The 144,179-nt window shown below is 38.2% G+C and overlaps 2 protein-coding genes and 1 non-coding gene across 9 annotated transcripts; 2 read left to right on the top strand and 1 right to left on the bottom strand.

Moving 5' to 3' along the window:
• Positions 1–13,247: 13,247 nt before the first annotated feature.
• TRNAC-ACA (transfer RNA cysteine (anticodon ACA)) lies at positions 13,248–13,319 on the top strand. The gene has a single exon. It is a non-coding gene; the product is annotated as a tRNA-Cys (tRNA).
• A 13,604-nt stretch (positions 13,320–26,923) lies between these two features.
• FXR1 (FMR1 autosomal homolog 1) lies at positions 26,924–100,106 on the top strand. Of its 6 annotated transcripts, XM_086395630.1 has the most exons (18): positions 26,924–26,992; positions 49,231–49,283; positions 50,803–50,896; positions 71,274–71,345; positions 71,761–71,909; positions 72,141–72,234; positions 72,908–73,024; positions 74,324–74,494; positions 75,955–76,033; positions 79,741–79,850; positions 86,161–86,247; positions 87,511–87,568; positions 87,656–87,718; positions 92,484–92,687; positions 94,399–94,599; positions 95,283–95,363; positions 98,855–98,946; positions 99,687–100,106. In XM_086395630.1, the coding sequence occupies exons 1-18, from the start codon at positions 26,942–26,944 to the stop codon at positions 99,855–99,857; spliced, it is 1,947 nt and encodes a 648-aa protein (XP_086251756.1). In that variant the 5' UTR covers positions 26,924–26,941; the 3' UTR covers positions 99,858–100,106. The 6 variants fall into 6 exon arrangements, with proteins under 6 accessions (XP_086251756.1, XP_086251738.1, XP_086251767.1 ...); XM_086395612.1 differs by having other exon boundaries at positions 87,511–87,718; XM_086395641.1 differs by lacking the exon at positions 95,283–95,363.
• Positions 100,107–107,107: 7,001 nt separating this feature from the next.
• On the bottom strand, positions 107,108–112,434 carry DNAJC19 (DnaJ heat shock protein family (Hsp40) member C19). Of its 2 annotated transcripts, XM_086395672.1 has the most exons (6): positions 112,296–112,434; positions 111,480–111,531; positions 111,327–111,400; positions 109,307–109,386; positions 108,579–108,649; positions 107,108–107,256 (listed from the first exon to the last, which is right to left on the bottom strand). In XM_086395672.1, the coding sequence occupies exons 1-6, from the start codon at positions 112,296–112,298 to the stop codon at positions 107,186–107,188; spliced, it is 351 nt and encodes a 116-aa protein (XP_086251798.1). In that variant the 5' UTR covers positions 112,299–112,434; the 3' UTR covers positions 107,108–107,185. The 2 variants fall into 2 exon arrangements, with proteins under 2 accessions (XP_086251798.1, XP_086251806.1); XM_086395680.1 differs by lacking the exon at positions 111,480–111,531.
• Positions 112,435–144,179: the final 31,745 nt, after the last annotated feature.

Genomic DNA, 144,179 nt, shown 5'->3' on the forward strand with positions numbered 1-144,179 from the left:
CTAATACATTACATTTATTTGTTGTTTTCAAAATTCTCTTAGTCCTTTTTGTAAAGGCATTTGTACATTTTCAATTAGATTGTAATTTCTTGAAGGGAGGTACTCATTTACCTTTTGTGTAACAGCTTCACAATTCAATTGAACCAACATAATTGAAAGCCTCAAAACATACTGTACACTAATATCCAATATATACTGACCGTCTTGACATCTATGTAACTAAAGAAAAATGAAAGTAATGATAACTAAAAAGAAGCATTTAAATGAAATATCCAGTTATAATAGGTCTCCAACTTGTTATTTATGAGACCGTTACCATTGTTAGTACCATTCAATCAAATGAAAAAAATTGGCTATATACTATACGCCAGGCCAGGCATTTTGCTAGGTGTTTAAATTAGACATTTGATTAATATAAAATTCTTCTCCCAAAGAGTTCATGATATACAAAGAATATGTATCTTCATGAGATAGGATTGAATTATAATTATTAAGTATTAAGGTGTTTTTGTCTCACAACATTCTCATGAAGTAGTTAAGAGTCTGCACTTACATTGCACGGGGCATAGATTCCATCCCTTGTGGGGGAACTTAAGAACCTGTAAGCTGTGTGATATGTAAAAAAAAAATTTTGCATGGAAGATGCAATAATAATAATAATAACAAAACAGTATCATTAAAATGCCTTCACAGTATGTTTACCTGGAAAACCAGTGTCTTTGAATGAGGGATTATCGAGAAGATGAAAGTCAGAGTTAGTACACTTGTTGAGTTGCTATCAATTAATTATGTATTATTCCCCCAAAATGTCACCTTACCAAGGACAACCTTTTCCCCAAGAAGATAATTCTTAGTAGAGAAGAAAAAAGTGTTTCTATTTTCCTGTCATGGTAGAAGAAGAATTTGCAAAGCAAGATCAGAAGAAGAAATAAAATACATCTGTAAGTGACTTTCAGGAAACAAAATTATAATAAAATATCAAGACTGCTTGGGTATATTAATAATAAGTTCTCAAGCCATTTCCTAAGTGAAGTTATATATTATTTGTTCTTTCTCATTATGAATGCTGAGCCACTCAGCAACAATATCATCTATGAATAACAGTATCATGGTTACTATTTTCATATTAAAGCTATGTACAATGTAGTTAGTAAATACATAAAGAATTCAATGGAAATTGAAGATTCAAGAATTATATCCTTTTTTCACTTTTCTCCCCAGAGGATGGAGAATCCACAGAATTTTAAAGTTTTACTCAACGTATGCCCATATGTGTAATTATGGCTGATTTGCATTGTTGTATGGCAGAAACAACACAACATTGTAAACATTTAAAAATGTTTATTGAAATAAAAATGGGGAAAAAAAAGAATATGACATTGAAAGAAACTGACCATGTATTTTCTTGTTCTTTACATAGCTAGCACTTAGCAAATAGTTAACATGTTGTATATATTCTAGAAACATTTAATTGATGAGTGAATAAAAATTATAAGTATCAGTTACTCTTAAAGTCACACTAGAATTTTCAAAAATCCTATCTTTTACTCTATACAAATTTATATTTGGTTAGATTATATTAATCAGTATATCTAATAATGCCTGGCAGAGGGAGGGAAAAAAACCTACTTATGAATAAAAATCAGCTTTATTCAGTGGACAGAATCCATTACACCCTGTACATCCCCTGATTTTAAGACTTCTTAATATCAAGGTACCATTAGTATTACTGCAACTCCTTTTTAAAAGTTGTTAACTTATTCACAGGGAGCAGAATGAATAAGTGAGTTCATAAGAAAAGCAAAAAACGAGAACAGTTAAACCAGATAAAAAATTCATTGAACCTAAGAAAACGAAAAATCGTCTTATCTACCCTCAGTTAAAGTGGATATCTTATTTCCCATTTTGATTCAACTGCATCTACATGTTTATTTAGGAGTATATTCCTCTTTACATCACCAAGGATAGATTTGAAGCAAAACAATTTTAATCAAATTCACATGCAGATTATATGGGTTCTAACCAATTCCTCTTATCATAATTGACCAGAACTCTGATACTGTCATGCTTTATAGAGTTTTAGAATAATTTTCTTTGATGCACATTTCATATCATTAGAAATGATATGGCCTGTTTTAAAAATATTTTATAAAATCAATTCTCTCTCCTGTCTTACTAACTCTTGAGAGTTTTGGATAGTAAAATGTTTAAAAGATATGTATTTCCATCTTTTGGGCTTCAAAATTTCCTTTATATTGGAAATTGGAAAAAAAATATTATTAAATTTCACATGTGTTACAAAGTAGTTATATCCCAAACCTTTTCAAAACTAATTCAAAGTATACATCATCTGCAGTTATCTTTCAAAATGCCTTATTATAAATAGTATAGTCAAAATTAACAAAAGCGGTTAAATTCAAAATACAGGGAATTTTACAGTAGAACTGCAAATGCCTATCATGTTTTAAGTTTGCACATCATCTTTAAAAATTTCAGATGTATCATACATTCATAAAGCATGTAAAAATAAGTCAATCTAGAGAATAAAAGTAACAATAGAATGAACACTGAGAAGGCCATTAACCTAAAACATAAACATCATTAGTGTTTTAGAAGCTCTTTTCTGATCCCTCGCAGGTTGAAAATCTTTCTCTCACCCATCCCAAGAACTGCTATCCTGACATCTCTGCTAAATATTCCCTTGCTTTTCCTTACAGTTTATATCACCCATCCCTAAGCAATTTCCTGTTTCTTGTTTAGTTTTGAAAACCCTGAATCTAGATGTATACAGAAAAGGCTGTATTGCCTCTGTTACATATACCTTCCAAGGAAAATAGAAACTGTACAGGGATTGTATGATATGATCTTGCTTCAGCTTCACTGAGAGTGTAAATGAGCCCTTTTTAAAGAAGTCAGTGACCAAGGCCATAAGCAAATAGGTAAAACATCTGTTGGAACAGTAAGGTAGGTTAACTTGAAAGATACAGAGACGATGCAACGTGGACAAACTTACAAAAGATCATTACTTAATAATATATTAATATGGCCAAACATAACAGAAATGTTTATGTTTGCATATATATGTATATTTATCTGAAGAATGTAAAAACATATATATATATATACTATATTACATATATTGCATACATGCATTGGGGAAAGACTAGATCCTGAAACTAAGCCCTCATGAATGGGAGTAATGCCCTTATAAAAGAGGTCCCAGAGGGATTCCATGCCCTTGTCTCCACAAGAGGTTACAGTGAAAAAACAGTTGTCTATGAGAAAGTGGGCCCTCACCAGACACCAAATTCGTCAGCACCATGGTCTTGGACATCCTAGCTTCCAGAATAGTGAGAAATAAATTTGTTTCTTATAAGCCACTCGGTCTGTAATATTTTATTATACCACAAATGGGCTAAGGCAATTATATAATTTATTTATTTTAGAAAATTAGAAAGAGCCTCTGAAATTGAAAAGTATGATAGTAAAAATGAAAAACACAATAGAGAAGTTGGAGAAATCTTCCAGAAAATAGAGCAAAAATATTAAGAAATGTGCACTAGGAGACAAAATATAAGAAAATTAGAATACAAGTTTAGGAGATACCACATCCAAATAGTAAGCATTGTATTAATTCTAAGAGCAAGAACAGAGAAAAAGGAGAGAGTGTCATGAATTAATTCAGGAACATGACCTAAAAAGAAAGACACACAATACCTTCTGTGCATCCATAGATATAAATAGAGTCACATCAAAGTACATCATCATAAAATTCCAGAATATTTGAGACAAAAATAGTTAAAACAATCAGTTAAGTTCAGTCGCTCAGTCGTGTCTGACTCTTTGCGACCCCATGAACCACAGCAGACCAGGCCTCCCTGTCCATCACCAACTCCCGGAGTTTAACCAAACTCATGTCCGTTGAGTCGGTGATGCATCTAACCATCTCATCCTCTGTTGTCCCCTTCTCCTCCTGCCCTCAATATTTCCCAATATCAGTGTCTTTTCAAATGAGTCAGCTCTTCGCATCAGGTGGCCAAGGTATTGGAGTTTCAGCTTCAACATCAGTCCTTCCAATGAACACCCAGGACTGATCTCCTTTAGGATGGACTGGTTGGATCTCCTTGCAGTCCAAGGGACTCTCAAGAGTCTTCTCCAACATCACAGTTCAAAAGCATCCATTCTTCAGTGCTCAGCTTTCTTTATAGTCCAACTCTCACATCCATACATGACCACTGGAAAAACCATAGCCTTGACTAGATGGACCTTTGTTGACAAAGTAATGTCTCTGTTTTTTAATATGCTGTCTAGGTTGGTCATAAGTTTCCTTCCAAGGAGTAAGCGTCTTTTAATTCCATGGCTGCAATCACCATCTGCAGTGATTTTGGAGCCCAGAAAAATAAAGTCTGACACTGTTTCCACTGTGTCTATCTGTATCTGTATCTATCTGTATCTATCTATCTGTATCTATCTGCCATGAAGTAATGGGACCAGATGCCATGTTCCTCGTTTTCTGAATGTTGAGCCTTAAGCCAACTTTTTCACTCTCCTCTTTCACTTTCATCAAGAGGCTCTTTAGTTCTTCTTCACTTTCTGCCATTAGGGTGGTGTCATCTGCATATCTGAGGTTATTGATATTTCTCCTGGCAATCTTGATTCCAGCTTGTGCTTCATCCAGCCCAGCGTTTCTCATGATGTACTCTGCATAGAAGTTAAATAAGCAGGGTGACAATATACAGCATTGACGTACTCCTTTTCCCATTTGGAACAAGTCTGTTGTTCCATGTCCAGTTCTAACTGTTGCTTCCTGACCTGCATATAGGTTTCTCAAGAGGCAGGTCAGGGGGTCTGGTATTCCCATCTATTTCAGAATTTTCCACAGTTTACTGTGATCCATACAGTCAAAGGCTCTGGTATAGTCAATAAAGCAGAAATAGATGTTTTTCTGGAACTCTCTTCTTTTTTCCATGATCCAGCGGATGTTGGCAATTTGATCTCTGGTTCCTCTGCCTTGTCTAAAACCAGCTTGAACATCTAGAAGTTCATGGTTCATGTGTTGCTGAAGCCTGGTTTGGAGAGTTTAGAGCATTACTTTGCTAGCATGTGAGATGAGTACAATTGTGTGGTAGTTTGAACATTCTTTGGCATTGCCTTTCTTTGGGATTGGACTTTTCTAGTCCTGTGGCCACTGCTGAATTTTCCAAATTTGCTGGCGATTGAGTTCAGCACTTTCACAGCATTATCTTTTAGGATTTCAAATAGCTCAACTGGAATTCCATTACCTCCACTTAGCTTTGTTTGTAGTGATACTTCCTAAAGCCTACTTGACTTCACATTCCAGGATGTCTGGCTCTAGGTCAGTGATCACACCATCATGATTACATGGGTCATGAAGATCTTTTTTGTATAGTTCTGTGTATTCTTGCCATCTCTTCTTAATATCTTCTGCTTCTATTAGGTCTATACCATTTTTTTTCTTTATTGAGCCCATCTTTGCATGAAATGTTCCCTTGGTATGTCTAATTTTCTTGAAGAGATCTCTAGTCTTTCCCATTGAATTCTTTTCCTCTATTTCTTTGCATTGATCACTGAGGAAGGCTTTCTTATCTCTCCTTGCTATTCTTTGGAACTCTGCATTCAAACGGGTATATCTTTCCTTTTTTCCTTTGCGTTTAGCTTCTCTTCTTTTCACAGCTATTTGTAAGGCCTCCTCAGACAGGTATTTTGCTTTTTTGCATTTCTGTTTCTTGGGGATGGTCTTTATCCTTGTCTCCTGTACTGTATCACAAACCTCGGTCCATAGTTCATCAGGCAATCTGTCTATCACATCTAGTCCCTTAAATCTATTTCTCACTTCCACTGTATAATCATAAGGAATTTGATTTAGGTCATACCTGAAGGGTCTAGTGATTTTCCCACTTTCTTCAATTTAAGTCTGAATTGGGCAATAAGGAGTTCATGATCTGAGTCACAGTCAGCTCCCGGTCTTATTTTTGCTGACTGTATAGAGCTTCTCCATTTTTGGCTGCAAAGAATATAATCAATCTGATTTCGGTGTTGACCATCTCGTGATGTCCATGTATAGAGTCTTCTCTTGTGTTGTTGGAAGAGGGTGTTTGCTATGACCAGGGCGTTCTCTTGGCAAACTCTATTAGCCTTTGCCCTACTTCATTCTGTATCCAAGGTCAAATTTGCCTGTTACTCCAGGTATTTCTTGACTTCCTACTTTTGCATTCCAGTCCCCTATAACGAAAAGGACATCTTTTTTGGGTGTTAGTTCTAAAAGGTCTTGTAGGTCTTCATAGAACCATTCAACTTCAGCTTCTTTGGTGTTACTGGTCGGGGCATAGACTTGGATTACTATGATATTGAATGGTTTGCCTTGGAAACGAACAGAAATCATTCTGTCGTTTTTGAGATTGCATCCAAGTACTGCATTTTGGACTGTTGTTGACCATGATGGCTACTCCATTTCGTCTAAGGGACTCCTGCCCACAGTAGTAGATATAATGGTCACCTGAGTTGAATTCACCCATTGCAGTCTATCTTAGTTCACTGATTCCTAGAATGTCAACATTCACTCTTGCCATCTCCTGTTTGGTCACATCCAATTTGCCCTGATTCATGGACCTAACATTTCGGGTTCCTATGCAATATTGCTCTTACAGCATCAGACCTTGCTTCTGTCACCAGTCGTATCCACAGCTGGGTATTGTTCTTGCTTTGGCTCCATCCCTTCATTCTTTCTGGAGTTATTCCTCCACCGATCTCCAGTAGCATATTGGGACCGAGCGACCTGGGGAGTTCCTCTTTCAGTGTCCTTCTTTTTGCCTTTTCATGCTCTTCATGGGGTTCTCAAGGCAAGAATACTGAAGTGGTTTGCCATTCCCTTCTCCAGTTAAAAAAAAGACCCCACACAAAAGATAGGGGCTTAAGGTTTCTTTAGATTTTTCAGTAGCAGCATTGGAAACAAATAGATACTTGAGCAATGCACTTCAAATGTCTGAAAGCAAATGATTTCCAGTTTAGAAATTTATAGCCAGCCAAACTGTCATCAGCTATGATGTAGAATAAAAATACTTTAAAACATAGAAATATTTACTTCCTTGCATCCTTTCTGAGGAAGCAATTGAGGTAAACAAGGAACACTAATACAGAAGAGAGGTGAAATGAATCTCCAGGATGTTGATGAAGGGAGATCTCAGGATGATAGCTGTGTATCTGGTCAAGAGTATAACCAGTCCAGTTTAGAGAAGGTAAAAGCATCTCTGGGAGAGACTTTGGAATTGAATTGCTGATAAGTAGTCAGAATATTAAATTAAAAAAATTAAACTCTAGGAAAAGTATAAAGTCATCCTTAAATCCTCGTTATCTTGTGTCTCAGCTCTGAATATATGAGTAGATAAATAGATAATTGATATAAGCTAAATTTCAACAAGATTAAATGGAAGGAAAAACAACAGAAAGGATGCATGTTGTAGGTGAGGCAGGAAAAAGAAGAGACCCAAGGCCTCCTCTTCAACAGAGAGAAGTCAAAAGATAATGCCCACATATGATTTAGAAATATAAAAGATGGCAAAATAATAAGCTAAAAAATTAAAAGCAGTTGTCCACAGGAAAGGGGAAATGATTATAGGTGGAAGTGGAGCACAGCAGTTTTCTAAAATTCCTTGAGAACTAATTGATTCTTCAAATTAGATAAAATCTTGGAAAAAGAAAAGTTTAAGAGGAGATATCTGGGCTTCCTTGGAGGTCCAGTGGTTAAGAATCTGCCTACCAACGCAAGGCACATGGTTTTTATCCCTGATCCGGGAAGATTTCACATGCTGCAGGGCAACTAAGCCCATGTGCCACAACTGCTGAAGCCCATGCACCCTAGAGCCCACGCTCCTCAACAAAAGAAGCCACAGCAATGAGAAGCCTGTGCACCACAATGAAGGGTAGCCCCCACTCACCACAACTAGAGAAAGCCTGAGAGCAGCAACAAAGACCAGCACAGCCAAAAATAAAATTAATCAATTCTTTAAAAAGAGAGGCTATATAATTTTTAAAAAGAAAGAGAGGGTATCCTGTGTGTTCTGAGGAGAGTCCAGGACTGAAAGTCTGAGGTCTGGTAGCACCAGTGGTGATTAAGGAAAGTGGAAGAATGTTCAGAAGGTCAATAGACAAGATATGGTTCTCAAGTTTAGATTCCTATTTTAACCTCAAGTTATCACGTCATTTTTCTACTCATAAGCTGACTTCCATCACCATCTTCTTTAGGCAACTCTTATCATCTAACTCTTATGCACATTCCACCTTAATTAGCTTGCTAATACTACTAAGATGTTGTAATACAGCAGTTAAGGGCATAAACTTTAGAATCAGAAAGACTGATTTTAAAGTCTAACTTGATCCTTCATTTTGTTAGACGGTTTTAATTAACATCTCTGAGCTGTAGTTTTCTGTTTTTTTAAAATGAAAAATAATAATTGCCACCTCTAAGGGCTAATGAGAGGATTGAATGAAGCAATATACATAAAGGTGCTGAGTATAGTGTCTGGCATGTAATGAGTATGCAGCCATTATTAATAAACTCGAGAAGAGTATTACTGTTAGAATCAATATTTTAAATATGAAACTCAATTATTTGAAATCATCATGGGCACTTTGTACTTCTAAAAAATTGCTCAGTATCTGATTCATTGTCAGATCATAGAATCAATTCACCAGATCATTATTAACATTTTTAAAACTGTAAAACAAAGTAATAAGGAATAGACTAAAGTACTTTGTACTAAGAAGGATTTATTTAAATGTTAAGAAGCTTTAGCCTGTGTTGATGGGAGGAAAGCACACTGTTAGAAGGTAGTTGTGTTTTTCTTCTGTAATAGTTATGGGAAAATAGGTTAAAGTTGATACAAATAATTGCATGTGTTTCTCAAAGTCTTTGCTACAATACTAAGCTACAATGAAAGTCTAAGGTCAAGTCCATGTTTACAACAAGCTAACTTCTAGTTTTCAGAACTTCCAAAGCCGAAAAAGAAACTTTTTGGAGTCCATAGCATCCTAGCTCATCTTTTATGCCTAAGAATAAAATTCTGCAGTATTAAAAACAAGTTTAGTCTCTAAAACTATCTTTGATGAAATTTCGTATTTTAAAAGAATTTGGAAATTCTGTGGCAGCCTAGTGTTAAAGACTCTGTGCTTTCACTGCAAGAGGTACGAGTTCAACCACTGGTTGTGGAAATAAGATCCCACAGCCCATGCAATGCCTCCAAATATACTTTTTTTTTTTAAATAAGAAAGAAAGAAAGCTATGTGCCAAAGAATTGATGTTTTTGAACTCTGGTGTTGGAGAAGACTCTTGAGAGTCCCTTGGACTGCAAGGAGATCAAACCTGTCAATCCTAAAGGAAATAATCCTAAATATTCTCTGGAAGGACTGATGTTGAAGCTGAAACTCCAATACTTTGGCCACCTGATGCAAAGAACTGACTCGTTGAAAAAGACCCTGACTCTGGGAAAGACTGAAGGCAGGAGGATAAGTGGACGACAGAGGATGAGATGGTTGGATGGCATCACCTACACAATGGACATGAGTTTGAGCAAGCTCTGGGAGTTGGCAATGGACAGGGAAGCCTGGCGTGCTGCAGCCCATGGGATCAGAAAGAGTTGGATACGACTGAGCAGCTGAACTGAACTGAAATAAATAAAATGATAAGATATATTTTTACCACCCAGACCTCAATTTTTAAGTGCAATTCCCTAATAAAAGGAGCCAGGGTTCCTTGGAGAAATAGCTGATTCTACCACCAATGGAAAGCATAAAGTGAAGCTAGAACAACTTGTGCAAGAAAGTACATTTTGCTCAAACATTGATGAGCCATACTAAAAGAACTCACAAGCCCACTTGAAGAGGTTGTCATTGGCTAAATCTGGGGACAAACAATGAATCAAAAAACATTTTTAAAAAATATTGTTATTCTTAGACAGGGCTATAGAAAAATATAAAATGAATGTGGAACATCATATAGTAATACATTTTGATGAAACTGTGTGCTAGTTTCTGAGCTTCTAGTCTTGTGCGAGCCACATCTTTGTTTATTCTACCTTTAATAGGTTCCCATTGTCCTTCATATAAAATTTAAAGCCCTTGGTTGTTTGCTTGGGATCTCTAGCAAAGTTCATGTCTTGCCACATCTTCCCTGTACTCTGTGCTCCAGTCATTCTGCCCTTGGGGCCTTCACACAATCTTTTTTTCTCTGACTAGTATATTGTCCCCTTTACTACTGTCTTCTTTCTACCTGATTAAATCTGGAATCAACTTTTTTGGGTTTCAGCACAGCAGTACTCCCTCAGAGAGGTGAATTGACATCACAATAAAATTGGGCCTGCATGGAGAGTTCTCTTGCCTTCTGGTCCGATATGCTTTCACAGTTTACTTATAGAATGTAAAGTGAAAGTTAAAGTCACTCGTTGTGTCCGACTCCTTGCAACCCCATGAACTGTAGCCTGCCAGGCTCCTCTGTCCATGGAATCCTCCAGGCCAGAATACTGGAGTGGGTAGCCAGTTCCCTTCTCCAGAGGATCTTCCCAACCCAGGAATCGAACCCAGGTCTCCCACACTGCAGGTGAATTCTTTACCATGTGAGCCACCAGGGAATGAATCTAACTGCAATTAAATGCAGAGAAAAAAGCAACATTCCAATCACCCTAACAAACTTTTTTCATTTGTTTAAGCTCATTTTATTCGTATCTATTTGTGCATGTTTTACATAGTTGTAATCACTGTGCAGATTGACTTTTACATCCTACTTTAGTTTTTATTCATATCTTGTTAAGCATTTTCCATGTTGTTACATAGATTAGGTATTTATTGTTATTATTTCTGTTGCATGGCCTATGTGTGCGCTTGCTCAGTCTTGTCCCACTCTGCAACCTTATGGACTGTAGCCCACCAGGCTCTGGTGTCCACGGGATTTCCCGATTAAGAATACCGGAGTGGGTTGCCATTTCCTTCTCCAAGGGATCTTCCCAGATTCAGGGATCAAACCTGTGTATCCTGCATTGCAGGTGGATTCTTTACTGCTTCAGCCACTGGGGAAGCCCTGTCCTATCGAATGCATTCATTCATATTTAGAGCCCACCCATAATATTTTGAATACTAAGCCTGCTAATGTGCAGAAGCAGAAATAAATCATTGCTGTAGGGGAATATATGTCTAGTTTATATTAGTCAGACACTTCATTTCCTATTGTATTGAAATTATTATTAAATACTTGCTGCTGCTTAGTCGCTCAGTTGTGTCTGATTCTTTGTGACCCCATGGACTGTAACCCACCAGAGTCCTCTGTCCATGGGATATTTTTGGCAAGAATACCAGAAAGGGTTGCCATTTTCCTTCTCCAGGGGATCTTCCTGACCCAGGGGTCGAACCCTCGTCTCCTGTGTCTCCTGCATTGCATTGTTTAGTCTATATTAATAGGATAATATATTCTCCTGTGGTCTATAGCCTCTTTTCCCAAATAGTCCCATTGATAAATTACATTTATTCTTATTAAAATTTGTCTTAAAAACCTTACCTAGGAAATCTCATCAGCTTTCCTTAAATGCTAAATATTCACTGGAGTCTCCTGAAACTTAATCTCTACTGTAGACTTCTACTAAAATCTTCACTGAATATTTGAAGACCCCTCCAAAGCAATTATTTCTCCAACAGAACTTCTTATCTCCCTCAGGGATCTTCCCTTATGTTTTAAATTAATGGCATAATTATGTATCCAATTATCTAAGTAAGTTTATCCTGAGTTTCTGCTCATTGCTCATCAGGTCTAGCCACTAGTTTCCATTTCTTCAACATTTTAAATATCTCAGTTCTATCTCTTTTTCTCCACTTTCATTGACTTAGTTCAGGCTCTACTTATCTCTCCTCTATGCTTGCAATAGACTTAACTGGTTTCTGCCTTCTGTACTATGATTTTTAAATCTTCCTCTTTACTGATAAAAATTCTCTTTCTAAAACCCAAAGGTGATCAGGTGATGTCCCTACTTCTAAACTTGCAATGGTTTGTTGATTATCTGACACCATCACAACCATTTGTTGAGTACGTGGTATATATTAGACCTAGCACTGGGCATATACTATCAATAATTGTTTAAACCATTAAAAATAAAAATGACAGCAGTCAATACTGTTTACTATGTGCTTGGTTTTCTTGCACATGAATGAATGGATAAACGAATGAATGAATAAATGAGAGAAATAGTCTGGAGAGAGGTTGGCTTGTAAAAACTGCTTCACAGATTCTGAGAGTCACCACTAGGTTCTGCTCTCTTTACTTTGTAGTAGGCAGAATTCGGAGAAGGCAATAGCACCCCACTCCAGCACTCTTGCCTGGAAAATCCATGGACAGAGCAGCCTGGTAGGCTGCAGTCCATGGGGTCACTAAGAGTCAGGAACGACTGAGCAACTTCACTTTCACTTTTCACTTTCATGCATTGGAGAAGGAAATGGCAACCCACTCCAGTGTTCTTGCCTGGAGAATCCCAGAGACGGGGAAGCCTGGTGGGCTGCTGTCTCTGGGGTCACACAGAGTCGGACATGACTGAAGAGACTTAGCAGCAGCAGCAGCAGGCAAAATTAGGAGCTCCCAGGTGGTGCTAGTAGTAAAGAATCTGCCTGCCAATGCAGGAGATGCAACAGACATGGGTTCAGTCTCTGGATTGGGAAGATCCCCTGGAGAAGGAAATGACAACCCACTTCAGTATTCTTGCCTGGGAAATCCCAAGGATAGAGGAGCCTGGCAGGCCACAGTCCATAGGGTCAAAAAAGAGTCAGACACGACTGAGCATACACACACACACACACACAGGCACACAGGCAGAATTCTAAGATGGCCTTCATAATTCTTGTTCCCTGGTTGTCCATGTTTTTGTGTGGGTTGAACCAATAACTTACTGCTAACCAATAGAATATGGCAAAGGTAAAGTTTTGAAGATGCAGTTAAGGTTTTGAAGAAATTGACGTCAAAATTAATAAAAAAAAGATTATCCTGGGTGGGCCTAACCTAATCAGGTGAGCCCTTTAAAAGGGAGTCTAAAGGTCAGAGACTATAATGGTTAATTTTATCTGTCAAATTGGCTAAGCTATTGTGCCCAGTTGTTTAATCAAACACAAGTATAGATGTGACTGTGAAAGTATTTTAAAGATGCATTGCTATTGTTCAGTCTCTAAATTTCGTCCAAGTCTTTGCAACCCCAGGGACTTCCCTGGTAGCTCAGATGGTAAAGCGTCTGCCTACAATGCAGGAGACCCAGGTTCAATCCCTGGGTTGGGAATATCTCCTGGAGAAGGAAACGGCAACCCACTCCAGTATTCCTGCCTGGAAAATCCCAAGGATGGAGGAGCCTGGTAGGCTATAGTCCATGGGGTAGAAAAGAGCTGGACATGAGTGAGCAACTTCACTTTCACTTTTGCAACCCAATGGACCTGATTTATTCATTTAAAGATATGATTGACATTTAAATGCTGATAGATTTTTTTAGTAAAACAGGTTACTCTCTCAGATGTTTTTTCCAACACCAACAATTCTCCAATTCTGAGTGAGTAGAGACTGCATGTCCTGCAAATTTAACTCAATTCTGACACTACCTGGAGATAGCATCAGATCCCATAGGTTAAAGACTCAGTTCCACAAGTCTGCCCTCACTTCAGATGCCAGTCTCCAAGTCTAGGTTGTCAGCTGTGCTTCAGATCAGCCTGTAAATTGGAGATTCCAACAGCCTCTTCCTCAAGTTTTATTAATTCACTAGAGCAGCTCACAGAAACATTTACCTATGTTTACCAATTTGCGAAACCTGTATTCAAGTCAAGAAGCAACAGTTAGAACCAGACATGGAACAACGAACTGGTTCAAAATTGGGAAAGGTGTACATCAAGGCTGTATATTGTCACCCTGCTTATTTAACTTATGTGCAGAGTAAATCATGTGAGATGCCAGACTGTATGAAGCACAAGCTGAAATCAAGATTGTCTGGAGAAATATTAATAACCTCAGATATGCAGATGACACCACCCTAATGGCAGAAAGTGAAGAGGAACTAAAGAGCCTCTTGATGAAGGTCAAAGAAAAGAGTGAAAAGGCTGGCTTAAAACTCAACCTTCAAAAACAAAGATCATGGCATCTGGTCCCATCACTTCATGGCAAATAGATGGGGAAACAATGGAAACAGTGAGAGACTTTATTTTCTTGGGTTCCAAAATCACTGCAGATGGTGACTGCAGCCATGAAATTAAAAGACACTTGCTCCTTGGAAGAAAAGCTATGACCAATCTAGACAGTATATTAGAAAGCAGAGACATTACTTTGTCAACAAAGGTCCGTCTAGTCAAGGCTATGGTTTTTCCAGTGGTCATGTATGGATGTGAGAGTTGGACCATAAAGAAGGCTGAGCACTGAAGAATGGATGCTTTTGAACTGTGGTGTTGGAGAAGACTCTTGAGAGTCCCTTGGACTGCAAGGAGATCAAACCAGTCAATCCTAAAGGAACTCAATCCTTAATATTCATTGGAAGGACTGATGCTAAAGCCAAAGCCCCGATACTTTGGCCACCTGATGCAAAAAGCTGACTCATTAGAAAAGACCCTGATTCTGGGTAAGACTGAAGGCAGGAGGAAAAGGGGATGACAAAGGACAAGATGGTTGGATGGCATCACAAACTCACCGGGAGATGGTGAAGGACAGGGAGGGAAGCCTGGCGTGCTGCATTCCATGATGTTACAAAGAGTCAGACATGACTGAGTGACTGAACTACAACCAGTTTCTTATGAAGTATATTACAGATGAATAGCCACATGAAGAGGTAAAAAGTTCTTAGGGAACTAAGATGCTCCACTCTTCCAGCCGGTGGGATGTGTTCACCAACCAGGATAATCATCAAATGCCCTTGTTCAAGAGTTTTTAAACAGCTTTAATTTCCAGCCTCCCTCTCTGTCCTTTCTCCTTCCCAGAGTTTGAGCTGGGGCTGAAAACCCTAACCTTCTGTTATTGTTCCTTGGTCTTTCTGGAAACCGGCCCTATCCTGAGGCTATCTAGGAGCGCCAGGTAAAAATCACCTCATTAGCATATTAGTTCAGTTCACTTCAGTCCCTCAGTCCCGTCTGACTCTTTTCGACCCCATGAATCGCAGCACGCCAGGCCTCCCTGTCCATCACCAACTCCCGGAGTTCACTCAAACTCACATCCATCGAGTCGGTGATGCCATCCAGCCATCTCATCCTCTGTCGTCCCCTCTTCCTCCTGCCCCCAATCCCTCCCAGTATCAAAATCTTTTCCAATGAGTCAACTCATCGCATGAGGTGGCCAAAGTACTGGAGTTTCAGCTTTAGCATCATTTCTTCCAAAGAAATCCCAGGGCTGATCTCCTTCAGAATGGACTGGTTGGATCTCCTTGCAGTCCAAGGGACTCTCAAGAGTCTTCTCCAACACCACAGTTCAAAAGCATCAATTCTTCAGCGCTCAGCTTTCTTCACAGTCCAACTCTCACATCCATACACGACCACTGGAAAAACCATAGCCTTGACTAGACGGACCTTTGTTGGCAAAGTAATGTCTCTGCTTTTCAATATGCTATCTAGGTTGGTGTTGGTGATGGACAGAGAGGCATGGCGTGCTGCGATTCATGGGGTCGCAGGAGTCAGGCACAACTGAGCAACTGAACTGAACTAATATTGGTCATAACTTTCCTTGCGAGGAGTAAGCGTCTTTTAATTTCATGGCTGCAGTCACCATCTGCAGTGATTTTGGAGCCCGGAAAAATAAAGCCTGACACTGTTTCCACTGTTTCCCCATCTATTTGCCATGAAGTGATGGGACCAGATGCCATGATCTAAGTTTTCTGAATGTTGAGCTTTAAGCCAACTTTGTCACTCTCCACTTTCACTTTCATCAAGAGGCTTTTTAGTTCCCCTTCACTTCCTGCCATAAGGGTGGTGTCATCTGCATATCTGAGGTTATTGATATTTCTCCCGGCAATCTTGATTCCAGCTTGTGCTTCTTCCAGCCCAGCGTTTCTCATGATGTACTCTGCATAGAAGTTAAATAAGCAGGGTGACAATATACAGGCTTGACGTACTCCTTTTCCTATTTGGAACCAGTCTGTTGTTCCATGTCCAGTTCTAACTGTTGCTTCCCGACCTGCATATAGGTTTCTCAAGAGGCACGTCAGGTGGTCTGGTATTTCCATCTCTTTCAGAATTTTCCACAGTTTATTGTGATCCACAGAGTCAAAGGCTTTGGCATAGTCAATAAAGCAGAAGTAGATGTTTTTCTGGAACTCTCTTGCTTTTTCCATGATCCAGTGGATGTTGGCAATTTGATCTCTGGTTCCTCTGCCTTTTCTAAAACCAGCTTGACCATCTGGAAGTTCACAGTTCACATATTGCTGAAGCCTGGCTTGTAGAATTTTGAGCATTTCTTTACTAGCATGTGAGATGAGTGCAATTGTGGGGTAGTTTGAGCATTCTTTGCCATTGTTTTTCTTTGGGATTTAAATGAAAACTGACCACAGTCCTGTGGCCACTGCTGTGTTTTCCAAATTTGCTGGCATATTGAATGCAGCCCTTTCACAGCATCATCTTTCGGGATTTGAAATAGCTCACCTGGAATTCCATCATCCACTAGCTTTGTTCGTAGTGATGCTTTCTAAGGCCCACTTGACTTCACATTCCAGGATGTCTGGCTCTAGGTGAGAGATCACACCATTGTGACTATCTTTGTCATGAAGATCTTTTTTGGACAGTTCTTCTGTGTATTCTTGCCACTTCTTCTTAATATCTTCTGCTTCTGTTAGGTCCACACCATTTCTGCCCTTTTTTGAGCCCATCTTTGCATGAAATGTTCCCTTGGTATCTCTAATTTTCTTGAAGAGATCTCTAGTTTTCCCATTCTGTTGTTTTCCTCTATTTCTTTGCATTGATCGCTGAGGAAGGCTTTCTTATCTCTTCTTGCTATTCTTTGGAACTCTGCATTCAGATGCTTATATCTTTCCTTTTCTCCTTTGCTTTTCGCTTCTCTTCTTTTCATTTGTAAGGCCTCCCCAGACAGCCATTTTGCTTTTTTGCATTTTTTTTCCATGGGGATGGTCTTGACCCCTGTCTCCTGTACAATGTCACGAACCTCATTCCATAGTTCATCAGGCACTCTATCTATCAGATCTAGGCCCTTCAATCTATTTCTCACTTCCACTGTATAATCATAAGGGATTTGATTTAGGTCATACTTGAAAGGTCTAGTGGTTTTCCCTACTTTTTTTCAAATTTAAGTCTGAATTAAATTGAAATTAAGTCTCCTCACCACCGCCCCCCTGAACTAAATCTCACCACCACCTCTCCTGACCTTGAATTCCACGTTCAAGGTCAGGAGGGGCAGCAGTGAGGAGATACCCCTCATCCAAGGTGAGCAGTGGCTGCACTTTGCTGGAGCAGCCGTGAAGAGATACCCCACGTCCAAGTTAAGAGAAACCCAAGTAAGACAGTAGGTGTTGCAAGAGGGCATCAGAGGGCAGACACACTGAAACCATAATCACAGAAAACTAGTCAATCTAACCACACTAGGACCACAGCCTCGTCTAACTCAATGAAACTAAGCCATGCCCGGGGGCCACCCAAGACGGGCGGGTCATGGTGGAGAATCTGACAGAATGTGGTCCACTGGAGAAGGGAATGGCAAACCACTTAAGTATTCTTGCCTTGAGAACCCCATGAACAGTATGAAAAGGCAAAATGATAGGATACTGAAAGAGGAACTCCCCAGGTCAGTAGGTGCCCAATATGCTACTGGAGATCAGTGGAGAAATAACTCCAGAAAGAATGAAGGGATGGAGCCAAAGCAAAAACAATACCCAGTTGTGGATGTGACTGGAGACAGAAGCAAGATCCGATGCTGTAAGAAGCAATATTGCATAGGAACCTGGAAAGTCAGGTCCATGAATTAGGGCAAATTGTAAGTGGTCAAACAGGAGATGGCAAGAGTGAAAGTCGACATTCTAGGAATCAGCGAACTAAATGGACTGGAATGGGTGAATTTAACTCCGATGACCATTATATCTACTACTGCGGGCAGGAATCCCTTAGAAGAAATGAGGTAGCCATCATGGTCAACAAAAGAGTCCAAAATGCAGTACTTGGGTGCAATCTCAAAAAGGACAGAATGATCTCTGTTCGTTTCCAAGGCAAACCATTCAATATCACGGTAATCCAAGTCTATGCGCCAACCCGTAATGCTGAAGAAACTGAAGTTGAACGGTTCTATGAAGACCTACAAGACCTTTTAGAACTAACACCCAAAAAAGATGTCCTTTTCATTATAGGGGACTGGAATGCAAAAGTAGGAAATCAAGAAACACCTGGAGTAACAGGCAAATTTGGCCTTGGAATATGGAATGAAGCAGGGCAAAGGCTAATAGGGTTTTGCCAAGAGAACACAGTGGTCATAGCAAACACCCTCTTCCAACAACACAAGAGAAGACTCTGCACATGGACATCACCAGATGGTCAACACCGAAACCAGATTGATTATATTCTTTGCAGCCAAAGATGGAGAAGCTCTATACAGTCAGCAAAAACAAGACCAGGAGCTGACTGTGGTTCAGATAATGAGCTCCTTATTGCCAAATTCATTAGCATATACTCTGGTGTTAAGTCTTCTTTTGAATAACCAAAGACATTTTCCCACCCCTCAAGCTGGAAGTCTTGACAGTAGTTGATGTGGTAGTCTTGAGTCAGAGGGCAGTCTGGATACAAATTCCTTCCTTTTGGGGAACCCTCAGTCTTTTAAGGCTTCAGTGATGGAGAAGATCTACGCACAGGAGGGAAGGTGTGGTAGAATACATAATCTGACGGGAGAAAAAATGCTGCTTTAAAACTCTAAATCTGTGGTAATTTGTTTTTTATGAAGCAAGAGAAAAATAATACAAATTTGAAATACCTTACCATACCCAAGTAAGGATCTTGGTGATTGATATTTTGATCATTTTTTTGTGGGGGAGGATGTTACTTTATTTTAAAAATAACAATTTAAAAAAATTACAAAAGGTAGTATATGCACATAAAAGTAAAACATAAGAAACCAATTCTCCCCTCTCCCACAAACACACTATTCTGCAGCTTATTTCTCTTAACAATATATGTAAAAGAGCTTTCCATCTTTGCAAATATAGACGTACTCTTTTCCTCAAAACTTTCCAAGCATTCTTGGTTCATAGCATTCTCAGTAACTCAGTGCTCACTACACTGCCTAAATAAATACCTAATGATTCTGTTATTAAGTAGTAAGATGTCAAAACTTAGGAAGCATTTACGTCATAACAATTCAATACATAGGTGGAAAATAAAGTGTAAACTAATAGAAAAAATACTTTAACCTCACTCTTGAATAATCCAATTTCTTGCTAATGGGATATGCATCCACAGTGGTCACTACACACCTCTCCTGGAATCACAGTGGACATCACCACCCTCATTTCCTGTTCTATATTTATTTTTGCTTTATTGTTACAGGAATTGCTAAAAACTCATGTTTGAAAGATACAGAATCACCAAATGGAATGTAGCATAACTTAATATTGAAATTGAACTACCTTGGGATAGCAGTGTGCACAAAGTCCAACAGGTGTTAAACATTACTATGCTTATCCAAAAATGTAACGTATCTTCAGGCACTTCTGTGAATTCACTGTCATGTCCTGGTGTCTGTTGTTGGCACAATTTGGGAACTGTAACTCTATCTCATTCCTTTTAACGGGCACATATTAATCAATTTTATGGATAAAGTTGTTTTAATTACTACTCTTTAATTCCAAAGAAAGGCAATGCCAAAGAATGCTCAAACTACCCCACAATTGCACTCATCTCAGAGGCTAGTAAAGTAATGCTCAAAATTCTACAAGCCAGGCTTCAGCAATACATGAACCGTGAACTTCCTGATGTTCAAGCTGGTTTTAGAAAAGGCAGAGGAACCAGAGATCAGATTGCCAACATCCACTGGATCATGGAAAAAGCAAGAGAGTTCCAGAAAAACATCTATTTCTGCTTTATTGACTATGCCAAAGCCTTTGACTGTGTGGATCACAATAAACTGTGGAAAATTCTGAAAGAGATAGGAATTCCAGACCACCTGACGTGCCTCTTGAGAAACCTATATGCAGGTCAGGAAGCAACAGTTAGAACTGGACATGGAACAACAGACTGGTTCCAAATAGGAAAAGGAGTACGTCAAGCCTGTATATTGTCACCCTGCTTATTTAACTTCTATGCAGAGTACATCATGAGAAACGCTGGGCTGGAAGAAGCACAAGCTGGAATCAAGAATGCCAGGAGAAATATCAATAACCTCAGATATGCAGATGACACCACCCTTATGGCAGAAAGTGAAGGGGAACTAAAAAGCCTCTTGATGAAAGTGAAAGTGGAGAGTGACAAAGTTGGCTTAAAGCTCAACATTCAGAAAACTTAGATCATGGCATCTGGTCCCATCACTTCATGGCAAATAGATGGGGAAACAGTGGAAACAGTGTCAGACTTTATTTTTCTGGGCTCCAAAATCACTGTAGATGGTGACTGCAGCCATGAAATTAAAAGACGCTTACTCCTTGGAAGGAAAGTTATGACCAACCTAGACAGCATATTGAAAAGCAGAGACATTACTTTGTCAACAAAGGTCCATCTAGTCAAGGCTATGGTTTTTCCTGTGGTCATGTATGGATGAGAGAGTTGGACTATAAAGAAAGCTGAGCGCCCAAGAATTGATGCTTTTGAACTGTGGTGTTGGAGAAGACTCTTGAGAGTCCCTTGGACTGCAAGGAGATCCAACCAGTCCATCCTAAAGGAAATCAGTCCTGAATATTCATTGGAAGGACTGATGCTGAAGCTGAAACTCCAATCCTTTGGCCACCTGATGTGAAGAGCTGACTCATTTGAAAAGACCCTGATCCTGGGACAGAATGAGGGCAGGAGGAGAAGGGGATGACAGAGCGTGAGATGGTTGGATGGCATCACGGGCTCAATGGACATGGGTTTGGGTGGACTCCAGTAGTTGGTGATGGGCAGAGAGGCCTGGTGTGCTGTGATTGATGGAGTTGCAAAAAGTTGGACACAACTGAGCGACTGAACTGAACTGATACATGTTTGTATATGTTCTGTGCTATGCTTTGCCACTCAGTTGTGTCTGACTCTGTAACACCATGGACCTGAGCCTGCCAGGCTCCTCTGTCCATGGGGAGTCTCCAGGCAAGAATACTGGAGTGGGTTGCCATGTTCTCCTCCAGGGGATCTTCCCAACCCAGGGATCGAACCCAAGTCTCCTATATAAATATACACACATATATATACATATATATATACATATATATATATATATATATATAGTGGTAAAGAACCCATCTGCCAATGCAGGAGACATGATTTTGGACAGAGGAGCCTCCTGGGGTACAGTACATGGGGTCGCAAAAGAGTTGAACACGACTTATGGACTAAACAGAGCCACTGGGGAAGACCAAAGGATGCCATGCAGGGCCAAAAGTGGTAATTAACCAAGTTTTATGAGTAACCTGAGGTCCATTAAAAATGATGGAGAACTTTTATTCATCTTCAGTGTTTTTAACATTATATTTTATTTTTACCATGGTTAATTTAAACCTTTCATTAGTGATAAAGAGCTAGGTCATAACTCCTTGAAAGGGGAGTAAATAGGATGAGAGAATATAGTATCAATGTCCTCATTGTGAGATATGACACTTGGTGGTTGATCATTGTATTGTATCAGTTTTTTTATTGTGTAACAAATTACCCTACAACTGAGCAACTGAAAACAGCAGTAAATAGTTGTTATGCATCACATTTTCTATGGGGCAGGAATCTAGAGAGAATTAATGGGCAGTTTTGGTTTAGGATCTTTTGTGAGGTTGCAGTCAAGATGTCAGGTAGGATTGCAGATATGTGAAAGCTTGGGCTAGAGGATCTGCCTCCATGAGTTACTCAGAGGACTAGAAAGTTCATGCTGGTCGTTGGCAGGGAGACCACGGTTTCTTTATACATGGACCTCTCCTCAGGACTGTGAGTCCCTACTGTCATGCTGTGAGTGTCCTTACAGCATGACAGCTGAGTTCCCCAAGAGCAATCAATACAAGAGAAAGGGAGGCAGAAAGCTCAATGTACGTATAATTAAGATTCAGAGGTCATACACTGTCAGCCTGTCAAGTATTTTATTGGGTATAGAGGCCAGGCATGATTTAATATGGGAGGAGTACTATGAGTACTAGGCTATGAGTACTAGGAGCCAGGAATCCTTGGGTGCCATCTTGGAGGCTGGCTACCATATGTACCATCTTTAAAACATGGAAAAATTAAGTGAAGGAAGGACAGGCATAGTAGATAAAGTATAAATATGGGATTGACATGAAGCAAGTAAGCTGATAATCTTTGTGTATAATGTTGTGATCTGCTGCAAAAAAGACGTAACATCTTAGTTTTATGAAAAATAAGCCTATAGATAGACCTTAGTAATATTCTAGGATATTGTTTTCAGGGTTTTTTTTAAATTTTACACATTGACTTTATTATTATTAGTGACTTAATTAGGGGATCAGTAAACAAAGGTACGCATGAATGGAAAGATGCAAAGTTTGAACCAATGCATATCTGAGATGTGTGTGAATAAATGATTTGGTTAAATCCTGTACCTCTGAGGTCAGAGACCTAGTTAATGCCTATACAACAGAAGTTAATGCTCAGGATTTTGTTCTCAGGCTATTAATATTCATATGTCTGGATGGTATTACTATAAGTGAATTAATGAATGAGTAAGTATATCTATATGGAAGACAAGGAAAGGCATACATGGTCCAATTATGAGTGTTTAATATATTTTTGCTATTAATACATTTCTAAAGTGCTCAGTTCCAATGTAAATCTATTTGGATAAATAGCATACAGAGATAAGTACCTGGAAATCAATGTTCTGCCTTATTTGAAAGTGCTGACTGCTTATTGAAAAGAAGAAGATATGATCTAATTGGTTATGTCTGGGAGTAATGACAGAGAAGGCAATGGCACCCCACTCCAGTACTCTTGCCTTGAAAATCCCATGGACGGAGGAGCCTGGTAGGCTGCAGTCCAGGGGATCTCGAAGAGTCGGACACGACTGAGTGACTTCACTTCACTATGGACTAAACAACACAACAGTGCATTTGTTGTTGTTCAGTCGCTAAGTTGTGTCTGACTTTTTGCCACCTCATGGACTGCAGCACGCCAGGCTTCCCTGTCCTGCACTAGCTCTTGGAGTTTGCTCAAATTCACGTCTACTGAGCCAATGATGCCATCCAACTATATCATCCTGTATCTCTCCCTTTTCCTCCTGCCCTCAATCTTTTCCAGCATTGGGGTCCTTTCCCAATGAGTTAGCTCTTTGCATCAGGTGGCCATATAGTGGAACTTCACCTTCAGTCCTTCCAAAGAATATTAAGAGTTGATTTCCTTTAGGATTGCCTGGTTTGATCTCCTTGCAGTCCAAGGGATTTTCAAGGGTCTTCTCCAGCACCATCACCATATATATACACATACACACATGAGCACATTCATTAGGAGAAGGCAATGGCACCCCACTCCAGTACTCTTGCCTGGGAAGTCCCATGGACAGAGGAGCCCGGTAGGCTGTAGTCCATGGGGTTGCTAGGAGTCAGACACGACTGAGTGACTTCACTTTCACTTTTCACTTTCATGCATTGGAGAAGGAAATGGCAACCCACTCCAGTGTTCTTGCCTGGAGAATCCCAGGGACGGGGGAGCTTGGTGGGCTGCCCTCTATGGGGTCATACAGAGTCAGACATGACTGAAGCGACTTAGCAGCAGCAGCATGCTTGCTGTTTTCAGAGAAGGCAATGGCAACCCACTCCAGTACTCTTGCCTGGAAAGTTCCGTTGATGGAGGAGCCCGGTGGGCTTCAGTCCATGGGGTCGCTGAGTCGGGCATGACTGAGTGACTTCACTTTCACTTTTCACTTTCATGCATTGGAGAGGGAAATGGCAACCTACTCCGGTGTTCTTGCCTGGAGAATCCCAGGGACGGCGGACCCTGGTGGGCTGCCGTCTATGGGGTCACACAGAGTCGGACACGACTGATGTGACTCAGCAGCAGCAGCATGCTTGCTGTTTTATGACTTTTCCTTTGTAAAAAATTTTTAAAAATTTTACTTATTTCCCGGTTTTATTTAGATGTAATTCTTTTCCTTTTAATAATGATTGTCTTTTCAAAATGATGAATATAGATCTATATCAAAATTTTAAAGCTTGTGTACTATTCCACTATGAACATAACATGCCAACAAACAAGAGTTATGATATGAGTTTTGGAAATGGAAAGAGGTGTGACTTAAATTCCAGTTCTGCTAATTTAGATCTTATGTGATCTTAGATATATGACTGGTTGCTATAAATCTCTGTTGTTTAATGAAAGTCATAGTTCTATCTATTAATAGCAGGAGTTAGTGGAGATGGGTTGGGGGTGTCCAAACTCAAAATGTTTTTAGCATCCAAGGCCTGAAGAGGAACAATCTTTATTCTTCAAAATTAAAATAACTTGACTTTAGTCCAGATGGAACTTTCATAGCCCTACCCAAAGTGACTGACATTCAGGAACAAATGTGAAGGCCAAGGAAAGAAGAAGGAAGAAAAAAGGAAGAAAGTAGATTAGTGATTGCTTAGGGTTTGGGGGATTGGGGTTGAAGGAGGAAACAGAACAGGCTCTGTCTGAAAGCAGGACTCCATCTTGGGCCAGACTGTGGACTTTGAGCTATATGCCCAGTACCTATGGAAATGACATACCAACTGGAAAACCAGGCCCCCACAGGGAAGAGCCCCAGGGCTCTCCATGCCTAAAAGAATACCCTAATTATATGTGTAACCAAATAGAATCATGCATTCTATTATGCTCACTGGGGTATGACCACAAGCCTATTGATAATTGTCCACTCTTAACTACCTACCTAGGCTTAAGGCATATGAATCATGGGTTAACTTTGATTGTATCTTTCTTTTTCCTTTGTTCAGACTAGTTTCAGGGAACCTCATACATTTAGGGTATATAAGGCTTTCACAAAGACTGGTCGGGGTCCTTGGCTTAGAGGAGACTCTGGCTTGGGCCTGCAGGTGTAATAAACCGCACTCCACTATCTGCATTGTCCAAGTGAGTTTGTTTATCGGAACACGTGGCTACAACAGGGTGCAATGGGGAATGTCAACAGATACGAGGGTTTTGGGGGGGGATGGTGAAAATGTTCTAAAATTGATTGTGGTTGATGATTACACAATTATGTAAATGTACTAAAAACTGAATTGTACATTTAATTGTACACCTTAAATGGATGAATTTTATGGTATGTGATTTATACTTCAATAAAGCTGTGGGGCGAAAAGGAAACTAGGATATTTTAATTCTGAAGGATCATAGCAAAATGATTATAAAAAGTGTCATACACACATGAAGCCCTTAATAAATGGTGGCTGTTACTTATTGATGTATTAGTGTGCTTGTGTTTTCCTCACAATGATGAACATTTAAAAAAGAACATTCCATCCATAGCAATATGGAGCACTTAGAAATGTCCATAAATTTGGAATTTTATGTGCATTTTAAAGGACTCCCTTGCTCACAAAGGCCAGGGCTAGGCCCGTGGGCGTTTCCTTAACATCGTAGTGTGCCAGCAAAGCATCCTTTTCTAGGGTTTTCCTGTCAAAACGGTAATACAACACACAGAAAAGAATACTTCCAGTACTATTTCCAAAGGCCTTGCTTTCGGAAAAAGTTTCAGTATTGTTAAATATTCAAAGTATCTCCATTATAACACTTAATGGTATTGCTGTAGGTTCTGGTAGAAAGTACAGTGAAGTCGCTCAGTCGTGTCCGAGACTCTTTGCGACCCCATGGACTGTAGCCTACCAGGCTTCTCTGTCCATGGGATTTTCTGGTAGAAAAGCCATACGAATTGGTTCTGCTTTGATCCTGTGTGTGGAAGTTCCCACGCACTGCAGTAGGGGAAAAACGTGCTCTACAGCTCTATTGTTTTCATGATTACTTCTAACAATGGTATTACCTCCCGGGTTATGAATACATCTAGGTTGAACTGGAAATATTTAGTTTAACCTTTTAAACAGCAGAATTCGTGATGGACAAGAGAAGCCTGGCGTGCTGCGGTCCACGGGGTCGTAAAGAGTCGGATTGAATGAACTGAAAGTGGTTAACAGGTGGGGAGAGGGCTGGACTGAACTGTGTGAGGAGGTGTGTAACTGAGGAATTGGGAGTCAGGAGGAAGCCACCAATATAAAAAAAAATTTTTTTTTTTTTTAAAGAAAGCGAGGCTACAGAATTTACAGCACATAGTATGTACACTTTTAGGTTCCCTCTTTCCCCTGAAGTTTGTGCTAGTGTGCAACTGAAGCCGCCAGAGTCGCTTTTCACCAGATAAGGAAGCTACTCCAGGGCTTCCAGCACCTCAAGGAAGTTTCAGGGCAAGGCGCCCAGCCTGGCGGAACGCAGATGCGTGGGGCAAGCTGTGCGGGGCAGTTCACTCCCGGGCAGCAGGAGGCCCCGACTGGCTGGGGCGGGCAAGCACCCGGCACTTAGGGGCGGAGACGTAGGGCGGGTCACCAAAGGTCGGGCGATTGTGTCGGGAGGCGAACGGGGCGTTGGCGACGGCGGGCGGAGCTGGGGGCTAGTGATGTAAGGAACGGAGGGATCCCACTGGGAGAGCCGGGGCGGCACGGTGAGACCCTAGGGGTGTGGGGCGGGGATCCCAGTCCCGCCCTGTTTTCCCCGCCCCTCCCCCCGCCTCCTTCACGCCCCTCCCCCCTCCTCCCCTCTGGTTGGAAAGTTTCTAGAATCTCTTCCCAGCGGCCTTTGCGGTTCCAACATGGCGGAGCTGACGGTGGAGGTTCGCGGCTCCAACGGGGCTTTCTACAAGGTACCGAGCCTTTTGCTGCTTTGTTGGCTCTTCTGGGGGCTCGGGTCGGTTTGGGGGAGGGTTGGTGGTTCAACACAGTGGGGTTTGGGGTCGAAAAAGGCGGCCAGGACAAAGCGTGAGGCCACTGGGTTCATCGCTTCTCCCCCCTCCACCCGCGGTTTAACGGTCTCGGGGGCCCGGGCTCCGTTATGTTTTGAAACAACACGTCGGACATCTCTTGCGTATTCCTACTTATGAACCTTTTTCTTGGATGCTAGTGTGGCCGTTCGCGGGCCGGTGAGGAGAAGCCGAGTGGCCGCAGGGAGCTTCCTGGGAGCAGGCCCGAGCGCCGAGAGGTGGGGGGAGTCGTGAAAAGGAGGTGGTGGGATTGTGTGGTCACAGCCACTCCCCCGCCCCTCGGACTGGGCCGAGCGAGAGCGCCTCGGCCCGCGGCGACGACCCCTCCCCACCCCCTTGGGGGGTGCCTTGCGGAATCTTAGGAATTCACCTTTGTACTAGGGTTTTGGGCTAATAAACTTAAGTGTCTGAATAGAGAGCGAGTGCAGGGTTGAAGACGAGGATCGAAGAGAAAACTAGAAAACCTTGAAATGTGGCGGGTAGAAATATTTTATTTTTTTTGCCTGGAAATTTGGGCGGCGCCTTAGCCCCTCTATTACGGAAGAAAAGGCGAGAGTTCTAGGCTTTAAGATTTAAAATGTGAGAGGGATTACGAAGACACAGGTGGGGAGGTAACTAGTTTGTCTTTCAGTTATCCAGTGTTTTTGGAGGGTGTTGATTCACTCCCTCCCTCACCCCCACCCCAACACACACACACACGTTTTTTGTTTTTCTTCGGGAAGAAGGAGGTGCATTATTGTGGGATTGAGTCTGGAAAACGGAAGAGGAATTCGAGAGTAGAGGAATTTATTAGGGGCTTCCAGTGTAGGGGTCACATAGTTGAAAATGAAATCCTTACAAGTTTAGTCTTGCCATTATAACAGTCCCTTCTCCCGATTCTCCCTTTCTCCCAAAGTAATGCCGCGATGTTACAAGATCAATACAAAATTCTTCCCAGCTGTTGTCTGTCAGTCAATCTCACTAAGCCAGCATCTCAAATGTTTGAGAGTCCTGGCTATTTTTATGAAGGGCCTTCTCCTAATACAGGAGTAGTATTGTGAGTACGCAGAATGTATTCTGAGTTTAGTTTCAGCGTACCTCGTATCTTGCACGGAATTTTCTCTTACTTGGTGGTCGTAATTCCTATTTTTAGTGTTTTCCTTTTCTAGTTTTCTAATTAGCTGTGTGAAATTGGTTTAGCTGTCACGTGGTTATAGCATAGTGGAGAATCACTCACTGTTGGCGTCTAAAGGATCTCTTTAAGCTTTTTACAAGTTTAAATCTCCTTAGGTGGTTAACATAAAGTAAAAACAGTGACTAGTGGAAAGGAGTCCTAATTGGTGAGTAGTTCCATTATCAGTCTAGGTTTACAACTTTTTGTCATACAAAAGCCCTGAGTAAAATTTGAGTAGGTACTTCATTAGCCTGTTCTAATGGTTGCCTTCTTTGAAAGACTGCAGATAACAGTTGTGGCACACTGCAGAAAGGGTGGGCTTATCATACTTTACTGTCAAGGGTAGATGAGGTTCATCAGTTTTGCATTATTCTCACCATTTGGGTGTTGAATTTTTGTGTAGTGGAGATACGCATTTTTTCCTGGCATATCGAAACACAGGAAAGATTGTTTTGCTTTAACAAATTATTTTCAGCATGTCGATAATAGATGATACAACACCATTTCTTTTTATGCAAGTATATTTTATGTTCATCTGCTAAACGTTTACATTTTAAAAAAATTTAAAAGGTTCAATAATGTCGACAGTTTGCAAGTTTTAGTAAAGATTGTTTACCATCTTACGTTGGTTTTGCATAGTTTTAGTTTTTTATTTTTATTTTTTTGCTTTGGTCTTTGTTTTGGAACTCTAGTTTATCGATGATACCTATCCATACTCTACAAAATCTGCTTGATTCTTAGACTTTTTGAGTCCATTACACCTATTTTGCTAACAAAGTGTAGTAAGGTGGTTTCTTTGGCAGAGGTTGGGAAGGACCCTAGCCACATTTGAATCTACTGAGGTAGCAGTTGAATGTTTTCAATTTTCTGTCCTGCAATAATCCACTTGTAGTTTGTGGAAGCTATGGTCCTCAGAACTCTGGAAGAGTAAGGATGATTAAGTGGAAGGAGCCCTACATTTGAAGTTAAACAAATAGGAATTTTAGGTCTCTACATACTTCAGCTTATTTAAGGTTATCTAGCAATGCACTGTTGACCAAATATCCCTGGTCCTATATTGTTTTGTGTAAAGTAAGACGTTTGAAGTAGTTCAGTAGTTTGTAATGTTTTTATCCCATTAAACTGTCCACTTGGAAAAAACTGTCTCACCGCATAAGCACTTTATTAATTGTAGCTTCATAAATTTTTTTAGATTAATTTGCTTATAGTAAAATGCATGTTTTTAAAAACATCTTCTTTGACGATATGTAAGCTTTGATAAATGCTAACAGTTGTGTGAAGTGAAGTGAAGTCACCCAGTCGTGTCCGACTCTTTGCGACCCTGTGGACTGTAGCCTGCCAGGCTCCTTTGTCCATGGGATTCCCCAGGCAAGAATACTGGAGTGGGTTACCATTTCCTTCTCCAGGGGATCTTCCCGACCCAGGGATTGAACCCGGGTCTCCCGCATTGGAGGCAGATGCTTTAACCTTTGAGCCACAAGGGAAGCCCAGCTGTGTAATCACTGCTGCTAAGTCACTTCAGTCGTGTCCGACTCTGTGCGACCCCATAGACAGGAGCCCACCAGGCTTCCCCGTCCCTGGGATTCTCCAGGCAAGAACACTGTGTAGTGTGTAATCACTACCAGTAGGTTAAAGGGATAGAATAATTCCATCATCCCCTAAATTTCTATCTTGTCCCTTTGTAGTCATCCTCTCTCCTCACCCCTGGAACCTAGGGTGGTTTCTGTCCCCATAGCTTTCCCTTTTCCATAATGTCCTAAACATAGAATCATACAGAATGCTGTTTTGAGTTTGGGTTCTTTAGTTTAACGTGGAAGTAATTTTTTCAAATTTAAAAAGTAATACATGGTCAGTGAGGGATTTTAGAAACTATCAGAAAAAGCTAGAATAATAGTTAACATTTTGGTGTATTTTTTTTCTTTCAGCGGTGGTTTTCAATATACTGGTGGTTCTGATTTTCCTGTCATTTTCCCCCTTTGCCCTGCCCTCCCACCACACACTTGACTGTGAATGTGAATTACCATTGAAGAGTTTCAAAGTCATGGGGTTAGTGGCCAGTATCATCATGGTTGAGGCAGTGCTCTGTAGACATTGATTAAAGGTTTTTACTGGAACTGAAACTTCATTTCAGAAATTAGTTGGAACCAGTGAAAAGCTGAAGATGGAATCTAAAATAGGATAGTGTTTTTTCCTCCCCTAAATATTTACACAAATACTTTCTTTTGCATCCATCTCTTTTTACTTAAAAACAGTAGATCTATGGTTGTCAAAGAGATAACTTAACTCTTGTTTGAAGCTAGGTAACTATAGGGATTGAAAAAATAGGAAATATGGTAATTAATCACTTGATAGGGGTTGTAATTTTATATACAAAACTTTTTTTTATAGCCTTTTTTTATCTGGAGCGCAGCATCATAGGGTTTATACTACTGTGCCATTTAAGATGCTTTTATTATTATTTATTTTTTTTAAAGCTTTCAGATAGAATTTACATTCTCTGATAGTATTGATAGTATATTTACGGAATTGTGTAACCATTACCACAGTTTTATTTTAGAACATTTTCGTTATCCCCTCAAAAAGCCTTGTACCCATTTGGAGTCATTAAAATGCTTTTTAACTGATGTATATGATTTTAAGCTTTGTAATAGCACTGCAGCTTGCATAGCCGTGGGCAGAATATAATTTTAAATAGAAGTTGAAAGTAAGTCACTCAATTTCTTGCACTTGGAGAGGAAAGTTTCCATGGTATTCCATGGAAAGGTGTGGTCTCTAAGATGGCTGAAGGAATTTTCAGTTCATCTCTTTAGAAGATAGAATTACTTTTAAAGCTCTGTAATTTCTGCTTTTGACTATGTAATTGATCAACTACAAAACATTTTAAAGTACCATGATATTTCCAAAATTTGCTTTTTGCTTTAGCTTAATATTGAAATTTGAGAGTAATTAAATGATACACCGGATTTATTATTGCTAACGATGATGGCCAATAGACTTATAGTAAAAGAGTTGTATTTTGAAAATGTGCTTACTTTTCAAAGTTGGTATAGAAGATTGTTGATTTCTTTGTGGAGATTAGTAATTGAGAAGAAGATGGTTGCTGTACTATAATATGGACACTATTAGGTTAAAAACATAGTTTAAGATATTTTGAAGCTATTTTTAGTTGTAAATGTTTTAAAATGAAGTTTTTTAAAAAGAACTAGGATTTAATTAAGTGAAAAGACCACTTAATTTTTTAAAATTAATTTTCCCATGAAGTTTTGTTTTTGTATTACAAGAACAATGTGTAATTAATGAAAAATCTGAAAACACAAAAGCAAAAAAGTAAGCCTTGATCTTCCCTATCTAGAGACAATGTCAAGACCTTGGCTTTACTTACAGAAAACATATTTTTCCATATTTTTTTCTATACATCATCAGATATTTGTGGGTATTGTGCAAGTAAAATAATAATTTACTATTGTTTATTACTATTGTCCATTAACCTTGGACTGCAAGGAGATCCAACCAGTCCATTCTAAAGGAGATCAGTCCTGGGTGTTCTTTGGAAGGACTGATGCTAAAGCTGAAACTCCAATACTTTGGCCACCTCATGCGAAGAGTTGACTCATTGGAAAAGACTCTGATGCTGGGAGGGATTGGGGGCAGGAGGAGAAGGGGACGACAGAGGATGAGATGCCTAGATGGCATCACCTACTCGATGGACATGAGTTTGGGTGAACTCTGGGAGTTGGTGAAGGACAGGGAGGCCTGGTGTGCTCGGATTCATGGGGTCGCAAAGAGTTGGACACGACTGAGCGACTGAACTGAACTAAGTGGTAGTAGTAGTGTTAGTTGCTCAGTCGTGTCCAACTCTGTGACCCCATGAACTAGTCCACCAGGCTTCTCTGTCTCCAGGGGTTTCCCAGGCAGGAATACTGTAATGGGTAGCCATTCCCTTCTCCCAAGGATCTTCCCTACCCAGGGATTGAACGCTGGTCTCCTGCATTGCAGAGTCTTTTACAGTCTGAGCCATTAGGGAAGCACCGTTGTTTTTTGTTGTTGTTGTTCAGTCTGCTTAATCGTGTCCAATCTTTGTGACCCCGTGGACTGCAGCCTTCCCTGTCCTTCATTATTTCAAGGAGTTTGCTCAAACTCGCATCCATTGAGTCTGCACTGCCATCCAACCATCTCGTCCTCTGTCATCCTTTTTTCCTGCCTTCCATCTTTTCCCATCAGGGTCTTTTTACAGTGAGTTGGCTCTTCGAATCAGGTGGCCAGAGTATTGGAGCTTTAGCTTCAGCATCAGTCCTTCCCATGAATATTCAGTGTTGATTTCTTTTAGGATTAACTGGTTTGATCTCTTTGCTGTCCAAGGGACTCTCAAGAGTCTTCTGCACTCGGCCTTTTTTATTTCCCAGCTCTCACATCTGTACACGACTACAGGAAAAACCATAGCTTTGACTATACGAACAAAGTAATGTTTGTTACTTACTGTGTATTCTTTGAGGCTTATACGTTTTGACTGGATAATAATTCAGGAACTGAGTTCTCTACCACAATGTTAAGGATGTAGCAAACTTGCTTTTTTGTAGTTGAACTGCAGTATACTTTCTATGATTGACCCCTAAATCTTGTACTGGCTAGTTGTGAAGCCTTAGATTTTTCATCTGCAGTATGAGGCACTTGGATTTTTTTTTGACAGTTCATCAAGTGGTGGAATCTACTAGGTCTTTAGTTCACTGAGGTTCTATCTAGCTCTAACAATAGCAGCAATTTATTGAGCACTTGTGGCTCAGACAGTAAAGAATTTGCCTGCAATGCTGGAGACCCACGTTCAATCCCTGGGTTGGGAAAAGCCCCTGGAGGAGGGCATGGCGACACACTCCAGTATTCTTGCCTAGAGAATGTCATGGATAGAAGAGCCTGGCAGGCTACAGTTCATGGGGTTGTAAAAAGTCTGACAAGACTGAGTTTTTTTCAGACTGTTACACTGTGCAGGTACTTTACCTGAAATTATCTTATTTACTCCTCTCAATCACAGTGAAAGAGATGGTGTTACCGCAGTTAAGGAAACTGAGGCTAAGTGAATATATCCATAAAATGAATAGGCTGATTCAAGATTCAGATTGATGTTTCTGACTCCCAGAGAGCCTGATCTCTTTAGCCCTTATACGATTTTTAAGTATGAATATATGGCTTACCAAATTATTGTTAAATTATAAATTATTCTGGTGAATACAGTGGGAGTCAAGAGGACTGCATTGGGAGGATTCTTGGAGAAATGATTTGAACTATGTCTTACTATTACAAAAATCTGCCCTTTCCAATTTGGTAAGCACTATCCATGGGGCTGAAATGTAGTCTGAATTGACATGTGCTTTAATTGGAAAAGTCATACTAATATGAAAAAAAGGAATGCAAGACTGCCATATGTGTGCGTGCTGAGTTGTTTCAGTCTTGTCTGACACTGCGATCCCATGGACTGCAGCCTGCCAGGCTCTTCTGTCCATGGGATTCTCCAGGCAAGAGTGCTGGAGTGGGTTGTCATGTCCTTCTCCAGGGGGTTATCCTGACCCAAGGATCGAACCTGCATCTCTTTTCTCTCCTGCATTGGCAGGCAGATTCTTTACCGCTTGCACCACCTGGAACTCCATTGTTTTAAAATACTGATTACATTTGAAATAAACATTTTACTTAAATATACTTACAGGTTTAAAAACTAGATGATGGCTCAGATTATAATTTGTGCTGGATAGTTATGATTTATACATCCTCAGTTTTTAGCTTTATATTATTGGTTATGTTAGGTATTTGGGGAAATGTTTGAAATGCATGTATATATATATAATGAAACTTCCTGTTCAAATTTTGTTAAGATGTGGCACCTCTTGGTAATATTTGCATGGTAGTTATCAAAGGCTTGAAAAAAATTCTTTGGCAAATGTTTAGCTAATAGTAGTAAGTTCTGTTGTGATGTTTGTACGAAGTTTTCTTGAACCAAATCTTCATAAAGAAGAACTTGAACAAAACAAAATTAAGCAATGCAAAGCATTACTTTTGTTAATCTGAACATATATTTATATGTACAATAGTCTCTTCAGTTTATTTTTCCTGACATTAAAGAGGCTGAGAAGCCATGAAAAATGGAACCAAAATTAAATCTAAGTTAAATATCAGTTGTTATAACTTGTCTTCCATATTCTGGCCTCAGCATTTTTTGCTTAGGCTTTTTGGGAGCGTGAATAGAGGTCTCCCCCACTGATAACTGATATTTATAGTTATTGTTGACAAAGCTACATGGCATTTCCCTGTCAGTATTTCTTCAGAATCAGGAATTTCATCTTTCAGGTTCTTGTCTTTGTGCCTTTCTTATTCTGTTAATTAATAGTAGTAAAACTTCTTGACTTCTTGGCAGTCCAGTGGTTAAGACAACGCTCTCCCAGTGCAAGGGGCAGGGGTTTGATCCCTGGACCAGAAACTAAGATTCCCATAGGCTGCACAGTGCTGCCCTCCACCTCCCCCAGAATAAAACTTCTTTCTTGATTCATTGCTTTTTGCTTTAATAGTTTTTCAGGTTATTTTCAAGCCATGTTTTCTAGTGACTTGATACATATATATAAATAGTATGTTAGTAGACTGTCAGTAAATATTTGTTGAATGAACAAATGAATCAATTGTTCTTGGTTTTTGGACACTCTGACTTTTTAATCTTTATATAAACACAATGAAAAGAAAGTGAAGTCGCTCAGTCGTGTCCAACTCTTTGCGACCCCATGGACTGTAGCCTACCAGGCTTCTCTGTCCATGGGATTTTTCAGGCAAGAATACTGGAGTGGGTTGCCATTTTCTTCTCCAGGAGATCTTCCCAACCCAGGGATTGAACCTGGGTCTCCCGCATTGTAGGCAAACGCTTTACTGTCTGAGCCACCAGGAAAGTCCATAAACAACATATATACAAAACTAACTTCATTATTTCTGAGTTTTGTTTCAAACTGAACTTAAAAAAATTTTTTTAATGCATTGATTCAAGTTAAGATACTGTCTCAGAACTTATGAAGTGAAGTTTTAGTTGCTCAGTTGTGTCAAAGTCTTTGCAACCCCATGGACTGGGGCTCACCAGACTCTTCTGTCTGTGGGACTCTCCAGGCAAGAATGCTGGAGTGGGTTGCCATTTCCTTCTCCAGGAGATCTTCCCAACCAAGGGATCGAACCCTGGTCTCTTGCATTGCAGGCAGACTTTACTGTGTGAGCCAACAGGGAAAATATAGGACTAAAGTGAACTTCAACTCTTGGCAAAAACTAAGTCATTATAGTTTAGTGTGGCCATTTGAAACCTGCAAGTCTTTCCATTTCAGAAACTGTTGGATATTATAAACCTGTGTAATTAATAAGCCTAGAACATTACTAGTATGTATTAGTAGATACTTAAGTATTTTTATGAAATCCTCACATTTTCATTGCCATTTTTCATTCAGAACAGTTAATAGTTAAGCAGTTCTAATGGATGCTGAAGGCTTGCTTTGAGTAACTTTTTTCCTTAATAGAACCTGATGCATAATGATGCAATAATTTCTGTAATGCATCATGTAATTAGTAAATCTGTGGACTTTATTTATATAACATGTGTCCATTGATTTGTAATAATTTTCAGATGTAGATGTTGTTCATGTTCAGTAGCAAAGTTGTGTCTTAACTCTTTGCAAACCCATGTACTATAGTATGCCAGGCTTTGTCCTCTGCTGTCTCCTGGAGTTTGCTCAGATTTATGTTCATTTAGTTGGCAATGCTGTCTACCATCTCATCATCTGCTGCCCCCTTCTCATGTTACCTTCAGTCTTTCCCAGCATCATTGTCTTTTCCAGTGAGCTGACTGTTGCGGCAGGTGGCCAAAGTACTGGAGGTTCAGCTTCAACATCAGTCCTTGCAGTGAATATTCAGGGTTGATTTCTTCTAGGATTGACTGGTTTGATCTCCTTGAAGTCCAGAGGACTCTCAAGAGTCTTCTCCAGCACCAATTTGAAAGCATCAGTTGAAAGCATCAATTCTTCTGTGCTCAGCCTTCTTTGTGGTCCAAGTCACACATCCGTACATGACTACTGGAAAAACCATAGTTTTAACAGTACTGACCATTATTGGCAAAGTGATGTCTCTGCTTTTTAATACACTATTTCTCAAAACTTGTAGATCCTTTAAATAAAAATATATTGTTTGAAGTTAAGAAAATTTTTGATTGCAATTGCACACTTGAATGTGCTTGTTACTGGGATCAAATTACAACTCAGATCTTTTAGGTGTTGTATGTAAAAATTAAACAAACAAGTTTATTACCTAGAATGTGGATTTTAGGTCTCTTGAGATGGAAAAATTAAAAAGATGTAGAGAGTGGTTATGTATATATATGTGCTGTCTGGAAAAAGTGCTGACTGACAGTATTAAAGCTATATTTCAACTCTTTAAAAAGATTTATACATGCATATGCAAATGTATAGTTTTATTGAGCATATACAGACTTGTTTTATTATAATTAAATCCCTGCCACTCCCCCCTGCCCCCACCGCTCCGCTCCCACCCCTGCCCTGCATATTTGGATTCCCTTCACTCTGTCCATCCACAATCCATCATTTAGGTAGCCTGTTCATAGCCAAGTAGACATCATGCCAGATTTGCCTGGAGAATCCCAGGGACAGGGGAGCCTGGTGGGCTTCCGTCTATGGGGTCCCACAGAGTCAGACAGGACTGAAGCGACTTAGCAGCAGCAGCAGAATGTAATAGATACAAATTCAGATACAATTGTAGCTGTTTCTCAGTACTGCTGGATAAAAATAAGATAATCTAACATCTTGGCCATTTTCTCTGGGAATGTCATTTATTTTTTAATGGTTACATGTTTCACATAATTACCATGAAATCCAGCCATCCCTAGTTAATAAACACTTTGTTTCAAACATACATGCCATTCCATGTATGTTTTCTTGGATAGGTTTCAAAGAGTAATAAGATAGCTTGATGGAAGGGAAATTTATCAGTTAACTCTTGTTAACAGATTACATTCCAAAAGGCTTTTTTTTTTTTTTTTAAGTATTTTCTCAGTCAGTGAATCCCAGCCTCGCTACATTCTTGCCAGAAATAGACTTTATTATAGTCCTTCATTTTTGCCAGTTTACTGGGTGTAAAGGATTATTTGATTGCAACTTGGATTTGCAAATCCGTACTTGTGAATTTTAATGTTTGCTGGCCATTTGGATTTGCTTTTCCATATATTGCTTGTTTTTCTCCCTTTTACTTCTGGGATATCCTTTTTCACTTATTGAGATTTCCTAGGACTCATTGTCCCCAAGAAAAAGAAATGCAAAAAAGTAAAATGACTGTCTGAGAAGGCCTTACAAATAGCTGTGAAAGAAAAGAGAAGCGAAAAGCAAGGGAGAAAAGGAAAGAAATACCCATTTGAATGCAGAGTTCCAAAGAATAGCAAGGAGAGACAAAGCCTTCCTCAGTGATGAGTGCAAAGAAATAGAGGGAAAAAATACAATGGGAAAGACTAGAGAGCTCTTCAAGAAAATTAGAGATACGAAGGAAACATTTCATGCAAAGATGGGTTTAGTAAAGGACCGAAATGGTATGGACCTAACAGAGGCAGAAGATATTAAGAAGAGGTGGCAAGAATACGTAGACGAACTGTACAAAAAAGATCTTCATGACCAAGATAATCTAGATGGTGTGATCACTCACCTATAGCCAGACATCCTGGAATGTGAAGTCAAGTGGGCCTTAGAAAGCATCACTACGAACAAAGCTAGTGGAGATGATGGAATTCCAGTTGAGCTATTTCAAATCCTAAAAGATGATGCTGTGAAAGTGCTGCACTCAATATGCCAGCAAATTTGGAAAACTCAGCAGTGGCCACAGGACTGGAAAAGGTCAGTTTTCATTCCAATCCCAAAGAAAGGCAGTGCCAAAGAATGCTCAAAATACCGCACAATTGCACTCATCTCACACGCTAGCAAAGTAATGCTCAAAATTCTCCAAGCCAGGCTTCAGCAGTATGTGAACCATGAACTTCCAGATGGTCAGGCTGGTTTTAGAAAAGGCAGAGGAACCAGAGATCAAATTGCCAACATCCACTGAATCATGGAAAAAGCAAGAGAGTTCCAGAAAAACATCAATTTCTGCTTTATTGACTATGCCAAAGCCTTTGACTGTGTGGATCACAATAAACTGTGGAAAATTCTGAAAGAGATCGGAATACCAGACCACCTGACCTGCCTCTTGAGAAATCTGTATGCAGGTCAGGAAGCAACAGTTAGAACTGGACATGGAACAACAGACTGGTCCCAAATAGGAAAAGGAGTACGTCAATGCTATATATTGTCACCCTGCTTATTTAACTTCTATGCAGAGTACATCATGAGAAACGCTGGGCTGGAAGAAGCACAAGCTGGAATCAAGATTGACAGGAGAAATATCAATAACCTCAGATATGCAGATGACACTACCCTTATGGCAGAAAGTGAAGGGGAACTAAAGAGCCTCTTGATGAAAGTGAAAGAGGAGAGTGACAAAGTTGGCTTAAAGCTCAACATTCAGAAAACAAAGATCATGGCATCTGGTCCCATCACTTCATGGGAAATAGATGGGGAAACAGTGGCAGACTGTATTTTTTGGGGCTCCAAAATCACTGCAGATGGTGACTGCAGCCGTGAAATTACAAGATGCTTACTCCTTGGAAGGAAAGTTATGACCAACCTAGACAGCATATTCAAAAGCAGAGACATTACTTTGCCAACAAAGGTCTGTCTAGTCAAGGCTATGGTTTTTCCAGTAGTCATGTGTGGATGTGAGAGTTGGACTATAAAGAAAGCTGAGAGCCAGAGACTTGATGCTTTTGAACTGTGGTGTTGGAGAAGACTCTTGCCAGTCCCTTGGACTGCAAGGAGATCCCACTAGTCCATCCTAAAGGAAATCAGTCCTGAATATTCATTGGAAGGACTGATGTTGAAGCTGAAACTCCAATACTTTGGACACCTGATGCGAAGAGCTGACTCATTCCAGACCCTGATGCTGGGAAAGGTTGAAGGAAGAAGGAGAAGGGGACAACAGAGGATGAGATGGTTGGATGGCATCACCGACTCAATGGACATGAGTTTGAGTAACTGGTGATGCACAGGGAGGCCTGGTGTGCTGCAGTTCATGGGGTCGCAAACAGTCAGATACGACTGAGCGACTGAACTGAACTAAGGACTCATTGTAAGAGTAACCCTTCTTCATCTGTAATCTGTTAACTTTATGGTATCCCTGTCCATAGAAAAGTTCTATTTTTTATGTACCGAACTATTTCCCTGTTAAGACTTCCATGTGTCCAGCCTGGTTAAGACAGCCAGTGTCCAGGTTATACATATAATTCCTTAGATTTGCTTGTAGTGTTTTATTCATTTATTTCATGTTTACTACATTAAAACTTATTTTGACTATTCATAGGCAGTTGTGCTAGCACCATGTGTTACATAATCTCTGTTTTAAAAAGATTTTTTTCTATTTTTGCACATACAGAAATTAGGTACTGTCTGGGATTGGGAGGAGAGGAAGATGTCCAGCATTTCGGAGAGATGGGTCCCGTTCAGTGTTGATAGAACCTTCTGAAAATTGTTCCCAAAAGTCTCTAGGGTGCTCTGGGAATACCATAAGAAGTCCGTAAAGGAGGATATTGTGACTTGCTTCTGGGCAGATAAAGCCAGTTAGGAGTCTTATTTTCCTTACCTTACTGCTTTGGTCCCTCTCTGGTTTTACCTACCACATAATAAGTAATGGATCTGAGACCAATCTTAACAGTAAAACCGGTAATACTACACACTTAAGTTTTTTTTTCTTTTGTCTAATAAGGAGTTCTCTCTGTATCTGTTACCAATATACACAGTCCAGAAACATAAAGGTGTTCATTGTAAATTCTTTATAAATTACTTGAATTAAGAATTCTAGAAAGAATATCTGGTATTTTGTTGGGGAGGAGTAGTTTTAAGTACTTCTGGCATGTCTTTGAGTGCCTGGAAATGACCTTAATTGAAGTTTCAGCTCCTTCAGTTTGCAGATTGAATGAGACCCTTATGTGTAAAATTGTTTAGGTAAATATCACCACCTAGGTTTGGGAGTCCCTAAGTCAATTTCCTCAACCTAATAGAGTTTCTCATCTGAATTATAAAACAGAGAAACGCTGTTTTTTTCAGTTTTTCCAAGGATTGTGCATAGCTAGTATTTTTCTATATGCCTGGGTGAGGAGTTAGTTCATTACACACAATGAATACCTTAGTGATTGAACCATATTATATTCTCTTAGAACCCTGATTAAGAAATAGTTTGCTGTATTCACTTTTTTTTTTTTAATTCTGTAAAATGGATCATACAAGTGTAAAGTGCAAAAACAGGACAGCAGATGATTCTAACTATTGATATGTTTTTAGGTACAAAAGTAAGCCATGGGTGAAGATGTGTGTATAGTTGAAATTTGGGTCTTAGAGTCCAGAGAATGGGTTATTTTTCTGTAAGTAGATTTGGGAAATCAGTGGAAGAGTTATACGATTTCTTTAGAATGGCGTCAGTTGTAAGAGGCACTAAGAACAAATGTTGCCAATTGATCTATGAGTAGTCATAGTTTTATCTTTTAGAACTCTTGTATAGTTACTGAAAGATTATCTTTGAACACTTGGATTCATAAAAAGGAAAGTACAAGCAAAATAAATTGGCTGTGACATCTTTATGTTCAGATGATCGTGTTTCTTCTTACAATATTTTCCTCAGAGCCATGGAGAGCATTGATGTTGCAAGCATACGTTAAAAGAGCTCTCCTCTATTATCTCCAGGATTTTCTTCCAAGAATTTTCACTCACTCTGCAAGTTTTGATGCTGGTGCTTTCTTGATTTTTATCAGAAGGTGTCAACATAACAACCTTCTGGTAAGAAACCTAAATCCTTCCTAAAATGGTACTTCATTGGTTTGCAGATTGAATTATCAAGGGGTTGCAGTCAAGTGCCACAGAAAATTGCAAGCAAACCAAGTTTGAGCATGCTTAACAGTGACATTTATATCCTGGCAGCCATTCAGCTGTTTGCTATTTTAAGATGCCATCAATTCTAGGAAGCATCCTGATTTTAGGGACTCAGAATGTTAGAATTGATGAGCTGGGAAGGTAGACTGGGGCCAGAGAATCACTAAACTGATAATTGATCAAAGACTAACAAGTGATCATCCATTTTGTCAGTTTTTTAAAAACAAAAACCTGAGGTCAAATTTTGCATAAATTATGCTATTAACCTTTTCCTTTCTCAGGGGTTATATTTTTATAATTACATTTATCTGCAGCAGTGAACTGTGGAGGTTTGGAAAATGGAGAGTTTACCCAATCAGAGGAAAGGCCCTATATGATCTAACAAACTGAAGCCTGTCCACCTTAATATATTGATAATTTATTTTAGTTTATTTTTAAAATATTTTATTGAAGTATAGATGATTTACAATGTGTTGTGTTTCTCTTGTATAGCTAAGTGTAAGTGATTTGGTTTGCATATATATTTTTTTCATATTCTTTCCCTTTATGATTTATTACAGGATATAGAATATAGTTCCCTGTGTTATACTATAAGACCTTGTTGTTTTTCTGTCCTGTATATAATAGTGTGCATAGCTAATGTCAAATTCCTGATCCATTCCTCCTCCACTCTACTCCCCCTTGGAAACCACAGGTCTGTTCTTTGTCAATTTATGTTCAGAAATACAACATTTATTTATTTAGAAATGGAATATTTTATCACAAATTTGCTTCAGTAATTGAGCCATCAGTTGTAATGTCCTAGTTCAGTTCAGTCCCTCAGTCGTGTCCGACTTTTTGTGACCCCATGAACCGCAGCACGCCAGGCCTCCCTGTCCATCACCGACTCCCGGAGTCCGCAGAAACCCATATCCATTGAGTTGATGATGCCATCCAACCATCTTATCCTCTGTCGTCCCCTTCTCCTCCTGCCCCCAATCCCTCCCAGCATCAGAGTCTTTTCCAATGAGTCAACTCTTCGCATGAGGTGGCCAAACTACTGGAGTTTCAGCTTTAGCATCAGTCCTTCCAAAGAATACCCAGGCCAGATCTCCTTTAGAATGGACTGGTTGGATCTCCTTGCTGTCCAAGGGACTCTCAAGAGTCTTCTCCAATAACACAGTTCAAGAGCATCAATTCTTTGGCACTCAGCCTTCTTCACAGTCCAACTCTCACATCCATACATGACAACTGGAAAAACCATAGCCTTGACTAGATGGACCTTTGTTGGGAAAGTAATGTCTCTGCTTTTGAATATGCTATCTAGGTTGCTCATAACTTCCCTTCCAAGGAGTAAGCATCTTGTAATTTCATGGCTGCAGTCACCATCTGTAGTGATTTTGGAGCCCCAAAAAATACAGTCTGCCACTGTTTCCCCATCTATTTCCCATGAAGTGATGGGACCAGATGCCATGATCTTTGTTTTCTGAATGTTGAGCTTTAAGCCAACTTTGTCACTCTCCTCTTTCACTTTCATCAAGAGGCTCTTTAGTTCCCCTTCACTTTCTGCCATAAGGGTAGTGTCATCTGCATATCTGAGGTTATTGATATTTCTCCTGGCATTCTTGATTCCAGCTTGTGCTTCTTCCAGCCCAGCGTTTCTCATGATGTACTCTGCATAGAAGTTAAATAAGCAGGGTGACAATATACAGCCTTGATGTACTCCTTTTCCTATTTGGAACCAGTCTGTTGTTCCATGTCCAGTTCTAACTGTTGCTTCTTGACCTGCATACAGATTTCTCAAGAGGCAGGTCAGGTGGTCTGGTATTCCGATCTCTTTCAGAATTTTCCACAGTTTATTGTGATCCACACAGTCAAAGGCTTTGGCATAGTCAATAAAGCAGAAATTGATGTTTTTCTGGAACTCTCTTGCTTTTTCCATGATTCAGTGGATGTTGGCAATTTGATCTCTGGTTCCTCTGCCTTTTCTAAAACCAGGTTGAACATCAGGAAGTTCACGGTTCATGTAGTGCTGAAGCCTGGTTTGGAGAATTTTGAGCATTACTTTGCTAGTGTGTGAGATGAGTGTAATTGTGCGGTATTTCGAGCATTCTTTGGCATTGCCTTTCTTTGGGATTGGAATGAAAACTGACCTTTTCCAGTCCTGTGGCCACTGCTGAGTTTTCCAAATTTGCTGGCATATTGAGTGCAATACTTTTACAGCATCATCTTTCAGGATTTGGAATAGCTCAACTGGAATTCCATCACCTCCACTAGCTTTGTCATAGTGATGCTTTCTAAGGCCCACTTGACTTCACATTCCAGGATGTCTGGCTCTAGGTGAGTGATCACACCATCGTGATTATCTGGGTCGTGAAGATCTTTTTTGTACAGTTCTTCTGTGTATTCTTGCCATCTCTTCTTAATATCTTCTGCTTCTGTTAGGTCCATACCATTTCTGTCCTTTATCGAGCCCATCTTTGCATGAAATGTTCCCTTGGTATCTCTGATTTTCTTGAAGAGATATCTTGTCTTTCCCATTCTGTTGTTTTCCTCTATTTCTTTGCATTGATCGCTGAGGAAGGCTTTCTTATCTGTTCTTGCTATTCTTTGGAATTCTGCATTCAGATGCCTATATCTTTCCTTTTTTCCTTTGCTTTTCGCTTCTCTTCTTTTCACAGCTATTTGTAAGGCCTCCTCAGACACTTGGGATTAGAGTCATTAAAAACATAGATTTCTATGGTGGTCTTCTCTGATGGTCCAGTGGCTTAAGACTCTGTACTTGGGGTTCTGTCCCTGGTCAGGGAACCAGATTCCACATGCCACAGCTAAAGATTCCAAATGCTATAGTGAAGTTCTTGTGTGCTGCCTCAAAGAACTGACCCTGCCAAATAAATATTAAGGAAAAAATATAGTTTGCATTTATGAAGATTATTCTGTTTCTTGATGGCCTTTTTTGCTCAGTGTTTGATCATCAGTAAATGCTTCTAACAAGAATTTTGAAGTTTAAGTGTTAACAGCTTTAGGGTGTAAGTCTCGGATTTTGGGGTATGGGCTTCCACTTATATCTTGTTTTAAGGATTCAAGCTGTAAGACTTCTGTTAGTAGTTTGCTGAGTATTAAGATTTTTTAAATTTATTGATCGATTGACTTATTTTAGGGGGAGGCTGTGCTGAGTCTTCATTGCAGCATCAGGGCTTCTGATTGTGGTGGTGACTTCTCTTGTGGACTCTGGGACACTTGGGCTTCACTAGTTTCGGCTCCCTGGCTTTAGAGCACAAGCTCAGTAGTTGTGGCACACGGGCTTAATTGCTCCATGGCATCTGGGATCTTCCTGGACCAGGGATCGAACCAGTGTCTCCTGTATTGGCAGGTGGATTCTTTACCACAGAGCCACCAGGGAAGACCCTAAATGCTTTTTTAAGTTTCTGTTTCCCTCCTTATAAGTCATTTTTGTGTTGTAAAGAATTGCAGTAATAGGAGGTCATTACAGCATTTTTGAGAAACCTAAGTAGCATGTGAATTTGAAATGACACCTTGCAGGCCAAGAAATTTTTTTAGACTAGTATGATGTGTTGCTAATGAATTTAGTGGGAATGTTTTCAAAGGGATTTATGGATCTCTGTAGATTTCTAAGCCATCACTCAAGCAGAGCCTCTGATAAATTAATCAGTATTTTAGACAAGGTAGCTAAATTAGATTTTGATGTTTTGTTCTGGGACTTTAAATAGGTTTTTTAGGAAAGGTGCCTTATTTCTTCAAAATGGTATTGTTATCAGACTTGACTTTTTGGAGTTTAAAAATATGAATTAGTAAAAGTGTTCTGTCATTTAATTTATAAGGATTTAATGGAAAGTGTTCCAGACAGAAGATGAGATTTTTTTAACACTTATTTAAAAAATAAATATTTTGTGGAGTCTTTAGTTTCAGCATATGGGATCTAGTTTCCTGACCAGGGATTAAATTCGGGCCCCCTCCATTGGGAGAGCAGAGTCTCAGCCCCTGGACCACCAGGAAGTCTGAAGATGAAATTTGAGGTTCAGCATTTATAATCTTCTAGGGAGTAAAACTTGGGGGCTGTATATATGTGTGTAGTTTCAGCTTCCCTTTCTCTACAGTGAGAATGAGGCATCTGGAAGGTCTTTAAAAGAAATTGTGGGATGTGGAAGGTCTGCTTATTTTCATAGTGGCTTTCCCATAGCCAGGGTCCGTAATGCATCTGTTCTGATTTTTGACTATGTAACCTCAACCTTTCAATTCCTGAAATTCATTCATACCATGTTCATTGTTGCTTAAACTATAGGATTTTCCCCCCTATGATTCAGTTCAGTCGCTCAGTCGTGTCTGTTTGCGACCCCATGGTCCATAGCACACCAGGCTTCCCTGTCCATCACCAACTCCCGGAGCTTGCTCAAACTCATGTCTATTGAGTCAGTGATGCCATCCAACCATCTCATCCTCTGTTGTCCCCTTCTCCTCCCGCCTGCAATCTTTCCCAGCATCAGGGTCTTTTCCAGTGAGTCAGTTCTTCGCATCAGGTGGCCAAAGTATTGGAGTTTCAGCTTCAGCATCAGTCTTTCCAGTGAATATTCAGGACTGATTTCCTTTAGGATGGACTGGTTGGAGCTCCTTGCAGTCCAAGGGACTGGCAAGAGTCTTCTCCAACACCACAGTTCAAAAGCATCTATTCCTCGGCGCTCAGCTTTCTTTCTTTATGGTTCAGCTCTCTCATCCATACGTGACTACTGGAAAAACCATAGCTTTGACTAGATGGACCTTTGTTGGCAAGCTCTGCCTTTTAAGATACTGTCTAGGTTGGTCATAGCTTTTCTTCCAAGGAGCAAGTGTCTTTTAATTTCATGGCTGTAGCCACCATATGTAGTTATTTTGGAGCCCAAGAAAATAAAAGTCTCTCATGGTTTCCATTGTTTCCCCATCTATTTGCCATGAAGTGATGAGACTGGATGCCATGATCTTTGTTTTCTAAATGTTGCATTTTAAGCCAGGTTTTCACTCTCCTCTTCAACTTTCATCAAGAGGCTCTTTATTTCCTCTTCGCTTTCTGCTGTAAGGGTGGTGTCACCCTTATGATTACCCTCATCAAATTGGAAAACCTGTTTTTCAGCTGTAGTGTTCTGTAACTTGAAAAATGTGTGTTTCAGTTAGGCAGATATTTGGAGCCTGCACCTTGTTCTTTCTACTGGCTATTTAAGCTCCCACCTAAAAATTACCAAATACCTTGTCTTTCTTTGGTCTTTATTACTGTAGCTTTAAAATAAATTTTAGTATCTGGTACGGATAGTGTTTCCTTGTTTTTCCCTACTGTCATTTAAAAGTTGTCCTTTTGAATGCTTTCTTGTTTGTTATTAAAGTTCAACAACTTTTTCCCTCAACAGAATTACTGTCCTTAGTGTTTCAGTGGAATTCCATTTAAGTGTACATTGACAAGTTTAAAATATCAAGATGTAAAAATGAGATGTGGTTAACATTTTCCTAAATATTCTAATTCATTAATTAAGTTTTACACATGTCAGCACATAGGTTGTGTGCAGTTTTTGTGTTGTTGAGGGTATTTCTAGGACTTTGCTGTTGTTAGCAGAGTATTTTTTTTGTCTCTTTTATTTTTCAGCTGTTTATTTTTAGCTAGAAAGGAAAATTAATTTTGGTTAACTTGGGACCTTACTGAATCTTTGAGTTGTCTTTTAAATTTTTATTTTAGGTTATTTTATTTTGAATTGCCTTTGAAAAAACCAGTTCTTCAATTAGTTCAAGTGCTCAGATAGTCCTCCTATTCCCTTCATCTCTCCCTTAGTCCTGGTTTACATATAATTTTTGGCATTCCTGAGTTTTTACTGTATAATGCTTTTTTCATCAAGTATCAAGTTGATACTTGATCAGGTATCAAGTTTTTAATTTATTTTACTGTATAATGCTTTTTTAGGGATGGCTTTCTAAAACGTTTTGATTATACTTTAAATATGTTAAAGTGCCTTGTCACTTATCCATGATTATTTTAAATTGTAATTAAGAGATTCAACTGTAAATATATACCCGGCTGTATGAATGAACAAGTTAAGGGATCATTTTATGATGGCTTGGAATCTTCTGCGTTTGTATATACGTGAAGAGAAGAAAAGGAAACGTCAGAGTATTCTGAGAAATAGGGTTCTGGGCCAGATGCGTATGAATAGGAAGAGAGACCAAGTCCCCAAAGGTTGGACTAACAAGAAAGAGAGAAGTTATGGATACTTAGTCATAAAGTCGTGTGCAGGAAAATGTTGCCATTGTTATTTGGCATCTCCTGACTCTCATTTTGGCAGAAACCTAACCTGCCATCTCTTTGAGTATCTAGGGAACACCGTTGTTCTCGTGAATTGAGAAGTGTTTACTGTGTTCTGTATCAGTGTGTCAATTTTATAGAGATCTGGCCATTAGAAGTTCTTTATCCCAAGAATCTAGGGTATAGGGATTAGAACATGTCCTTTAATTGTTCATTACAGTCCACATACACTTTACCTGGGTATCAAGTTTTTAATTTATTTAATCTCATACCTGAAAGATAACTAGCAATAAGAGTAGGTTCCAGAGTTACCCTTTTTCCTGTAAGTGTTAAAAATGTGTGCACTCAAAACTGATGCTGATGTTTGTGGTGTATGTAAAGTAGGAGTGGGGAGAGGTATAAGCACTGATTTTTAGATAGGAAAAGATTTTTATTATAATAGTAGAATTTTCCAATGATTTGGAGCTCTGGTTGAACTTACCCAATATACAAATTATATAGAAATGATAAAGATTAATGGAACGTTTCAAACTCTTATTTTTGTTTGTTAAGTACTAGAAGGCATTAGTGAAAGTTTGGCTAATCTCCTATGGAAAGATACGTCTTACTCTCTAATATTCATGAATTTGGTAATTCTCAGCTTTTGAAAATATTCCTTACCTTACAAATGGCAAGAGTATAATAGAGATTTGCTGGTGACCAAAATGATTGCTGAAAGTAGATGTGCAGATAAACTAGTAGAAGTAGAGACTGGCCGAGAAGTCATTTTTGTAGTGTGATTAGAAAAATCACAGCTTGAACTGAATGGCATCTCTAGCTTTGAGAGGAGAACAGTCTTTAGAATTGCATGTCAGGAGCTACTACTGCACTCTGTAAAGTATCTTTGAGTTTTAGGCTTTGCATGAAGATACATGCATTGAAATACCCCATTGCACTCAATTGATCACAGGCATTTGGAGCTGAAGAGCGATCCAGGCCAAATTACGGAATCATGCAATTGAGTAGCAAATGTGGGAGGAGGGCATTGAGAGACTAGATACATGACTTACACATTTTGTGATTGATCATCCTGCATTATTAAAGAAAGTAAAATGATTTTCAGCCTCATCTGTTACTTTCTCCTCTCTTAAGACTTTCTTTAGTTCCAAAGATTTTCCGAGGTGGTAGTGCTGATGTATTTGCTTTTGGTTTCTCCACTGTCAGTTTGTTTCTTAGTCTTTAATTTGCTAATTTGCTTAAAATAATATCTGACACATAGTGTTTAAATATTTTTGGAAATTGATGAGGACATGTTTTAAATAAGTACTACAAGTTTGTGTGTGTATTTATTTAGCTAGTTGATACTGTATATTATGGAGTATAGTGTGATAAAGATATTTTAGAAAAAAATTTAAGTGCCTAGTGGTTCAGAGTATGTGAGCATTTGGCAAAGGTTGAGAATATTGCAATTCTGATAGACGGTAATACAGTGTCATTTAATATCTGTTGTGATCATGAAAGAGAGGTTAAGTAATTTGCAGGGTCAACACAACTCATAAATGATGGAGATGGAAAGCAAAACCTGATCAGCCTATTCCAAGCTGAGTTGTTATCAGTATTCCATATTGTCTTTGTATCTCTAATATAGTGGTTTAGAGTTAATGCAACATTTAATTGAATATTTATTTCCTTTTAATTTTTTTTACAGGGATTTATCAAAGATGTTCATGAAGACTCCCTCACAGTTGTTTTTGAGAACAAGTAAGTTATTTTTTATTCATAGAGATCCTAATTTTGAAGATTGGTAGTACCAAACTGCTGCTTTTGGGTATTCCTCTTGCAGTCAGAAAATGAATGTGCTTTTGGGTGGGGGGGTTCTTTGGTTTGATTATCTTTTTGAGTTAAAATGATTTTTGGTTTTTGATGACTTCACCTGGTTTTTTGCTCACCATTCACTTGTCACTTTTTTCCAAGACTCCTTTCATTGCCAAATCACATGTGAACATGAATCAGTTTTTGCAAAAAAAGACGGCATGAATGTAATTATAACATGCATACTTCTTAAAACCCAGAATTTTTAAATGACACTGTATAAGGCCTTCCAAATGCCCTTTTAATAAAATAAATATATTAGGCTGCCTTAAATTGCTTGATTAGTCTTAAAGAATAATAAACAGTTTTATAGATATTGTAAAGGTTAGATAAAGTTGTGCTAAAAATGTCAAAGATGTGTGCTGAGCTTGGTTAGGAAGGATTATAAAGAAGCACTATATAATTGAAGGTCAGAAAAGAATTGGGCAGCTTTCCCTTTTAAGCTGTTTCTGGAACTGCCTGAAGAGCTATCTGCCCAACAGCTGTTTCATGTAGAAACAAGCGTTGAGATTATTCCTGTCTTTGAGCACCTGTTATTTAGACAGTAAAGATGAAAAGAAAGCACTCCAATATCTTTTACTTGTCTCTTTTTTGCGCATTGTTGGCATATAGAAGCCCATCGGTTAAGTTCAGTTCAGTTGCTCAGTCATGTCCGACTCTTAGAAGTCGTAGGAATATATTATGTGCTGTTGTACCTCCCAGGCATATGAATGATTTATTAGAACCTAAAATAGGAAAGCATTTTAATTTTATCAACTTAGTTATAAAATATAGCACACAAAAAGCACAGCTAAAGCAGTAGTTTTAATACATTTGTATTTACTACAAAGATAAAAATAATTTTTTCTAAGTTTTAAGTGTATGGGTTCATTGTAGAAAAGAAATTGTAAGAAAAATAAATCTTTTTGTAGTTTACTGTTCAGAATAATATTGACTAGTTTTCTGTATTTCTGTGAACATGTACACTAAAAAGGAATTACGCAGTTTATATTTTATAATCTTTGGAATTGTGTTCCTTTGACAGGTCATTTAGTTGTAAAAATGTTTGCAGTAAATTGATCACAGTGTAGCAGTGTAGAATGACATTATTTTAAATCTGAGTCATTACTGTGAGCTTAGCCTTTTTCATTTGCAGAATGATGTATGTGCTGTCACCTTAGGATGAATGATTAGGAAGGTAGTATGTAATTATTATCAATGACGTTAATTACCTATGAACTTCATCAAGAGCTATGCAAAATCTGTTCTAGCTCAACAGTCTGCTGAGGTGGTTTTTTTTTGGGGGGGGGAGGGAAGCTAAATGATTGATTTGAAAAATTTACAGTGCTAAGCATAGACTATATAGCTTCTATATTAAGGATTATTAGAATAGTATATATTAAAGTTCATTCATTTTCTAATCCTTCAGTTGGCAACCAGAACGCCAGGTTCCATTCAATGAAGTTAGATTACCACCACCACCTGATATAAAAAAAGAAATTAGTGAAGGAGATGAAGTAGAGGTATGTATTTATAAGTTTATTTTCTTGTGTACCTATTTTTTTTGTTTCAAATAGATATTCTTGTAGGAAAATCTGTTAGCTGATAGAGAATAAGTCTAAATTCCTTTTCTCTATTCTTCCTATTGGTAATGGCTGTGTAATGTAGCAGTACTTGAGTTTTGGAAGACGGAACTGGGATTAATGTCTCAATGCTCCTGTTTTTAGCTTTATAGCCCTGGTCAAGTTTGTTTTTTTTAACCACTAGAATAAAAATAATTTGAGAATTAAAGATGATAGTGCATTTGAGTTGTTTTCCACAGAATCTGGTAGAAAGAACTATATGATGTTGGTCATTATTTTCCTTTTTTTTTTTGCTAATTATTTTGTCTTCAGTATTTTCCTCAGTATTTTTGTAAAATGTTAGTATTTATCCTTTATTATAGTGATCATTAATATAGTTCATATGTAACAATGTGAAATGTTATAATAAGCATACTGCCTTTTTGAATATTATGATATTCAGAAAGATTTAAAAGGGAAAAAAGCAAAAATCACTTCCTAGAGATAAAATCCTATATTTCATGGTTTACATATTCCCAGGCTCTTCCTTTCCTCTCTTTTAAAAAATAAAAATTGTATTTCTTTGTATCTTGTTTTTGTCACAATTAGTAGCTCCTGAATGTCTTCAGTACATATTTATTTTTGATTAATATGTCTGCTCTTATGTAACAGAAATTTTGAAATAATTGTGAAATAGAAGTATGAATTTGTTGGAGAGAGAAAATTTGATTTTTGATTTTTTAAGAAATTGATACCTCCAAGGAGCTCAAATATGCTAACTGTATTTCTCATAAACAGTTGTCTTGATAGTGTTGAAAGATTTTCAGATGTCATTTGTGCCTAGTTTATGTAGGCTAGGGTGGGAGAACTGGGGACACAGGTCAATCTTTAGTGATGAAACAGCTGTTTAAATGTTTTTATAAACACTTAACAGTACGTACTTTGTGCCACACATTGTCCTGAGTGCTTTGAATATGAGCTAATTTAGTTACTTGCCACTTTTATGCTTCATAATTTTTTAAATGGTAAATTTTCTTTTGAGTTAATTGTAGATGTTATGTTGGAAAGTCAGATTGTAGGACTTTAACCCCTAATTCACATTCTGAAATTCTGCCTAGATTTTAATTACTTGATCTAATTCTTCTGCTCCCCTGGAGTAGGGAATTTCAACCCACTCCAGTATTCTTGCCTGGAGAATCCCATGGCCAGAGGAGCTGGCAGATTACTGCCCATGGGATCGCAAAGAGCTGGACACAACTGAGCGACTAAGCATGCATTCTTCTGCTTTTGCTAAAAGCAAAGTATATTATGGGCTTCCCTCGGTGGCTTAGATGGTAAAGAACTTCCTGCAATGTGGAAGACGTGGGTTCAATCCCTGGGTCGGGAGCATCCCTAGAGAAGGAAATGGCAACCCACTCTAGTATTCTTGCCTGGAAAATCCCATGGACAAAGGAGCCTGGCGGGCTACAATCCATGGAGTTAGACACGATTGAGCGACTAACACTTTTTTCAAAGCAGGTTATAACTTCGTTGTGTCAGGGTGCCACATGTGTGGCCATCAGTTCTGTTGAGTAGTGCTTTTCGTATTTAAAAAAATTGTTGTTCAGTTATTGGTAGTGTAAAGGCTCAGGTTAAAGGGAAAACTTGACGGAATGCTGAGGGTATTGTTGTTACAGTGTGCTTTCCCCAGTCTTGGAAGATCATGTCCAGTTGCTGGACCATTTTTATGGCTTGGGCCCCGCTACTTCCCAGCCAGTTGTATACAAAACTTTATTAAGTGATTTGGAAATTAATGATTACAGGGTGTTTTATTTCACTTTGTTTTATGGTTCAGTCTTCGGAAAATTTGTTCCTTAAAAATATGAGAATGGTAGTCTGGAATTAAGATGTAACTTTAATTTTTGAAAATTCATATAAGGAAAAAGTTTAAAATTAATCTTGCCACCTGTGGATTTATTTATTTATTTTTAGTTTTTGCCACCATGAGTTTAGGAATTTATCCTTAGGATATGAAATGTTTAAGGACTATGGTTATTAGTACTTTATATTTTGAGCCATATAACTTTACGTAAGCTCCGCCTCTTTTAAATTCAGAGTCACAAAGCTTCATATAAAAAGTGAAATGGTACAGAATTCCTTAAGGTAACAAGTGAACTTCCCTCTTATTGTAGGCATGTTGGTGTGCTTATCTGCCTATCCCAGCTTAAATCTCATTTACCAAAGTTGAGTCTCTTCAAGTTTTTTTCCTTGCATTTATAAAGAATATGTGTTTTTTTTAAGTTATAAAAATTGGGACTATACCTTATTTATAAATTTTTGTATTCAGTTAATTAATATATCATAGACATTTTCCTATCTGCACATACAGATTTAACCTTATTTTCCTCATCACCCCATGGTATTGGGTGGTACAGATGTATTATAATTAGAAAACATTGAAATTACTCAGTTTTTTTGCTTTTATTTCCCCCTCCCGCCCCCACCTCAAATCCACATTTAGTGTTCTTATGTAAATCATCTTCTTATGATAGTATTAAATCTTGGTTATTGATAGTACCAAAATGTACCATTTTGTCCTCCAGAAATGATTCTTGAATGACCACTTCATAAGTTTGCTAATGCTCAAGATGTTTGCTCCTCATAGATTGACTGACCTGGATTAATATTAATCTAATCTGTAAGATTTCATAAACATGGTAGAAGGAAGAAGTCTTATATATTTTCTGAACCTTGAATGCTAGTGATACACAGTGTTTTTTAGTTTTATGACTATTAGCTGCTTGTTCTGTTTATTGTCTGTTTTTACTTCTTGATCCATGTAGTTTTTTATGTCAAATATGTTTACATTTTATGGGTAAGCTGCTATCTGTTGTATATTGTGTTTTCTCCCAGGCCGTCTGTGCTTAGTGACTTTTGCCATTAAGAACTTATTTCTTCACTTATTCAGGTCTGCCAGTTTCCCCAGTGTGGCCTCCAAGATAACCCATTTTAGTAGTTCCACAGATGTGGCCCCTTTTTTTTCCTTTTTTTAAAGAGCATTTAGGGTTTTTTTTTTAACTTTTTATTTTATATTGGAATATAACCAGTTAACACTTGTGATAGTTTCAGGTGTACAGAAGAGCAGCTCAGCCTTACATATACATGTATCCATTCTCCCCCAAACACCCCTCCCATCCAGACTGGCACATAACATTAAGCAGAGTTCCCTATGCTATACAGTAGGTTCTTGTTGGTTATCTGTTTTAAATATACTCGTGTATGCCTGTCCATCCCAAATTCTGTAACTACCCCTTCCACCCATTTTCCTTTTCTAAGTCTACGTTTCTGTTTTATAAATAAGCTGATTTGTATCATTTTTTTTGGCCACTATTGTCTTTCTGCTAGTTGTCAGTACTATAGTAGCAGTGAAAACAGCTGACACTGGGCTTCCTTGGTGTCTCAGTGGTAAAGAATCTTCCTGCTAATGCAGGAGATATAAGTTCGATCCCTGGGTGGGCAGAGCCCCTGGAAAAGGAGACAGCAACCTACTCCAGTATTCTTGCCTGGGAAGTCCTATGGACAAAGGACCCTCTGGTGGACCACAGTACACGGGGTCTCAAAAGAGTCAGACACGACTTAGTGACCAAACAACAACAGCTGACATTAACCATGAAATATATAACTAACTGACTTTTTAAACACTTATATCAGTTTCAAAGAACAGTTTCTTGAGGGCCTCTTTGAAATTCTATGAATATCTTTCCTAACCTTTCCAAGTTTCCTATAGCTTGATGGTTAGGAAGTTGGTTACCAGGTTAAGTTTTTGTCCTATATGTTATTCTGATATATCGTGCTGTATTCGCAGGGTGTTGTCAGTTTTGTGCCAAATTACCAACTCTTACTTTTACAGCTCTAGGAACCATTTCTTTTTGAAGAACAGAAAGATAACTTTGATTTGGCCATCATTAATTGACTTAGAACAGAAATGATACAGGAGGGAGTTTTTCATTAGCTATTCAGGCATTTATCTAAAATCTAGCTGTATGACAGAGACCTAAAAAGACATTTCTCCAAAAGACATACCGATGGGCAACATAGAGATACTCACCTCAGCTAATTATTATTGTTGTTGTTCAGTTGCTAAGTTGTGTCTGACTCTTTGTGAACTTGTGGACTGCAGCACGCCAGGCTTCCCTGCCCTTCACTATCTTCCAGAGTTTGCTCAAACTCATGTCCATTGAGTTGGTGATGCCATCAAACCATTTCATCTTCGGTCACCCTCTTCTCTTGCCTTCAGTATTTCCCAGCATCAGGATCTTCTCCAGTGAGTTGGCTCTTTGCATCAGGTAGCCAAAGTATTAGAGCTTCAAGTTCAGCATCAGTCCTTCCAATGAATATTCAGGGTTCATTTCCTTTAGGATTGACTGGGCTTGATCTATTTGCTTTGCAAGGGACACTCAAGGGTCTTCTCCAGCACCACAGTTTGAAAGACTCAATTCTTCAGTGCTCAGCCTTTGGTCCAACTAGCATATCCGTATATAACTACTGGAAAAACCATAGCTTTGACTATACTGACCTTTGTCTGCAAAGTGATGTCTCTGCTTTTTAATACACTGTCTAGGTTTGTCATAGATTTTTTTCAAGGAGCAAGCATCTTTTAAGTTCATGGCTGCAGTCACCATCTGCAGTGATTTTGGAGTCTAAGAAAATACAATCTGGCACTGTGTGCTTTTTCCCCATCTATTTGCCATTGAAGCGATGAGACCAGATGCCATGATCTTAGTTTTTTGAATGTTGAGTTTTAAGCCAGCTTTTTCACTCTCCTCTTTGACCTCATCAAGAGGCTCTTTATTTCCTCTTCACTTTCTGCCATTAGAATGATGTTGGTGGTTCAGTTGGTAAGTTGTGTCCGACTCTTTGTGACCCCATGGACTGCAGCACACCAGGCTTCCCTGTCCCTCACCATCTCCCAGAGTTTGCTTAAACTCATGTCCATTGAGTCAGTGATGCCACCATCTCATCCTCTGTTGTCTCCTTCTCCTGCTGCCTTCAGTCTTTCCAAGCATTAAGGGTCTTTCCCAGTGAGTCAGCCCTTCACATCAGGTGGCCCAAGTATAGGAGGTTCAGCTTCAGCATCAGTCCTTCCAATGAATATTCAGAGTTGATTTCCTTTAGGATTGACTGGTTTGATTGTGTTGCTGTGCAAGGGACTCTCAATAGTCTTCTTGAAAGGTTATTGCTAAACCACGAAGGACGCCAGGATTCTTGGCCTCTGGAGGAGAAGAATTCAGTCCGGGGCCAGAGATGAGGCTTGATCTCTCTGAGCTTTTGTGTAATAAAGTTTTATTGAAGTATAAAAGAGAGAAAGCTTCTGACAGAGACATCAGAACGGGGCAGAAAGAGTACCCCCCCTGATAGTCTTTAGCTGGATGTTATGTAGCTATTAGCAGTCTGCTAATTAAAGAAAGGAAATGTCTTAAAACTCAGAATGGCACCAGGCCCCTCACCCACAAGATGCATTTTGAGATAATCTTGTCATGCCAGGCCATAAAATGGTTGACATGAATCTTGAAGAAAGGCAGATCCCCATACAAATACATAGTTTTATTAACATAGATTAGGAGAACAATGTATGAGTATAACATACTGGTTTGTCATGATGGTTCTGAGCCTTTATTTGGAACCAACTTGAAAACAGAGTCTGAGGTAAATGCATGGTACATTAACATAGTTTGAGACGAAATATTTCCATAAGAAAAATGCATTGGTTAGCTCAAGGTTTGAGAAAAGTTAAGTTCAGGTGGAACCAATTGTCATTATGGCAACACAGTTTTAAGAGAAACCTCTTTTTAAATTTGTATAGAGAAGGGGAAAAAAATGTAACACTAGTTTGTTTCTTCCTGCTGCTTGCTGCTACTGCTAAGTCGCTTCAGTCGTGTCCGACTCTGTGTGACCCCATACACGGCAGCCCACCAGGCTCACCCGTCCCTGGGATTCTCCAGGCAAGAACACTGGAGTGGGTTGCCATTTCCTTCTCCAGTGCATGAAAGTGGAAAGTGAAGTGAAGTCGCTCAGTCGTGTCCGACTCTTTGCGACCCCATGGACTGCAGCCCATCAGGCTCCTCCATCCATGGGATTTTCCAGGCAAGAGTACTGGAGTGGGGTGCCATGGCCTTCTCCAATAAAAAAAATGTCTGACACTTGTAGCCTATTTTCTCCGTTTGGAGACCCCTGACCTTCCTGCCTGTTACCCTCTCATTCTCCAGCACCACAATTCAAAAGCATCATTTCTTAGGCACTCAGCCTTCTTAATGGTCCAACTCTCATATCCATACATGACTGCTGGAAAAGCCATAGCTTGACTAGATGGACCTTTGTCAGCAAAGTGATGTCTCTGCTTTTTAATACGCTGTGTAGGTTTGTCATAGCATTTCTTCCAAAGAGCAAGTGTCTTTTAATTTCATGGCTGCAGTTGCCATCCACAGTGATTTTGGAGCCCGAGAAAATAAAGCCTGTCCCTGTTTGCCATGGAGTGGTGGGACTGGATTCATGATTTTAGTTTTTTGAATGTTGAGTTTTAGGCCAGCTTTTCCTCTCTCCTCCTTCACCCTCATCAAGAGGCTCTTTAGTTCCTCTTTGCTTTGTGCCATTAGGGTGGTATCATCTTCATATCTGAGCTTGTTGATATTTCTCCTGGCAATCTTGATTCTAGCTTGTGATTCATGTAGCCCGGTGTTTCACATGATTTATTCGGCATAGAATTTAAATAACCAGGGTGACAGTATATATACAGCCTTGACATACTCCTTTCCCAATTTTGAACCAGTCCATTGTTCCATGTCGACTTCTAACTGTTGCTTCTGCATACTGGTTTGTCAGGAGGCAGATAAGGTGTTCTGGTATTCCTGTCTCTTTTAAGACTTCTCCACAGTTTGTTGTGATCTGCACAGTCAAAGGGTTTAGCATAATCAGTGAAGCAGAAGTAGACGTTTTTCTGGAATTTGCTTGCTTTTTCTATGATTCAGCAGATGTTGGCAGTTTGATTTCTGGTTCCTCTGCCTTGTCTAAATCCATCTGAAAGCTCTCCAGTACATCTGGATGTTCTCATTTCATGTCATTCTGAAGCCTTGCTTGAAGGAATTGAGCAATACCTTGTTAGCATGTTAAATGAGCGCAATTGTACAATAGTTTGAACATTCTTTGACATTTCCTTTCTTTGGGATTGGAATGAAAAGTGACCTCTTCCAGTCCTGTGGCCACTGCTGAGTTTTCCAAATTTGCTGGCATATTGAGTGCATCACTTTTAACAGCATAACCTTTTAAGATTTGAAATAGCTCAGCTGGAATTCCATCATCTCCACTAACTGATCATAGTAATACTTCCTAAGGCGCATTTGACTTCACGTTCCAGGGTATTTGGCTCTAGGTGAGTTCCCACACCATCATGTGTGGCTAATTATTAGAGAAATGCAAATCACAATTACAATGAGATATCACCTCATACTGGTCAGAATGAACATCATCAAAAGTTTACAGATAAATACTGAGGAGGGTATGGGCTTCCCAGGTGGCACTAGTTTTAACCTGCCTACCAATTCAGGAGACATAAGAGCCTTGGGTTCGATCCCTGGGTTGCGATGATTTCCTGGAGAAGGAAATGGCAACGCACTCCAGTATTCTTGCCTGGAGAATCCTACGGACAGAGGAGCCTGGCCGGTGTAGTCCATGGGATTGCAAAGAGTCTAGCATGACTGAGCACACATCAAGAAGAAATAGAGGGTATGGAAAAAAGGGGACCTTACTGCATGTTGGTGGGAATTCACATTGGTGCAGCCCCTATGGAGGCTCTTTTAAAAATTGAAAATAGAACTACCATATGATACAGCAGTCCCACTCCTGGACTTATATTTGGAGAAAACTAATTTGAGAAGATAATAGGCACTTCATTGTTCATAGCAACACTATAATAACCATGACGTGGAAGCAGCCTAAGTGTCTATTGATAGGTGAGTAGATAAAGAAGATAATGGGATTATATATATGCGTGTGTATTTGTGCACACTTCAGTATGTATGTACATACAGCGGGGTATTAGTTATAAAAAGGAATGAAATAATGCTATTTGCAGCAACATAGATGAACTTAGACGTTATAGTACTTAGTGAAGTAAGCCAAAGAAAAATATTTTATATCACTTAAAAAAATTCTTTTAATTTTTTGGCTGTGCTGCACAGCATGTGGGATCTTAGTTTCCCAACCAGGGATTGAACCCATGCCATCTGAATTGGAAGTGCAGAGTCTTAAACTAGACCACCAGGGAATTCACATTTGGTATCACTTGTATGTGGAATCTAAAATATGCCATAAATGAACTTATTTATGAAACAGACTCACAGACATACAAAACTTAGGGTTACCAATTGGGAAGGAGGACAGGATAAATTAGGAATTTGGGATTAACATATACACACTGCTGCTGCTGCTGCTGAGTCGCTTCAGTCGTGTCCAACTCTGTGCGACCCCGTAGATGGCAGCCCACCAGGCTCCCCCGTCCCTAGGATTCTCCAGGCAAGAACACTGGAGTGGGTTGCCATTTCTTTCTCCAATGCATGAAAGTGAAAAGTGAAAGTGAAGTTGCTCAGTCGTGTCCGACTCTTAGTGACCCCATGGACTGCAGCCCACCAGGCCCCTCCATCCATGGAATTTTCAAGGCAAGAGTATTGGAGTGGGGTGCCATTGCCTTCTCCGATATACACACTGCTATCTATAAAATAAACAACTAGGACTTACTGTATAGTATAGGAAACTATATTCAGTATTTTGTAATAACCTATGATGACAAAGAATCTGAAAAAAAAAGTGTGTGTGTGTATATATATATACACAAAACTGAATCACTGCTGTACATCTGACACACAGTATTGTAAATCAGCTATACTTTTGTTTTAAAAAAATTCAGTCATCTGAACTTTCCATTCTTATTGGTCAAGTCACAATTTCACCTGGCTTACTCTAAAATTTTACCACTTTACAAACGTGTTTGGTTCCTTGAGATTTGCCTTTTCAGCCAGCCTGTGAGATTTACACGATATTATAAAACATAAGTTAGCATGTCCAGGAATGGCTTCAAGAAGACACTATACGGCCTATACTAGAAAGTTGGTTTTGAAAAGTCTTAAGATTCAAAGTTTTTTTTTTAAACCTAATTAGTGGCTTTGTATTTGATTTCTTAAACAGTAATGGTGTATATTTTAAAATCTTTTTAGTTTCATAATTAATTTTTTTGATTAGGTATTCGCATAACAGTTGATTTTGCTAACTAAAGATTGCTAAGAAAATTGGTAATTCCTTGGTGGTCCAGTGGTTAAGACTCTGCACTTTCACTGCTGAGGACCTGAGTTTGATTCTTGATCAGGGAGCTGAGATACCCCGTAAGCCATGTGGCGTGGCAAAAAAAAAAAAACATTGCCAAAAAATAATTCTCAGCTGATAAAGTTGGAGATGATGGGAAAATGAGGAGTTCCTTAGGTTCTCTTAAACTGGATATATGGCATAATATTCTGGCATATTGAAAAGCCAGTAGAAAAAATGTTTTCCCAGTGAGTTCACGTGTGAGATGCTTTGTTTTTATTATCTTATTTAGCAAGTTAATGACACATAAACATGTTACGGAGAAGGCGATGGCACCCCACTCCAGTACTCTTGTCTGGAAAATCCCATGGATGGAGGAGTCTTGTGGGCTGCAGTCCATGGGGTCGCTAAGAGTCGGACATGACTGAGTGACTTCACTTTCACTTTTCACTTTCATGCATTGGAGAAGGAAATGGCAACCCACTCCAGTATTCTTGCCTGGAGAATCCCAGGGACGGGGGAGCCTGGTGGGCTGCCGTCTGTGGGGTCACAGAGAGTCAGACATAATTGAAGCTACTTAGCAGCAGCAGCAAACATGTTACATAGGAAGCCTGACATTTCAAGCTAGTCTGTAATTTTATAAGATAAGTTTTTCCTCTTGAGTTTAACATATTTGATATTTTAAAACTTTTTTTTCTTTTGGAATTGTGAAATCTGGTTGAAATACAGATTAACAGGTTTTTATTCTTGTGACATATACATTTTCTTCCATCTTTTATGGCAGATAGACATTATGGTTCTACATCTTTATAATTTAGTTATAATCTTATGATAAGTCCCTTGAAAGATTTGGTAAAAGGAATAAGAATAATTTGATAGGATACTCCCTTACCTTACCATGTGGCATGTGGAGTCTTAGATCCCTAACCAGGGATCCAGCCTACACTGCTGTAGTGTAAACACTGAATCATACATAAGCCACTGGATTTCCAGGGAAGTCCCTTTACTGTACAATTTTTTTACTGTAATTTTTAAGTTAATATTTTACTTATATAAAAAAGTACAATATACATGTATAATTTACATTTTGCCTTTCTAAAAGTTTTAAAATGTATTTCTCTTTTTTGTTTTTGTCTGTGTTGGGTCATCGTTGCAGCACGTAGACTTTCTCTAGTTGAAGTAAGCAAGGGCTACTTTCTAGTTGCAGTGTTCGAGCTTCTCATTGTAGTGGTTTCTCTTGTTGAGGTGCACCGGCTCTAGGGCAGGCAGGCTTCTGTAGTTGCACTCTGAGGGCTGTGGAGTGCAGGACTCAGTTGTTTTGGCACACAGGCTCCCAAGGCATGTGGAATCTTCCAGGACTAGGAATCAAACCTGTCCACTTGATTGGCAGGTGGATTCTTAACCACTGGACCACCAGGAGAAGTCCTACATCTTACTTTTAAAAATGTGTCAGTTTGGTTCTTGGAACCACTTTGAAAATTATAGCTGTGTGTAGTTAGAATCAGTCTTTCTCATAATACCAAGTCAGCATTGTTAGTCCTTGTGGTTGGAAATGCTCATATGTTAAAGGATGAATGAATATATTCTTTATTACTTACATCTTTTTCTTTGGGGGAAATGATTTGTTAAACTATCAGCCACGAATGCTAATGAGATAATACTGTTTGTTGTGTAAGTAAATAAGCACCTTAGTGTTTTCTAGATGTTAAGCTTGCTTTCCTAATGTATATTTTCTATTCATAGATTGTAATGAGATGAAATAGATGTGAACAGTAGTGAACAAATGTTTTTCATGTAGTTGTAAAATAGGTCATTATGATTAAGTATTCAAATTAATGCTTGACATCATTTAGAACTTGATAAAAACTGGTAAAAAATTCTCTATTTAGGTTTTCACATTATTTCTATTTGGTTATAACTTTGAAAGGCCTTGTTGAACATTATTAACGTGAATGAAAAGTTGATCACATTAGGATCCGGAATGGAATGCTATTTAAGTCATAATTTGGTTATGTGCTAGAATTTGGAGGCCAATAAGGGTTGACTTGGAGAGAAGGCAATGGCACCCCACTCCAGTACTGTTGCCCAGAAATCCCATGGACGGAGGAGCCTGGTAGGCTGCAGTCCATGGGGTCGCTAAGAGTCAGACACAACTGAACGACTTCACTTTCACTTTTCACTTTCATGCATTGGAGAAGGAAATGGCAACCCACTCCAGTGTTCTTGCCTGGAGAATCCCATGGACGGAGAAGCCTGGTGGGCTGCAGTCCATGGTGTCGAACAGAGTCGGACACGACTGAAGTGACTTAGCAGCAGCAGCAAGGGTTGACTTCAATTAATCTGGTAGAAAGAGTACTGAACTGTATAGTATAGACTTTTGGAATTTTATTATTCCATGATATTATAACCTTCTTCACTGTGGTTACTGTTGTGTTTTTAGATGTCTCATGGGCACCCCTTAGTCTAATGCTTTCTAACACTCTTTCTTAGATTTGAAGAAACTTAAAATACTAGAGAAATGAGGGCCATTGCCTTAGAGTGTGAAATGCTTCTTTGAGATAGTTTGGAGATTTAAGTGAATTGAAATCTGAAGTAAGAGAATTTCTATGAGGTGCTCTTACTCCAACAACATAGTCATAAATAAATCCAGTAATCAGCATTTGGGGCATGGTACACTGCTGCTAAATCGCTTCAGTCGTGTCCGGCTCTGTGTGACCCCACAGACAGCAGCCCATCAGGCTCCCCATCCCTGGGATTCTCCAGGCAAGAACACTGGAGTGGGTTGCCATTTCCTTCTCCAATGCATGAAAGTGAAAAGTGAAAGTGAATTTGCTCAGTCGTGTCTGACTCTTAGCGACCCCATGGACTGCAGCCTACCAGGCTCCTCTGTCCATGGAATTTTCCAGGCAAAAGTACTGAAGTGGGGTGTCATTGTACACTAGGACACGTTTTTAATGCTGAGTTTTTAAAATGAGTTTTTATTGTGTTGAGTACAGTGTTCATTTTGTGAAGGATGTGCTTTGACTCACAGTACTAAAATGGAGGCAAATTCATAGCACCTTGATTCAGACCCCAGGAACTTAGTTTCATTTGGCTTTATGAGAGTGGCTTTGTCTTTCAGGGATACAGTTGTTATTGAAGTTTACAGAGATGAATAAAATGTAATGAGAAAGCTGCAAGGCAGTCCACAATGATTTATTCTCTTTTTTTGTAGGTAAAATTACATAGGAAGTCATTCTAGACAGTTATTCTTTGGTGAAAATAGAAATAGAACAGATGTTTTTAAGACCCATTTTTCAGCATTCAAGCTTGAGGCAGCCATCCACTATAGACCAACAAGAGAGAAAAAACATTAGTCTGTTTAGCTGAACTGCCTTTCTAAGGTAGTAGTTGGAAAGGGCACTTGTTGTTCTCAAGGTTTTCTTTTTGTTTTTTTAATTTTCATACTAGGGGAAATAGTCATAATTTACCATTTGGGTCTAATGGACCATTTAAAAAAATTTTTTGTATTTTAAAGTCATTTTACATATAAATTTACAGAAGTAAGAATAAAAGGGTGGTGAAGATCACCATTATTAGGTATTTTAATAAGCATTTAAACATAGGGTTTAAGACAGTGGGTCTTCCCTGGTGGCTGTAGTGGTAAAGAACCAGCCTGCCAATGCAGGAGAAGAGACTTGGGTTCGATCCCTGGGCCAGGAAAATCCTCTGAAGGAGGGCATGGCAACCCACTCCAGTAACATTGCCTGGAGAATCCCTTGGACAGAGGAGCCTGGCAGGCTACAGTCCATAGGGTCACAGAGTCAGATGTGACTGAAGTGTCTTAGCACACACATACCTAAAATGAGCAAAGTTTTCTGTGTATTATTTACTGCTTATCAGCTATCATGTATAAACCCAGAACATACACATCTTGTAATAAGTACTGATACCAAATTTAAAGTCTGTCTCTGTAAGTTCTAGTTTATCTTCTGTTTCATCTTACCCTGGAATTATCAGAATGCATCAATGCTTTTAGGTTAGAATGCAGTTGACACTTAAACAACATGGGTTTGATCTGCATGAGTCTGTTTAAACTCAGATTCTACAGACACTCCCCCCACCCCACACACACACCCTACACACATCCACTCTACCCCTGCCCACCCTACCTCCAGCATCTTGTGTGATCTTAGTTCCCTGACCAGAGATTGAACTCCCTGGGTCCTTGACACTGAAAGTGTAAAGTCCTAACTCCTGGACCATCAGGGAATTCCACTCAGATTGTTTTCATATTTTCATAGAAAATACGGTAGTACTACATGATCAGTGGTTGGTTGAGTTTGCAGATGTGGAACTGTATATAGAGGGCTGGCTATGTTAACACTTGATTTTCAACCCCATAGAGGATGAATGAGCCCCTAACCCTTTTGTTGTTCAAGGGTCAGTTGTATTTTGGAATTTTTAATGGCTTCTAATTTTATTGACTAGAGCACGGGGGTCCCCAACCTCTGGGATTTAATGCCTGGTAATCTGAGGTGGAGTTGATGTAATAATAATTAAGTGCACAATAAATGTAATGCACTTGAATCATCCAAAACCTTTCCCCTTATCCCCAGTCTGTGGAAAAATTGTCTTCCACGAGACCATCCCTGGTCCCAAAAGGTTGGGGATCACTGGACTTGAGTATTGTCATTTTTAAAAATTACTTACTTATTTTTTGGTTGTGCTCGGTCTCCATTGCTGCTTGGGCTTTTCTCTAGTTGTCGTGAGCAGGGGGCTACTCTCTAGTTGTGGTGCATGGGCTTCTCATTGCAGTGGCTTCTCTCGTGGAGCACAGGCTCCAGGCACACAGGCCTCAGCAGTTGCAGCAGGTGCGCTCAGTAGTTGAAACACACAGGCTTAGTTGCTCCATGGCGTGTGGGGGATCTTCCCAGACCAGGGGTCAAACCCTTGTCTCCTGCATTGGCAGGCAGATTCTTTACTGCTGAGCCACCAGGGAAGCCCTAGTATTGTCATCTTTGTGCTATAATTACACCAGTTCATATAACCAATTGGATTGACTAATCCATTGCATTTTGTGCATTTCTTTATCATCATTTCCTTTCTAGTCAGGATAGCAAAGTATTGAATATTTAGGATATAGGAAAAATAAGGTTCCTGACTCTAGCTTAGATTTATGTAAGGGTTCACTGGATACATATAATAACTGCGGTGAGTTTTATTCCATTCTGAAAAAAGGTGAAGTGTCTTATTTTTTTGGAAGATCTGTAAGAAGGGACTTCCCAGGTGGCGCTAGTGGTAAAAAATCTGCCTGCAATGCAGGAGACCTAGATTAATCCCTGGGTTGGGAAGATCCCCTGGAGAAGGAAATTTTCTTGCCTTCTTGAGAATTCCGTGAGAGGAGCCTGGCAGGCTACAGACCACGAAGTCATAAAGAGTTGGAGACGACTCAACTAACACTTTGACTTTCATTTTTTCCCCTGAATACATACAGTAACTGCAATGAGTTATTCTATTCTAAAGAAAGGTGAAGTTTCTTATCTTTTTGGAAGATCTGTAAGAAAGGATAGTCATGAAACAGATATATAAGAAATGTAAAAGCTAAAATTGAGTTCACTGAAGCTTTGTGGTAAATACGCTTTTTTCCTCTCATAGCTTTTCTCTAAACATGGTATACATTAAAGTTGAACATGAAATTTTGGCTTATTTATTTTTAGTTCCAGTAATTCCACCACTTCCAAGGTTACTTTCATATCATCTTGATACAGGCTTCAGACTTTTCCAAAACTGTTTGCCTATCAGTAATTGTTTGCATTATTTCACAAATGGCTGTTAACATGTATTGATGGGTAAATATCTCCACCTACATGTGTAGGGGCAGCCTTACTTTAATCAATATTTTGTAGGTGTTTCTTGGTCATCTTTTCCCAGCCTTCCCTTCTGCACGTCGTTTTCCATGTATTTAAAATATATCACGCTGCTGTGTCATAAGAAACAGCTCTAATCCTCAATGGAAACTTTTCTAATCTGTTATATTTTGAAACACTTGATAATTGTAGAGTATATAAGATAGCAGGGTTTTTTTTGTTTTGTTTTGTTTTTGAATAAGTGGTTTTGTAAGATAACTTACTCTGCTGCTGCTGCCAAGTCACTTCAGTCATGTCCGACTCTGTGCGACCCCATAGACGGCAGCCCACCAGGCTCTCCTGTCCCTGGGATTCTCCAGGCAAGAACACTGGAGTGGGTTGCCATTTCATTCTCCAATGCATGAAAGTGAAAAGTGAAAGTGAAATCGCTCAGTCGTGTCCCACTCTTCGCTACCCCATGAACGCAGCCTACCAGGCTCCTATGTCCATGGGATTTTCCTGGCAAGAATACTGGAGTGGGATGCCATTCGTAATATTTTTGTTGTTAGCTAGACCTTGGTTGGAGAAGGAAATGGCAACCCACACCAGTGTTCTTGCCTGGAGAATCCCAGGGACGGGGGAGCCTGGTGGGCTGCTGTCTATGGGGTCGTGCAGAGACGTACACGACTGAAGCGACTTAGCAGCAGCAGACCTTGGTGGCTCAGATGGTAAAGAATCTGCAATGTGGGAGAGCTGGGTTGGGAAGATCCCCTGGAGGAGGGCTTGGCAACCCACTGTAGTATTCTTGGCTGGAGAATCCCCATGAAGGGAGGAGCCTGATGGGCTACAGTTCATGGGATCACAAAGAGTCAGACACAACTGAATGACTAATTATAGACTTTTAGTACATCTAAGTTCCTTAGCAAGGGATTTAAATGTGATACCTTGAAGGAATTTAAAAATAGGGTTTCAGTTCAGTTTAGTCACTCAGTCGTGTCCGACTCTTTGTGACCCCATGAACCGCAGCATGCCAGGCCTCCCTGTCCATCACCAACTCCCAGAGTCCACCCAATCCTATGTCCATTGTGTCGGTGATGCCATCCCACCATCTCATCCTCTCTCATCCCCTTCTCCTCCCACCTTCAATCTTTCCCAGCATCAGGGTCTTTTCAAATGAGTCAGCTCTCCGCATCAGGTGGCCAAAGTATTGGAGTTTCAGCTTCACCATCAGTCCTTCCATTGAACACTCAGGACTGATCTCCTTTAGGATGGCCTGGTTGGATCCCCTTGCAGTCCAAGGGACTCTCAAGAGTCTTCTCCAGCACCACAGTTCAGAAGCATCAATTCTTGGCCACTCAGCTTTCTTTATAGTTCAATTCTCACATCCATACATGACTACTGAAAAAACCATAGTCTTGACTAGATGGACCTTTGGTGGCAAAGTAATGTCTCTGTCTAGGTTGGTCATAACTTTCCTTCCAAGGAGTAAGCGTCTTGTAATTTCATGGCTACAATCAACATCTGCAGTGATTTTGGAGCCCAGAAAAATAAACTCTCTCACTGTTTCCACTGTTAGCCCATCTATTTGCCATGAAGTGATGGAACCGGATGCCATGATCTCAGTTTTCTGAATGTTGAGTTTAAGCCAACTTTTTCACTCTCCACTTTCACTTTCATCAAGAGGCTTTTTAGTTCTTCTTCACTTTGTGCCTTAAGGTGGTGTCATCTGCATATCTGAGGTTATTGATATTTTTCCCGGCAATCCTGATTCCAGCTTGTACTTCCTCCAGCCCAGGGTTTCTCATGAGGTACTCTGCATAGAAGTTAAAAATCAGGTTGACAATATACAGCCTGTACTTTCTAAAAACAATTCTTAATTTCAGCATTTTATCAACACTGATATCAGATTTAAAATACATCTTATTAAAGTTCTAGCTTATCCTCACTTCTGATACGTAAAGCATCAGAATGCCATGCTCAAAGATGAACCATGTTGACATAAGCTTAAAGACGTGTGCTTTACACTATGTGAAACTGTCTGTGAGAAACATTTCTTTATAATAATACTTATATATGTTTATTAGTTCAGTTCAGTCGCTCAGTCGTGTCCGACTCTTTGCAACCCCATGAATCGCAGCACACCAGGCCTCCCTGTCCATCACCAACTCCGGAGTTCACCCAGACTCACATCCATCGAGTCAGTGATGCCATCCAGCCAATCTCATCCTCTGTCATCCCCTTCTCCTCTTGCCCCCAGTCCCTCCCAGCATCAGAATCTTTTCCAATGAGTCAACTCTTCACATGAGGTGGCCAAAGTACTGGAGTTTCAGCTTTAGCATCATTCCTTTCAAAGAAATCCCAGGGCTGATCTCCTTCAGAATGATCTCCTTGCAGTCCAAGGGACTCTCAAGAGTCTTCTCCAACACCACAGTTCAAAAGCATCAATTCTTTGGCACTCAGCCTTCTTCACAGTCCAACTCTCACATCCATACATGACCACAAGAAAAACCACAGCCTTGACTAGATGAACCTAGAGATTGCCAACATCTGCTGGATCATGGAAAAAGCAAGAGAGTTCCAGAAAAACATCTATTTCTGCTTTATTGACTGTGCCAAAGCCTTTGACTGTGTGGATCACAATAAACTGTGGAAAACTCTGAAAGAGATGGAAAAACCAGACCACCTGACCTGCCTCTTGAGAAATCTGTATGCAGGTCAGGAAGCAACAGTTAGAACTGGACATGGAACAACAGACTGGTTCCAAATAGGAAAAGGAGTATGTCAAGGCTGTATATTGTCACCCTCCTTATTTAATACATCGTGAGAAACGTTGGGCAGGAGGAAGCACAAGCTGGAATCAAGATTGCCAGGAGAAATATCAATAACCTCAGATATGCAGATGATACTACCCTTATGGCAGAAAGTGAAGAAGAACTAAAGAGCCTCTTGATGAAAGTGAAAGAAGAGAGTGACAAAGTTGGCTTAAAACTCAACATTCAGAAAACGAAGATCATGGCATCCGGTCCCACCACTTCATGGGAAATAGATAGGGAAACAGTGGAAACAGTGTCAGACTTTATTTTGGGGGGCTCCAAAATCACTGCAGATGGTGGCTGCAGCCATGAAATTACAAGACGCTTACTCCTTGGAAGGAAAGTTATGACCAACCTAGATAGCATATTCAAAAGCAGAGACATTTATGTTTATTAGACACTCATAAATTTGGGGCTTCCCTGGTGGCTCAGATGGTAAAATATCTGTCTGCGATACAGGAGACCTGGGTATAATCCTTGGGTTTAGAAGATCCGCTGGAAAAGGGAATGGCTACCCACTCCAGTATTTTTGCCTGGAGAATTTGTGGACAGAGGAGCCTGTCGGACTACAGTTCATGGTGTCACAAAGAGTTGGACAAAACTGAGTGACTGACACTTTCACTAGACTAGACTTTGAAATTGAATTTGAAGTTCAATTTTCAGGGCACCAAATTGCCCACACAGGTTCAATTCTATTTTTCAGTAGTAAAATTGAAGCATATACGTTGTTATTCAGTCACCAAGTTGTGTGACCCCATGGGTTGCAGCATGCCAGTCTTCCCTGTCCCTCACCATCTCCCAGAGTTTGCTTAAAACTCATGTCCACTGAATCAGTGATGCCAGCCAGTCATCTCATTCTCTGTTGCTGCCTTCTCCTTCTGCCTTCAATTTTTCCCAGTATCAGGGTCTTTTCCATTAAGTTGGCTCTTTGCATCAGGTGGCCAAAATATTGGGACTTGAGCATCAGTCTTTCCAATGAGTATTCAGGTCTGGTTTCCTTTAAAATTGACTAGTTTGATCTCTTTGCTGTCCACGGGACTCTCAAGAACATCTTCTCCAACACCACAGTTCGAAAGTATCAGTTCTTCAGTGCTCAGCCTTTGGTCCAGCTCTCACATTCATAGATGACGACTGTAAAAACCATGGCCTTGACTAAACAGATCTTTGTCAGCAAAGTGATGTCTCTGCTTTTTTAATATGCTGTCTAGATTTGTCATAGCTTTCCTGTTGCTGCTGCTAATTCGCTTCAGTCATGTCCGACTCTGTGCAACCCCATAGACGGCAGCCCACCAGGCTGCGCCATCCCTGGGATTCTCCAGGCAAGAAAGAACACTGGAGTGGGTCGCCATTTCCTTCTCCAATGCATGAAAGTGAAAAGGGAAAGTGAAGTCACTCAGTCGTGTCCCAACTCTTCGGGATCCCATGGACTGCAGCCTACCAGGGTCCCGTGTCCATGGGATTTTCTAGGCAGGAGTAGGTTGCCACCAGGCTCCGCCATCCCTGGGATGCTCCAGGCAAGAAAGAACACTGGATTGGGTTGCCATTGCCTTCTCCCATAGCTTTCCTACCGAGACGCAATTGTCTTGTAATTTCATGGTTGCAGTCACCATCTACAGTGATTTTAGAGCTCAAGAAGAGGAAATCTGTCACTGCTTCCACCTTTTCCCTTCTATTTGCCATGAAGCGATGGGACTGGATGCCTTGACTTAGCTTCTTTAATATTGAATTTTAAGCTGCCTTTTTCACTCTACTCTTTCACCCTCATCAAGAGGCTCTTTAGTTCCTCTTTGCTTTCTCCCACTAAATTGATATCATCTGCATATCTGAGGTTGTTGTTATTTCTCCTGGCAATCTTGATTTCAGCTTGTAACTCATCCAGCCCAGCATTTTGCATGATGTGCTCTACATATAAGTTAAACAAACAGGGTGACAATAAACAGCCTTGTTGTACTCCTTTCCCAATTTTGAACCAGTCAGTTCCATAGAAGGTTCTACCTGTTGCTTCTTGACCTACATACAGGTTTCTCAGGAGACAGATAAGATTGTGTGGTATTCCCATCTCTTTAAGCGTTTTCCACAATTTGTTATGATCCACACAGTCAAAGGCTTTAGCATAGTCAATGAAACAGAGGTAGATGTTTTTCTGGAATTCTCTTGCTGCTTCTGTGATCCAGTGAATATTGGCAATTTGATCTCTGATTCCTCTGCCTTATGCATATTACTTACGTAGCAGTTTCATCTTTTTCACAGTAACATTTTTTGATTCTTGAATTTAACATAATTTTGCACTTATTAAAAGTCATTATTTACAGTGTTAATCTTTTGGGATAAATGAATAAGGGCACTTTTTTTTAATTTTCCTGTCAGGTATATTCAAGAGCAAATGATCAAGAACCATGTGGATGGTGGTTGGCTAAAGTTCGAATGATGAAAGGAGAAGTAAGTTATGTTAAAACTTGCTTTGTGATTAATTTTCAAGGAAATATGTTGACTCCTGGTTTCTGTAACTGTTACTCCAACTCTTAGTTTTGTTGTTAAAAAGCCTGTTTCAGAAATAATCATGTATTTCAAAAATTCATCAGATCATTAATTTCTGTTTGTGTTCTGGATTTGCAAACACCAAAGCTGCTCTCCAGAGGTATTTTGCAAGCATGTGAGGACCACCAGAGTTCTTGCTTGTAAGAACCTCTAATCTAGTTTAGGCAAATCAGGTTGATGTAACTAAGCTGTGCTTAGTACTTGTGCCACAAGGGGGAGGGTCTACTGCTTAATCCAAGCAAAGTAATTAGAACTTCATTTAAAGCTCATTATTTTTGTTCGGATGGGATTTTTAAAGTGTTTTGTTGTCTTTTAGTTTTATGTCATTGAATATGCTGCTTGTGATGCCACTTACAATGAAATAGTCACATTTGAACGACTTCGGCCTGTCAATCAAAATAAAACTGTCAAAAAAAATACCTTCTTTAAATGCACAGTGGATGTTCCTGAGGATTTGAGAGAGGCGTGAGTAATTTTGTTTACTGTTGAATTGCTTTGTAATTAAGGGGATTTTTCAGTGCTACAAAAATCTTTTTTTACCCCAAACACCCGATTAAAACTTTGATAGAAAATGTTTTTAACAGACAAAAGTTTTCAGTGGGTGGTGTCAGTATGAAATACAAGACTTTTCATTATAATTGCCCTCTAAATTTAACCTGTTGTTTAGGTCTTACACGTGAATTACTCTCTCCTTAGGTGTGCTAATGAAAATGCACATAAAGATTTTAAGAAAGCCGTAGGAGCATGCAGAATTTTTTACCATCCAGAAACAACACAGCTAATGATACTGGTAAGATAACTCCATATTTTAAGGTATAGCATGAATATTGTGAATCTGCCTACAATGCAGGAGACCCAGCATTGGGTGGGGAAGATCCGCTGGTGAAGGGAATGGCAACCGACTCCAGTATTCTTACCTGGAGAAACCCACTCCAGTATTCTTGCCTGGAGAATTCCACGGACAGAGGCTCCTGGCAGGCTGCAGTCTATGGGGTTTGCAAAGAGTCAGACAGGACTGAGTGACTAACACTTTTCACTTTATTAAACTGTACATTGTACATATTTTATAGTTAAATATTTCAAAGATAAAAGATAACTTGTTTTATGGTGACTTTATTAGAATACAATGTGGAATAAAAAAAATTTTGCAGTTATAAATTTGTTAATTTGTACATCTTTCCTGGAGAAAGGAGGAAAAATCTGAATACAGCATTCTTTACATCATAAAATTCTTAACATATGGGATCTGGGATTCTATATCCCTCCTCCCCCCATTATAATTTGAAGAGCAGATCTAAGTAATATGGAAATTAAGAAAGCAAGTAAGATTACTTGTGGGAAGCAGTGCATGTTAGGTGAGGAGAATACAGTAGATGAAAATCAAGGGAGGCTTTATTTGGAAGGTTGTGTTTGTATTAAAAAAAGGGTTTAAGTTTTTGAATGAGTAACTTATTTGTTTATAGTCTGCCAGTGAAGCAACTGTGAAGAGAGTAAATATTTTGAGTGACATGCATTTGCGAAGTATTCGTACAAAATTGATGCTTATGTCCCGAAATGAAGAGGCCACTAAGCATTTAGAAGTAAGTGGGTTCACATGTAAAAGATTTTTTGTGCTTCTCATTTAGTTTCCTGAGTATATTATTCAAGTTCTATGGCTGAAACTATATGACTGTTAGGTAAGGCAACTTGGGAACTGTTTTGTGGCTAATAACTGAAATTATTGTGTCCTTAGAGTTACTTTTCTCTATTACTTTTATCAGACATAGCCTTTTAGCTGCTAAATACCTGAATGGTGCCAAAGAGCTTAAAAACTCGCTAGGGATTTCCAGCAGAACTTTATTGCTAGTTCTTTACTCTGTTTTTTTTTTATTGTCCTGTGAGCTATCAGTCAATGCACTTTCTCAGTAACTAGTTCATTAGTATAACAACTCTTGGGTAAGAAGAGAGGAGGTCACATGGGTTGTAGTTTTAAAAAAGAGCCTGTCATTGCTTCTCTCTGTTCTGTCCTGAGGTACTCCTGTTTTCTTCTACTTTTCACTGCCACATTAGGTGATTTGTTGCCCGTACTCCCTCCCATACATACGTGTGCTCCCACACACAGTCTTAGGGAAATTGAGGTTTGTTTACCTTTATAACAAGTACATGAGTGCCCTTAACTAATTTCAAACTTCCAAACAAGTGATACGTGAATAAGTTTTGAGATAGGAAATCATTTGAGTTGGAGAGCTCCCTGTGTGAGTAGTTCTGGAAAATTGTTTTAGAATTACTGTTTTCTGTGACCATGATTAAATAGAATGATCAGACTTCCCCCTTTCATTACATGACCAAGTGAACTACCTTTTTTCTTTTTTCCCTTTTCTTTTTTCTTTTTTTTAATTGTAGTAGAATAAACATAACATTTACCATCCTGACCATTTCTAAGTGTGCATTTCATAGTATTGAGCAATATATTCACACTGTTGATCAATCAATCTTCAGAACATTTTCATCTTTGAATCTGTGTGTCCATTTAAACGACTTCCTGTTTCCCTTTCCCCCAGTTCCAGGCCATCACCATTCTACTTTGTTTTTTACAAATTTGACTACTTTAGATAACCTTTTTGTAAGTGGAATCATATGGTATTTATCTTTTTGTGACTGGCTTATTTCACTAAGCATAATGTTCTCAATGTTTGTCCATGTTGTAGCATGTATCAGAATTTCCTTTTTAGGGCTGAATAATTCTGATTGTATGCATATATCACATTTTGTTTATCCATTCATCATTCAGTGGACCTTTGGGTTGCTTCCTCCTCTTGACTATTGTAAATAATGCTATGAACATGGGTGTATAAAATTTTTTTTTATCTTTTATAATACTAATTTGCCTCTTTTACTAGTGCACAAAGCAACTTGCAGCAGCTTTTCATGAGGAATTTGTTGTGAGAGAAGATTTGATGGGCCTGGCGATAGGAACACATGGTAGTAACATACAGCAAGCTAGAAAGGTTCCTGGAGTTACAGCTATTGAGCTAGATGAAGATACTGGAACATTTAGAATCTACGGAGAGGTATGCTGCTTGTCCCCCACCTTGGGTAATTTTACTATAGCATATTAACGGTTGTCTGGAATTTTAGTTTCTGGGTGGAATAGTTTAAAATTGCAAGTCTAGTATCATTACATGTAGGTTGATTAAAGATACTGTATTAGTATATATATTATAATATGCTAATATATATAATTACAGGGCCTTGAAAGATTATTGGATATTTAATGTGTACTGTTTTCCAGAGTTCCTTAATCAACTGCTTCTGAATTTCTCAGCTTTATGTGCATTACAAATAATTTATTCAAGTATTTTTTGAGTGTTTATTATGTCAGGTACTGGCAGCTGTAAATAGTAAATAATACCTTTTGTAGACCTTGAATTTTAAATATTTTGTCACTGGTTAATTGTGACAGTTGTGTGGGCATGAACATAATCTGAAAAATAAAACAAGCTTTCCTTCATTAAGACCATCCTTCACATTAGAGTAAAATAGATGAGTTTTTGGGTGTGATAATTTTAAGTCTCGACTTTTCATTTAAGTCATATAGTGAATGTGACTGGAGGTCTGATTTTTACTTTTGAAACCTTTAGAAGTAGGCAATATACCAAAGTGATTAAGATGAAAGGCTTTAAGAGCCATATTACTGGAATTGGAATTTTGTCTCTACCACTTTGAGAAGACTTGGAGAAAGTTAGGCAGTTCCCCTGCATAGTTTTCCACATTGTAAAATGAAAATAACAGTGCTTACCATAACAGTTTATGAAGATTGAATATGGAGTTTAAATTTTTGCTATGTATGATGTATTGAGCACACAACATACTTGCTTTATGGTTATTAAAGGACAAACATTAAAAGTGGAAGTTAATTGTTACTGAGAACTATAAATTCCTTTTACAGAACACAACCTGACCTTCCCCCCCGTCTTCTAGTTTTTTTAAATTTTAACTGTTAGAGCTTAGGAATTTTAATGATCATATTAGTAGGTAATTTTTAAAATGCATCCCTACAAAAACAGCCTTTTAAATCGTTTCTTACATTGAGAAGGAGAAAACAATGCAGACAGCACATACAGTATAAACAGTTCTTTTTTTTTTTTAATTCACCTGGAGAAACCAGCATAGAAGTGTGGGCCAGATGTATTTAGGATGGGGTTAAAATTTCGCTAACATAAGTAAGTTAAACTCTCTCAGTTTTCTCAGGAGCTTAATGTTTAGACAGTTTTAGATGTCTTAGGGACTGTAAAGATGTCTAACATTTTGATTGTAAAAGCCTTTTTGCCCTAGCTCTTTAATGATTACTCTTTTTTTTGGAAAAGTACTTTATGAATACTTGACTTGAAATAGCACTTTGGTCGTCTAAGCAGAATCTTGTACTGGAGCATGACAGTTCAGTTTCTTTTTTCTTTCTTGTATTTTTGTTGTGGATTGTGGGTTTCTTCAAGATTGAATTTCATGTTTGTTCCCCCACCCTACTCCGCAGAGTGCTGATGCTGTAAAAAAGGCTAGAGGTTTCTTGGAATTTGTGGAGGATTTTATTCAGGTTCCTAGGAATCTTGTTGGTAAGTACTTCTACTAAATGTTAAGTTAAATGTTATTTAATTACATATGATGACTTAATTAAAAATTAGCCTTTCCTGATAACATTTACCTTCTAAGTTATGTGGAATTTTTTTTTTTTAATAACAGTTTGGCATTACAGTTTTTCTTAAGCTTTTTCATCCCCTTCGCTTCTTTCTTAATATTTTCATTTGCTTGGTGTCTTTTTATCTTTCATACATCCATCAAAATTGTAGTACTTTTTTGAGAAGGTATTTGTGGTAATTGTTTTCTTTTGTTTGGTGCAGAAGAAAAAGTTTGAGTGGACTAACAATAGGGTAATAAACTTCTACACAGTAGGGTTTGAGAAGTGATAGTTGTTGCAAAAACCTCAAATAAGGATAAGAAGTCATAAGAAGTCGTGGGCAGAAGAGAAGGATGGTGATGATATTAGGGGAGGTTTCACTATTAAGTTTTTGACACTTTTGATGAAAACTGATGTGCCCGTGGGTTCTACGTTAAGTGACAACAGGTTTTGCTTTTGAAGCTGCAGTTAATGAGCATTATAACTTAAGAGATCAGTTGTTAAATAGCTTTGTTAATAATATTCTCTATATCTGTGTGATCTATCCTTTAAGATGCAGTCTGAAACAGAGAAATCTTGGTCACATGTTAAATTATACTTAGTGATTCTATATTTAATATAAGCATCAACACAAAGTAATGACATTTTCTAGGGGGATGATTTTTTTATGACTTTTGGTCATGTGTTGAGTCTCCTTAGTTTTTTGACTATAATGAAATTGAGCCCCTTGGGCTCCATTTGTATATAAGTACACCTTGTCTACCTTTAGGAAAAGATTCTATATACATTTTACTTGTCAGAGTCTGAAACATTAATAGGTGAAAATTAAAAAACAACAGCACACTTGTGCTATTAAAAATGTTTGTTTTGGCCAATAACAAGTAGTGTATTTGCGATAATAGCGTACACTACAAGAATTTGGACAGTCTGTTGGTATTCAACTATAGAAAAAGCTTTTCACTTCTGCCTAAACATTTGGATGTCTACAGTCTGTTGGTATTCAACTATAGAAAAAGCTTTTCACTTCTGCCTAAACATTTGGATGTCTATGATATACTACTAATTTAGCTCCACTTGTTAACATGTATTGTTAGCAGTCACTGTGTACTGAGTGGCTGGAGATGATGAGTTAAGAGGTTAAAATTAAATATAAGTCTTATGAATTTTATATAATTTAAATAAATGGTAAGATACAAAATGTTACCAAATACTCATTTCTGTCAAGGGAAATCCTTTGGCAAGAACGATGCTTTTGAAAATGATCCCCTTGATTGTTTATATAATGCTCCCATTATTGACAGCTATCAGTACTAACATTTTGGTTGCTGCTTTCACAGAACATAATTTAACTTAGATTTCTTCACTTGTAAAAATCATTTGGAGGTGAGTGTGTCCAAGGGAGTCATGGTTCTTTCCAATCCAACAATTCTGTAGAAGATAGCATTGGTCTTACAGAGTTTGTGGTAGTGTTAACCTTAAATAAAAATGTCTCATATTTGAGAAACAGGAAATTGGATATATTTATAGTTCTCAGATTCTTCTCTTTGTTTATCTGTTCAGTGATGTGAGAATCTAACATGTCTCTTGTTTTCCTCTACCCTGGCTTGTTTGGCTTTATTTGGGTTATTTGTTTACTATTTAGAAAATAAATATTAGCAGCAACTGTTATACATTGGTTAAATACTCAGAAGTAGTATAAAGACCTGAGTTGAGTGCTGTCTATTTATAGTAGCACTACATCTTTCTCTAAAATGTTTTCTGGGTGAAGCAGTCTTTTGAAAAATAGTACATTCTTAGTCAAAGTGAAAGAGAAAAAGAGGACTGAGAAGTAAAAGGAAATGAGGACTACTTGGTGGGTAAGTTTCAGAGAGAATTCTCACATATATTCAGGTTCCAAGAGTTCTAGACTTGTTGACCATTCCCACCCCTCCCAAATCAAAAGTATTATGTGAACATTGATTTGAAAATGAAATGAAACTTCAGCTCCTGGAAGCCTTCCTTAATCACTTCTCTACTCTGTCCCTTCAGCATTTATGCTCAGTGCTCAAATTATACCACAGGTCTGCTTCAGTTTGTCAATATGCTTTGGAATTTAAACTGTGGAAATGATCAGTTAAAATATTGACGGTCTCTGGTGGGACTAAATAAAACTTGCAGGTAGGTCCTTGCCACAGACCCCAGAAGGGTGATGGATATTCACTCACCACTGGTATAGTTCACAAGAAGTAAGGGGCAGAGATTTTGGGGAGGGGGTATGATGTAACAATCTGATTTTTGTTTTTTTCGAAAAGATATTTGCTTATTTTTAGCAGGGTCAAGGATGGAGTTGCTGCTTGAGCTTCACTGTGTTAACATGAAGGTTGCTTTTATATGCTGCTGCTAGGGCTGCTCTGAGAAGACATGCAACATGTGAATTCCCTGTCCTACTCTATTTTGTTTTTTCTCTTGTTCAGTCGCTGCTGCTTTAAATTTAGGGTTATTGGGCAAGGAGGTTTGAAAATCCTATAATAGCGTCTGTTGTATTGACTGGCTTACTGTTGCCATTATTCCCTTGTTTGTCGCCCTCCCCCCTTATTTATTCTTTATTGGAAGCTGTTCTGTCAAGCATACAGTAGGAGGAACTTACATTATAACCTGTTTCAGCCAAAATTAATTTATTGTGCAAATAGATTGCTGGTATAGTGTAACATTTTAACTGAGGATTTGAACTTAATAACAAGTAAGATGTTACTGTTAACTTAGTATACATCTATTTATAGTAATGGTTACTGGAACATTTACTTCTGTTACCAAGTAACACTACCCAGTATTGCTTTGTTATTTTATGGGTGTATATTAGCTTTATAAAAAGTGAGTTCCCTAGGTGAAGAGCATCTTCATATCCTCCTTTTAGTTTCTCTAATTGTCAGATACTCTGTTATTTGACAGACTTAACAAGTTAAGTGTGGAGAAGGTAAATAATTTGAATTCTATGTCATTTCACAGTATTTCATATCTAGGAAGAAGACAGCAACCCATATATATTTTGTATGTAGTTGTATAGTTCTAAAGTACTTTAAACACTTATAGGTGTAAAATGTAATACTTGTTAAAGGTAAATATTTTATTTCAGTGAAGAGAATATTCATTTAAAAAGAATCTTCAAGTCACAGTTGTCTTTTAAGTAGGACCTTGAAAATAAAAGCCAGGTTGATGACATTGTTAGTTGTTTTAATAATAATATATGTAATATGTCATAAATGTAAACAAATTGATGTAATTAATGCCAAAATAAAAGTTTTCTTTTTGCCTTTATTTCTATAATTCAAGCTTTTGGAATAAATGGGTTGGACTTGATATTTTAAAAATATAAAAATGGTATAGAACATATTAAAAAATAGTTGGACTTTGAAAATATCTTACATGTGAGTAGAGTTATTGATCTCAGTTAATAGTAGCAACCTTAGCCATACTGAAGAGAAGGAGGTTTCATACCAAAGATATGTTTCTCAATTGTCGTTAGGGTGAGTTAATTGAGAATAAAAAGATGCAGTTTTGCTTGGTTTTTATAATTTGATAGCAAGTCATAAATTATTTGGGCTGATGTTGAAATGATAGCAGTGTTGGTTTTTAATTTATTATTATATATGTTTTCTCTTATTAAAGGAAAAGTAATTGGGAAAAATGGCAAAGTTATTCAAGAAATAGTAGACAAATCTGGTGTGGTTCGGGTGAGAATTGAAGGAGACAATGAAAATAAACTACCTAGAGAAGATGTAAGTATTTAAAACATAATTTGCCTGTGTCCACCCCCCCCCCCAATTCTTTTATATTTTGAAAATTGTTTTAAGAAAGTTACATCCAGTGAACTACTCTGCCTCTGCAGTGAAATTTTTTTTTTAAAGGTCTGTTTCTCAGTGCTTCAGTAAAAAGGCCAATTTTTGATTTAAAAAAGACTCTAGTTTGATAATCTTATCAGTTCTTTTTTTTTCTTTTTTCTTTTTTTTGTACTTAGAGTATAAAGAATTTGGTACTCTAAACAAAACAGTTGGCTGTAAAGGAATTCTTAATAAAGGTTTTTTGACTTTTTTTTTTTGTAAGCTCTGACCATTTCTTAAATGAAATCTTTAAGCTTTAACATTGCTGGTCATTCTGATGCCTTTGGAGAAGGAAATGGCAACCCCCTTCAGTATTCTTGCTTAGAGACTCCCATGGACAGAGGAGCCTGGTGGGCTGCTGTCCATAGGGTCACACAGAGTCGGACACAACTGAAGTGACTTAGCATGCGTGCATGCATTGGAGAAGGAACTGGGAACCCACTCCAGTAGTCTTGCCTGGAGAATCCCAGGGACAGAGGATCCAGGTGGGCTGCTGTCTATGGGGTCATACAGAGTTGGACACAACTGAAGTGGCTTAGCAGCAGCAGCTGATGCCAACTTTCTGAAATTTGTTTTCAGTCTTTTTGCTACATGTTAATGTCTTGTCCACTGTGCTTTTTTTTTTTTTTTTTTAAACTTCTTATCCACCACTTTAAGCATCACTAACCTTTGTGGCTGTAGTGGTCAACTCTATATAGTTATATGTCTGAATATAAGGCAAAGACTTCCCCCTCTCCCACCCCCAAAATTATCTCCCAGAAAACAGTACATTCACAACTTCTTCAGTTTTGCACAGTGGGTAACTGGGGAGTTTGTTTGCTTATTGGACAAAGTAAGTTTTTTTTTTTTTTAAAGAGGCACATGGAGGAAACTGAAGACATTTGCTAAGATAAACAGCCTCACACCATATACTGGATGTTGTAAAGGTCCCAGTGAAAGACAACATTTCCTTGATTCTTTTAGAATCAAGAATGTGGTGATAAAAACGAATGAGGAAAAACAAATGACTGTTTTGCAAATGAGTACTTGTAGATTGATTACATCCTGCTGCTGCTGCTAAGTCGCTTCAGTCATGTCTGACTCTGTGGGACCCCATAGACAGCAGCCCACTAGGCTTCCCCATCCCTGGGATTCTCCAGGCAAGAACACTGGAATGGGTTGCCATTTCCTTCTCCAATGCATGAAAGTGAAAAGTGAAAGTGAAGTCGCTCAGTCGTGTCCGACTCCAGCGACCCCGTGGACTGTAGCCCACCAGGCTTCCCCGTTCCTGGGATTGTCCTGGAGTAGGTTGCCATTTCGTTCTCCAGTGCGTGAAAGTGAAAAGTGAAAGTGAAGTTGCTCAGTCGTGTCCGACTCTAGCGACCCCATGGACTACAGCCTACCAGGCTCCTCCGTCCATGGGATTTTCTAGGCAAAAGTACTGGAGTGGGGTGCCATTGCCTTCTCCGTGATTACATCCTACACAGCTTTAAAAATTGATGTAAACCTTAAGTAATTTTAACTTCGTATTAAGCAAACACCATACCCACCTGGAGGGTTGGTGACGACCCCATTAAAATCAAGGGTGTCATACTGTTGACACCATCTCTGTTGATATATTTAACGTGTAAAATAATGGTGACCCATTTGGCATACAAGGCTTCCCTGGTGATTCAGTCGTAAAGAACCTGCCTGCCAATGCAGGATATGCAGGTTTGATTCCTGGGTTGGGAAAAGCCCCAGAGGAGGAAATGACAAACAATTCCAGTAGTTTTGCCTGGGAAATCCTAATGGACAGAGGAGCCTGGTGGACTACAGCCCATGGGGTTGCAGAACAGTTGGACATGACTTAACAACTAAACAACAATAACAGTTTGGCTTATAAGTCCTGGATAAAATTGGTCTGAATATTAAGGTGTTTACTGAGCAAGGTCATTAAATGACTCAATTATAAATATCTTAGCTTGGTAGTAATATCTAGTCTTCCCTTAGCTTGACTTATTCCTAGCTGCTTTCCAGTATTTACCACCTTGTTGCAAGCTGATTCTTTCAGGATGTCCTTCATAAATTAGTACACTTTACTTTGTAGTTTTGGTCATTTTTACCTCCCATTTCTGTGCCAGAATTAAGAAATTTAAATGCTAAAAGACACCAAGTAGATTATGTAAATTATCAAACAGATTGGGATTAAAAAAGAGGAAGGGGAGGGCACACTGTGCCTTTCTATAAAAGAAACCAATGCTGCTCAGTTTTAATCTGGTCGCTGTGTAGGTATGCATGTATTGTTTTGCTATATCTTTTAATATTTTAAAGAAAAGTCAAAAGCCTAAATAAACAGAACATTTTAATTTTCAAAGCATTGAACGTGAAAATAAATCTCAAAGTTGATAGAGCTTATGTGGGGTCAGTTCGACTAGTCGCGTCTGACTCTTTGCGACCCCATGGACTGCAGCATGCCAGGCTTCCCTGTCCATCCATCACCAACTCCCAGAGCTTGCTCAGACTCATGTCCACTGAGTTGGTGATGCCATCCAACCATCTCATCTTCTGTTCCTCCCCTTCTCCTGCCTTCAGTCTTTCCCAGCATCAGCATATTTTCCGATGAGTCAGTTCTTCGCATCAGGTGGCCAAAGTATTGGAGTTTTACATTCAGCATCAATCCTTTCAATGAATATTCAGGTCTGATTTCCTTCAGGATGGACTGATTGGATCTCCTTGCAGTCTAAGGGACTGTCAAGAGTCTTCTCCAACACCACATTTTAAAAGCATCAATTCTTCAGTGCCAGTTTTCTTTATAGTCCAGCTCTCAGATCCATACATGACTACTGGAAAAACCATAGCTTTGACAAGACGGACCTTTGTTGACAAAGTAATGTCTCTGCTTTTTAATATGCTGTCTAGGTTGGTCATAGCTTTTCTTCCAAGGAGCAAGCATCTTTCAATTTCATGGCTGCAGTCACCATCTGCATTGATTTTGCAGCCCAAGAAATAAAATCTCTTGCTGTTAAAATCGTTTCCCCATCTATTTGCCATGAAGTGATGGGACCAGATGCCATGATCTTAGTTTTTTGAATATTGAGTTTTAAGCCAGCTTTTTCACTCTCGTCTTTCACTTTCATCAGGAGGCTCTTCACTTTCTGAAAGTTCCTCTTCACTTTCTGCCGTAAGAGTGGTGTTATCTGCATATATGAGGTTATTGATATTTCTCCTGGCAATCTTGATTCCAGCTTATACTTCATCCAGCCCGGCATTTCACACGATGTATTCTGCATATAAGTTAAATAAGCAGGGTGACAGTACACAGCCTTGACGTATTCCTTTACCAATTTTGAACCAGTCCATTGTTGCATGTCTGGTTCTAACTTGCTTTTTGACCTGCATACAGATTTATCAGGAGGCAGGTCAGGTGGCCTGGTATTCCCATCTCTTGAAGAATTTTCCACAGTTTATTGTGACCCACACAGTCAAAGGCTTTAGAGTAGTCAGTGAAGCAGTAGATGTTTTTCTGGAATTCTCTTGCTTTTTTTAGTGACCCAATAGATGTTGGCAATTTGATCTCTGGTTCTTCTGCCTTTTTCTAAATCCAGTTTGAACATCTATTTGGTAGTTCTTGGTTTCACGTACTGTTTAAGCCTTGCTTGGAGGATTTCGAGCATTACTTTGCTAATGTGTTCAGTTCAGTTCAGTCGCTCAGTCGTGTCCGACTCTTTGCGACCCCATGAATCGCAGCACACCAGGCCTCTCTGTCCATCACCAACTCCTGGAGTTCACCCAGACTCACGTCCATCGAGTCAGTGATGCCATCCAGCCATCTCATCCTCTGTCGTCCCCTTCTCCTCCTGCCCCCAATCCCTCCCAGCATCAGAGTCTTTTCCAATGAGTCAACTCTTCACATGAGGTGGCCAAAGTACTGGAGTTTCAGCTTTAGCATCATTCCTTCCAAAGAAATCCCAGGGCTGGTCTCCTTCAGAACGGACTGGTTGGATCTCCTTGCAGTCCAAGGGACTCTCAAGAGTCTTCTCCAACACCACAGTTCAAAAGCATCAATTCTTTGGCGCTCAGCCTTCTTCACAGTCCAGCTCACATCCATACATGACCACAGGAAAAACCATAGCCTTGACTAGACAAACCTTTGTTGGCAAAGTAATGTCTCTGCTTTTGAATGTGCTATCTATCTAGGTTGGTCATAACTTTCCTTCCAAGGAGTAAGCGTCTTGTAATTTCATGGCTGCAGTCACCATCTGCAGTGATTTTGGAGCCCAGAAAAATAAAGTCTGACACTGTTTCCCCATCTATTTCCCATGAAGTGATGGGACTGGATGCCATGATGTTTGTTTTCTGAATGTTGAGCTTTAAGCCAACTTTTTCACTCTCCACTTTCACTTTCATCAAGAGGCTTTTGAGTTCCTCTTCACTTTGTGCCATAAGGGTGGTGTCATCTGCATATCTGAGGTTATTGATATTTCTCCTGGCAATCTTGATTCCAGCTTGTGCTTCTTCCAGCCCAGCGTTTCTCATGATGTACTCTGCATATAAGTTAAATAAGCAGGGTGACAATATACAACCTTGACATACTCCTTTTCCTATTTGGAACCAGTCTGTTGTTCCATGTCCAGTTCTAACTGTTGCTTCCTGACCTGTATATAGGTTTCTCAAGAGGCTGGTCAGGTGGTCTGGTATTCCCATCTTTTTCAGAATTTTCCACAGTTTATTGTGATCCACACAGTCAAAGGCTTTGGCATAGTCAATAAAGCAGAAATAGATGTTTTTCTGGAACTCTCTTGCTTTTTCAATGATCCAGCGCATGTTGGCAATTTGATCTCTGGTTCCTCTGCCTTTCGTATTGTGCGATAGTTTGAACATTCTTTGGCATTGCCTTTCTTTGGGATAGAAATGAGAACTGACATTTGCCAGTCCTGTGGCCACTGCTGAGTTTTCCAAATTTTGCTGGCATATTTAACAGCATCATCTTTTAGGATTTGAAATAGCTCAGCTGGAATTCCATCACCTCCACAAATACTTTACAGTGAAATTATTACAGGAGCGTTTGATATCTTTTCTGAGATTGTGATTCTTTTTACCTTTTTCTTTAACATAGATTATGGCAGTTAACAAGTGGATATTATTTGGAATTAAGTAACTGGATACGAAATGTGTTGGGTTAATTGCTGATTTTATGACTTTGAGCACATTTTTTTCTCAACTGTAGAATTGGGATATTTCTTTAAAATGACTGTAAGTAATATAGTCCCAGAATTACATTATGAATTAAAACTTTCTAGCTCTTTTTTTTCCCCTCCTATCTTTTGTTCACTTTGCATCCTGTGTTTTCTGCATATGAATTCTTGAAGATAGCTCAAGGCTTTCTCACTTCCTAAGCTTAAGGTAGAATCCCTTGTTCATACCTTCCTAGTTGGAATTACTTCTTCTAGAGTCACTGCAGCTTTCAGCTCCATGATAGCTGTACTCTGTACTGTAGCTTTAGCACCTGCCCTAGTGCCTTTCTTCTTTTTAATTTCCCATACTAAAATTCACTAATTAAATTTTTTAAAAATTATTTTGAAAATAAGTCACATAGTGGTTTCCTATATAGAATAAAAAGTTAAGCCACACTTATTTCTGTATTTAGAACCCAAAGTTCTTAAGCCAGGTTATTTAAATAACTGTTAGGAATGATTCTATAAAATCAAGAAAGTGAAGGACATTGAAAGTGATTGGGTGAGTTTCCTTAGACTGTTCATTTTCTTTAGCTAGTAGGAAGCTGAAAGTTTATTTCTTTAAAGAAAAAAAAAAAAAACATATCATTTAGGTATCTTACTTCCCTTCCTTCTCACTTTTTAAAACCACCTTTTGAAATTCAACTAAGTAAAACAGGTCAGGGTTAATCCTTTCATTTGGTTTAATAACTTAAGGTGACTATTTGCCCATATCAGTAATTTCTTTATTTTACACTGTGAAAGTTTGTACATGATACTTCTGTTAATGGTCACGAAGTACTTCCAACCTACAGATGTTGAAAGTTTTGCTATATGAGCATATATTACAGGGATAACCTGCCCAATGTGTTTTATTATGTTTTTAAGGCAAGCACTACTAAAAATACATCTAATCTGTAAATTCATTCCAGTTTGATGGAAAATTTCTTTGAAAGTTGGTTTATTTATTTAAAAGATTTGCTTGAATTAGAGGACATAAATACTAAATACTGGGATGTTGTGTTTTCTTACAGGGAATGGTTCCATTTGTATTTGTTGGCACTAAAGAAAGCATTGGAAATGTGCAAGTGCTTTTAGAGTATCATATTGCTTATCTAAAGGTTTGTATAGTGTTCATATTTATATCCTGTTCCTTCTCACATTAAACTTTAATTTTATATTAGTATTGTAAATTTTTAAATCTTAATCTTTGTTATTTCAGCTTCATATTTCTCTTTTTTTTCCTTTCTGTGTGAGAATATTAAAAGGTCCTTTGCCATTGTAAAATGATTGGCCTCATGTACATTTTTCTCTTTCCCGCTGAACGTTTATATTTCTTTCCTTCTGTTTAAGACATGGCCACTCTTAAAATTTGTTGCAAATAGGAGAGAGAACCGGGAATGATGTGGACTTTCTTGGTTACTAATGCTCATCTATAAACGTTCCCTTGAAGGAGATGAGTCCATGTCTTTTTTATATTGTATACCTGTAGCACTTAGCAGAGTTGACACCTGATGGTTACTGGTACTCTCTGAATCACATGAACTACCTCCATATATATCATTTGATAACTCTTAACCATTGTTGTTTAGTCTATCTGGGTTAATAAAGAGAAAAGGTTTTGGAAAAGAAATGCCCTGTAAATTATTATAAGTTGGAATTGTCATTTTTTATTCTTTTTATTCCTGCTGTGTTTTTGTTGTTTATGGTACTTGAACTGCTGTCTCTAGTTATGTTTTCCTTTTAGTCACTCAGATCGTTGTTATGTTAATATTTTCAAAGCACCCTTGATTAAGTCCTTCCTTTCTTTGAAAAACTTGTCTTTGCAGTACTCTACTGCTTTTTAGCCAAGAGCTTTCTCCATAGACACCTTACTTTCACATTCTGTAATGACCTCAATCTCTGAATGACCAAGTCTACCAGTTCAGCTAGGCCACAACTCAGTTGTCACTATTTTGATAGGGAAGTAGTTTATTAGTAATACTTGTCATAGGTGGTACTTTACCTCATTTAGCAGAGTTTGATACTCCTTAAAGACTAGGTCTGATAATTAGCTATTATTTCAGCAGTTGTCTGTTAACCATCCCCTAGGTTATTTTAATGCTCATCTGTAAACATTCCCCTGAAGGAGAAGAGTCCTTGTCTTTTTTATATGTATACCTGTAGTACTTAGCATGGTTGGCACATGATGCTAAGGCATTTAGTAAATGCTTGTTGAATTGACCTTGTAAATTATGTTCACTAGGAATACAGTCTACATTGCCAAATAACTGCCCAAGATCACAGCTGCGTTCAGTGGTAGGACCAGACTATAGCTCAAGTCTAGGCTTTAAGAAGAAAAAAGAAATACATGTAAGATTTATCCTTTTTCATTTTCATTATAGGAAGTAGAACAGCTAAGAATGGAACGACTACAGATTGATGAACAACTTCGACAGATTGGTATGGGTTTCAGACCTTCTTCCACCAGAGGGCCTGAAAAAGAGAAAGGATATGCCACTGATGAAAGTACCGTCTCTTCTGTACAAGGTTCTAGGTCTTATAGTGGAAGAGGCAGAGGTCGTCGGGGCCCTAATTACACCTCCGGTTATGGTAAAAAAATTTTTTCTTTTTGGTAGTAGTTGTAGTTTAGGTGCTCCAGTACATTTTGGTTATTGTTGTTCAGTTCATCACTTTATCTTGGTTTTGAGGGTAGGAGACAGTTCTAAGGTACATGTTTTAATAGTAGTGACTGTATTTTATATTAATGACTGTACAAGATTTGTAGTGTTCAAGTAGCTATGTAATGAAATGAAACATGTTTTTGTTAAATTTATAGCTCATAATCATGTTTATTCTAAATATTTAAATATATATACAACTGGTTTTCTCAGATAGTTACCTTGTACAATTATATACATTTTCCAGTAAAAACCTGGTGATGGTGGTAATACTACTAGGATTTACCTTTTGCTTACCCTTTAGGAAAAGGAAAAGTAAAAAATACACTAGTCACTGTGCTGTGTTTATATGTAGCAAATCTGTACTAGTTTTTAAAATATACTATATTGGTTCACTTAGTAGTTTTGAATATTAATATCTCACATCTGCAGTTATTTTGTGAAATACAGGATTTCAATAATATGAGGGCTTTAAAAGTTAGAACTTAATTAACATAAATGAACATTATTTTTCTAAAATACATTTCACTTTGAAGATCGGACTTAACCCATGTAGGAAGGGGCCAGTGGATGGTGATGGTCAACAATTTTCTAATCCTAAATTTCTTACTTCTTCTTCAGCTTTGGAGTTGTTCCATTTTTCTGCATTTGGACTTGGATCTTAGCAGTGACCTGATTTTTGCGTTCCCTTCTCTCTCCTCTTCTCTCTTCTCTACTCCCCTATGCTCATCCAAACTGCTTTGGGAAAATATTTCATAAGCCTTTTCCAGAATAGAAGGCATTTAGGGAAAACAGAAATACATGAAAGCTTATAGTGTACAGATTCCACATCCATATTTCATGTTTGAAGGATCATCTAACGATGTCAGAGTCAGTTTGGTACTATATTTCATTTGTTGTAGAGTTGAATGGTAATTTTCCCTTCCTGCTTTTTCATTATTTTAAAGTTAACCTTGTATTGAAACCTGAAAAGAAAAATTCCAGTTAATGTGTTTGGTATGTGAAGGATTGAGAATTGCGGTCCTCAAAACATTTAATACAAAATAGTAATTAAATAGAGATTAAGTACATACTGAATGATTTTAGATGTACACATTACTAGTGCAAATAATCAGATTTGTTTTTTTGGTTGATGAATTCATGCAAGAATTTTATAAGCCTCTGGGAAGTCAGCTTATTGATGAGAGCTCCCTCTTTGGCAAAATGCTTTTGTTGACAGTAGATAATAAATTTAAATGAGAAGCTAGAGGAATAACATTTGGATTAAAGAACGCTATGCAAATTGTTCAGTAGATGGCACTCTTACCTCTGAGTCTTTTTGAACTAGTAACATTGTATTTTCTGAAATAGCTGTTGAACTTAAATGGGCTCCAGAGAAATAAAAATTATTTGAATTTGGTTATAGATGTTCTTGTCTACTTAATGGCAGAAGATTTTTTAGGTGGTGCATATATATATAATCTATATAAGAAACATTTTCTGAATTTAACATCTCTGAACTTACAATGTGTTTTATAATGGATGCTGTCTTAGAACTGTAATTGGCAGGATTTTCTTAAGTGGCACAAAAAATATTGTGACTTACAATGGATGGCATGGCAGATTTGATAAAATGTGGTACTTTAGCTGTTAATGTTAAGTTCAGCATACATGTTCATTTAAAAGAATGTGAACCATTTTCATAAGGTGATTTTAGAAGTTTTAGGGAAATCTGATTTAATATTCTGTTGAAAACAATTTTCATTTGTTGGAGCCATTACGAATTGGATTGGTTTTATGGATCATTATTTCTTGTAGCCCCCTCCCTAATTTCTGGATTCAAGAATTTATATTTTACAAAATTGAGATTGGAATGATTGTGATGACTTCAACAGATTATTAGTTTTCTGTTGATTATACAGCAAATTAAAAATTCAAAGCCTTTAACAGTACTGTTGTCTTATGGTTCTATAGGTCAGAAATCTGATGTCACTGGGCTGAAATCTGTGTTGGCATGTCTATATTCCCTTTTGGAGGCTCTAGGAAAAAATCTGTCCCCTTGATACTTCCAGCCTCGGCTTAGGTCCTCCTTCCTCCATCTTAAAAAGCCAATAATTACAGGTAGATGGGCTTTCCTGGTGGCTCAGTGGTGAAGAATTCTCCTGCCAGGTCAGGAGACATGGGTTCAATCCTTTGGTCAGGAACATCCCCTGGAGAAGGAAGTGCCAACTCACTCCATTGTTCTTGCCTAAGAAATCCCATGGACAGAGGAGCCTGGTGGGCTACAGTCCATGGGGTCACAAAAGAACCGGACTTGACTTAACAACTAAACAACAACAGATTACAAAGAGTCCTTATTCAGCCACCTCTCTGGTTCTCCATAGTTGAGAATGGTTCTCTTTTTTTAATATTCATGTGATTAAATTGGCCTTACCTGAATAGTCTAGAATAATCCCCAAACCTGTTTCCTTAACCTTAATTGCATTTGCAAAGTTCCCTTTGCCATCTCAGAAATGTTTAGTATGAAGAAAATGGAGAACTTAGCAGTTCATTAGCCTTTTTTTTTTTTTTTGACATTAATAGTTGTGTTTATCTCCTGAAACCTATTTATGATTTTAGATACCTTCTATAAGTATCTTGAATGCTAGATTTAAATTAAAACTATGAAAATTTTTTTGCTTATGATATTGAGTTAAATACTACACTGTATTTTTAAAGATAATTTGATAGGAACTTTTGTTAAAACCTTTTAAAATGAGATACTCATCTAACCTCAAAATTTGGTAATGTTTTCAGGCAGGGTATGTAGGTTTGTAAATAAATTCAACAGAAGTTTTTATAATTCCCAAGGCTTTTTTGTTTGTTTTGTTTTAAACTACTCATGAAATGATACATTACCCTTATTCCTCCAAACCATGACATCAGTTAACAAAATTCTTTCTTATCCTTTGGAAGAATAAGTGTTTTGATTCATTTTCTAATATGAGACTCATCTTAACAAAGATGCAAATGTCGGTACTAGAAACTTGCTACATTTTTCTTAAATTAATCCATTCATTACTAGCTACATCTATATGGTATATGGAAAAAAAAGACGGATAGAAGAGTCCTCTTTAAAGGAGAAAGGAAGTTGGTAGGCTTTGTTCAACTTTACATTTTAGTCCTTGAAGAGCTCTTGTATTTTGCTTTTATCATTAAATGACTATGGAGTTAAATATGGGGTATTTTTAGTTTATCTTGAAATTGTTCATATTTGAGAGTTTAGCATAAGAACTTCATAATCATGTGGTAAATTAATTTATCAGGAGAAAATTGATATGTGCATTCCTAGGCTTACGTGGGCATTTAGAGGTATAAGAGAGCTCCCCTTTACTGTAAAGCAATGTGGAAGTAAATCCACATTGGAAAAAGAAAACAACACATGACAATACTTTATTAATTTTACATTAATTTTAAGGAAATGAGGGGAGATGTCTGTTTTCCGTTAAATTGGTCTGAAGCTACAGACATTGAACTGGGCTTTTAATTTTATGGAGATAGATTTGCACATATAGTTTCCCACATTATCAGAAAGTAGTTTTCCTGGAAGACCTTTTGTAAGCTGAAATGGCATAAAGTGAAGAAGCAATTACTTCAGGACACATCTTGCTAATAGATGCAGGAAATAAAATAAAGCATAGATGCTCACCAATATGGTTCAAAGCTATGTCGGCTTGATGCTGAGATGCTGAGTTTAGTTCTTGAAGCAGGAGCTGGGAGATGCTGCTCTCACTGCTTGCTCTGCTTGCTGCCTCTTTTAATTGCAGTGGCTTGCTGCAAAGCGAATACTGAAGGCTATTTTCTCTTCGTGCCCTTTTTTCCCTTAAAAGTGAAAATCCTCTTTGGATTTCTTTTGGTTTGTGAAAACAGATACTAGTGTAAGTCTTTTGTAAAAGCCAAGTGGTGTAAAATGAACTTCTGAAAAGCATAGGATATCTCTACGATGAAAGGATAAAAAAGTGCCATCCCAGAACTAACAGAGAAGTGGAAATGAGTATGTTAGTGATTGGGTCATATAAATCTGACACATAAATTGTGATATTATATGATATTGTAGGCTTTTATAGAATCTTTGTGGTGTTTACATTTTTCAAAAGTATTAAATTCAGTCATTGGGATGTTAGAAATAGTCTAGTTAACTTTCAAAGTTATGCTGAATTTTTGTCTCACTGGTAATGGCTTCATCTCTTATTGTCATGTTGAAGTTTTCTTTACCCAGAGCAACCTAAAATTTGTTCAGTGATTTGAAACATTGTGTTGTTCTAACTTAAGACATTATTTTGCAAAAGAGATAAATTTTATGTACAGTCACTAAAAATGCACTCCCAGTTTATGAGATAATCAATTGTAAGAAATATCCTGATTTCAGAGCTGTTAAATGTGGGGAAAAAAATGCTCCTTAGAATCAAGTGATATAATAGAATATACAATTGTTACTTATTTTTCTAAATATCATTAAATTGGCTTTTAAATACTTGGATAGTGTTTTTTTTTTTTTATTATACTAGCAATTTGTTAAAGACAAAAGTGGGAAAAATTTTTTAAACATATTTTCTGTATTAAATGCATTTTCATATATCAGTGTTATTTAAACAATGATTTGCAAGAAATTCTTTGAAAAATTTCACTCCTTTTTTAAAATAGAAATATAGTATGCTTATGTTCTCTTCTTTCCCAAGGTACAAACTCTGAGCTGTCTAACCCATCCGAAACTGAATCTGAGCGTAAAGATGAGCTGAGTGATTGGTCTCTGGCAGGAGAAGATGACCGAGAGAGTCGGCATCAGCGTGACAGCAGGAGACGCCCAGGAGGAAGAGGCAGAAGTGTTTCAGGGGGTCGAGGTCGTGGTGGACCACGTGGTGGCAAATCTTCCATCAGTTCTGGTAGTCTTTTATATACTCTGTCAGAATCTTTTCTTTGTAAACAGTATAATTTCATAAAAGTTAATTCATTTCCCAGGATCCCCACCCCCCGTTTTTGGAAGTTTCTCTTTTTGCTTAACTGTCTCAGGAAAACAGTAGAATATATATATATATATGCATGCACACACACACACACGCAACTACAACATAAGGAAAGGCACTATAGAGTGTCTATTAGTGAAAGTTTAGCCAGAATATTCAGATCAGAGTAATTTTAGTTGGAGCTGATTTCTCTGCTTCATTGGTCAGATGTTCAGACTTTGGACACTTAGGTAATTAGAATTTTTTTCCCCCTCTAGAATTTTTTGGGTTATATATTTCTGTTTCCCAGAGAGACCCAGATAATTCTAATGTATAGAGAGATCTAAATACCTTTTGTATACAACTGAAAAGCATTTGTTGCTACTCCACCACTTTGGAACAGGAAAAAACTGTGAAATCACCTTTTTTAAAAATGTTTTATTGTTTGAGGAATTCACCTGTAAAGAGTGTCTAGAAGACTGAGATTTGAGATACTATAAGAAACCTTTTACTCATTGAAAATTTAAATGCTATAACTTAAGTGGTGGTGTAGGAGTTGACAGAATGTTCTTGCTTAGCATAATGAGTTGGGGAAAGATTGTCAAGAATTAGATTATATCAGGGATATAACCATAACAGTTATTGCATGGCATTTGTAGGAAAACCACTCTTAATTTTTTTTAAAAAGTGAATCAAATCACATTTTTAAAAGAACTTGTAAAAAAGTACTCTTTAGTTCTAGTGATAATCTTTAAGTCCTAAGTTCATTTTATAGACTTTTAGGGAAATAGTTTTTATATTTTAGAACATTGCTCACTGTTACCAAGGTTTAACATTACAGTTTGCTGAATTTCAAAGTAAATGTACTTTACCTAGTGTTTATGATTAATGGATAAACTTAGTGTCTTTTGCAAAGATGCTAGCTTGCTAGCTGTTACCAAAGGAAACTTAGGAAAAATCGTGATTAGGTGAATTTCTTCTATAATTTGATTGCTGGAAGCAATAATGCACATAGGTAAGATGGGTATTTTTTTCCCCTATAATTTATGTCTTACAAACCTTTCCTTTCCCACTCTTACCCTACCATATCCCACCTGTACTCTTTCTTTCTGGAGATGGGAGTACTAGTCAGCATTCATTCCCACATTTTCCTATAACCAGTTAGAATTTCAAACTTTTTAGTTTGCCTTTTTTTGTATAGACTTTTGCTTGCTTCAGTTTGTAATAATAAATTTCTATTATAGAGTGCAGATGTTGAGTATTATTTGGAAATATATTAGCTGAATATTTGTTTTCATTTTTATTTCTTTAGCCTCTGTACAGAATTAGCTAGGTATGTGAATGTAAAAAGTAACATGTATACTAGTTCCTAATATGTTTTTAAGACAAGTCAAAGAGAAATGGTAGAAAGCCAAGGTGTTCACTCATTTTCTGTTATAATTTTTCATCACCATTTAAAGTTTTTTCATATTTGTTATTTTTCAGGTAAAATAGTGATACAGAAAACATTTTGTCTGAAGACAGAGGATGTATTTTTATTGGGGGAAAATTGAAGTTTATTATTAATTGATATAGTTCAATGTAGGTCAAAACATTCCTAATAACTGCAGCTCTCTTAAACAAATATTTCTTGCCTCTGACATGCATTTAGTGCTCAAAGATCCAGACAGCAATCCATACAGCTTACTTGATAATACAGAATCAGATCAGACTGCAGACACTGATGCCAGCGAATCTCATCACAGTACTAACCGTCGTAGGCGGTCTCGTAGACGAAGGACTGATGAAGATGCTGTTCTGATGGATGGGATGACTGAATCCGATACAGCTTCAGTTAATGAAAATGGGCTAGGTATGTAAGCATTTAGGGAAAAGATTTATATTACTGTATACTATTGTTAATATATGATGCCTTTAAAAAAATATGCAATTCACAAATTGAATTTTTCCTAGTGTTCAAGTAGGTAGATGGCTTTGTGTCTGTCTTAAATGTCTAGTTTTCAGATTTGTATAGCCAAACTGTTTGAAACTGGGAGGGTTTATTAAAGTGCCCTTTGATGCCATTAAAACAATACAGATATTCAAACTGCAGGGCACTTAATACTCTCAATCTTCTAAGCCAGAATTGGGCTTTCGTCTTGCCTCTTTAAGTATTATAAATGACACTAATGAAAGTGTGTATACTTTGTAGGCATTGATTTCCAAAGTGCTAAAATGTCATTAACTTTGGTAAAAACTAAACTCTGTTGGAGAGGAAAATTTTATTCCTGAATGATAAATTAAGTCTTAGAGTTTGTTTATCAAGAGTCAAAAACCCTCTTAATTTCTGGATGATAATTCCATCTGTTGATCTAGTAGGAATGTTTAAAACTACAAAAGTGTTTTTCCTGTGAATAGCATGTATTGTTTTATCTTCCTGTTTAATTAAAAAGTTCTTTCCCCTTAAATCTTTGAAGGCAAGAAATTTTTTTTTTTTGCTTTGTTTTTTGCATTTTATTTGTCAGAATAGTTTCATGGTGAACTTTGCAATTACAGATGATAGTGAAAAAAAACCCCAGCGACGCAATCGTAGCCGCAGGCGTCGTTTCAGGGGTCAGGCAGAAGATAGACAGCCAGGTAACTTGAGTGGACCTGTTGACACCACCAGGTCATAAGCATGAAAAAAAAATGTCATGTGTCTGCTTTCTAAATATATTATACTTACATGTACACATGTGTGTATATACATTCAAGATGTGCATTGCATAAATTGTTTTCTCAACTAATAAGACTACTATTAAGAAAATGCATTCTTCCTTCACACCGTAATGTAACCTGTCTAATTGAACTAATGTTGTGTCTCAATTTTTTTACATGAAAATACTGTTGAAAAGACCATTATTTTGTCCACTTGGCAGATTCTGCACATTTGAGTTGGGACCTGCCATCCCAGGGACTATGTTGTAGCTTGTGATTTTGGATGATTGGCAAAACTGGACAGCTTTTGCATGGTGCCTGCTACTGTATCTGGATTCAGCACCTCATTTTTGTGGGGGTTCTAGTACCCACAGTTTAAAAAGTATAAATGAGGAAAATACTTGAAAGTGTCTTTTTCCTATTAAGAGGAATGCATGTTATGTTTTTGTTTATTGTAGTGTGATGCCTTTTCCCTTACACCTACTAACTATTCAAATTAATAGTACTTACTTAGTTTTAGAATGTTAATTTAAGTAGATACAGTTTTTAGTAACTTAAAAGAAACGTGTTTGCTGTGTCTATACTATCTTGAACATAATTCCATTTCTTGTGTACAGAGAATCACATGTATATTCACAGTGGAGAAATTGTGTGCACCAGAAATAAATCCCTTTTGTTAAACTAATCAATTTTGCATTCTTTCCAAAGCAAATTCTTGTGTTTTCCCCCAAATAAAGAATATAAATTCTAGTATCTTTATTTAGTATTTTAAATTTAGTGGTTATTGAGACATGTGAGAAAACTGATTAAGGGGATTAGTTCCCATTCTTAGGGGAAAAAAAAAGTTCATGTTTTAGCGATAGTTGTAAATTTAAAAGAAATTAAATACTGTCACAATAGGTTTTGAGGAAATGTTTCTTATTTTTATCTTCTTTTCTCTCTCTTTAGTGTTAGAAATATCTTTGGGATGAAGAGATTGTATTTAGTTTGTGTTTTTGAAGCTGGCATAGCAGTGAATACCAGTTTCTGGCCATACTTTATAAATAAAGAAATTTAAGTTACTAGTATGGGCTTGAGATAGGATAAATTAAAACATAATTTAGTAACTAGGTAGATGGTGGTTCATTACTAAGTCAAAGGATATAAAGAGAATAACATAAAAGGCTTTGATAAAGAAGAGGAAGAGATTTCTGCATGGTATTAATCAGAACTTGAGTAATTGGAGTTTTAAATAATTTGACAGTGATTTGTGTTCTCTACTGCATTTATTCCTGTTTTTACTCTGTTCTTTGGAAGTACTGATTTCCTCTTTAGAACTCATTGCCTTTCTCAGCCTGCCCCAACACACACACATACCCACACACCCAGAAAATAGGATAGGTGGAACAAACACGTCATTTTCTCCTCTGGCAGCAGTTCTAGGGTATCTAAAAGTTAATGTCAGCATTCTTGGAAATAAATAGTTATTTAATTTGTTCTTATTTACTTAAAATTTCTTGTTGCCTTTAGTATTAAGCAGTGAGTATTTACTATACTTAGCAAAGTGCAACAGTGTACTGGTATACAACTGATTAATTTTGGATCCCTTAGAGGAAATTTTGGAGACCAAATTATGCCACACAAATTGCTTCAATTTTTTTTCCTATATAAGTGCTTATCTGTTTTGAACTTTTAAGTGGCTTGCATTATGAGGCATATAAACAGACTATTATCTGGCTATAAACAGGTTTTTCTCTGTATCAACTAAGGTTATTTTTAATTTACCTCTGTTTGGTGGAGGATGGGCACTGGTTTTTACCTTTCCAGCTAAGTGCCTATTAATTGATAAACTGTATCAAAGTTCTGTGTCTGCATAGTGGGTGAACGTTCTAAGAATTACCATAAGTTCAGATTTAGCAGTGTGCGCGCCTGTGCATCAAGGTTTCCAGGTAGCTGAGTTCTTCCTGGTGTCACTGAAGCCTGAACCATGGAAACAGTATGAATTCATTATGGTGCTCTCCAAACTACAATACTTTCTAGGATGCTTGTGCTTCCATATATGTAGACATAATAAAGAAGTGGGTTTGATCCCTCTCCCCAATTTCGGAAACTGTTAAATTTATTCATAGATTCATTTACAGTGAATTTAAATAATGATTTATAAAACTCCAAAATGAGCATATTGAGTTTCTTATAGAGGGAAACAGTCTAAGACATGAAACATCTTTTAGTGGTGTTTCTAAAGATGTTTATTAGTTCTGAATTAAGTTGTTTCCTTGAGATTTAAAAAGATGCATATAATAATTCTAGAAACTCGTGAATCTTATAAAGGTGTTAGCATTTTAATGCATAACTAAGAGAAATGTAAATACAGTCCAGTCTTATATTAAAATGATTTATATAATTTGAACTTGACGGATTAGTTCTCCAGTGTATGTAGTGACTTATATTAAGTTTATCGAAGTTTTAATTCTTACATAATTTACTTGCTCCCATAATTTATACCATATTTTACATAATCAGGGATTTTTCTTCATCAGTTTCTGAGAGAAAACAAATTCTTTGAAAGGAAGAGACTGATTATTTTGATATTTCTTCAAATCAGTGAATTCTAAGTTGCAAGTCCTTGAAGAGAAAGTTCTGAGGTTTAAAATGAGGCCAGTCCCAGCAGACCAGAGGTAGTTTGTTGCCATTGGGTTGCTGGTAGGGTGTTAGTTTTGGTTAGTCCTTTCCCTTCTTTTCCCCAATCCCTACCACCATTGCAAATAGGCCAGTCCCTTAAAAGATCGGCAAAATGTGAAAAGGGGATAGTTACTGAATTAGTGGTGGACATTTTCCACCATGATCATTGTCCACATTTTAAGATGGTGGACAAATCTTTAGTTTGCTTGAATTTTTTTATATTACTCAGAACAGTTTCTAGTGTGAAATACTAAAAAGGAACCATAAAACACACTTGGAAATCTTACTATGCTTTAAAAAAAAAAAAGAACTATTAAATATTACATGTTTGATGAAAATTTCATATTGACGCATGCTACACCATGATCTGCACCCAATTTACCCTTTCTCTCCCCCTCCTCCCCCCACTAATAAGTGCAAACACTATCTGGGCTTAGAATGTGGCATTTCCTATTCTTAGTTGTGGAATTTTATATCAAACTTATCCCACAACTATAGACTAACCAGAAGCAAATGGCTGGATTCTTGTGAAAGAGGACTTTAATCTAGGCGTCCTCTATATCCAGCTTGAAATATTCTATAGTCAGCACCAAACCACAGGCATATTTTTCAAATTTCATTTTTGGTTGGAGGTGGTACCCATCTTAAGAAAATTTTGAAATTGGGTAACCCACCATTAGTCTATTTTAAAAGTAAAATTACTCTTTATCCATAAATAAACTTTAGAAATATTTTTTCAACACCTGTAATTTTTTTCTCATCTTCAACAGTCACAGTTGCAGATTATATTTCTAGAGCTGAGTCTCAGAGCAGACAAAGAAACCTCCCAAGGGAAACTTTGGCTAAAAACAAGAAAGAAATGGTAAGGAGAATTTAACCTGTAGGTTTTGGCTTTTTTGGTTTTGTTTTTGTTATGGTTTAGTTTTATTTTTTACTTCTTAACTTGTATGATCAATTGTTTCCCCAACTAGACCAGTAATATTTTAGTTAAAGACTACTCTTGATTTTGTTTTTGGCCCCAGGTAACTGAAGATATGCATGCTTGAGCCTGAAATATTTTTCAGTTAGAACTAGAAATAGCATTTGTAAAAGATATTGGGCATAGAGAATGTTAACCTTAATTTGGGAAGCAACAGGCTGAATAGACCCTCTTCAAGTGGTGGATAAAGACCTTTGTTTTAATTCTTTGAAATATTTTAAGGGATTTGATACGTAAATTTGAGTTTCCAAAAAAGGTGAGTAAATAGGTGGTGGTTTGCCTTACTTAGGGTATTAACTGTTTATGTCTTTTTATATGGTGAGTTTTCCAGTGGTTAAAATGAAATTAGGTGCAAGTTTTCAATAAACAGGTACAGATTCTTCCTGTGGCTTATGTACTGCTAGCTACTAGAGATAAAGAGTTGAAAGACCCAGAGAGGTGGAATACATTGGGGTTTGGTTTTTTTTTTTTCTTTTTTAATTTTAAGAATGTTTTAATTCAGATCATTGTGGTATGTGAAACTAAAATTATTTATTAGCTAATTGATGTTTATGTAGTTATTTTCCTCCTCAGTTATAGATTTTATTTATAAAGAAGTTGAAAAAGTTGTCTCCCTTTGGCAGGCAAAAGATGTGATTGAAGAGCATGGTCCTTCAGAAAAGGCAATAAATGGCCCAACTAGTGCTTCTGGCGATGAAATTTCTAAGCTACAGCGTACTCCAGGAGAAGAAAAGATTAATACCTTAAAAGAAGAAAATACTCAAGACGCAGCAGTCCTGAATGGTGTTTCATAAACTGAAGAAGTTCCTAGTTTACAGTTCTTTTACATTACATTTTACAATAGTGCTTGTACAAGCTTGCCAAAGATAGAATATGGATCGCCAGTCTTTCCATCGCACTTTCAGTTCCTCCATTTGGAATTCAGAAAGGGGAGGGATCCTGAAGAAATCATATGTTAAACATACTTTGACACCTACTGTGTTATATATCATCAGATGTGCCTTGAGAATAGTATATGTAACATTAAAAAAAGTTGCTGGCTATAGGAAATGTTATTTTGTTTTCAAAATATGGCAGAGATTGGGGGGGAGGTGGGTGGGGTGGGATCCCTAACCTAATATTCTTTATGAAAGCATTAGCTGCTTTTGTTACATTTTTAATAATATGCAACCACTTCTTCACCTGAGGAAAACTAGAATGAAATGCAGTCTAAGATATTTTGCACTGAATTGTAATTTCTTCATTAGTTTTAGTCTGGAAACTGGTCTGTTTTAATGTGTTTTTAAAATGCTGTATTGTAGAGGAAAATCTGCAGACCACTGGAATACATTTGTTAAACACTCATCTGCAGGGACACTGGGTGTTATTGGCAGTGACTGTTCTACATTGAGGCTTTGTTTGGTTTATTTATTAAAGTGTACAGTATTTAAAAAATCAAACATAGCTTTAGTTAAAACACTAAGCTGAATTAGTCATGTCCATTCAGACATAACCTGAACTACTGAAAAGATCAATTTCCAGAAGGTTTATTCTGTATAAACTACATGTTAGTCTTCAGTAGAGTATCTTTTCTTTTTTCTCCTTTTTCTTTTTTTTTTTCTTTTTTTTTTTCTTTTTGGTTTTGATTGTTTGATGTGCAATATGTTTTTGTATGCAGGTAGTAAATAAACTTTTGATCTTCCATTTGCTGATTTTTAACTTTCTACTTTTTAAACCAACTGTTGAAAAGTAGTTGGACCTACCTAAAGGCCTAGAGTAGTATTCTGATTGCTTTTTAAGATGCATTTATACTTGTTCATAAGTAGTATTAAAATATTAGTTGGTCATTTTGTAATGAGTCCTCTGAAGTCTTAGTACTTAAAAATTTAGTATGTTAGAATAGAATGGTTTAGGGAATTGGTCTCAGAGATTTGATATTAGGAAAGTCTTTGTAACAAAATTCTAGTCATAGGCAACTTTTGGAAGGCATTGGGGTAAAATCCAGAGTTTTACTTTTGCCTTTGATTCTTTGTTATTTTTATAAAGTATAATGAACAGTTTTTAAGGAATGTCACTGATTTTTGGCTTTCAAGGAAATAATTTTAAAGGTTCTCATATTAATGATTGGATTTTTTGTAAATATTTTGTCCAGATGGCTTAATGTTAGGACTATACAAACTTTTACACAAAGTAAAAGTTTGCAAGCTGATAATAATTGTGGATTTGTGGGAGGGTTTTGCTCCACAATATTATATAAAGACTACTGAGCAAGAAGAGGGAGCCCTTTTGTTCACTTGGGATCTGAGAAGTATTTTTATGTGCATAACTTATGTTAATTTGTTATGTGCATAAAAAAAAACTTCAGTGATTTTACAACTGAAGGATAATTCAGGGTGTAGCTAAAAATATTTGCTAGGTCAGTGTATATAAACCTTAGCCCTCAAATTTATTACTGGTGAGGTTAAGCTGTGAAAATATCAAATGCTTTTTCCTAAAACCCTAATAATGGAAAATTTTAAAGTAAGGTGTAGTGTGAACAGTGCAGTCTTTGGACTTGAAAAACAAGTAACATTTTTGGCTTTATTATTCTCTTTAATAGAAGAGAATAGAATTATAAATTAACTATAAGGTATGGGAATTTTCAGTAATCTCCAAATTGGTAAATATGGCAAAAAGAAAATGATTTTTCATTTTCTTCCAGGTAGTAGAATATATTCATGAAAATCCTCCTTGTTCTGGAAACACAAAATCATCTTAAAAGTGGGGTTAGCCCAAGGAGTTTTTTTAGAACTGACAACCATATTCTAGGATATAAATATTAAGATTTCATTTTTTACAAATGACTAATCCCAGTATCCTTTAAGAATACATACTACAGCATCATGATAGGCTTTTTTTTTTTAAAATAGCATATGTTCAGATTTAGAAGTGAAAAGCCCAGTCCCCAAAGGTAACTATTCTTTATAGAGGTAGCCTTCCAAACTTTGAGAGAGGTGTGTTGCTATGGGAGAACTTGCCAGCTGCCATGACCCCCTCCCATCCCCCCACCAATTCTAAAGGTTCTCTGCAGGTTAAATACTGTTCTAGCATATATATACAAAATTGTATATGATATTTGAACTAAAACACAAAATCAAAAGGAGAGATTACATGGGGGGTAAAAATGATCGTTTCATGAAACTTGGGATGCCTTAGGCCTAAAACTGTTTTGCAAAATGGTATTGGAGTTTCTGTTGACAGGTCAGTCATCGTTGGTAAAATTATAGTAGGGATACATAAAACTCCTAAGTAGTTACTGTATTTTGATGTGAAGATGAGAGAGAATATTATAGTGAGTTCAAATCACTGAGACACTGCTTAGGACAAGGCTGAGGGAGATTGCTTAAGTAAATACTCTTTAAAAAGCAAGTATAGATATATACAGGTAAGCAAAAAAATTAAACAGGAAAACACTAAGCTGGTGTTTTACTCTTTTTTTCTGGTCAGCCATTTTTTTGTGGCTAGGACCCATCACCTTGGAAGTATTTTTGTAGCTGCTGTTTGCTATAAGTTTGGTGTTTAACCTGAGAATGGTCTGCAAAATTGGTATGTTAATTTAATATTGCTATAAACAGATTGACTTTTGAGGTTGAAACCAACTAGTCAGTATTCTTATAGGCTGTGCCTACAGTGACATTAATTAACTAAAGACAGGTGGATGGAAAACTAGTTATATAATGCAGTAAGTCCTACGTCAAATGATTGTTACTGGAAATGAGCAAAGGAAAATTACTTATGTTTTCTAAGTTTCCAGGAACTTTGATTTGAACTGGATCTATGCGTTTAAGCAATATTCCAGAAGGTAGCAAGTAGAGTGTTCATTGTAAAGTCTCATTCAGTCTTCCTATCTTTGCTATTTACAGTTTGGATCCCTTGTACCCTTTATAAGGATATCTGATATACTGAATTTTCTGACCCCTTATTTTTAAGTTTTAGTTTCTTATTAAGGATGCTTGAATGTGTAATAGTCATTATAACCCATGATTAACCTATGATAACATTTGGGTTTAATTTCAGAGGACTGTTGGAATAAAGCAATAACTGCAGTCTGCTATAGTAAAACTTTTTGCAAGTGGTGGTAATTTGAAACTGTATTCAGCTGCTAGTTGAAAATGTCGGTTATGCTGAAACATAGGAAATTGCCAAGAGCTGACTTCTGACCCACAAAAGCAACAGTTTCTTATGGTTCAGCCTAATAATAATACATTTTAAGGTATAATCATTTACTCTGGACATCCAAGCAGTGAATCTTTTCTGAGTCTAATCATCCAGAAAACCCCTAATTACTGGATGAGGGAGGTGCATACTCTATAAGGGAGATACAGTTTTATAAAAAATGGTTTATCAGTGGATCACTTTAGATTCAGATTCATCTGTATCTTCTATATTAATGTTTCAGGTACTGAAGTACAGAATTGGGAGTGACTATCTTAGTTGTACTACCCTTTTCTATATTCTGTTTTATCCAACTAGATCCTATAAGGGCCTTTCTAATATAACTTGGTTCTAGTCATATGTCAGATACTGTGTGACACTTAACTATAGTCCTATGTACTCTAAAAGAGTATGCTGAATTAAAATGTGTTTGTTTTTATATATGTATCTATCCCAGGCATTTCCAGCTATGTTGTATGCAATCTAAAAATAAAGGGCAAAATTATTTTTTACTAATATTCTTAATGTCAAAGCTCCACTATTAAGTACACTAGTTAGCAGTTTCTCAAGTTTGTGTTTTAATGAGTGGTATTTTGTGGGGGGTGGAGAGTGAAATTACAGGGGTATTTTCTGGATGTTTTGGTATTTTGTACCTTATTTTACTTGGATTGTCAAATGTAGCTACTCATTTTCTAGGTTAGAGACAATTCTCGTTATAAAAATTATTCCATAGTTTTTCTAGATGAACTAATTTATGCTTCACTGTTGCCTGGAGCTCATATGGCAACGTCTTTGAGCTTCATTTTTCACCTTGCTGTTTGCAGGCTGTAAAGAAAGTCACGTAAACACTTCACTTGAAATTCCATTAACTAAAACACCACTAAGGCCACAGCAAGTGTTAACTTGTTCAAGATTATATCTTAATACTGGACTATGTGACCTTGTCATCGGGCCGGGAATATTAGGTGGAGAGAAGCTCTTCCTATATCCTGTTGCTAAGGCAACAGCTGACTCAGCAGATACACAGCACTGAACAACAGTGCCAACAACAAATAGCAGAGCTTAAGGTTAAGTTTCCCGGTACTGAAGGTTCTCTCAGTCCAGGATCCTTTAACTAAAAATATATTCTAGCATTTTAATTTTAACCTCAGATGTATAGATTTTCTATCATGTTATGTCCTTTGAAGTTTTGGAGCCAGTTGCTTAATTTTCTTTGGAATTAACATGTTTGGGGGGAATCATTTATGCTGAGTAAAATATGACTGCAAGACACACTTCTGAAGTGCAAAAAAACTGTTAACAGGTTGTTACCAATAGAAAGATGCCTTATAAATTCTCATTGAAACAGTTAAACTCAGTATTTTAGCCTAAAATGTTTAAACTTATCTCTTAAATGAAGGCATTCTGTCTGGATTAATTTAAATGACTTCTGATACAAGGTCTTTAAAGTAGGACATAAAATTTCTAGTGTGCTGAATATTATAAAGCTTTATAATGTGTAATAGTCCAACATGTTTAGGTTTTTACCCTTGTGTTAAGATGGTAGTTTCTTCCACTTCTCATTTTACATCTAGTTGCCTTTTACCCTTCTTGTTGTAATTTAGAGCAGAAGAAATTAAGAACTGCAGAGAAAAATATAAAACCAAACATCACAGTATATAGATACGGACTTGTGTTCCATCTATTTTCCCACAGGTTATCAATTATTTCTTGAATGGTTTTGGTCTGCATGACTTGTATTAAATGCTTCCATAGGGGTTCCCATCATTTGTAAAATACTTGAAAGCAAGAGAATTTGTTTAAAACTCTTATGGGTTGGAATAGATTTAACTTCAGGACCACCCATTATAGCCTACTTTCATCACCAGCAAGGCAGGTTTATAAAGCTTATGAAGCAGTTAGGACTCATCTTAATACAACCCAGAGGCCCAGTGAAGGCAAAAGGGAAGGGGCTCAGTAGGAAAACAACCTCTGGTATGCTAGTTCTAAATATTATGGCTGTAAATAGGCATCTTTTAAGGACTAATACATAGAGAACTAAATTATAAGTAAACATAGTAAGCTGGAGAACATATTCTGGGCTTATAGTTTGAGTAGCTGTGCAACTCAGCAGAGTTTCTCATTTTCCCTTCCACAAAATGTGGAGAAATCGTCACAATTTGTCATCCCCCCCAGCCGCCAACACATAAGGAAGCAGAGCTCTAGGCATATAGATTCCTTGCTCAAAGTTGCCTGTATTGATAGCAGAAGTTTTGACTTGAAACCTGTATCTCCTATTCCCTAGTCCTATATTCAACCATAATCTTCTCCCTTTTAAGTGTCTACATCTGAAAGGAGCAACCGATAAAAGGCCCCAAGGTTTAAGTGTAATGACAAGTACCAGACCACCAAGGAAAACATCCCTGGGTTATCATATTTGTGAAAGGTACAGTGTAGAGGTTAACAGCGTAGATCTTTGGGTTTGCAAAAGATCAGCTTTCTTGACCCAGCATGTTGCTTTGGGCAAGTTTCTTAACCTCGCTGAACTTGTAAAATGTACGTTAATAGTAACTACTGTGGAGATAGAGGGGAAATGCTTAGCACAGTGCTAGCACATCATAGTCAATAAATAGTAACGATACACAGTATTTTGTAAAAATTATCATGACCTAGAGCCCTCAAATTCATGACTTTTTTACCCAAGAAAAATGGTAAGTCTAACAGCTTTAAATGAATAGATGCTTAAAAGTTAAGCCTAGAGAAAAAGAAAAACTGATCATTGTCAAAGAAAAATGTGCTCTGTTGTGCTCCTTAGTAGATTTTAAAGTGGATTCCATTGTCTTAATACCTCTCTTAAAACAGGTATGCTATTTTTTGCATTAAACACTCAAGTATACCTACCATATGAATTTTTCCCTTTTAAACTTAATGCGTGATTGCCTTTGGGCGTATTTTCTGTATCTGAAAAATTTGCTTTTTAGTTGATACTAAACTCTTGTTCATAAACAATTTTTGATTAGTCCGGAAGATTGAAATAAAAGGCTAGTAATCTCATTATTAGCAGATTTCTTATTTTCAAGTTCATACCTCCAAAATCACCTGTGATTTCCCAGTAGGCTGTGAAAAATGAGTCACCTGGTATCTACAAAGTAGTGCTCTGCCTACTGTGTTTTAACAAATGTTTAACTTGATGATGTAAATAACCAATTTATAAATAGTCTCTTTAAGGGGCTACCTAAATAAAATGCACATACTTCATTAAAAACAAAACATGTACTCAAATCTTTTATCATGCTGTTATGGTTTTTAATGTATGAAATCTGAAACAATTCAGATTTATCACTGACAAAGAGGTAAATAACATACCTTGTATCAGTTTCTTAGGTTAAAGTTGTGGCTAAACTCACTTTAAAATTCAGGGCTCTAAGTGAGTAGGGAGTCCTCTGTACCTTGAACAGCCTTCCCTCCCAGTGAGACGAGTCCCTACTAAAACAACCTGTGCTGCTGCTGCTGCTAAGTCGCTTCAGTCGTGTCCGACGCTGTGCGACCCCATAGACGGCAGCCCACCAGGCTCCCCCGACCCTGGCATTCTCCAGGCAAGAACACTGGAGTGGGTTGCTATTTCCTTCTCCAATAACCTGTGCTAATACCATCGTATTTATCACATTTTAATTATCAGTCTTCCATTAGATTGGGGATTCCTTTAGGGCAGAGACTGTTCACTTTGTCTTGAAATAGGTACCAAATTATTTGTCAAATGAGTAGTGAACAACACTTAAATGGTATGTATTTAGCCATAATCTACAAGTAATCTATAATCTGATTTAAAATCCTCAAGTATAAACAGATTTATACCAACTTTGACTTAGCTTGTGCTAAATAACTTCTAAAATTTGTAGGTTTGAGGCATTTTATTATAAAAAGCTGGAACGCATAAGAGAATAAGAACTTAAGTCATCATACATTTACTTCATTTTTTAGCTTGACCTTCTAGCAAATCTTTAGCTTCATTGATTTTGGCTGCTATATAAGGAGATCCTCCTATAGGAAGAAAGAAAAAAGGAATAGTTACAATACTGGATTTTTCAATTTCTGCCTGGTGAAAAGCTATTACCTTGTTTCAAGAACTCTAAGATGAAATGAGCAGAAATGAAGTTTTGATTTTTTTAAAAAATAGCTATGGCATTGGAACCAGATAACTAAAAACACAGTTAATATATTTGATCAGTGGGAAATGATGAGGGAGATTTATACACACATACAATGGCACCTTTTGAAAAAGCTTAAATGAGATTTTTAAAAATTCTCATGTGACTTTGAAATAGTTTGTAAGTTACCTTTTTCATAAATGAACACTGATTTATTGTGTTGTTATAAAATCATGAAATTGTCAGAGACTTCTGAGCTTTGTTGGAAGACCTCACTCTAGTTCTTTTTCCAGTTATCAACAATCCCTTCATGGTATCACCTACAGCTGCTTTCCCACTAAACTGGAGCTGTGATTTGAGTAAGTCTCAAAAAAGTGTGGACCCAAACCATCAAGCAATCAGTAGGCTTAGTTAAGAGGCAAAATATATGGGTTCCATCCTAGACCCTAAGCAATCAGAAGCTCTCTGGTGTGCCCTTAGTCACTCAGTCGTGTCTGACTCCGTGATCCCATGGATTGTAGCCCTCCAGGCCCCTCTGTCCATGGGGATTTTCCAGGCAAGTATACAGTTAATACCAGCTAAGTTTTGTAGAAGATGTTATGAAGTCAAATACAAATATTTACCATCCCAATTGAAGCCAAAACTTAATGAGAGACCTCTCACATGAAAGTAAAAGGACTTAAACACTGAGTAATGGATTTTGTGGTCTATATTTTGGTATTCCATTTGATCTTTCAACAGAGCCTAGGCTGCTTAGAAGTGTATCAGAAACTAACAAATATATCCTATAGTTCTCTAGGTAACCACTAGTTTAAGAAGCCTAAATGGATGGGGGCAGGGGGGGAGGGGTTGTTAGTTTCATTAACTGAAATTCAACATTTTCCCTAAGAATGTAGACACCCCTCACGCCCCACCCCAAAAAGTAATTAGCAGTGTTTAAGACACATCACAACTGCTGGTCTGAAAACATGGTTAATGCTTATCACTACTTCCAAATGACAGTAGTTACTAAATCTGCTTATTAGTCTATAAGTAAATTTTCTACTCAGTATTTATTCTTTTAAGATACCAAAACAGCAAGTAGACCCAGCTTGGGAGACTGCTCACAAACCGAAGCATTTTCCTTACAACAACCAAGATTTAGCTATAAAATTATCCCATTAATAACAATTAGTCACCCCAACAAAATGTTTTAACAACTCTAATGATACTTACCCTTGTCTGGGTGATTTAAAAGCATTATTCGTCGATGAGCATCTCTTATTTTGGCTTTATTGGCAGTAGGGCTAATTTAAAAAAGTAAAAGGTATTGTTTACTTTAGACTAGTTCTGGGTCACATTAAACTATAAAGGTAAGTTGAAAACTGTGCAACTGGATTAAGTCAATAAAACAGTATGAAAAGCTACTTAGGAGCCTCCTCTTTATCACAAGGAAGATGACTATTCTGAATCACAGAACTAAACAGAGCTTAGAAAAATAAGATATTCTCAAAAATTGAGTTGAACTTGAAACTTATTTATGACAACAATCCTGTTATTGGAAAGCATGTTTAAGTATCTGGAAATGAAAGAATTTTCACCACAAAATTTGTCACTCAGTTATAGAGAACAACATTGAGTACTGATGATCTGTTGAAAAACCTACCTCCAGTGAGTTAAAAAGTACTTCTGTGTCAGTGGGCCTTCTCTTTGGACTTTTGTAGGGAATGTTAAGGTTTAAAAAATGTATATAATAGATGGAAGTCCCTGGCAGTCCAGTGTTTAAGACCGTGCTTCCACTGCAGGGGGCATGGGTTTGATCCCTAGTTAAGAAACTTAAGATCCCACATACCACACAGTGTGGCCAAAAATAATAACTCCTAATAAAAGAGAGATCTTTCTTACATTTGCTTACAGCTCTAAATTTGAAAGAAAAATATTAAAAATGTAATAAATTATTTTACCTTACACCTAGTATTAATGCTGCTTCCCGTTTTGTCATTTTGGGTTCAAACCCACCTCTGTAATAGCCACCACTGAAGGCCTGAAAGAGGAAATGCATTTGTAGGAAAAGATTATCAAACTGGAAGTTGCTTAAAAATGTCTGTAAATGTTCACAGAACCAGCAGAAAACTTTTAAGAGTAATTTCTACGGTATTTTAGCTTATAAGCAGCAACAGGTATTTTAATGAACATCCATTTCCAACCTCCCACCTCGCCAGACAACCTAAAAGGTCAAAGAAGACAAAATAACAGTGCCGCAAACCCAGTTCTTCTGGGAGTGAAGGGAAGATTATTCGAAGCTCAGTTCAGTTCAGTTGCTCAGTCGTGTCCGACTCTGCAACCCCATGAATTAAATTAATTGCAGCACGCCAGGCCTCCCTGTCCATCACCAACTCCCGGAGTTCACCCAAACTCATGTCCATCGAGTTGGTGATGCCATCCAGCCATCTCATCCTCTGTCATCCCCTTCTCCTGCCCCCAATCCCTCCCAGCATCAGGGTCTTTTCAAATGAGTCAACTCTTCACATGGGGTGGCCGAAGTATTGGAGTTTCAGCCCTTCCAATGAACACCCAGGACTGATCTTTAGGATGGACTGGTTGGATCTCCTTGCAGTCCAAGGGACTCTCAAAAGAGTCTTCTCCAACACCACAGTTCAAAAGCATCAATTCTTTGGTGCTCAGCTTCCTTCACAGTCCAACTCTCACATCCATACATGACCACGGGAAAAACCACAGCCTTGACTAGACACACCTTTGTTGGCAAAGTAATGTCTCTGGCTTTTTAAATGCTGTCTAGGTTGGTCATAACTTTCCTTCCAAGGAGTAAGCCTCTTTTAATTTCATGGCTGCAATCACCATCTGCAGTGATTTTGGAGCCCAGAAAAATAAAGTCTGACACTGTCTCCACTGTTTCCCCATCTATTTGCTATGAAGTGACAAGACCAGATGCCATGATCTTAGTTTTGTGGATGTTGAGCTTTAAGCCAACTTTTTCACTCTCCACTTTTCACTTTCATCAAGAGGCTTTTGAGTTCCTCTTCACTTTCTGCCATAAGGGTGGTGTCATCTGCATATCTGAGGTTATTGATATTTCTCCTGGCAATCTTGATTCCAGCTTGTGCTTCTTCCAGCCCAGCGTTTCTCATGATGTACTCTGCATATAAGTTAAATAAGCAGGGTGACAATATACAGCCTTGAGGTACTCCTTTTCCTATTTGGAACCAGTCTGTTGTTCCATTTACAGTTCTAACTGTTGCTTCCTGACCTGCATATAGGTATTCCAAGCTAGCCATGTTCAAATAAAAACCTGATCTCAGACTGACTAAATGTTTTAGAATAAGTGCTTTATAGGATCTGGAGATCTTTTGAGCAAGTTGTTCAAGGATATTTTGAGGTTCAAGGCAGCTACTAAAACAAGACTTTAAGATAGTACTAAGAAAATCAGGCTACTGGGTCCATTGACCTCGATGCACCAGAAATTATATTGGTAAAGCCTACCCATTATGTAACTCAATCACAACAATAAAAGGCAATTCTCTACAGACTGTCAAAATCATATTCACTCTGAATTTTGACCACAGAGGGTATTATCACATTCAGTCATACCCCAGAGCCCAATTAACTGCTGTGTTATCCAAGTAAGCTGTTATGGAGTGCTACGTCCACACAGTAACCATGGGTCACTTCAGATTCCTAGATCCTTCTGTGTTTGTGATCAGAGCAGATGATGCTGAAGGTAATCATATATGAACAATAAAGTGACATTACCTTTCATGATACTAGAACTGTTAACATCTCTTCCCCAAATTCATCATATATAACATTTGATTCTTTAGCCCCATTACAAAGCTCAGAACTTCTAAACCTCTCCTGTAGGAAGCAAGAGAGGGGGTCTAAAGCAATCACTTAGAATGCCATGGATGTCTGGCTCTAGGCTTCATACACAGCAAAGAATTAGCAAAAGTGCTAAATAAGTCTTACAGTTTTTGGTAGACTTTGAAAAACTTGTTTTACTTGAGGCTCCATATGCTTCATGGCTTGCAAAGCATAACGACCTAAAAGCAAAAGCAAAAAAATAATTAAAAAGTCCTCAACGTCTCCTACTTCAGTTCTATCCCCAAACCATAAACAAACCTGCAAATCCTGCAGCAGCAATGGTCAGTCCAACTGCTACCACTGTACTGGCCTGGTAAAGGGAAGCAGAATAAGTATTTATTTCTCTCATTCTCACCCTTATCCTATCATGCCCATTCTCCGATTTCAACTCACTACAAGTTTTATTTCAACGGGACAAACAACTGTGAGGATGAAAATACTCTGCCCAAGGATCCTGCAAATTTTACATCCAATGCATTGTAAAGGTATGCGGCTTTCACTACGGGAGGAAAAAAAAGCAAGTCGATTTGCTTATTTACTTTTACAACAATGGATGATTTCCTGCCCCTTGAAAACTTCTACTTCACCAGAGGGAAAGTTAAGTCACATTTAAATTCTATCAAGAGGAATGGAAATAAAGTTTCTGCCAGAGAAAGAACTTTACAGAGGGTTCCCGTAAATTCTGATTCAACGTTAAACGTGAGCTTAACAAAGAGATTAGCTTTTCATAGCGCCTTCGGCCAAATATGTATAGGAATCGAGAAGTATGTCAGTCAGCAAGAGAAAAGGGGGAAGACACTGCAATGTAGATAAACGACTGCGAGGAGATGGAGGGGAACAGCAGGTATAATCAAATGCGTTTCCATTTATCTCCGAGCCGTAGGGACGGCAGGCACAAAGGCCCGAGAGCGGTGAGCCAACAGCTTTGTGTCCTAGAGAGGGTGACTCCCCCAGGCGCTACACCCCCAGCTCGGAGTCGCATTAGGGAGACAACGGCTCCTCTCCTCCCAGACCTTGAGCAGAGGTTGAGAACTGGGCCTGAGATCGCCCAAGAGGCCGGAAGGCCGAACTCACCATGGCACCTGCTCGGTTCCCCTGCTTCCACCAGGAGCGCGGTTCATCCCAGCCTACCAAGTTTATGCCTTAATCACAAAGTGATTCAGCCACTACCAGCACTTACAAACCACCTAGGCAAGGGCGCCCCAGGAAATACGGCAGTGGCGGCCGTAAACTAGGTCGGAAAACTGTCGTAAAAGTGGGCCAGCGGACGGGAAGGAAAAGGTCGCTCATGCAGTGGGCGGTGGAGAACGCGACTTTGGATTGGTTGGTGGGTGGGCGGGTCACCTCCTTATTGGGTTCAAAGGTGGGGCTTCTCGGCGTTTTGTCCTTCAAGTCTGGCCCCGTTTTGTTCTTTGCCCCTGGGCCTAGAGTATTTGGGAATTCCTAAGGGAAGGGTTTTGGTATAGAAGAGCATGAGCAAATACTGTGTAGCTTCACTCTGAACGTTTTTCTTTCTTTACATCTTAGCACCTCCACTTGGCATTTATTTTGTAACTGTCAAAAGTAATGAATATCCGTATTCCTGCCATTACGATTCCACCATAAAGCCAAATAAATGTGGCGATACAGTATAGCAAAAAGATGTTCTAGAAAATCAAAGGAACAAGCCATATTGTTTTGGGGGTTGTTCTGTGACATTCTTTTTTTTTTTTTTTTTAATAATGTTATTTAAATACGTGACTTGACGGGAACTTGTGTGAATGTTTGGGGTTTGGTTTTGTGGAATGGAATTACCACTTAAGGACAGTTAATATTCTGATCATGGGATCTCAGGATCACCTCAACTGAAAAATGCTATTTAAGATTACTCCCTTTTTCAAAATAAAAAGTAATGTTTGGTTTTGCCTTACAGGGTATCATATATCTATACATAAAAGGAGAAGAGAAAAACAATGGAGACAATAATGAAAATTTTGCAGTGTGTTGTTTGTATAATGAAAATAAATTTGGAATTAATTCTCACTTAGAAAGTATCAGAAGTCTGTTTACATTGCAATAAAATTCTGCTTTGATGAGCTCTTTGGTTATTAGACAAATATGTGAATTTGTTGGCTTTGTTTTCCTCCTCTGTAAAAAGATTCTGTATTTGGATCCCCAAGGCAACCCTAAACTGTAATGAAATTTATTGTTAACAAACTATCCAAAACTGAGATCCTAGTGTTAAGTGTACATCTTCCTTTTTTGCCTTTTTAAAGTCTAGTTCTTAACCCAACAACTACAAAAGATAAGTAAGACATAAGACCTTGGGATCAAATTGGCCTGAAAAAAGTTTAAAGTTCCTATGTTTAAAACTTCCTGTTAACATATGGTTTTGGTATATACAAGCTATGATATGTAGCTTGCTTGAGGAACACAAGCCTAGACTTAGGAAACCATGGGTGGACAACATAGGGAGACACTTGAAGTGCAGATAGCTGTTTTTGGATGCAAATCAAACTAGAGGCACAATCTGTCTTTGTCACTTACTATTTATGTGCATTTGGGCTAGTTATTCCTGATTCTTCATTTTTCTCATTTGTAAAACAAGAGTATGATGGCTATCTTGCCAAATTTCTGTAAGGATAGAGATGTATATTGTGTATTCTATACATACTTATTGCTCAGTGTGTAGCTATTATTATTACTAAAGAAGGTCAGAGGGAAGTCAGAGTGCAAAGTTCTTCCCAATTCTCATGACACTTCACTCATGAGTGCAAGCACACTAAGGGCATGGGAAGAACCCTTAAAAGCAATTTTTTAAAAAGTCTACTGACTGATAAATAAATGAGTAATCACTGTTTGTTTCTTCTAGCCTGTGGTATCTGCTAGTATACCTTGACTTGTGACTGCATAACTTCAAGAAAGGTCTGTATCTTGAAATCCCTTTCTATTCTGTCTTTATGTTGCCTTTCTCCTCTCTGAATCTTCACAGCCTCCCCTTTAAAGTATACATATAATTGCATGTAGGCCCCACCTGTATAAATTCAGGATAATATCCCCATTTTAAGATCCTTAAGTTAATCATAGCTGCAAAGATTTTGTCATATAAGGTAATATTCACAGGTTCCAGGTTTTAGGACTTGGTATCTTTGGGGGTTATTATTTAGGCTACCATAGAGAATAAGAGAAGACAGTAGAGGGGGCTTGGAATGACCAGATAGTGAGAAAAGTCTCAAGCACATCTACTCAATTTCTCCTCTCAAATTTGTTGACCAAGTAAGTCACTTTTGGGGGAGGAATAAGTGAGAGATTAGAGGGAGTATCTAGAAGTAGTCTTGAATTGTGACTTTCAAACACTTTTTGACCATAACTCTTATTAATAGTAAGAAATATATTTTAGCTTGTGACTCTAGGAAACAAATACATACTTGAATGTGCATGTGCACACACACACATTGAATTTAATGTGAATTTAAATTGAACTTAATGGAAATTGATGTTTTTGAGATAGTACTTGCATTTGCTTCCTGAGATGTATGCTTGTCTTTCCTATTCAAAAAAAAAAAAAGTCCAGAAAACCCATTAAGTTTGCAGTCCACTAATTGGTCATAATCTGAAGTTTGGGAAACATCCCTCCATGAAAATCCACCTTTGGAAATTAATGCCAGGCATATAAAATTTCTTCTTTCCCAAAAACCATGTGCCAGACATTGTGCTAAATGCTTCGTGTTGATTATTTCACTTCATAACAGTAATATTTATTTCTGTTTTGCAGATGAGGGTATGTTGCCAAATACATTTGTTCCCCACCCCCCAAGACCTCTCTCTATTGTTTTCTGTTCTGCTCTGTTTCCCAGAGAAGCATAGGAGGCTAGGAGGCTGAAGTTAATGAACTACATCAATGGACTCCCTTGTCTTCTAGCTTGGGGTTTAGTTATGTCTGATCAGCAGATCAGAAAGCAGGAGGAGAGTGAGTTCATGGTCTTCATTTCTCCCTCTTCCTTTCTGGTGGTTGCCAAAGGCTGGCTGAGTTTGTCCACTGAAGAGTACAGTTCCTGTTGTGTGTGTCTTTAGGTAATTACTCCCACTCCTTCTTCTTTCAGGTATGGCTAAGGGTAATAATGATTCCATTGGCCCCCAAAGCCATGCTGGACACTATGCACTTGATCATTATTTGCTAATTTCCCTTAATCCTGTCTGTATCCTGGTTAACAGTCCCTAATTAAAATTTCTTTAGTTACTCCATTGGGGGATGCCATCTCTTTCCAGCATGAATGGTGACTGTTATAAGAGATTGCTACAGTCAAGCAGGAAATGATAGTAGCAGTGGAAGTGGAAGAAAGTGGCTGGACTCCTGCTGATATTTTGAAGGAAGAACTGATAGGATTTTCTGATGAATGAGATGTAGTATGTGAGAGAAATAAAGGATTCAAGAATGATTCCCAAGCAGTAGGCTTGGGTTGTTGGAAGGCTGAAGTTGCCACTTAATGGGACTGGAGACACTTCAGGAAGAGCAAGTAGGGGGTGGGAGATTTTGTTGTGTTAAGTTTGAAATATCAACTAGATATCCAAAAAGTTTTAGGTAGGCATTTGGATATGCAAGTCCTGTGTCAGGAGAGAGATCTGAGAGTCATCAGTCCATAGATGATCTTTAAGACCATGAAACAAATGAAATCATCCATTGGATGAGTGGAGAGAAAAGAAGAGGGATAAGCGCTGTTTTGATATCTTTCATATTTGAAATTTTGGGAGATGAGGAAAAGCCAGAAAATTAGACTGAAAATGGTTAACCAGAAACAGGTGAGTGTGGTGTCCTGGAAGCCTAGTGAAGACATTATTCATTGGAGGAACTGTATAAAATGCTGCTGCTGCTGCTAAGTCACTTCAGTCGTGTCCAACTCTGTGCGACCCCATAGACGGCAGCCCACCAGGCTCCCCCATCTCTGGGATTCTCCAGGCAGGAACACTGGAGTGGGTTGCCATTTCCTTCTCCATTGCATGAAAGTGAAAAGTGAAAGTGAAGCCACTCAGTCGTGTCCGACTCTTAGCGACCCCATGGACTGCAGCCTATGAAGCTCCTCCCATGCAATTTTCCAGGCAAGAGTACTGGGGTGGGTTGCCATTGCAATGCTGCTAATAGCCACAATAAAAAAACAACTGAGAATTGACTACTAGACATCATTGGTGATACTTATGAGAAGAGTTTCTGCAACATGATGGGGACAAAAGTCTGACTGGAGTGGATTCAAGAGAGGATGGAAAGAGAAAGAGTGGAGATATGGATCATAAGACATCTCTTCCAAGGATTTTTGCTGAAAAGGGAATTAGAGAAATATGACAGTACTCAGAGAGAGAAGCATGCTTCTCTGCTTTTGTTTTTTTTTCAGATGGAAGAAATAAAAGCATGTTTACCTGCTATAGAAATGATCTTACAGAGGGAAAAAATTGGACCAAATTCATTGAATCATCTAATTTAAGAATGAGAAGAAAATATAGAGATCATTTTCCCCACAACAGCTTTGTTTTATAAATGAAGAAACTGAGCTTCAAAATGGTAGACTAACTTTTCCAAAGCCCTGATAGTGTCCAGTAATTGCATACCCTTATTGTCCGCTTTCCAGATGTATATAATGTTGGGGTCATAAGAGGGTCATAGAATTGCCTTTTCCTGTATTTCCTTACCACCCTTTAGGAGTTTACTCACATCTGGGTCAATGGAGTCCAAGTTCCTGACTAGCAGCCATTTAACCCATGATTCTCTTGTAGATGGGCTTCCCTCGTGGCTCAGCTGGTAAAGAATCCGCCTGCAATGTGGGAGACCTGGATTCGAACCCTGGGTTGAGCAGATCCCCTGGAGAAGGGAAAGGCTACCCACTCCTTCTGGCCTGGAGAATTCCATGGATGGTATAGTCGATAGGGTCACAAAGAGTAGGACGCGACTGAGAGCCTCACTTTCACTTTCTCTTGTAGACAGCTGCTCATACATTGCTGTATGTAAAACTAAATAGCACTCAGTAAATATTTAGTTCCTTTCCCTTCTCCTTCATTCTATCCCTTTTTATCCTCTTCCTGTTTATCTCCAGTGATCCTACCATGATCTGACAATATACCACTGGGAATTCCTCCTGTTTTCCCCTGTTTGGAAGTCAATATTCTTAGTATAATTATCATACTGAGCTGTGATCAACAGACTCCTTCATGAAGTGTTTTAAGAGTCTCTTTTGCTGTTGTAACTAGTAAAAGGAATGTTCTAATGCTGGTACAGAATGGATGGAAGAAAGGAGATAGTTTAGAGTAAGTGAGATGGAGGACAGGTCTGGGTAGGAATGTGAGGGCCTAGGGCAGTGGGAAGTGGAGGGGATGCTGGAAAATCAGAAGGCTGAAGTCTAGCCACCCTTTCCTCCTGTTGGATTCATCTGCATCCAAGTCAGGTGATCCCACCCTCCCTTGTGCCTGTTATAAAATAATTTAAAACTATTTCTCCTGTGATTTTCTTTCCTTTTTCTTTATCTTGCTTTATTTTTTCCTCACTGCTTCTGTTTTAGTCTGACTTCCCACTTTCCTTTCTAATTACGTGAACCATTGTCCTAATTAATAAAGTCCAGAGAATGTAAGTGGAGGGGAGGACTGAAGAATTGCAATATGTTTGACTGGAGTAATGGCATGTATTTCTGGATAAAGACTCTGCTATCTTCTCAGGCTGTAGGGAAGAAAATTGAGGCACTCAGGATTTCACGGGAAAGTTGGAAATTGGGGTAAAAACTAGATAATGGAGATTTCCCAGCCAACCCTCTATTTCATTCCATTGTTGCACATCTTTTTCCATTGCCTTTCTCAGTTCTTTACTCCCTTCCCTATCCAGATTTCCACTTGTATGCAGCAGCTTTATGTGTTGAATAAAGCGAACCCTTCCTGCTGAGCTGTCAGCAAATGGAACTGACCAACAGAACAGTCTGTGTAAGCGCGTCTTGTGCTTGGGCCAGACAGACAAGTGCAATTATTTGATTGCTGGAGATTGCCACTAAATGAGGGTGAAATAGTGGGTCTGAGACTTGTTGGTGAATATTATTAATAATATAGTGTCATGCATTAATAGCATAGTGTCATGTGAAACAAAGCTACACTGGGTCTTTCTGAAATCCCATTTTAAATTACACTTTCAGGGAGCTAGCTGGTGGAGGAGATGAGAAATAATAAAGCAAGGTGTCTTTAAGCAACTAGTTGGGAGTTTCAGTGTGACCTTGGCTATAGTTCAGAGAATATGCATTGCTGTCATGAGTTCTTTGGTAGCTGGAGTGAAAAATGAGATTCCACTCTGGTTAACTGTCATAGAAGTTACATTATGGTAGTGCTCTACTATGAAAAATAATCATTTCCATCATTAAAATTCTTGAAAAGAGGCCATTGCAAAAACTGCATAAAATTCTTCTGGCTACTGTGATGTCCTCAGTAAATGAATAGTCAGGTACCAAAGTCCACTCATCACAAACAACCCTTCCAGACTCCTCCACTTCTTCATTTATAAAACTCACAGTCCTGCCAAATGGACTTGTCACCATTATTCTCCAGATATGTCCTGCAGTCCACTGCCCCTTGGACTTGAGTAAAAGTAATTCCCTCCATTCCGAGTACCCTTCCCCCATCCCAGCTGTGTCTGTCAGTTGAAAGCCCAGACTAAATGTGCCTTCCGTGAAGTTTTCTTTGTTCATTTGTCTGCAATAGGCATCCACAAACTTTTTATGTAAAGTAACGGTAGAATTCTAGGCTTTGTCATATACAGCTTCTGTATTCTTTCCTGTTTTATTGAAATGTGAAAACTATCCTTAGCTCACTGTCCATTTAAAAATAGGCCTCAGGGTAAATCTGGTTCATGGACCATAGTTAGCCAATCTGTGGTCTAGAGTGGTCTCTGCTCTCTCTAAAGTTCTGTACAATTTCATTTGTGTTATGTATACCACTTACCATGCCTAGCCTTGTATAAAAATTGTTGGTATACAAGTATCTTCTCTATTGAACTAAAGATTCTTGAGAGTATAAATCATATCTTGTGTACTTTATCCCCTGCAACATCTATTACGGTATCTGAACACAGAGAGTACTCAAATGGTATTTATTAAATGAATGCATAAATTATTTAAATGATCTCCCAGCAAGAACATAGCTTATTTCCCAACAACTCTTCCAAGCCCTTAATTTTCTGATAGGTAGGTCTTCTACCTCTACTCAGATCCTGAACCATTAATATGGCCATGAGCACCATAAGTGGAACTGGTAATTAGACATAGAATATTGTTTTCATTTATTAAACATTGTAGCTGGGAGAAATATCAATAACCTCAGATACACAGATGACACCACACTTATGGCAGAAAGCAAAGAAAAACTAAAGAGCCTCTTGATGAAAGTGAAAAAGAAGAGTGAAAAAGTTGGCTTAAAACTCAACATTCAGAAAACTAAAATCATGGCATCCAGTCCCATCATTTCATGGCAAATAGATGGGGAAACAATGGAAACAGTGAGAGACTTTATTTTCTTGGGCTCCAAAATCAGTATAGATGGTCTCTGCAGCCATGAAATTAAAAGACGCTTGCTCCTTGGAAGAAAAGCTATGACCAACCTAGACAGCATTTTAAAAAGCAGAGACATTTCGTTACCAACAAAGGTCCATCTAGTTAAAGCCATGGTTTTTCCAGTAGTCATGTATGGATGTAAGAGTTGGACTATAAAGAAAGCTGAGCACTGAAGAATTGATGCTTTTGAACTGTGGTGTTGGAGAAGACTCTTGAGAGTCCCTTGGACTGGGAGGATCCAACCAGTCCATCCTAAAGGAAATCAGTCCTGAATATTCATTGGAAGGACTGATGCTGAAGCTGAAACTCCAATACTTTGGCCACCTGATGCAAAGAACTGACTCATTGGAAAAGACCCTGATGCTAGGAAAGATTGAAGGGGGAGGAGAAGGAGGCAACAGAGGATGAGATGGTTGGATAGCATCACCGACTCAATGGACATGAGTGTGAGTAAACTCCAGGAGCTGGTGATGGACAGGGAAGCCTGGCATGCTGCAGTTCATGGGGTTGTAAAGAGTAGGATACAACTTAGTGACTGAACTGAACTGAATCACTCAGCACTTTTTACATGCAAATCTCTGGGAAAACATCAGTGGATAAGATAGCTCCTGTGGCATTTTGCAGTCTAGGCTGAGAAGCATGATCTTAATACTAGCTCTTCTCCTGATATATCTCAATTTTACTTTCCTGGTTTTTCAGATCGTTTACTTAATAATAATATTATTTTGCTACTTGGTTTGCCAGGGTGCAAGGAACAATAAAATTATAATAGCAGAAGCTGACATTGATTGTTTACCTTAGATAGTTATAGGTATCCATTTTAATATGTACAACCACTTCAGGAAATTAATAAAGCAACTAACTGCAGTTATTTTGTTGTTAATCTGGATAAACTGGTGATCACAGTTGTCAATTAACCAGATAAAAGGACACAAGTCAGTCAACTAGAGGCAATATCTTGATCACAAGCTAAAGTAAGCAACATCATTTAGACTAGGCATATAATGCTGAATAATTGTTTTCTTACAGGTGCTCAGTCACTCAGTCATGTCCAACTCTTTGTGACCCCATGGATTGTAGCCCTCCATATTCCTCTATCCATGGACTTCTCCAGGCAAGAATACTGGAGGGGGTTGCCATGCTCTTCTCCAGGGGATCTTCCTGATCCAGGGATCAAACCTGGGTCTCCTGCATTGCAGGCAGATTCTTTACTATCTGAGCCACCAGGGAAGCTGCCAATAATTGGTCATGGTTTAAAAAAATAACTGACTTAGTAAATAAAGGTAATGGCACCCCACTCCAGTACTTTGCCTGGAAAATCCCATGGATGGAGGAGCCTGGTAGGCTGCAGTCCATGGGGTCGCTAAGAGGTGGACATGACTGAGCGACTTCCCTTTCACTTTTCACTTCCATGCATTGAAGAAGGAAATGGCAACCCACTCCAGTGTTCTTGCCTGGAGAATCCCAGGGACGGGGGAGCCTGGTGGCTGCCATCTGTGGGATCACACAGAGTCAGACACGACTGAAGTGACTTAGCAGCAGCAGATTTGACTTAAGTTTTGTTTGTATCTTAAGCCTTATCTTTTACAATGTAATCAAAATATTGTTGGATCATGTTGAGTTTCATTCTGAGCATGAATTTGCTTTGGACTGAATGACAGCAAAGCAAAAAATTAAAAATATGTAAGAAAAACAACTTACAAAAAATATGAAAGAAATTAAGATATTTTATGGCAATCTCTAAAGAAAATATCAATAAGCAGAGTAAGTTTTTAATAGAAGAAATTCCTTACAGCCCTCTTTCTTTATTGTATCTTTCTGTCTGCCTCACGTCAAGTCCATTGCCAGACAAAACTCTTTACTCTCCAATTCTCCCCCAGTACTGTTTGCCCAGCTCTTTATCCTCTTTCCTTCACTCCTCAGTCAATTCGATCCTCTTGTCCAGTTACTCTCTGCCCATTCAAGGTTTTCCCATTCTTTTATATTCTCTCCCTTTCTGCAGTGTACACTGTGGTAGGTCAGATGCTTAGATAGCTGCCAAGATTCCCAAGCACTAGTGTACACCCCCTGTATGATTTTGTCCCCTCAAGTATGGGCTGGACCTGCGAATATGGTGGGAATATGGCCCTCTCGGTTGATTACATCAAAGTGGCAAAGGTGATGTGATAGTTCACATCTGTTGTTACACTACTTTATGTAAGACACCATTGTAGCAGACTGGAGTAAGAGTCTCCTGCTTGCTTTGAGGAAGTAAGCTGTCATATTTTAAAAAGCCTTGTGGCTAGGACCTAAAGGTGGCCTCTAGGAGCTGACAGCAGAGAGCTGATAGCTTTGGTTCTATGACTGCAAGAACTGAATTCTCCCAACTTCAGTGAGATTGGAGGAGACCCTGAACCCTCAGATGAGATTGCAGCCCTGCCTGACACCTTGATTTCAGTCTTGCAAGACCCTGGGACTAGAATTTAGATACAATATACCTAGACTTCTGACCTAGTGAGATAACACATGTTGCAATAATCCAATACATTTGTGGTAACTTATTATATTAATACAACAATAGAAAACAAATACTTTAATTTGATTTATGTGATAAAGTCTAAAAATATCATGGGAAAGGGAAATTAGTGTATTTATATATTTATGCTTCATGCATTTATATTTTTATCTTTGTTACATTATTCTTCAATGATTCTAACCCCTTTCCCCCACTATATATCCATGAACAATACACCTGAAGAATGTGATATCTCTCCATCAGAATAGTGGCTCCTATACCTATAAATCTCCAAGGGTGGGGTTAAAGCTTGTGTAGTTTGTCAAAGTCCCCTGGTGGCAGGGAAAATGGTTTGGGTTGAGAACTCCTGCACTATATAATAGTTTCAGTTCAATTCAGGTCAGTCGCTCAGTCGTGTCTGACTCTGCGACCCCATGAATCGCAGCACGCCAGGCCTCCCTATCCATCACCAACTCCCGGAGTTCACTCAGATTCACGTCCATCGAGTCAGTGATGCCATCCAGCCATCTCATCCTCTGTCGTCCCCATCTCCTCCTGCCCCCAATCCCTCCCGCATCAGAGTCTTTTCCAATGAGTCAACTCTTCGCATGAGGTGGCCAAAGTACTGGAGTTTCAGCTTTAGCATCATTCCTTCCAAAGAAATCCCAGGGCTAATCTCCTTCAGAATGGACTGGTTGGATCTCCTTGCAGTCCAAGGGACTCTCAAGAGTCTTCTCCAACACCACAGTTCAAAAGCATCAATCCTTCAGCGCTCAGCTTTCTTCACAGTCCAACTCTCACATCCATACATGACCACTGGAAAAACCATAGCCTTGACTAGATGGACCTTTGTTGGCAAAGTAATGTCTCTGCTTTTCAATATGCTATCTAGGTTGGTCATAACTTTCCTTCCAAGGAGTAAGCATCTTTTAATTTTATGGCTGCAGTCACCATCTGCAGTGATTTTGGAGCCCCCCAAAATAAAGTCTGCCACTGTTTCCACTGTTTCCCCATCTATTTCCCATAAAGTGATGGGACCGGATGCCATGATCTTCATTTTCTGAATGTTGAGCTGTAAGTCAACTTTTTCACTCTCCACTTTCACTTTCATCAAGAGGCTTTTTAGTTCCTCTTCACTTTCTGCCATAAGGGTGGTGTCATCTGCATATCTGAGGTTGTTGATATTTCTCCCAGCAATCTTGATTCCAGCTTGTGCTTCTTCCAGCCCAGATTTCTGCTCATATTTTTTGCTATTTCCTTTCTTTTATTTGAGTTTATTTTTCTCTTCATATTCTAACTTTGTATGATGTTTGCTTAAATTATTAATTTTCAGCCTTTCCTCTTTTGTAATGCATGCATTTCCTCTTAATGCATGCATTTAAGACTATAAATTCCCCTCTAAACAATGCTTTAGCTATATCCCACAAATTTTTATATGTAGAATTTTTATTATCATTCAGTTCCAAATTTTCCTGATTTCTATTGAGATTTTGTCTTTGATCCATTGGTTGTACAGAAGTGAATTTATTCATTTTTAAACGTATGAAGTCTTAAGTTACTTTAAAAAATTGAATTCGTGCTTAATTGCAGTGTGTCAGAAAGTATTCTATATTATTGATCTGTTTGAAATTTCATGAGACTTGCTTTATGGCCCAGGATATTGTCACTTTTAATAAGTATTTCATGTGTATTTGAAAGAGATATCTACTCTGCCATTGCTCAATATATAATCATTAATTTGAACAAGATTAATGTTCAAATCATATATCTTATTGATTATTTGTCTGTTCTATCACATTCTAAAAGAGGTAGAAAAAAATATTCTACTGTTAACTGTGGATTTCACCATTTCAGCTTTTTTTTTTTTTTTTTTGCCTTATGTGTTTAGAGACTATGTAGTATGCAAAGAAATTCAGAATTATTATATCTTCCTGTTGAATTGATCTTTTATCCTTATGAAATATATTTTATTTCCAGCAATAATTCTTGCTTTAAAGTTTTATTTTCTAATCTTAGTATGTATACCTATACCAATTTTCTTTCAGTTACCCTTTGCATGCTGGAATGTGGTTTACAGTAAAGTAATTGCAGTAGTTAGATATGGGCTTAGTCTCAATACCACAATGCATTCACCAAATGAATCAGGATGAACTTGGCCTTGAATGATTTCTGTAGACTTTATTTTCTTTCTCTCCTCAGGTCCCCTTTCAGAAAGTGGGAGTTCACTTCCTGTAGAACAGGAATTCTGCTTCCCTTCTGTTCTCCGTCATTGCGACTAGGAGTCGCAATCCTCCTAGTAGGCTCCTAGCTTGCTCTAGATCTTCACCCTCTCCACAGTGAAGACCTATCAGATGCACAAACCTCTCCTGGGGCACAGTTAATGTATTTTTATGGTGAATTATCTCCTTTTCCCCCTGGTGTAAGTATGGGGCAGGATGAAAGAGAGAAAGGAAAGTAAGTGAACCCTGTTCCACCCTCCTGGTGAAGATGAGGTGGGACAAAGGTAGGCAGAGAATCCAGGCCTGTCTAAATACATGAATGGTGAAGATATATACTCTCTATGTGGAGATAAAAGTAGTCAAGAAATGGCCATGTATTAGATAAGGCTTTTAAATGTTTCTAATGCTGTTTTAAGATTTTCAGAGCTAGGTGTAGTCACTGAAGGGGAAGGTATAGAGATATGGAGAGTTGAAATAGAGAATTTGACTCAAATAAAAGTGGCAAGTCAGTATTTTCGGTGAAAGGTGAAGAATATAATGAAAAATGAGGAAATGGGAAAACAATTCCATTTAGGTTCCTGGAGAATATAAGAATAAGAGCAAAGACAAAATTTCAGAAGTTTGCAGCTCCTCGACCCTTTAAGTGTTTAATGATGCCCATGCATTGCATACCTGCTTTCTTTAAAGATAAGACACATCTGCTCAGGAATGCCCTTCCACCCTGGCATCCAGGACTCTGCCTTAAGTCCAGTGCTTTGGAGTGCTCTAATCTGGCCCTTCTCTGGCTGTGCCTCTCCTGATTGGTGATGAGTTTGTGGGACCCAGGAGATATGCTTGCTTGGAGACTGTATTTCCCTTTCTAGATCACACACTGGGAACACTCAAACTGAGGTCTCTAAAGAAGCAGAAAAATGGGCAATGGTGGAAGAGAAGCTGGAAGTGGGTGGGTGCATCCTGCACAGCTGGGAGCCTCCATTGCACTTTTGCCCCAGGCCCCACAACAGGTAGGGTTGGGCCTATACTTTGCTGATGTTCCAGAACATTGTCCTTTCCTTCTGCATTCCCTGGCTCCTGCGTTAGATCTATGTTTCATCAAGCAGACTGTGATCTGTTTTTAACCATACTAGTATCCTTAATCAGGAGTTCTCAGCAGGCAAAGGGCCTGTGAACTTGAATGAAAGAAAACTTACATTGTAATTTTCACTAACTTCTTATTGAAATTTATCATTTCCTTCAATTGTGAATGTAGGCAGTGAAACACCACACCATTATATTGGTAGTACCTGTAACTTTGTCATCAGTAGAAATCAGATATTTTTCTAGCCCACTCAATTTATAATAAATCTTAAAATATCATTTATACTTACCATACTTAAAGTTGGGGCTTCCCTCGTATCTCAGTCAGTAAAGAATCTACCTGCAATGCAGGAGACCCAGGTTCAATTCCTGGGTTGGGAAGATCCCTTGAAGAAGGAAATGGCAATCCACTCCAGTATTCTTGCCTGGGAGATGCCATGGACAGAGGAGCCTGGCAGGCTACAGTCCATGGGGTTGCAAGAGTTGGACACGATGGAGTGACTAAACCACCACATACTTAAAAGTAGAACATTTTGAAATGACTCTTCTTGTTTAATGGGTTAATAAAGCATACTTATTATTACATACTACAAATTTAAAAATTTTTCAATGGCTTTATTTCATTTATTACATTTATTTCATTTATTACATTCAATGTAATTTGTTTCATTTGTAATTCTATGTATTTTATTTTACATATTTAAAAACTTTATTCTGAGGAGTTCATATGATTCAACAGACAGGCAAAAGAGTCTATGGTACAAACAGGGTTAAGAACTTCTGAGGCACTGAAATTTAAATCTCTTTGTTTCTTTTTTCCCCCATCTCTGCTCACTTCAGAACATCCCTACTAGCTACAGGCCCATAGAATTAAAAATCACCTTGTCATTGGCCAGTGTTTGGTCAGGACAGCTCTCCTGGGACTTTGACTTCCTTGCTAAGTTTCCATAGGCTCTATTGTCTAGCATTGGGCTTTGTTTCATGTAGCCCTCACTTTAGGTTGAGTTCATTTCCTTAGTATGTCATTTAGTCATATATCTGTCACTGGAAGACACTGTTCTTTAGGAGCTACTCTGGCTTCCACCCCTGCTTAATTCCATAGTTTCCTGGTTTACCTAGGTTAGTCTTCTTTTATCTAAGATTTTCTACTGTCCACTCTGCCAGAAGGACACATCTATGACTCGGTGGTTTAATAAGAACTGTGTCCATTCCTGCCTACCTACCATGAGTTTTGAACTTTGAATTCTCATCTGAACACACGGTAATTTTACCTCATCCTTATTTTGACTTTGTGGTGATAATCTTTTGATAACTAGTCTCTCTGGTCTAAACAGAGCCTCAGTGCTATCAGCTCCTTGTCTTCTCTGTCTTGCTATCTTTCCCCTCAGTTTTCACATTTAATTGGTCATTACATTTTGCTATCTGTAGGTTTGAATTAATGCCTTAGTTTAGGTCCTCATCAACATTTGGCTGGATTATCACGGTAGCTTCCCAATTAGTTGCCAAGGCCAATCTGTGTGTTTGTGTGTATTGAAACAAATCACAGTTCTCTGAGCTACTGTTTGAATGATACACACTCAACACAGCAGTGGAAAGAATATTGGGATTGCAGTTAGGAAACATGGATTCTAGTTTAAAAAGTAGGTAACCTATGGAAATGATGGGCTTCCTGGTGCCTCAGACAGTAAAGAATCTGCCTGCAATGTATGGAAATGATCTGGTGCAGTAAGATGGGGTTTTCTTGAAGGAAATAGATTTTTTCCACTTGAACTGGAGAAAGGACAATTTTTGTTTATTTTCCTTTTCTTCTTTAATTAGGACTGAAGGAGTATTGAACAGAGTCAGAGATATAGGATTACATAGAGATTCCACTGATGTGAGTGGAATGGTTTTTGTTTCACAAGTGGTTCTTGAAGGAGCCAGGCATTGATTCAAAGTCAGATGGTACCTTCAGACCTCTAAGAGCTAAGCCACATTCTGTGTTGAACTTCCTATCTTTGGGCCTTCCATAAAGTCTTTTTTTTTTTAAAATTAACTAATTTATTCCAACTAGTTCATTCTGAAGATCAGCCCTGGGATTTCTTTGGAAGGAATGATGCTAAAGCTGAAACTCCAGTACTTTGGCCACCTCATGCGAAGAGTTGACTCATTGGAAAAGACTCTGATGCGGGAGGGATTGGGGGCAGGAGGAGAAGGGGACGACAGGATGAGATGGCTGGATGGCATCACTGACTCGATGGACGTGAGTCTGAGTGAACTCCGGGAGTTGGTGATGGACAGGGAGGCCTGGCGTGCTTCGATTCATGGGGTCGCAAAGAGTCGGACACGACTGAACTGAACTGAACTAATTTATTATTTTCACTTGGCTGCGTTGGATCGTTGTTGCATTGTGCTGGCTCTTTAGCTGTGGTACGTGGGCTCAGTAGTTGCAGTGTACAGACTTAGTTGCTCTGTGGCATGTGCAATCTTAGTTCCCCAGCCAGGACTCCTGCAGTGGGAGCCTGAAGTCTCAACCACTGGACCGTCAGGGAAGTCCCTATCTCAGGGAAGTCGCTATCTCAGAAAAGTCCCTATCGGCACTATCTTGTTTCAGAACATATTCATTATCCCAAAAGAAAACCAGCACTAGTTGATCACTCACTTTCCATTCCTCCCTGCCCTCATCCCTGGAAATCACTAATCTGCATTCTTTCTCCATGGATATTTCACATAAATATATGAATAATACAATCATGTGGCCTTTTATGTTTGGCTTCTTTCACTTAACATTATGTTTTTAAAATTAATTCATGTTGAGCATGTATGAGTATTTCATTCTGTTTTTATGTCTGAATAATATTTTACTATATCAATATGCCACGTTTTGTTTGTCCTTTCATCAGCTGGTAGCTATTAGAGTTGTTTCTACTTTTAGGTACTATGAATAGAGATGCTAGAGACTTTCATATACAAGAATTTGTTTGAATAATTGTTTTCAATTTTAGGGATATATATATATATATATATATATATATATATTACCTAGGGGGCTTCCTTGGTGGTTCAGACAGTAGAGAATCTACCTGTATTACCAGAGACCTGGGTTTGATCCCTGGGTGGGGAAGATCCCCTGGAGAAGGGAATGGCAACCCACTCCAGTGTTCTTGCCTGGAAAATTCTGTGGACAGAGGAGCCTGGCGGGCCACAGTCCCATGTGGCCCTAGTGCTAATGCCGGAGATGTAAGAGACATGGGTTTGATCCTTGGGTCAGGAATATCTCCTGGAGGAAGGCATGACAACCCACTCCAGTATTCTTACCTGGAGAATCTCATGGACAGAGGAGCACATCTAGGATATATGATATAGTATATGGTACCTATAAAGACAGGCCTCGGATGCTTGGCAAAAGAATCCAGGTTATTGTTTACTGGTTGAACTGTTCTTGGAGAGGAACTACTATGGGGATGGGTTGACATGGGTAGTCTGTAAGTCTTCAGAGTACTTCAGCAAGAAACCAGAAAATTCTGGTTCGTTTGGGACCTTAAGTAAATTTAACTGATTAGAATATCCATGAGGAGTCCACAGATTCCAGTGTACTTTGAATCCCATGACTGGTATGAACTTTCTTTTTCAACCTGTTTGCTAAAACATTTTAAGCAAGCTAAATGAATCTTTTTTTTTTTTTTTGATTGTATTTCTAAGTGAATTACCATCTGCTATTTGGAAATCATAATTAGTTTTGAGATTTACATTTAAATATAAATTGTATACTATCACATTGATTGGTCTAAGATGAGGAGAAGAGAATTATTCTTATAGTTTGGTCTTATTATTCACACCAATACTTCATCTATTATATGGAATCCCAACTGTATCTTAAAAACCCTGATTGGTATATAGAGGCTTCAACTGCTTATTATTCTCAGCTCCTCATTTTTGCAGCATCTCTCATTCATTTAGAATACGATTTTAATTTCCATGGTCACTGAGGCTTTTCTGTGCTCTCTTAAAGGAAAACTGCCAAGGTTGATAGGTTCAAATTTGACTTTTCTTACTAAGTGCATTTATACACTGCCAAAATCTTCCTGCTTCCTTACATGCTATTCATTTTAATGGTCGATGCACTGCCAGTTGACTCAAGGACCAAGTAATTACACTAATGTCAGCCCTCAAATCTGATTGTATAAATCCAGAACAGTATGCTGCTTTTCACTGTACTTAAAGAATGTAACAAGACCAGTGCCCAGGAATCAATTTAAGAACAATAGGCTGTTGAGTTAAAGCATCATTATCATTAAGAGGTATTTTTACAATGCTTGGCATTTTTTCAGTAGATGCAATGATTAGATCTAGGTTCTCAGCCCACTCTTACCGTAGCTTATTATGTGACCTCGGGCAAGTCATCCTAATACCTCTGGAGGGGTTGGATTCGATATTTTTCCAGGTTATTTCAGATTCTTAACTTTTTGATTAATATAATTATTCTGCTGAATACTTTTCAAGTTAATCCCACTTTTATGAATTAAAAAGGAACCACAGTGGTATTTGAAACTCAGGGTTATACAGTAGGTCTTACAAAACTGATTTGAATTCCCAGTTCTTGATTTGTTCTATTTTATTGGCTTTAAAACTTGAATAATACAAAGATAATTTTTAGAGGAAAAGATATTTTAGACTCCTGATGTTAACAAATTGTTTATTGGGAACTACATGAATATTTAAGAATATGAAATCAGGCATATATCTCATGCTTAAGTTTCTACAAAATTGAAGGAAATCAATAAACATAAAAAACCTAGAATTTGAACTCAATAAGCTGGAAGATGTTGTTTTGCTGAAACCAAATCATCTATTGAATATTACATTTGATTTTGTTTGTTATGGGATGGGTGTCTTTGAATTTGGCTCACCTAATTAATAATTCCATGCCATGACTCAACTGTTTAGCCAGTTTCCTTTATTTATTTGCACAGTAAATGGGGATATTATTTGGCCTCGACTAAGTACAAGCAACAGTTAGAACTAGACATGGAACAACAGACTGGTTCCAAATCGTGAAAAGAGTACATCAAGGCTGTATATTGTCACCCTGCTTATTTAACTTATATGCAGAGTACATCATGAGAAACGCTAGTCTGGATGAAGCAAAAGCTGGAATCAAGATTGCCAGGAGAAATATCAATAGCCTCAGATACGTAAATGACACCACCCTCATGGCAGAAATCGAAGAAGAGCTAAAGAGCCTCTTGATAAAAGTGAAGGAGGAGAGTGAAAAATTTGGCTTAAAACTCAACATTCAGAAAACTAAGATCATGGCATCCAGTCCCATCATTTTATGGTAAATAGATGGGGAAACAATGGAAACAGTGAGAGACTTTATTTTTGGGGGCTCCAAAATCACTGCAGACAGTGATTACAGCCATGAAATTAAAAGACGCTTGCTCCTTGGAAGAAAAGCTATGACCAACCTAGACAGCATTTTAAAAAGCAGAGACGTTTCTTTACCAACAAAGGTCCGTCTAGTCAAAGCTATGGTTTTTCCAGTAGTCATGTATGGATGTGAGAGTTGGACTATAAAGAAAGCTGAGCACCGAAGAATTGATGCTTTTCAACTATGGTGCTGGAGAAGACTCTTGAGAGTCCCTTGGACTGCAAGGATCCAACCAGTCAATCCTAAAGGAAATCAGTTCTGAATGTTCATTGGAAGGACTGATGCTGAAGCTGAAACTCCAGTACTTTGGCCACCTGATGCAAAGAGCTGACTCATTGGAAAAGACCCTGATGCTGGGAAAGATTGAAGGCAGGAGGAGAAGGAGACAACAGAGGATGAGGTGGTTGGATGACATCACTGATGCGATGGACATGAGTTTGAGTAGGCTGCGGGAGTTGGTGATGGACAGGGAGGCCTGGCATGCTGTAGTCCATGGGTCACAAGCGTCAGACACGACCGAGTGACTGAACTGAACTGAAGCACAAGCATATCATTTACTTACTTAACCTACCTTTCCCATTTCTTTTTAGCTTTTAATAATTAAAGCTGTACAACTTAGTGCCAGTGTAAATATAACACAAGCATTAGCACAGAAGTTATGTGGCAGAAATTAATTATTTATTTGTTCATTAGTAATTCATATACCAGATACTTTTATGTGCCAGGCCCTGTTCTCTGCACTGGGAATACTGCAATGAATAAAAATGAAAAAAGCTCTGTCCTTGCAGAGCTCATATCCTGCTAGGAATCATCAGGATGAATTAGAATATTAATTTTATGTTATAATAAAAATATTGCCATAAGGAACTTGTTGATCCTTACAAAGATCAACACATTTTTAAGAGATCTTTGGTTCCAAATTTGAGAAAGCTTGCTCTCTTTAGTTTCCTTCTTTTACATATAAACTTCCTAACTTTTGCAATACATTTAAAAATAGGATGGTTTATCTAGTTCCCTGGTGGCTCAGAAGGCAAAGAATCTGCCTGCAATGTAGGAGACCCAGGTTTGATTCTTGGGTGGGGAAGATCTCCTGGAGAAGGGAATGGCAACCCACTCCAGTATTCTTTCCTGGAGAATCCCATGGACAGAGAAGCCTGGCGGGCTACAGTCCATGGGGTCACAAAGAGTCGGACATGACTGATTGACTAACACTTTCACTTATCTAGTTCACAACTTTTAGTAGAATTTTAATTTACAAGAAGTTGCAACCTGGGCCATGTCACCTGACCAGCTAAATTAAGGCATCATGGCAAAATGGGAAGAGCGTCTGTTCAGGGATCTGAAACTGGTACCCTGTTCCTTTTGTGACCAAGAGGAGAGCATTTAGCCTCTCTCAACCCCAGTTTTCTCATCTTCAGAACTGCGAGGATGCCCTAATCATTTAATCTTATCTTTTTTTGTGAACTACATAACTCTTTGAGAGCTAGATGAATACTATGAAACCTATTTATACTAAATGGCTTTTACACACAAAATTTTGCTTATGAGTTGAGAGGATTTATGAACTCCCTCTACTCAGAAATAACCACTATTAATATTTTGTTGTAATTGTTTTCCATTCTTTTAGTTAGTACTTGTTCTGTCTTAACAATATATTGTGGCAATTTTTCCATGTAAAAATATTCTTCTTCAACATAGATTTAATGTATGTATCGCAATATATTTAAGCAATGGCTTATCACTAGAAGTCATGGCTAATCCCAGTCCATTGCATAGTATCAATTCTTCCTGTTAGTGACAATTGCACCCCACATTTCTATTGTAAACTCCTACTACCCAATTGTTAGCCATATGGTTTACATGAGATTGCTCTAGCAAAGCCATATAATCAGGATCAGGGTGGATATGTAACCAAGTTAGAACTAACATAATGCAAGAACACATTTGTTAGGACTTCTAGGAAAACAGATTTTCATGCTCTGGATTTGGTGGTGTTCAAATGATGACCATTAAGTGGACCACTTAGAAGGTGGAGCTGACTCTCAGAATAAGCAGACTCAAAAGATTCATTCTGGTGACACTGTTGGAACCTGAAGACAGCCTTAAAGCCTGCTTCTCTCTCTCTCTGTTTTAGTTACGAGAGCCAGTGCATTTTCTTTTTGTTTAAATCCTTATAAGTTGAGTTCTTGGTCAGTTGCAACCTAAAGAACTCTAAATACAGGCATTTAAGTTATTTTCAAAATTTTGTCTGTTATAAATGATGTCACAGTGAGTATCTTCACATTGTTAATTCTTTCGAGTATTCTTTAGTATTAATTCCTAGAATTCTTTTTGAAACTTTTAATTTTGTATTGAGATACAGCCAATTATCAAGCAGTGTTGCGATAGTTTCAGGTGAACAGTGAAGGAACTCAGCCATACACACACACACACACACACACACACACACACACACATATGTATACATCCATTGTCCCCCAAACTCCCCTCCCATTCAGGCAGCCACATAACATTGAGCAGAGTTCCATGTGCTATACAGTGGGTCCTTGTTGGTTATCCATTTTAAATATAACAGCATGTACATGTCCATCCCAAACTCTTTAACTGTCCCTTCCCCCTACCCTCCCCCACCTACCCTGGCAACCATAAGTGTGTTCTCTGTGAGTCTCTTTCTGCTTTGTAAGTAAGTTGATTTATATAATTTCTTTTTAGATTCCACATATAAGGGATGTCATATGATATTTCTCCTTCTCTGACTTACTTCACTCAGTATGAAAATCTCTACGTCCATCCATGTTGCTGCAAATGGCATTATTTCATTCTTTTTAATGACTGAGTAATATTCCATAGTATATATGTATCACATCTTCTTTATTCATTTCTCTGTTGAAGGACATTTAGGTTACTTCCATGTCTTGGCTATTGTAAACATTGCTACACTGAACATTGGGTGCATGTACCTTTTTAGATCTTTTTTTTTTTTTTTCTTCTGGATATATGCTCAGAAGTGGAATTGCAGGGTCATATGATTTGATAGCTCTATTTTTAGTTTTTTAAGGAATCTCCACACTGTTGTCCATAGTGACCATACCAATCTACATTCCCACCAACAGTGCAGGAGGGTTCGCTTCTCGCTACACCCTCTCCAGTATTTATTGTTTGTGGATTTTTTGATGATAGTCATTCTGGCTGGTGTGAGGTGATATCTCATTGTAGTTTTTTTTTTTAAATAATAATGTCTTTTATTGTTATAAAAATAATATTCATTCATGTAGCAAATAGAGAAAAATGTAAGAAGGGAGAAATTTATGTCATGAGTAAGCCACTATTTTTTTCTTTTTATTTTTTTATTGAAGGATAGTTGCTTTACAGAATTTTACTGTTTTCTGTCAAACCTCAACATGAATCAGCCATAGGTATACATATATCACCTCCCTTTTGAACCTCCCTCCAATCTTCTACCCATCCCACCCTTTTAGGTTGATACAGAACCCCTGTTTGAGTTTCCTGAGCCATACAACAAATTCCTATTGGCTATCTATTTTACATGTGGTAATGTAAGTTTCCATGTTACTCTTTCCATACATCTCACCCTCTCCTCCCTTCTCCCCATGTCCATAAATCTATTCTCTATGTCTGTTTCTCCATTGCTGCCCTGTAAATAAATTCTTCAGTACCATTTTTCTAGATTACGTATATGTGTGTTAGAATATGATATTTATCTTTCTCTTTCTAACCCACTTCACTCTGTATAATAGGTTCTAGGTTCATCCACCATGTCAGAACTGATTCAAATACATTCCTTTTTATGGCTGAGTAGTATTCCATTGTATATATGTACCACAACTTCTTTATCCATTCATCTGTCGATGGACATCTGGGTTGCTTCCATGTTCTTGGAGAAGGAAATGGCAACCCACTACAGTATTCTTGCCTGGAGAATCCCATGGATGGAGGAGCCTGGTAAGCTACAGTCCACAGGGTTACAAAGAGTCGGACATGACTGAGCGACTTCACTTCCATGTTCTAGCTATTATAAATAGTGCTGTAATGAACAATGGGATACATATGTCTATTTCAGTTTTGGTTTTCTCAAGAGTGTATGCCTAGGAGTGGGATTGTGGGGTCATATGGTGGTTTTATTCCTAGTTTTTTAAGGAATCTCCATACTGTCTTCCATAGTGACTATATTGATTTACATTCCCACCAACAGTGCAAGAGTGTTCCCTTTTCTCCACACCCTCTCCAGCACTTATTGTTTGTGGATTTTTTGATTTTTTGATGAAGTTCATTCTGACTGGTGTAAGGTGATATCTTATTGTGGTTTTGATTTGCATTTCTCTAATAATGAGCAATGTTGAGCATCTTTTCAGTGTTTTTTAGCCTTCTGTATATCTTCTTTGGAGAAATGTCTGTTTAGGTCTTTTTCCCACTTTTTGATTGGGTTATTTGTTTTTCTGGCATTGAGTTGTATGAGCTGCTTGAATATTTTGGAAATTAATCCTTTATCAGTTGTTTCATTTGCCATTATTTTATCCCATTTTGAGGGCTGTCTTTTCACCTTGCTTATAGTTTCTTTTGCTGTGCAAAAGATTTTAAGTGTATCAGGTTCCACTTTTTACTTTTGTTTTTATTTCTGTTACTCTAGGAGATGGGTGATAGAGGATCTTGCTTTGATTTATGTCATTGAGTTTTCTGCCTATGTTTTCCTCTAAGAGTTTTATAGTTTCTGGTCTTACATTTAGGTTTTTAGCACATTTTGAGTTTATCTTTGTGTATGGTGTTAGGAACTGTTTTAATTTCTTTCTTTTACATGTAGCTGTCCAGTTTTCCCAGCACCATTTATTGAAGAGGCTGTCTTTGCCCCATTGTGTATCTTGCCTCCTTTGTCAAAAATAAGGTACCCATAGGTGCATGGGTTTATTTCTGGGATTTCTATCTTGTTCCATTGGTCTATGTTTCTATTTTTGTGCCAGTACCATACTGTTCTGATGACTGTAGCTTTGCAGTGTAATCTTAAGTCAGGGAGTCTGATTCCTCCTGCTCCATTTTTCTTTCTCAAGATTGCATTAGCTATTCAGAGTTTTTTGTGTCTCCATGCAAATGTTGAGTTTTTTCATTCTAATTCTGTGAAAATACCATTGGTAATTTGATAGAATTCTTGAGCATAATTTTCTGTTTTCTACATCATATATGGCATAACTAATTAAGTTACAGATGGATGTAGAGTGAATGGTTTATTAACATTAGTAATATAATATTTTCCCTTTCCAACCCAAATTTAATTTATGATTATGCATTGCCCTTTAGTTGTTATGCTTCTGTAGTCTCCTTTAATTTGTAGTAGTTCCTTGATCTTTCTTTTTCTTTCGTGCCATAGATGCTTTTGGAAAATATCTGCCAGTTGTTTTCCAGAATATCTCTCAGTTGGGTCTGCCTATTTCTTTATGAGTAAGTCCAGGCTAGAAATTTTTAATAGGAAAATTATATAAGTGATGTTATGTCCTTCTCAGTGCATTATATTAGAGGTTAGGTGATGACAGTTGTCCTATTACTGGTGATATTAACCATTTTCCCTTGGAAATTAGTAATATGTGGGAATATCTTCTGACACTGTGTGAGTGTCCTTTGCTTCTTGAAATATTACCCAATAGTTATAACATCTTTTTCTGGTTTTTGCTTGAGTTATTTCCTTGATGGTTGTAAAATTAAATTTTCTAGCTATCATTCTTTTTATATGTATCAATTGGTATTCTGCAGTTAGAATGAGCTTTTCCTTCTTTCTTATTTATTCATTCACTCATGTGTTCATTTATGTTGACTATCAGTATATACTCTTGCATTCTTGTTTTCTTAAATGAATTATAAATCTTTGTTATTATCAGTCTTTATTAAAATAAACTTTTAATTTTAGAATAATTTAGGCATATAGAAAAATTGTGAAGGTAGTATAGAGTGAGTTCCTATATACTCCTTACTCACTTTCCCCTGATGTTAGCATCTTACACTAATAAAGCACTAACTTTGAAATATTGCTATTAATTATAGACTTTATTTGCCTTTCACAAATTTTTCTAGAATCCAACCCAGGGTGCCACAGTTCATTTAGACAATATAGTTCCTTTGCTTCTTCTGATATGGAGTGGATTCTCAGTCTTTCCTTGTTTTGAACACCTTGATAATTTTGCAAATTACTTGTCAGGTGTTTTGTAGATAGTCCTTCACTTTGGGTTTGTGTTATATTTTCTCATTATAGACTGCAGCTATGGGTTTAGGGGAAGGATACCACAGAGGTAAGATGCTTTTCTCATTGCACTGTATTTAGGTAGTACTTGATGTTAACCTGACTCATCACTGATGACATTAACTTTGATCATTTGTTTAAGGTAGTGTTTGTCAGATTTCTATTTTTCCCTTTCCTTTCTCTATTCTTTAGAAGCTAAACACTCTTCTTTGGAAAGAAGACCACTCTCAAGTGGATTTAAATTAAGCTCCACTTCTTGAAGGAGGGAATATCCACATACATTGGTTGAGATATTGTTTCTTATGTAAGATATTGTTTCTTACGTAAGGAATATTTGTCCCATTCGATTTGTTCACATTCATTTATTTATTAAATCATTGGTTATGTTGGTATTGACTCACTCATATTTATTTGATAGTTTGGGTTATAATCCAATACTATATTATTATGTTTTGCTCAAATTGTTCCAGTCTTAGCCGTTTGTGGTTCTCTCAGGTTGGCTTCTGAGTCTTTTTCATATGTTCCTCCCCAGCCCAGAATTTCCTACTTCCTAGCATCACAAAATGCTCCAGGCTGATGTTGTATTTTCCTTCTCCAGCCCTCAAATCAGTTCTTTCTCTAAATGTTATTTTTAATTCTCAGTTTTTCTAAGATTTGGCTAGTGAGAACCTTTTAGACCTGGCTCTTGGTTACTTTAACATCTCATCGATTTTTGAGCAATTTAAACTTTGTTGCACAATAAGATGTTCCAGTTTCATCTTACTATATTTTTTCTTCTCCTGCTATGGAATCTGCCATTTCTTCGGAGAGTCTTGATTCATTTAATTGGGGAATATTTAAATAAGGACTTCCCTAGTGGTCCCGTGGTTAGGAATCCACCTGCTAATTCAGGGAACAGCTTAAATCCCTGGTCCAGGAAGATTCCACATGCTACAGGGCAACTAAACCCATGCACACAGCTACTGGGCCCATGCTCTAGAGCCCTTCAGCTGCAACTTTTGAGTTCATGTGGTACAACTACTGAAGCCCACACATCCTGGAGCCTGTGCTCTGCAGTGGTAGAACCACTGCAATGAGAAGCCCACAGGCTAGAGAGTAGCCCCCTTCTCACTGTGACTAGAGAAAGCCTGCACACAGCAACAAACTCCCAGCATAGCCAAAAATAAATAAATAAATAAATAAATAAATAAGATTTAAAACCTCAACTAAATAGAGTTCAAGATTTGTTTGTAGTTCCTTTTGTAGCTTCAGCTTGAGGGTTTATAGTCAAAATGTTGTTGTATTAGTCAGGTTCTTTAGAAAAATGGAACCAATAGGAGATATTTAGTATGTGTACAGAAAAATGAGGAAATGGCTCATGCAGTTACGAAAGTTAAGAAATTCCACTACCTTAATTGCTGTCTGCAAACTGGAGACCCAGGAAAGCCAATGATGTAATTCACTCAAGTCTGAGGGATCAAGAACCAGGGGAGCTAATGGTTTAAATCCCAGTCCAGGGACCAGGGAAGATGAGATGAGATGTACTGACAAGAAAAAAGGGATTAATACTTCCTTCCTCTGCCTTTTGTTCTTTTAAGGCCCTCAAGGGATTGAATGATGTCCACCTGCATTACTGAGTCCACTGATTCAAGTGCTAATCTCATTCAGAAACAGTCTCATAGACACACTCAGAAATAAGTAATAATTGTCAAGTTGACAGTGTCATGGTCAGTCAAGTTGACCTGAAAAATTATCACAATCACTATCACAACTGTTTTCTAAAGGAGAGGTCAGCAAACATTTTCTATGAAGGGCCAGATAATTATTTTAAGCATTGTGGACCCCATTGTCTCTGCCCTACTACTCAACTCTGCCATTGTAGCAGGAAATCCGCCACAGACAATATGTAACAAAAACCTTGAAGGAGTTCCCATAAAACTGTACATGCAAAAGACAGGTGGTTATCTGGATTTGGTCAGGGAGCATAGGTACTTGGATTCTAAAGTTACCTAGAATTTTTTTAAAATATATTTTTTTCCCTTTAAACTGAGGACATATAGTCCCAGTTCCTTGCATTCTTTTTTTTTTTTTGTCATATTATTTATTTCCAACGGAGTTATATTCTTAATTCTCTTTGCAATCAGTTTTAGAGCTTACTTTCCTAATTCTTGTTGATCTAATTTCATTAAGGTTTAGTAGACTTTTTGATATTCTTTCTTCAGAATTTGGTTTTTACACTGGACAAGTTGCTTAATTTATGAGGAATAACTTTGTATTTTCTAATTTAAAAAATTACAGGAGTAGACAAAGAAATTAAATAAGAAAGTTGCCCTCATACTGTGCTAGGTGCTTTACATGCAGTATCTTAGTTAGTGCTCATCATAGCATACCACATTTCATTGAGTATAAGATCCCATACATTATAAGACATACTTTTTCTCATTTCAGAGATGTTAAAATGTTAGAACTGATAAAACCCAACAATAGATACCATTCTTTTTATTATTTTAAGAGTGCATAAATTGAATCAGAAGGGTTATTTGCCCAAGAGTACATAGCTAGTAGGTGGCAGATTGAGGGAATACATCATCTTTTCCCCCTGGATGTTGTGTATTCCTCCCTTCTCTTTCCCTTCTCTCCTTTTCCTTTCCTTTTCAAAAATTAAAAAAAAAAAAATTTCCCTAGGCTTACCACCTTGTCCAAATTTGGCTTATCTGATTTCCTCTACTTATTGAGCTGCCTTCTTACTGTCATCTCAGGTTTTTTGAAACCCACCTTCTCAGGAATCTTTGCCTCAAATACTAGGAATGAGTTGGGGATTTCCCATATCAAGGTCTGTTTGGGATGTGCCACTTATGTGCTTTATTTATTTTATATAACACTAAAATTAATCCAATACTTTGGCCACCTGATGCAAAGAACTGACTCATTTGAAAAGATCCTGATGCTGGGAAAGATTAAAGGCAGGAGGAGAAGGGGATGACAGAGGATAGAGATGGTTCGATGGCATCACCGACTCGATGGACATGAGTTTGAGCAAGCTCTGAGAGTTGGTGATGGACAGGGAAGCCTGGGATGCTGCAGTCTGTGGGGTCATAAAGAGTCAACATGACTGAGTGACTGAACTGAGTGACTAACTGAAAATTAATTTTAAGTAACTATTATAGGCCATTTGTATGATTAAGACATTGTTAGATGTTTTCACCGGAGAAGGCAATGGCACCCCACTCAAGTACTCTTGCTTGGAAAATCCCATGGACAAAGGAGCCTGGTGGGCTGCAGTCCATGGGATTTTGAAGAGTTGGACATGACTGAGCGACTTCACTTTCACTTTTCACTTTCATGCATTAGAGAAGGAAATGGCAACCCACTCCAGTGTTCTTGCCTGGAGAATCCCAGGGACGGGGGAGCCTGGTAGGCTGCCGTCTGTGGGGTCGCACAGAGTTGAACACGACTGAAGCGAGTTAGCAGCAGCAGCAGCAGATGTTTTCACAATTTTGTCTAACCAAAAAGGCCCTTTTATATGCCTCCTGTCTCAATATAATTTATTTTAGCTTATAAATTTCTAGGGAAACAAAGTTGGCATGGATATATATTCTTTGGGAATAGTAATATGTATATGCTTTGAAATGATAAAGGGATGATATGCCTAAGGGATAAATATAGGAAGAGTAATTGTAATTGAGTCACATCATGAATGGACCTTTATATTGTCACGTATTCAAATATTCATACTAATAGTATAGCTGCGATGAAAAAATAATAATATAAAATAACAAGTAATGAACATTTAGCAAATGTTTCCTACATTTAGGCATGTTTCAATGTTTTATGTGTACTGATACATTTAAGCTTATTTTATTCTGAAATTCCATAAATAAGTACAATTATTACTCTCATTTTTTAGAGAAGGAAAGTGAGACACAGAGAGGATAAATTAACTAAGTACTCATGTAAGTATTATGAAAGTTTTCAGCTCAGTGATGACACATAGTACATTACAGATATATGTAGCTCCCTATAGAGAAATAAGTCATGAAATAAATTTATTTCCAAGATATTATTTATTCTAAAACCCGCTTCTTGTCTGTGGTCAGACTCTGAAGTTATATTGGAGAGGCTTGAATATGGCCAATGAGTTTCAGAACATGGAACCAAGGGAGCTCTGGAAAGCAAAGTTCAGGAAGTACTGCAGATATTGAGCCTGCTTCCTTAACATCCATTCCCCCTTCTCTTGGTTACCTGAGTTTCATTTGAGTACCTACTCCTTTGACTCAGCCGTGTGTTTTTGAGAACTTGGCTTCACTCTTGTCTCTAGGCAAGGGATTGCATATGTGGCAGCTTAATCCTATCATCAGCCAAGGCTTTGTTGTTGTTGTTCAGTCGCACAGTTGTGTCCGACTCTTTGCAACCCCATGGACTGGCCAAGACTTTAGTTCAGAGGTAAAAGATGGACTGTTTTGGACCAAAGATACTGAAAAGGATATTTTCTGGAAACATCTAAGAAAGACTTATCTCTTTAGCTTTCTCATTTTCCAACCTGTTTTGTTTAGATGAGAAGCCTAGAAGTGCTGCTGTCACACAGCTATTATGAGTGAAGTTGGCCTTAGCATAAAGCTGATATCATGCAAGAGAAAACAAAGAAAGAGAAGAGTTTTTAAGTGTTCTCACCACACTAAAAAATAATAACAAATCCCAAAAGTAACTATGTGAAGTGATAAACATGTAAATTAACTTGACTGTGGTAGTCATTTCACAATGAATATGTATATCAAACCATTATGTTGTACACCTTATGTATATATAATTAATCAATTATACCTCAATAAAGCTGGGGAAAAAAGAATGAGGTCATCTTTCAGTCACTGACTCAGGTAACTGAGAATCCTGACCTACCATCAGACTTTTGAGTCAATAAACAGAGTCAGTAAAATCTGTTTTGAAAGCTAATTTCGGTTGGATTTTATGTCACTTGTAATGCGTGCCACCTGATACAAAGGGTAAGGAAAGAACTTAAGCTAGAGGATAGGCCAAATGGTACATCAGATTGAGAGTTGATCTGAGAAGTGGAGAATAGGGATATGGCACAAGACAGAAACTGGACACATTAAGATTTAAGAGAATTTAGAATATTGAATAGGAGGGAGTAGAGCTGGGAGAAATTATTTAAGTTGAGGGGTTGTTTTTGCAGGTGGGAGGAAGAAACTAAGTGTATCAAACTGGCTCAGATCTTCTGGGTGCTTGCATCACATGTAGGCTTGGCTCTGAAGAAGGGATTGTACATGTGTGCATCCTAGGTCGCTTCAGTTTGTCCGATTCTTTGCAACCCTATGGGCTATAGCCTGCCAGGGTCCTACACATGGGGATTCTCCAGGCAAGAATACTGGAGTGGGTTCCCGTGCCCTCCTCCAGGGGATCTTCCTGACCCAGGGATCAAACCCGCATCTCTTACCTCTCCCTCATTGACAGGGGAGTTCTTTACCACTAGCGCCACTGGGAAAGCCCGGAAAAGGGGTCAACTATCTTCATATCATCACTTTTAGTTGTGAAAACCAGATTTCTTTACAAATGAAGGCAGACCACAAAATGTGAAAGCTGGCTTGTTATTAAAATGTGTTAAGACCTCCACTTTCTCCCATGAGAATGAATTACTACAGGAATTGCCTTCGAATCATAAAGAACTGGAACATCAAACAATATCTATGGAACAGCTATTTTAAAATATTGGGCAATAGATAGTCCAGGGCTGTAAATCATAACAGAAGGTTAACAAATGATGTAAAGTTTGCGATTATACGATTTCTTTCCTGGTGGCAGTTTCCAGGTTACAGGCAGGAAAAACCAAAGCTGAGCCTAGTGATCTTATTGCATTTTAGTGATAGATCAGCTTAAGAAAATCTAGACAGCTAGAATTTGTGGGAAGGTATTGTAGTGGAGGTGACGGAATTCCAGTTGAGCTATTCCAAATCCTGAAAGATGATGCCGTGAAAGTGCTGCACGCAATATGCCAGCAAATTTGGAAACTCAGCAGTCGCCACAGACTGGAAAAGGTCAGTTTTCATTCCAGTCCCAAACAAAGGCAATGCCAAAGAATGCTCAAACTACCTCAAAATTGCACTCATCCCACACGCTAGTAAAGTCATGCTCAAAATTCTCCAAGCCAGGCTTCAGCAATATGTGAACCGTGAACTTCCTGATGTTCAAGTTTGTTTTAGAAAAGGCAGAGGAACCAGAGATCAAATTTCCAACATCCTCTGGATCATGGAAAAAGCAAAAGAGTTCCAGAAAAGCATCTATTTCTGCTTTACTGACTACGCCAAAGCCTTTGACTGTGTGAATCACAATAAACTGTGGAAAATTCTGAAAGAGATGGGAATACCAGACCACCTGATTTGCCTTTTAAGAAATTTGTATGCAGGTCAGGAAGCAAGAGTTAGAACTGGACATGGAACAACAGACTGGTTCCAAATAGGAAAAGGAGTTCATCAAGGCTGTATATTGTCACCCTGCTTATTTAACTTCTATGCAGAGTACATCATGAGAAACGCTGGGCTGGAAGAAGCACAAGCTGGAATCAAGATTGCCAGGAGAAATATCAATAACCTCAGATATGCAGATGACACCACCCTTATGGCAGAAAGTGAAGAGGAACTCAAAAGCCTCTTGATGAAAGTGAAAGTGGAGAGTGAAAAAGTTGGCTTAAAGCTCAACATTCAGAAAACGAAGATCATGGCATCTGGTCCCACCACTTCATGGGAAATAGATGGGGAAACAGTGGAAACAGTGTCAGACTTTATTTTTGGGGGCTCCAAAATCACTGCAGATGGTGACTGCAGCCATGAAATTACAAGATGCTTACTCCTTGGAAGGAAAGTTATGACCAACCTAGATAGCATATTCAAAAGCAAAGACATTATTTTGCCAACAAAGGTTCGTCTAGTCAAGGCTATGGTTTTTCCAGTGGTCATGTATGGATGTGAGAGTTG

This window comes from Bos grunniens, chromosome 1 (genome assembly GCF_055505025.1).
Source record: "Bos grunniens cultivar Pamir isolate PY7600 chromosome 1, Bosgru_T2T1.0, whole genome shotgun sequence".
In the NCBI taxonomy this organism is placed as follows: domain Eukaryota; kingdom Metazoa; phylum Chordata; class Mammalia; order Artiodactyla; family Bovidae; genus Bos; species Bos grunniens.

Coding starts and splice junctions, on each gene's coding strand:
- DNAJC19 (XM_086395672.1), bottom strand. Junction 111,401..111,479: donor TGCTGCTGCAGGATTTGCAG/GTTTGTTTATGG, acceptor TTTTGCTTTTAG/GTCGTTATGCTTTGCAAGCC. Junction 107,257..108,578: donor TTTAAATCACCCAGACAAGG/GTAAGTATCATT, acceptor TTCTTCCTATAG/GAGGATCTCCTTATATAGCA.
- FXR1 (XM_086395612.1), top strand. CDS start 26,942: ATGGCGGAGCTGACGGTGGAGGTTCGCGGCTCCAACGGGGCTTTCTAC. Junction 26,993..49,230: donor CCAACGGGGCTTTCTACAAG/GTACCGAGCCTT, acceptor TTTTTTTTACAG/GGATTTATCAAAGATGTTCA. Junction 92,688..94,398: donor CAAATCTTCCATCAGTTCTG/GTAGTCTTTTAT, acceptor ACATGCATTTAG/TGCTCAAAGATCCAGACAGC.